General features: G+C 43.8%; 1 protein-coding gene across 1 annotated transcript; it reads left to right on the top strand.

The window, feature by feature from the left end:
* The first annotated feature begins 33,494 nt into the window (after positions 1-33,494).
* On the top strand, positions 33,495-109,283 carry LOC141139451 (serotransferrin-B-like). The gene is made up of 17 exons (XM_073625545.1): positions 33,495-33,889; positions 38,304-38,467; positions 43,553-43,661; positions 49,682-49,858; positions 52,995-53,133; positions 54,474-54,529; positions 60,501-60,664; positions 60,741-60,888; positions 60,984-61,132; positions 74,367-74,463; positions 78,259-78,300; positions 80,934-81,092; positions 83,194-83,344; positions 83,479-83,543; positions 97,709-97,893; positions 98,818-99,010; positions 109,151-109,283. Exons 1-17 carry the CDS (start codon positions 33,847-33,849, stop codon positions 109,183-109,185), a joined length of 2,076 nt encoding a protein of 691 aa, XP_073481646.1. The 5' UTR covers positions 33,495-33,846; the 3' UTR covers positions 109,186-109,283.
* Positions 109,284-138,371: the final 29,088 nt, after the last annotated feature.

Below are 138,371 nucleotides of genomic sequence, written 5' to 3'. Positions count from 1 at the left end.
TTGCAGTGTTGTGGCAGGAGTGGCTAAGGCCCAATTTTTCTGCCCCTGTTTAACAGGGGCGTGTAATTACAAATTTTGATGCAATACTTTGCAGCAGGGCTCATTCCTGCGCTCCAACTATAGCATCTGTGAGGGGTTGCAGTGTTGTGGCACAAGTGCCTAAGGCCCAATTTTTCTGCCCCTGTTCAAAAGGGACAGGTAATTACAATTCTTGATCTAATATTTCACAGCAGGGCCCATTCCTGCCCCCACCAAGAGTAACTGTGAGGGCTTACCGTGTTGTGGCAAAAGATTTTTTGGCTGGAGCTACACTTTAAAAATGTACCAGTTCAAAATTACAAACAGATTCTACTTAACAACAAACCTACAGTACCTGTCTCGTTTGCACCGCCTGTATACTGCTGTTCAGAGTATATAGGGCCTGGGGGCCCCACGCCTTTCCTTTTTTTAATTTGGGGACGGGGTTCCCCTTAATATCCATACAAGACCCAAAGGGCCTGGTAATGGACTGGGGGGGTACCCATGCCGCTTGTCTCACTGATTTTCTTTCATATTGCCGGGACCCGACATTACATTAAAGCCGCAAGCAGTTTTAAATTACTTTTAAAAATGTCATTTTGTGCAGGGACTGTTCTAAGCACGGGAAACACGTGCCACTTTACAGGCATACTATAGACACCCCCCAGGTACGATATTTAAAGGAATACTTCACTTTTTTTTCACTTTAAGCATCATTAAAATCACTGCTCCTAAAAAATGGCCGTTTTTAAAACTTTTTTTTGCATTCATACATGTCCCCTGGGGCAGGACCCCGGCTCCCCAAACCCTTTTTAGGACAATAAGTTGCATATTAGGCTTTAAAATTAGCACTTTTGATTTCGAATGTTCGAGTCCCATAGACTTTAATGGGGTTCTAAAGTTCGCGTGAACGTTCGCAGGTTCTGGTGCGAACCGAACCGGGGGTGTTCGGCTCATCCCTAACTGCAGCTAACTGAATCAACTGCCTGCCTGAAGTATATTAGAAACAGTACAGCAGGAACAGTCTGCAGTGAGATCTAGCTAAACTGGATGCAGTGGATATATATATATATATATATATATATATATATATATATATATATATATATACCAGTCTGACTGTATATATATTAAATACACTGCAGCTAACTGAATCAACTGCCTGCTGCCTGAAGTATATTAGAAACAGTACAGCAGGAACGGTCCGCAGTGATATCTAGCTAAACTGGATGCAGTGGATATATATATATATATATATATATATATATATATATATATACCAATCTGACCGTATATATATATATATATATATATATATATATATATATATATATATAAAATACAACGCAGCTAACTGAATCAACTGCCTGCCTGAAGTATATTAGAAACAGTACAGCAGGAACGGTCTGCAGTGAAATCTAGGTAACTGAATAAACTGCCTGCTCAAAGTAAATGAAATTACACTCTCTCTATCTCTCTCTCCACCAACAACACACTACACAAGGCCGACGAGCAGGCGGCCTTATATAGTGTGGGGCGTGGACTTAGCCCCCTGAGCCATAATTGGCCAAAGGCATCCTGCCTTTGGCCAATTATGGCTCTCTTTGCTGACGGCGCTTTGATTGGCCAAAGCATGCAGGTCAACGCTGTATCCTGGCCTAGGCCAACAAGGCCCAGGCCTAGGGCAGCACTTTGCAGGGGGGCAGCACAGAAAGAGTCCCTGCCAGCTTGCGCTACACTGTTAGTGTAGCACCAGTCTTATGGGGTGGACTGGGCTGAGAGGCAAATAAGTCTAGCGCCCCCATAAAGCGTCCGCACTGCTTCTGGTATGCGGGCGGCCTGCAATCTGCAACTGTGGGGGGGGGGGCACCGCTTCTAATTTTGACTGTCCTATCATACTGGACCACAAACCTTCCTCACTGTGCTATATGTTTTCTGCTGCACCATTGGCATGGTTATATCTTCTTAGTCCTCTCCATAAAATTCTCAGAAATTTTTGCTTAAAGCGGAGTTCCACACAAAAATGGAACTTCCGCTTTTCGGAACCCTCCCACCCTCCGGTGTCACATTTGGCACCTTTCAGGGGGGAGGGGGGGTGCAGATACCTGTCTAAGACAGGTATTTGCACCCACTTCCTGGCATAGACTCCCTCGGGAGTCTACGCCTCTTCCCGTCCCTCCGCGCTGTCTCCTGGGAAACACACAGGGCGACTCGCGCATGCGCAGTAGGGAACCGGCAAGTGAAGCCGTAACGCTTCACTTCCTGATTCCCTCACCTAGGATGGCGGCGGCAGCTGCCGAGAGTCGAGCGAGTGATCGGCGTCGGCTGCCGACATCGCTGGACCCTGGGACAGGTAAGTGTCCATTTATTAAAAGTCAGCAGCTGCAGTATTTTTAGCTGCTGGCTTTTAATATTTTTTTTTTAGGTGGACTCCCGCTTTAAAGTAGAACTATAGGCAACACTCCTTTTTTTTCATTTTGGATAGAGTAATGGAGGGTTATAACCCCTGTCAGTTTATTTTTTACCATCCCTGTGTCCCATTGCAGAGGTTTCCCTTTACTTTCTGCCCCATAGCCAAACAGGAAGTGAGGGGAAATCTTTGTAAAATAAGGGAATCCATTGACCCCCCCCCCCCGGCCCTCAAAACTAGTGTCCCCACTCGAAAAATTTCAGGGCGGGTCTTAAACAGCAAGGGGTGTGGTCTTGACAGGAGCGGGTCATATTTAAATTAGGGGGTGCACGAGTTTAGTCAGGCCTAGGGCAGCACAAAACCTAAATACACTACTGATGCAGGTCATAGTGCATGCTTGGCCAATCATCAGCCAGCAATGCACTGCGATGACGCAGTGCATTATGGGGCGTGAAGCGTTGCTCGAATTTGGCGCGAACGCCCCATAATGTTTGATCTTCGTCGAACGATCGAACAGCCCATGTTCGACTCAAACTCATGTTCGACTCAAACTCGAAGCTCATCCCTAATAAGGCATATAAAAAAGATCCTGCTAAGTGGTGGCCACCCGAAGGATCTCTAGAGGCCCCAACCATAGATGCCTTATTCAGCTTACTTTTTAAAATGTCTTATTGCAGTCGTATTCAATGTTTGGCTGCATGGGAAGATGTATCTAGAAAAGATAAGAAGTCCCCTCTTTATAAAATGTGTTCTGAAAAAAGCTTCTTTGCAATTTGAGGAGGAAGAAGTGCAATACACCTTACCAAGCCGGGACGCCTTAGCCAAGTTCAAAAGATTAGATAAACCTACAAGTCTATTCGCTCAGGGTTTCTCACCAGTCCATACCAGGAACCAAGCAACAGCAATGGAAAAAGCTTTCCAAGAAGCAGGAGTTAGTGTTATTCCTGAAGGAAGGAAGAGAGAGAGAGATTATTTTGCCTCCCAGTTACGAGATGCACCCCTGGAACAAATGCCTCTAAGAGAGGTTGCTCTTCCAGGAGTGGCAGATGGCGATGGAAATTACACAGCACATAAAGGCAAAGTTTATACTCTCTGGAAACCTCATGAGATTAGAGCACTTGTAGCATATTTACCAAATCTTTTTTTTAATTCTCTATTTATGAAAGAAGAACATGCGGAAATACAGAGACTACATTAGTGTATAACAAAATAATTGTTCCCATTGACAAAATGATTAAATCGCAGTGTAAAAACAAAAGGTCTACTAACGGAAGGGAATCATATTAAGCTATGTGGGGACAGGAGTCTTCCGTACCCCACATGACCATTTTTATTGCAAACGCCGTTATAAGGGATGGAGAATGAAGCCCGGTAACGACCGGCCCTCCAGTCTCAGCATTCTCATGCCGACGTTGCAGGAAAGTCAGAAGAGTAGGAAAGAGGAAATAAATGAAGATGGGAGCGTGGATAAGAGAGAAAGGAGAGAAAGGGAGAGGTTAAGATAGGATGGAGGAGAGAGAGGGGAGCAAAAAAAAAAAGGGGGGGGGTGGGTGGGTAGGGGAGAGTACCACCAGTCATACCCATACCATTTGGGAAGCTTCCCCAGTCACCCCACTTCAGGGGGCTAGGCCATTAGCTGTCCATACTCCTCGGAGTAAATTAACTTGTGCCAGTAAAACCATTTTTTGGAGAAATTCTCACTTAGGCCTTTTGCCGTGGCCACCAAGTCCTCCATTGCATGAATGTCCGCTACTCTCTTTAACCAGACGGCCACCGACGGCAGCTGGGTCTGCTTCCAGAACAAGGGGATGCAACCTTTTGCCGCTGTGAGCAAGAGTGGCAATAAGGACCTTCTATAGCTCTTACTTGGAATCTTGTGGTGATGCAGAAGAAAGATCTTGGGGGCTGCTGGTATCTCCCAGTCTGTGAACTTCTGGACGATAAGATAAACCTCTGTCCAGAAGGGTTGTAGGATGCGGCAAGACCAAAAGGTATGAAGGAGCGTTCCAGTCTCTTCCCCACATCTCCAACATAGGGAACATCTTGTGAATTTTTTTCTGATGTGTAGTACCATCGAGACAGTATTTTAAAGCCCGCCTCTTGATGTCTAGCACAGATAGAGGTTTTATGGGAAAAGAGGATGATCCGATCGACTTGTTTCTCTGTTAGTTGTAATCCCAGCTCATGCTCCCACCTGGCGACACATGGAGGCCTAAAGTCCAGTGGTGAGGATACCAGTAATTGGTATGTCAGGGAGATCGTCTCAAGGGGGACTGGTCTAGGCTTAGCATTTCAAAGGGGTCAGTTTCCTCCCAAAAGCGGCCGGGGAGGGCAATGAGCTAATATAGTGGGATGGTTGTACTTTTTACCAAAAAGAGAGCCCTGTCAGGGCTGGGTCTTCCCTGATCTGTTGCCTGTTTCTCCATTGGCCATTGGTGAGGAAGTGGTGAGCTTGCGACCTCTCGACCAGATTCAATGTCAGGAATCTTGAGTCTGTAAGTCCCAGGCTGAAAGCTGGGTTGCCCACTACTGGGATCAGTGGAGATGGGCGTGGAGCGACAGAGAAGTCGCAGAAAGCCCTCCAAGCGGTCTGTAATGTCACCCCCACCGTGGGATGGCCCAAGATCCATTTTGGCAAGATCCATTTTGGCCAGATCCATTTGGCACCAGGGCAGCGATTCCAGCTGAACTCCCGTTAGGGATTGTTCTACTTGCACCCATTGTTTCAGAGCGCCGTGAAGACACCAGTCCAGAATACGGATTAGGTGACACGCTGTGTGGTAGAGATTGGCATCCGACAGGGCTATACCCCCCTCGATTTTGGCAGTCGTAGGACTGTTTGTGCCAGCCGTGGTGGCTTCCAGGCCCACACGAAGTGAACTAGCGCTCGGTTCACTGCTTTCATGAAGGAGGTTGGAACCTGTATGGGGAGTGCTTGAAAATGGTACAACAGTCTGGGCATAATGTTCATCTTTACTATGCCGCAGCATCCGAACCAGGAGAACAGGCTATGTTGCCACCCCCGAAGGTCCTTTTTTATGGCTGTCAAAAGAGGGGGGAAGTTGAGAGGGAAAATCTCCTCCACTTTACCGGGCAGCAAGATGCCCAGATACTTAATGTGGGATGTAACCCATTTCAAGGGAAAATATATTCGAAGCAGCGCTGCTAGGGAAGGTGGTAAAGCAACATCCAGCGCTTCCGATTTCTGGTAATTAATTCAGAATAATGACACTTCTTGGTATGTCTTACGTTCTTTATGCAAGTTTGGGACAGATATTAGGGCCTTGGTCAGAAAGAAAAGGAGGTAGTCCGTGAACGCCGCTACTTTCGGGGACAGGATGGCATCCAAGCTGAGGCCCGTGATATTAGGGTTCTCCCTGATGAGTCGTAAAAAAGGTTCCAGAGTTAAGGACAAATATCAGGGGTGACAAAGGATACCCCTGTCTCATCTCATTTGCTATCTGAAATGATGGGGAAAGGTGGGCATTGACCTTGTCCTGTGCCGATGGGCATGAGTAGATAGCTTGCACCCAGTTCATCATACAGTCTCCCAGGCCTATACATCTAAGAGTCTCAAACAGGAAGGGCCAGCTTACCCGGTTAAAGGCCTTCTCGGCGTCTGTTGAGAGGAGCAGTAGTGGGATCTTCTGGGTCCGCGTTGTGTGGATCAGATTGATTGCCTTAGTTGTATTATCACGCGCCTCTCTGGTAGGGACAAACTCGACTTGGTCGGAGTGGATCAGCTGTGGAATCAAATCTATCAATCGCATGGAAAGGATTTTCGTAAACATCTTAAGATCCACATTTAACAATGGGATTGATCATTAGTTTTGGCAACGTAATGGATCCTTGCCCTCCTTCGGGATCATTGCAATGTATGCCCTCAATGCGTCTCCCAGAAGAGCCAACCCCTCTCCTGTTGCATTATAAGCGGAAAGAAAGTGTGGGATCAAATGATCCCCAAAGGTCTTGTAGTAGAGCAGAGAGTATCCGTACGGACCTGGAGCTTTGCCTAGTTGCATTTGTGCTATTGCCAAGGCCACTTCGTCCGTTGAAATGGGTTTTTCCAGGTCACTCAGCTCCTCCTCTGAAATGTGGGGAAGGCCAGACCTACGCAGGCAGTCTTGAATGGTTTTCCATTCAGTGGATTTGCCCCGCTCCAACTTCGGGTGTGGGAGGTTATACAAAGAGGTATAATACTCCCGGAACAGATTAGCTTTCTCTTCAGTAGTGTGGACTTTATCATGAGTTTCAGTGAGAAGTTCAGGGACAAACATACAAGCTTTCTGGGCTCTCAGAGCCCGTGCCAGCAGCTTACCGCATTTATTGCTGTGCTCATAGAAGGTACGGCGACATTTGGAACTCACCGCCTTGGCTTTAAACAGGGCCAGGGAACGGAATTGGTTCTGCAGGGCAGTTAGATCTGAAAGAGTCTGGGATGCTAATGATTGTTTGTGAAGGGCTTCCAGGGATCTGATTTTTCCCAAGAGTTTGACCATTTGTTGTGATCTCTCTTTCTTTATATGAGACCAGACCTTATCTTGATCAAAACGCCTCTGATGTAACTTTTATGTGCCTCCCATACCATTGTTGGGGCAACTTCTGGGTCTACATTTGTGGAGAAGTATTGTCTCAATTTCCTTGACACCTCCTCAACGACCTCTGGCGTCTGTATCAAGGAGTCATTAAGCTTCCTTATCCACTGTTGTGGAGTGAGCTGGAGCAGATAAATTTCTACAAAAACCGGGGCGTGGTCCGAAAATATGATAGAGCCAATAGAGGCAGAGGTGACCCTGGATAAGAGCAATTGTGACATTATGAACAGGTCGATGCTGGTGTAGGAGTCATGGAGATGCGAATAAAATGTATAGTCCCTATGGCTCGGATGGAGAATATTCCATATGTCCACTAGGTGGAAAGCGTGGAAGTTCCTCTTCAGTCGTTTCAGCGTCGCGTATGAGATTTGGGAAGTATTCCTGGAGGAGTCCAGAGTCGGGTCCATGACAAAATTCATGTCACCCCCATGATCCCTGCCCCCTCAGCAAAGTCTCCCAGTTTAGTCAGGATATGTTCCAAAAAGACAATCTGGTTTAAATTGGGGAGGTATAAATTTACCAGGGTGACAAGGGAGCCCCCCAATGTCCCCTTCACAAAGAGAGCTCTTCCCTCACCATCGCCCCATTGGTCTTTCACCACCAAAAGGGTAGTTCCACGGACCAGGATACTCACTCCCTTTGATTTGGAGTCAGAGGAGCACCCGGGGTACACCGTCTGGAAACAGCGGTCATGGAGTCTTGGTAGTTTATCTGCACGGAAATGTGTCTCTTGAAGGAAACCTACATGGGCCTTCATATGTTTCAGGTTGGCTAGCACCATGGAGCATTTCTCAGGGGTGTTTAACCCTTTCACGTTGATAGAAACTAGATGGATAGGCTCTGGTTTACCCGCCGACATGGCCACAACTGGAGGAGGCATAAAAAAAAGGGAGGGGGGAAAGGGAAAGTAGAAAGGTGGTTAAGAAAGAGGTGTTGAAAAGACAAAGAAGAAGAGCAAAACTAATACGCCTTGGGCGTATGAGAGACCTAGTCTCAATGCACTCCAGTAACCACCAAATAGAGGTCACTGAATGAGTGCAGCCCTATATGGGGTAGGTGGTTGCACACAACAGGGGTCGGAAGCTCCCTATCCCGACCTACTCAATAAATAGCAGAGAGCCAAACTTCCAAAAAAAAGAAAACCTGAATGCTGTACCAGGGTGGCCTATGAGCCGTGCCGCGCCGGCCCCCACACTCACTGTAGGGTGTCCAAACGTCCAGAATGGCACACCCCCAGGCCAAATCCCAGTTAATATAAGCTGGCAATTGGATATCATTTCACATGGCTCTTATCCAGAACAATAACAGATGAACTGCTGAGGAAAAATAAAAACAGAAAACAGAAAAGAACAGTTGAGCAAAATGTGATGCACACATCTATACCGCAATCCAAATAGGGGACTCCTGTCACATGGGTCAAGTGAGGAAGAGGAGCCCACTAGATAAGAGAACAATCCATACTGGGCAGAGCTAGAGGACCCCTGAAGGAGGACAGCAATCAGCTGTGTGCCTATGGCACTAGCTGTGGCCAGCTTACCCCTGCTGCTGTGTATTCCAAGTGGAGTGTAGGGGTCCAAGCCGTGAAGGCACACCTATGTGGGCTCAGTTTGGAAGGGTAGGGGGCCCCCTTAGGTAGTATGAGTAGGGCATAATCCGGTCTCCCCTATAAGCAAATCATAAAGTGTCTGAAGGGAGGGTCAGGGGGAGCAAGGGAGAGGGGTAGGGAAGGGGTGGGAGGGAAAGGAGAAAGGGGGGTGAGGAATGGAGGGGGGACAGGGGAGGAGAAGGAGGTGGGGAAAGGGAAGTGAAACTGCGGGGAAAGGGTAGGGGGTGGGGGGGAGGAAAGGGGGAGGGGGAAGGGAGAGAGAAGGGGGTGGGCCATAAGAGTCCAGGAATGCCTGACGGGATAACAGAGAAACCCCTCAAGGTGAAAGCAGAATTTCTGTCACATTGTTCCCTGTGCCACCCCAGCTGCTAACATTGTCCTACCAGCAAGAATCATATACAGAGCCCTTAAGTGGAGTAACCCCCCTGAAGCCGATCCCCCCTCCAGCAAAAACAGTCCGGCTCCCACAGTACCCCCCAACACTACCTCACCCACCACCTTAATGTCCGGGGGTCTCAGGATCCTGTCTGGTGTTTAAGCGATACATAGCCCCACGGAGGAAGATGTCCAGGGCTTTAGGTTTACAAGCCGAGTGTCATGTAAAGTCTCCATTGCCGTGTACGCCAAGATGTACTGCTTATTCCTACCTGGGAAACCTTAACATGGGGGCACATCCAGAGTTATGGGGGGGGGGCAGTCTCCATCAGCCACTGCGGGAACGGGACCGGTAGCAAAAAAGGGTATGATGGGGGACACTCTGGTCTCCAGGTAGGCAGTCAATGGGCGTGGCTTGGACATGGCGGAGTAAAGAAGCTCACTGCTAGAGCTCCCGACTCCCGACTTGCCTAAAACGGCTGAAATGCTCTCCTAACACTCTCCTTGGCTTGAAATGACATACCAGGGACACAGGGCACACAGAGGACTAGAGGATCATCCAAAGCTGCCCCAGCGCAATCAATAAGCAGATATTTCCACACGGAGGCCTCCCCTGTAGAGACACGTGGCGAGAGTAGGCCTGAGGACTTACCTTCCACATCCATGGCCGCCTCACAGCATCATGCAACAAACTTGTTGGAGGGGTTACCCTCACTCTTGGCCACTTTACCTAGCAGCCTGAGTGGATCAGAAGCCTCTATAGGATCAGTGTGAGCTAATGCAGATATTAGTACGTGCACTCCCGATGAAGGCCGACATTAAGGCCCTGGTCATGAGGGTGGAAGAACAACACCGCCGAGATTTCCACGAGCTGCGCTCCGAGGTCCGCATACTGGACGATCAATTGGGCAAAGACGAATCAGAGGTAGAGGTAAGTGCACTAGAGCTTCATGTAGCCCAACTAGAGAAAGACCAGGCGGCGTTCCAGCAGCGAATGGCGGAAATGCAACTTCAAACAGAAGATTTGGAGAACAGGAGCTGCGTAACAATCTTCAGATCCGGGGGGGGCTACCTGAAGCGACTGGCTCCGAGAACCTGCAGGACACGATCCGGGCGGTCCTCCACTGAGTGCTAGACACGGACCCTCCCGCCACCTTGGAATTTGATCAGGTACATTGGACACTCGGGCCCAGATCGCGGGACCATGACCGCCCCGAGATGTGATCTGTGGCTTCATCGCTATGCCCAGAAAGACCTGATCCTTTGGGCGGCTTGGTCCAGGGATCAGATTGATTTTGATGCTTCCCAACTGTCCATTTTGCAGGACGTGTCAAGGGCAACTTTGTAAAGGCGGGCTATGCTTAAGCCCTTGCTCGAGCAGCTGAGAAGGGCTGCGTTGCCATACTGCTGGGGGTTTCCGCTGCAGCTTACAGTCCGCAAAGATGGCTCCTCTTTTACCCTGTGACACCATACGGACCTCCCGGAGCTCTTTGCCTTCCTGGGCAAGGATCCATTCCTCCTACCCGACTGGCTGCAACTAAACTACTAAACTACTAAAGAATTTTGCTCTGAGCCCTGACTCCAAGCACCGTCTGCCCCGCCGCTCTATCAGACGTCGGAGAAGAGACCAAACGCCGACAAGGGCCCAAGATCCTGAAATGTGATCACCAGGAAAAAACAAAGAGAAGAAAGTTCTCTTAAGAGGGTCAACTCAGAGCACAAGGATAGATACAAACAAGCTTTATTAATATCCAAAATAAACCATATGTACAAAATACAAAATAAACAAAGCAATATTGATAGACGGCAGACACAGGCCTATTAAAAATGGACAACATTGTCACAGGGGTAATTAAAAACAAGGGGATCCGCGGCTGCACATCCCACACATTCTCACCAGATATACACCATTCACTCAGTATTGGTATAGTGGTAGGTTGTATGTAAGTCCAAGCCAGAGTAGAGGATAGTAAATGAAAAAGTATTCCTATAGGGAAACTCCCAGGATGGTATTCTTACAAGATAATATCTGGTTATGTGGGTGGTCGATCTGGTGGTATACCTCTGATATAGTGATGATCAGTGTGGCTGGGTCATTCAAGTAGAAGTGTGGACCTTTAGCAATTAAGGATAATCAGATGTTGCAGCATATGCACTAAAACAGCATTGCGGGGAGATTCCTTGGACAGCCCGATGGATGAAAACAAGGTACAGAGGCAGTGGATGTAAGTCCATACACACAACAACAGTGGCAGGGGGGATGCTTTGATCAAAGTTGACATGTACTATAAGTGCTGCATGGAGCATAAACATCTCACCAATCGCACAAGTCCGTCATCAGATTGTAGCATACCTTTGTCCCCGGTGCGCTGTGACCAATAGTGCTGTTGTGCTGGTTGCTGAGTAAGGACTGATGGGGAGCCGTCTCTCACTGAGTGATCACTGCTTCTGTGTAGTTCGTGGCTGAAGGAGGGTCCAAAGAAGTGGTACAAAATGTCCAAAGAAGTGGTACAAAAAAGGTAGCATGGGTACAAAAGACCCAACAGGCTGCCTACGGGGTTATGTGGATTCTGATTGATTGTGCAAACCAGAAAAGTACAGGGGTGTCTGGAATGTGTTTGCCAAAGATAAGGGTGCTTATGAACAAGGAATATTATAGAGAGAAGTAAGTGATGAGTTAGCTAATGGTTAATCTCTCCCTATCTGTGTGCACGGGGACAGCTAGCAAATTGCAGCTGCTCTTATGGTTTCCAAGAATGAGGGGTCAGCAGGGTCTGTGTCAGTGAGTGAAAGCACAGTGGAGGCAGACGCTGCTGCTGCAGTTTCTGACTTGTAGAGGATGTAAAAGAAAGTGTGAGGAAGTAGTGCATGTATTTGAATCCTGGAATAGGTTCAAGGATGTGGTTAGAAAGCATGTGGATTGGGGAGCGGAGCCAGCAGCCTAAGGAGAAGGCCGCATGAGGAGAGAGCTTTCGGTCCTCACAGCGGTTCTCAGTCTCTCAAAGCGACCTCAGATAGCTTAAAAGTGCCCCACCTGCTTCTACTAGTCGGCGACGCATAACCGACAACATGGGAAAATGTAAGCCATCTTCAGACCTCTGCAAGCTGACTACTTACTTCAGGCCTGCCGGAGCTTGTTCAGCCAAAGATGGCACCGGCCAGGACATGCCACGCTCTCCCTCCTGCCACAGTACTTCATGCAAATCTCACTCCAGCGGCGGCAGCCGCTCATCCCACAGAGACTCACCGGGCAGCAGCCTTGCTAAATCGAACCCCAAGAGGTCTCCAGCACACCAGTATGCAGGTGGACAGTGGGACATATCTGAGGACTCCACTCATGAATTTATTGAATGTATAGATGACTACCCTGCTGTGGGACAGCCTTTATCAGATAAAACACTGAAAGACATGCTGGTGTCACTGAGGGGATCACTCCACAGAGATATGATGTCCATGGTCTCACAGATTAGAAGGGAAGTAGATGATATGGGAGAAAGAGTGCATCACGTGGAGAACAAAATGGGGGTATTTGCAGTGGCACACAACGAGCTTGTAGATGCTCATAATATAGCAGAAGATGTGCTGACAGCCAATAAATCAAAATGAGCAGACCTGGAGGATCGCTCCAGGAGAAATAACGTAAAGTTCAGGGGAGTGCTGAAAAAATACCCCCAGCTGACTTGCGCAACCACATCCAGCAGCTAATTTCATTTCTCCTGCCTGAAGTGCTGAAGAGAGAAATAATAGTGGATAGGGTGCATAGACTCCCTAAACCACCCTTTCTCACCTGAAAATGTGCCACGTGAAGTAAACGCCCGCATACATTTCTACCATGTGAAAGAGGCACTCATGCAATGGGCGAGGAGGGAACCAAAATTCCAGAACCCTTATTCTGGCATCACATTATATGCTGATCTTTCCAAGCACACAATGCAAGCCCGCAGCAAATTGGTCTCGCTTACTAAATTGTACCGCAACCACAATATTGTTTACCGCTCGGGATTCCCCGCCAAGCTATTAGTGACGTGGGAAAGAATGAACTACACGGTACTTACAGTGGAAGCAGGAATGCACTTGGCGGAGCAATGGGGCCTACTGCCCACCGAGTGCCCAAAACCAACCAGAGTGTGCCACACCGGCAAAAGTTGAACCCTTGTGGAACACAGCTCCCGGCTGAACGAGTAAGTTATGTTGCCTTCTGGCTGGTAGGCTCTTAAGTGAAATTTAAGCGAACCCTGTGGCTTCGAAGAGCCCATACCCCCACCCTAAAAAGCAGTAGTTACTGCTTCAGGTAACTTGTTACTTTTTTGTGTCTTATCTTTTGGTTTATGTTTATTCTTTCTGCATTATTTTGTTGACACCATCGATGCCAAGCACACTCTCAAGAGAAATCCAGATCCACATCTGGCCTGCTCAATATGTCTAAATCACCGGATGACACAAAGAAGATCCCTGCTACCAGGTACTTTTCACTTTATACATTTGAATAATGACCCTTAAAATTATATCACTAAATGCTCATGGGCTCAACAGCTCCTACAAGAGGAAAGCAATGTGGCAAGAGGCAAAAAATCTTAAAGGAGACGTTATCTGCATCCAAGAGACTCACTTCTTGGTTACCAAGCCTCCTAAATGCACTCATAAGCTGTTTCCGCACATATTCACAGCAAATGCTAAAGTAAAAAAAGAGGAACCTTGATAGCGATAACGAACTCTGTCTCTTTTATACATTCCTCGATACTAGACAAAAGCAGAACATATATTCTTCTAGTGTGTGACATAAATAACATTACTTACACTATAGCAAATATATATTATTCTAATACGCACCAAACTGCTTTCCTACATAAAGTCCTAAAGAAAATCCGCCAAATCCGCAAAGGATTGCTCCTCATTTGTGGGGATTTTAATGCCATTGTGGACCATAAGCTGGACTCCACCGCAAAATCACTGACCCGTCCTACATTACAACATGTTCTACACAACGAAGACCTATACGACATATGGCGTTGCCTCAATCCTACGGAAAAGGACTATACTTATTATTCGGCTCCTCATAAGAGCTGCACACGAATCGATCTTTTTATATCTGACCTACAAACGCAGTCTAGGGTGTCCGCAGCACACATAAATTCTATTCTTTGGCCAGGCCATGCTCCTATTTCGGTATCTGTTGCAAAACCAAACGCCTTAAGACCTACTTACATGTGGCGTAACAATGTAAACCTCTTTTCCAGGCTACCAGCTAAAGAGGAATTAAGGGAAAAAAATTAGGGAATTTTTTATTAATAATGTTACACCAGATGTATCCTTTTCCTCAGTCTGGTGTGCACATAAGGTCTTTATTAGAGGACTATTGATACAAATGGCAGCCAAGGAAAAAAGATGTAGACTTCCCACTATGTCTGATCTGATATTACGAATCAAACAGCTAGAATATCAACATAAACCTACCTTGGCAGAGGACAAGTTACAGGAACTGAATAGCTATAGAAACCAATTTAAAGCCCTACTAGAAACAAACCATCAGAGAGCCCTGAGGAGATTTAAAGCCCTACACTATTCCCAGGGCTATAGAGCAAGAAAATGTATAGCCAGCTATCTCAGACAGAGACAAATTAAATCCAAAATAGAGTTCATTAATGATCCTGAAACTCAAACTAAAGTATTCCACCCTGAGCATATTGCCAAGGCCTTCCGTAAATACTATAAAAAAACTTAATTTAGCTAATGACCCATCGACCCCCCGACCATCTGAGTCACTAATATCTAATTTTTTAGACTCTGTATCTCTTCTAAAGGTATCTAAAGAGGAGCTCGAAGTTTTGATCTCCCCTATTAGAGATGATGAGATTCTAGCTGTCATAAAATCACTACCAAATAGCAAATTACCAGGCACTGATGGATTCACTGAGTATTATAAATCTTGCCAGGATATGCTAACACCTCACACAAATATGCTGTTTAATCTATTAGCATCTACCGTCTCCTTCCCCTCAGAAATGCTACGATCTACAATAGTAACGTTACCAAAACCGGGGAAAGCACCGGACTGCCCACAAAATTTCTGCTCTATATCATTGTTAAATTCAGATCTTAAAATCTATGCGAAAATATTAGCAAATAGACTGGCGAGCATTACTCCAAAACTAGTTAAGACAGATCAGGTGGGATTTTTTCAGAGTAGACAGACCCCAGATGGCACCCGTTGCATGCTTAATCTTATACGTATTGCTGAATTGAGGAAAACACCAACGTTCTTTGCTCTCTACGCCGAAAAGGCATTTGATAGGGTGCATTAGGGCTACCTACAAGCTACCCTGAACAAATTCAGACTTAAAGGATTTTCCTAATCTGCTATCTTTGCACTGTATTCTAACCCCCCTGCAAATATCTATACATCCAATGCTCTATCTGACAATTTCCAAATCTCTAATGGTACAAGGCAGGGGTGCCCCTTGTCTCCCCTAATTTTCACTTTAATAATGGAGCCCCTTGCTGGATCAATTAGAAACAGCCAAGAGGTCCAGGGAATCACAGTAGCAGGCCAACAACACAAAATAGGATTGTTTACCAACAACGTGATCATCACCCTCACCAACCCAAAATCTTCGGGGAAAAACACAGAGAAGAGTAACCTAGCGCCAGTGGTAGGTCACCCAGAGAATGTAACAAACATATAAAATAGATGTATAGCCTGTACCATCCATTCAAAAATTATTAATGCATATACAGGGATGAAACAGGAAACTAGAAACTACAATAAACATAATAGTAATATCCCGTGCTGCTAGACAAACTGTAATTGGTGAAAACAGATCATACCAGGAAGCAACATATAAAATGTCCAGCGCTCAGGCTATTGTTGGAAAACAAAATACAACAAGTATAAAAGGTATAAAAGTTTATGGTTTTTAATGAACCAATAATGAGCCAGTGGTTAGCAATAGTCCAAAGTAACAATATTTACTGCAAAAGAACCAGGTTCAGAGGCTCTGTTTAAAAACAAAAAAGCACACGATAAAAACTATTCAAAAATTACAGACTCTTGGTGATGTTGTAAGTGATCAAATAGACATCAAAAAGGTGACAGAGGCATCAAACAGCAGGAGGTTACCACCGGAGATCCATCTAATGAAAGTATACGGAGACTGCTGTGTAAAGTGTGAAAGCAAACATATGGGCTCAAAGCAGGTGAATGGAGGCAAGGTGATGGAGATATGTCAAAGTACTCACAGGCAGGTAAGAGGGCTCAGAGCTGCCTCATATGGTGAAGACCTTGGCGCCATGAGGAATAACCGGGCTGAAATAGAAGTGAAGTGGCCGCCGTGTGGAGATGTGTAGCTCCGCCGTGCGGAGAACAGCCTGGCCGGAGCTGTGTGTCGATGGAGGATGACGTCAGCACAGGGGAGCCGCTGTAGCGTCTGAGAAGTAAAACGGAACCGCTGCTAGGCTGGGACGTGTCTCCACAGAGGTGAAGTCTCATCAGTGAGACCTGGTGACACTGCGCTGAGGTCGGAACTGACACTGAGAGGCCCTCTGACGGGAGAATTGGTGGCGGCAGACTGATGGAGCTCACATCAGCCTGACCTGCCTGGGGAGATGGCCAACAGTCATATGAAAAAATGAATATTGCAATGGGTAAAAAAAAGATGGGGTAGTGAAGGTGGTGGATTTGCAGGAAATACTTGCTGGTGAAAAAAGCGGCTTCACAAACAAACAAAAAAAAAAAAAAAATGTGAATGGATGAAAAATCGCAGTGAAGAACTCAAGCTGGGGCCTCTGCCATGTAGGGGGGGGGAGAGAGGTTGCCTTGACGACGCGTTTCGCGCATGAGCGCTTTGTCATAGTCAAGGAAAATAGGCAACTCGCAGGGTTTAAATAGGTGAGTGGGGATTAAGGGGAGGGGAAAGGGGAGGGGCTTAATGAAAAAAAAAAATGAAATAGGCACAGGGAAGAAACAAAGATCTCCAATGTTAACCCCCTCAGCTCCAAGCAATTTACCAATGGGTATACGTGCCTTACTTCACATAAAAGTATGAAAATAAACACAATATATAACCAAGGAACACATAGTTTATACTTCAACATAAAAACTTAACATTTTTCTATAAAAAACATAATCAAACATATTAAAAACCTATTAAAATCAATATTAACCCAGAGATGATCTAAAAGGTATATATATAGACTCTCATTAAAATTACACAAAACTACATGTTTCTAGTTCTTCGTTCAACCCCTTGGGGGCAAGCGAGTCAAACATGTAGATCCAAAAGACCTCACGCTTGCACAACAGGGAGAATCTTTCATTATTGGTTAGCGTGCCTTTGGGGATAGTTTCGATAACAAAGACCTCCAAGAACCTGATGTCCTTGTCATGGAAACGCAAGAAATGACGGGGTACACTATGTTCATCGCACCCCTTCGAAATTAGTCTGCGGTGGTCACCTACTCTAGCCCGTAAGGCACGAATAGTCCGGCCAACGTAGACCAACCCACAAGGGCAACGCAAAACATATACAACAAAATCTGTAGAACAGGTAATGAATTGTCTAATCTCATATTTTTTGCCTGTATTGGTTGTGATGATATTAGTGCCATGAGTGATAAATTGGCAAGTAAGGCACCCCTTCTTTTTGCACTGGAATATGCCCTTTCTGTCATGAAAATAGGACCTGATATCAAGGAAAGATTTGGACGGTTTATTTGTTATTTTACTGGGTGCTAGCAAGTTTTTTATGGTGCGTGCTTTACGGAACGTCACTTGTGGGATTCTCCCTGTTGTGCAAGCGTGAGGTCTTTTGGATCTACATGTTTGATCTACATGTTTGACTCGCTTGCCCCCAAGGGGTTGAACGAAGAACTAGAAACATGTAGTTTTGTGTAATTTTAATGAGAGTCTATATATATACCTTTTAGATCATCTCTGGGTTAATATTGATTTTAATAGGTTTTTAATATGTTTGATTATGTTTTTTATAGAAAAATGTTAAGTTTTTATGTTGAAGTATAAACTATGTGTTCCTTGGTTATATATTGTTTTCATACTTTTATGTGAAGTAAGGCACGTATACCCATTGGTAAATTGCTTGGAGCTGAGGGGGTTAACATTGGAGATCTTTGTTTCTTCCCTGTGCCTATTTCATTTTTTTTTTCCATTAAGTCCCTCCCCTTTCCCCTCCCCTTAATCCCCACTCACCTATTTAAACCCTGCGAGTTGCCTATTTTCCTTGACTATGACAAAGCGCTCATGCGCGAAACGCGTCGTCAAGGCAACCTCTCTCCCCCCCCCCTACATGGCAGAGGCCCCAGCTTGAGTTCTTCACTGCGATTTTTCATCCATTCACATTTTTTTTTTGTTTTGTTTTTTTTTGTTTGTGAAGCCGCTTTTTTCACCAGCAAGCATTTCCTGCAAATCCACCATCTTCACTACCCCATCTTTTTTTTACCCATTGCAATATTCATTTTTTCATATGACTGTTGGCCATCTCCCCAGGCAGGTCAGGCTGATGTGAGCTCCATCAGCCTGCCGCCACCAATTCCCCCGTCAGAGGGCCTCTCAGTGTCAGTTCCGACCTCAGCGCAGTGTCACCAGGTCTCACTGATGAGACTTCACCTCTGTGGAGACACGTCCCAGCCTAGCAGCGGTTCCGTTTTACTTCTCAGACGCTACAGCGGCTCCCCTGTGCTGACGTCATCCTCCATCGACACACAGCTCCGGCCAGGCTGTTCTCCGCACGGCGGAGCTACACATCTCCACACGGCGGCCACTTCACTTCTATTTCAGCCCGGTTATTCCTCATGGCGCCAAGGTCTTCACCATATGAGGCAGCTCTGAGCCCTCTTACCTGCCTGTGAGTACTTTGACATATCTCCACCACCTTGCCTCCATTCACCTGCTTTGAGCCCATATGTTTGCTTTCACACTTTACACAGCAGTCTCCGTATACTTTCATTAGATGGATCTCCGGTGGTAACCTCCTGCTGTTTGATGCCTCTGTCACCTTTTTGATGTCTATTTGATCACTTACAACATCACCAAGAGTCTGTAATTTTTGAATAGTTTTTATCGTGTGCTTTTTTGTTTTTAAACAGAGCCTCTGAACCTGGTTCTTTTGCAGTAAATATTGTTACTTTGGACTATTGCTAACCACTGGCTCATTATTAGTTCATTAAAAACCATAAACTTTTATACCTTTTATACTTGTTGTATTTTGTTTTCCAACAATAGCCTGAGCGCTGGACATTTTATATGTTGCTAACCCAAAATCTTCTTTAACGCAGTCCAAACTATTATCAATAACTTTAGCAAAATCTCATACTATAAGTTAAAAATGCTATTCTTAAAAGGTTTATCTGGCAAGGAAGAATCACAAAAATCACGTTCGACACTAGTAAAGCCTAAACATAACGGGGGGGGGGGGGGGGGGCATTGGACACCTACCATAAAGCAGTGCTATTAGAACAACTTCACGCTTGGTTTGATTATCCTTCCAATCGACAGTGGGTCATCATGAAAAGAGCCTTAATGGACTCCTCAGACCTCGCCGCCTTATTACTAGCTTCCAGGACTGGTCTCCTAGTGAATACACCCAATATCCCTGCTATCCAAGCGTCTGTATACACCTGGAACACAAGCCATCAAAACCATAGAAAAAAAAACAGCAATACCCAAGTTATTGCCCCTGTCTCAGTACTAGAATACATAATACCCTCTATTAAAACATGACCCTAGTTCTCCCATGGGATAAAATATGTTAAAGATATTAATGTAGTAAACCTGAAATATAACCAGTATGAGACCCTTCAGGTAAAACATTTACTTACCAAAAATGATATAAGGTCTATTGGGGTAAATAGAGAGATATGGCAGGAGCTACAATCCAGACCATATAAAAAGGGAGGCATCTCAAGATTTTATGTCATCTACAACCCGATTATAGCAATATCAAAACAGCCCCAATATTGGCATGGGAAAAAGACCTAGGCATTCATTTTAGCTATTTGGAATGGAAATAAGCTAGAGCAACAACATTCAAGGCATCAAAGAGTGTTAATCATTGGGATAACTTCATAAAAATGATAAAAAGAAGCTATCTTGTCCCCCTTAAGCTAGCAAAAATTTTCCCCGACTTCAAGGATGAATGCTGGAGAGGATGTGGAGACATAGGGACTTTATTCCATATATTTTGAAAGTGCAGATGTATTTGCAGCTTCTGGAATGGAATATTCTCCCTAATCTCAAAGGTCACAGGTTTCTTTATCTCTCCAAAACCTGACATGGCTCTCCTACATCAAAAATTAGACAAAATTCCAAAACAATTCCACTTTCTAATTGTCCAAATTCTCACTGCAGCTCGTACGACTATAGCATCCCTCTGGAAAACTAATATAGCCCTTAATGTGTCAGAAACTATCAATAGAGTGCAAAATTCTGCCAAATATGAACAGACATCGGCATTCAGATTCTATACAAAAATTCCACAATAATTGGAACTGTTGGCTCTACCAATTCCCGATAAAAGATACATAAATTGATAAACATACAATCTCTAGTCTCTTGAAACCATGGTACAATATGGTGTCTATGTTTAGTTTTGTTATGTTTACTCCCTGTTTTTTTTTTTTTTTTTTTTTTTTATTCTTTCTCCTTTTAACCCTATTTACTCAAGTAATCCTTACCTTTTAAGAAAGAATAATCTCCCAATTGGGAAAAAGTTATAGTGATAACCCCTCTGTTTGTATCTTGATTGCTTAAGTTGTTAAAAAAGCACTCGTTAATCTAAAGCAATATGTATATTGCACATGATGATGTAATGACTGAACCAATGTAATTTGCAATATTGTTCAATAAAAACTAATTGAAAAGAAAGCATGTGGATTGGATCCCAGTAGATGAAACTGCTTTGTCCAGACATGATCCGGTTAACAGTTTCATAGGGGGGGGATTGTTACAGGAGGTTTAGAGAATGGAGAAAGAAGCCAACACCCGAACTAGTGAATATTGCTTAAATAATCTAAGAGAATAAAAAGGGAAAAATAAAGGAAAAAGATAAAAATAAAAAATAGTGAATGTACAACAAGTTCCTGTACCTGAGAAAGTAGCACTGCATATGGAGAGTATTGAGGTGTAGGTCTTAGCTGTTCAAACTATAGAAACCCTGGTAGATGGGGAATGCAAGCTAAGCCTAGCAGAACTAAGATGTATGTCAGAAATGCCCCAAGGGTGGGGGCTCAGTTTCAGCAGATGATCCCACAAAGAAGTGAACCTTTGCTTCAAGTGCGGTAGGATGGGTTATCTTGCATATTGTTTCTGCTAGGATGAGGTGGAGTGTGATGATCTGATTGAAGAAAATTTAGTTCCTTCCCCTGAGCTTGCTGTCTTGAATTTGGGACAAAATACAGAACCAATGATTGATGTGTCAGTTAATAGTTTATCTATCCTGTGTTTAATAGATACAGGCGGTTCAAAGAGTTTGTTAAATATATGTGATGCCAATTTTTCCACTTCGAATCAGCAGCTATCTTTGGTCGGTGTAAGTAATGATGTAATTACTGCCAAAGTCACTGAACCTCTATAGGTAAGAATTGGAGGTCAGTGTCATAAACGTTCATTTGTTGTATCGCCATACTCCCCTGGCAGTCTGTTAGCCAGAAGTCTCCTAATAAATATAGGAGTAACTATAGCTTTAACTCCTGAATGGATGGAAGTAAAACATACTTGAATCAAAGGGAGACTTTAGATTTGCTCTTTATGCCAGCACTTGATTAACCCCAAATAGGAGGGATTACAGAAGCCCACAAGGGGCTTATTGATCCAGCAGTCTGGATTACTGGAAATTATCACCAGGCTATATGGAAGTGGCCGCAGTGAAAAATCATAGGGATTTAGCCCTGCCAGTACCAAGAATTCCTCAGTGTCCTTTTGAGCAGAGTGGCAACCGGAGGAATCTGTCCTGTGATAAAAAAATCACTGGATGAAGGAGACTCAATCCTCCACTATTATAGGTCCTTTACAGGAATTATTAAAGGGACATGCCAAGGGTAGTTACAAGTTTACTGAGGACAAATTAACCCCAGCAGTGAAGAATGCTTTCAATGAAATCAAAGCATCTTTACTGACCGCTCTGAACCCCGGGTTACCTGACTATAGTAAACACCACTACCTATTTTATGCAGAAGTTAAGGGTCATGCTAACAGAGTACTAACACAGGAGTTTTGTGACAGACCCAGACCGGTAGGCTACTACAGTTACCCACTGGATAGTGTAGCCAGAGGACTTCCTGGCTGTTTAAAATCAGTGGCAGCTGCTGCTGCCCTGTTAGTAGAGAAAAGAGCTGACATTGTGTTAGGGAATGCCTTAAACCTGATATGTCAGCATGATCTAGAAGCAATGCTTAATAGTGCATATACTAAGCATTTTTCCATACAAAGAGTGACTTATTATCATCTAGTTTTACTGTCAGCCTTGAATCTGTGTACCAACAGTGTGAGACTCTAAATCCAGCTACCTTTTTGCCTGAAGCTGACACTGATGACACTAATGACTGCATTGACCATGATTGTACTACAGCTATTGACAAAGTGACCAAGCCTAGACCTGACTTGCAGGCTGTTCCCATAGCAGGGTTGCCCCCCTGTGCAAACCTCTTTGTGGATGGATCATCGATTCGAAGGGATGATGGGCTCACATTAGCTGCTAGTGCAGTGGTGAATGGTGAGGGAAAACTACTGCATGCTTCAATTCTGTCAAATTCCAAATCTGCACAGGTAGCTGAGCTAACTGCTTTGTGTGTTGCTTTGGAATTGGCACACAATTGTCTACAAATGTCTACAGTGATTATGTAGTTGGAATACTGCATAGCTTTGCTCAGCTGTGAGAGGAACAAGGTTTTCTAACTGCAGCAGGAACACCAATACAACACAAGGATTTAATCATCAGATTATTAACAGCAGTGCAAATGCCCTTGCATGTTGCTGTTATCAAAAGCAAAGCTCATACTCGTTCTGATGATTGTGTCTCGAGGGGAAATGCTTTAGCTGATGAATATGCTAAAGGAGCATTCTATGCATACCCATCTAGTGCCATGCCTATGTTGTTTCTGACTGATTTACCTGTTGATTTACACATTTTGTCTGCCTTACAGGAGAACTCGCCTCACAGACCATCCTGGTGCTCTGAAGGGGCTGTTTGTGATGAGGATGGCCCGTGGACTGTGAAAGGAAAAGTGGTTGCTCCTCCGATTCTGTTTCCTTCTTTGTTTTCTTTGAGTCATGGGCCTTACCATGTCTCAACAGGAGGCATGTGTCGGATTATTAACAGGCACTGGTGGGCCCCAGGTTTTCAAACATATGCTGCAAAAAAGATTTGTGGAGGTGCTACATGCGAAAACCCATAACATTGAGAAGCCAGTACCTACCACTATGAAGCACATTCCACATACTGAAGAGCCATTTCAAATTGTGCAAATTGACTTTTCAGATATGCCCCCTTGTGGAAAATTATGCCAGAGCTGTAGTAAAATGTCTCACTGGAGAAATGATCCCTAGATTTGGTATAGGGGAAATATTCTCCTCAGATAGATGAACACACTTTGATAATAAACTCATGGCAGAAGTGGTAAGCATTCTAGGAATGAAACAGAAGTTACACACCGCTATATAGGCCGCAGGCTAGTGGTTTGGTGGAATGCAGTAATCAATCTTTAAAGAGATACTTGGCAAAGTTGACAGCTAACGGAACAAGTACATGAGAAGAAGCCCTCCCAATAGCATTGACTGCCATTAGAACCACACCTAAAGAAAAACATGGACTGTTACCTTTTGATATACTGTTTGGGCGACCAACCAAAAGTATACCTATGCAGCCTTTACAGCCAGAGACTGTGACATTATTAAGTGGTCAAGATGCCATGATTGACTTTGTGCAAAAATTGCCAAATGTGTTTTCTGATACCTTTTTCAGAGCCAGAGCAGGACAACCTGTGGACACAAGTGAAAAGACTCATGGCCTAAGTTCGGGAGATTGGGTGTATATCAAGAATCACACACCACAGACCTCTTTATCTCCCAGGTGGAAAGGACCATTTCAAGTCATTCTTGTGTCCCCTACTGCAGTAAAGTTGAAGGATTACAAATACTGGGTGCATGGTTCGCATTATAAAAAAAACTGTAGCTCCTGTGGACAATAGAGTCCAGACCTTGGTGGCAAGTATTGTTCTGTTCCTTTACTTTACAGGTTACTTCTGCTGACCCATGCCCAAGCAAGAAGACAACGTGAATCTTCTAGGACCTAAACCTAATGTAGGCTTCTGGAGCATCATTCTTTGTGGTGGGACAGTGGTATAGATTACAGTTATGACATATGAATGGATCCAACAAGAAAAACAGGGTAAGATATCTGGTACCTTCTCAATAAACACAACCATATTGGAAGAAATGGTATACTTTGAATCTAGCCCTGAGCACCGTTTAAGAAGAGAAGTGAATGAGTACCATGACCAGTTTGCTGAACCTTTTCATAATTCCTTTGTATCTATGCATCTACAGGCTGCAAAGAAATTTAACATTGCTGGATATGTACACATGCACCTATCTCATACCAGACTATACCATTACTGGGTGTTCCTAGTGGGTTCCAGGACATAGAAGATAATGCACATTTCAGTGATGTTATTATCTCACTAACTGACAGATCCATTTCTCTTTTGTTATATACGAATGTTCCTATGACTCCACCTGCATTAACTTTACACGAATATACTCGCCTGCAATGTAAGAGAAGGGTTTTTCAGAGTACCACCAGGAACTGCATGAAAGGAGCTGCCATAAGATTTTGGTTTGATAGAAAGGATACTGCTTGGAGCACAGACAGATACAAGCAACTACAGGATTTAACCCAACGCCAACACTCTAGACAAAACAATTTAAAACTGCTGATGTGTTAACAAGAGTATAATTTCAAGAAAGCCTGTTCTGCTCCACCAGGGTAACTGGAATGAAAGGAGCTGCCATAAGATTTTGGTTTGATGGAAAGGATACTGCTTGGAGCACAGACAGATACAAGCAACTACAGGATTTAACCCAACGCCAACACAAAACAATTTAAAACTGCTGATGTGTTAACAAGGGTATAATTTCAAGATAGCCTGTTCTGCTCCACCAGGGTATTATTTAATCTGTGGTAAAAAGGCTTATACTTGGGTTCCATTAAATTCCATGGGGGTTTGTTACTTTGGTAGAGTCATACCCACTACTTGGTATATGGAGGATAATGAGTTTAAGGAAACACAGGTACATAAGATACCTATACACTTCCAGCATAGGAGAGATCTGCCTATTCAATCTGACACTGGCATCATAGAGGAGACCAGTAAGTATGATGATGGGAGAACTGGCTCTCATGGCTCAATCCCCTCAACTGGTTTTCAGGACTGGGAGGATTGCTTTCTGGCATATAACACGACATATTATATATAGTTGGATTCATTGTACTTATAATCCTTATAATCAGATGTGCACCAATAATGCAAATGTTGTTTGAAAGTGATTGCAAATATTTGTACTAATACTCGCCCTTCTGAGCCCTCAAGGTCACGCATGATGACTGCCTATGAGATGGTAGCTCGCATACCTGAAGGACGGCCTAGAGATACAGAGGAAGTTTAAAGACACAGAGGGAGCCTAATACCAAAGAATTTGGAGGGACTGTTAAGATACAGAATATCTGGAGTCCGGAATTATAAAGCTTCAGGAAGACTCCCGCAGAGTCCCCCTTTATAATGAACTTTAGTAAGATGTTTTCAACTTCTTAGGTATTAGGCAATGTAGCAATGTTGCACTGTTGTTGTGTTAAGGGGATTGTAATGTGCTGCCAAGTGATGTCTGGACTGTACATTGGCTCTTTTCTGGGAAAGAGCTATTATCATAAAAAGTTCAGACGATCCCTCTTGTGTACCTATAAGATTGATGAAGTATGACAATATAATCTAGAGGTCAAGATGACCATATATAATGTAGAAATAATTAGTTAAGGATAACTTGTGCTTTGGGATCATGCCATACATAGGCAAACATTCTGCAATTTCTGTATAAAAGCTGAAGCTATATTTGTGTCGGGGCCACACCCTATTGAACTGTTGGTCCAGTGTACACTGAATTTATCCGTATGTATCGTTATTGCTCTAAATAAACTCGTACTTGCAAAGAATGCTACTGGATCGTTGGTGCCTTTCATTTCCAAGCATGAACATAGACGGGTAAACTTATCAACAGTCACTGCTTTAGTTCTTATCTCAACATCATGTCTGTGTACGATGCTTGGAGTAACAGGGCTGTTATTAGCTCTTGGTCTGCTGAACAGTTTGGAGGGCAGGAGGCACTGTTTGGCGTAAGCACCCAATCGTGGTGCCAAGAGGTTCCATCACAATTTCATTCAGGGTAGTTTCACACTGGGGTGCTTTTCAGGCATTTTAGCGCTACAAATAACGCCTGAAAAGCACCTTTCATGCCTCCCCAGTGTGAAAGCCCGAGTGCTTTCACACTGGGGTGGTGTGCTTGCAGGACGGGAAAAAAAGTCCTGCAAGCAGCATCTTTGGGGCGATGCAGGATTTTGTGTATACTAGCGTGGGTTAAAAGCTCCCCGCTAGCGGGTGAAAAGCGCCACTATAACAGCAGTAAAGCGCCGCTGAAACTAGCGGCGCTTTACCGCTAACGCTGGCACCGCCCCAGTGTGAAAGTACCCTCAGCAAAAAATTATGTTAGTTGTCGGAAAAATAAAATATAGTTAGTGGAAATATTGACTTTATAGAGAATGTCTGCTGAAATATATACACTTCAGTAATTCTACCTTGCTCCCCTCAGTTCTCTTGATTGGTGAGGATTGGCTCGAGTGGGTTTATAAAAGGCTGCTGTAATTGGCTGCTGGGAGCTTTCCATTTTTCATCAAAACGATGCCAATTACTAAGGGTCATTCATGAGAGCCAATGACCTTAATACATTGCACAGCTGACTGTCTGCTGGAACCAAACAGCAGGAGAACATGGTTAAGTATTTTTTCACAATTAATCCCAGTTATTTTGCTGTTGCTTTTTGTAAATTTTTAATATCTTTTTTCTGTAAAAATTATCTTGAAACCATTTTCCTCTTCTTTCATTAAAACAACATTTAAAAATCATTAAGCTTTTTTGCTAAATGCTCTAAACAAGAATTAAAAGAATAATTTTCTCTTTGAAGAGCACTATTATATTTTAAACCTTCTTGTCTGCAATGCAATAAGTGTCACAGAGATTTCCTAAAGGTCAGGATTGTTACAGCAAATATGGTGCATGTTTCCATTAAAACATGTTAAGCAGCTATTGCTTGTAAATGTAAAGTTTAACTGAGTTAACCCACCCCAGTGACAATCATTCTCAGTCTCCTGGCACTTTGATTGTTGTCTCAGGAGCTAGAAAATGTTTGTGCAAGGTGGGGATGAGGGTGCCATCATCGCATGCGCAAAGTTCTATAGTACCTCTACTGGTAATTCCAGATAGAAACCTTCATCTTAACCACTTCAATACCGGGCCTATTCTGGCACTTCTCTCCTACATGTAAAAATTATCATTTTTTGCTAGAAAATTACTCAGAACCCCCAAACATTATATATGTTTTTTTAGCAGACACCCTAGGGAATAAAATGGCAGTCATTGCAACTTTTTATCTCGCACGGTATTTGCGCAATAATTTTTCAAACGCCTTTTTTTTGAAAAAAAGAAAACGGTTTAATGAATAAAAAAATAACAAAAAAGTAAAGTTAGCCCAATTTTTTTGTATAATGTGAAAGATGATGTTACGCCAAGTAAATAGATACCTAACATGTCACGTTTTAAAATTGTGCACAGTCATGGAATGGCGCCAAACTTCGGTACTTAAATATCTCTATAGGCGACGCTTTGAAAATTTTTACAGGTTACCAGTTTAGAGTTACAGAGGAGGTCTAGTGCTAGAATTGTTGCACACACTCTAACGCATGCGGCAATACCTCACATGTATGTTTGAACGGCATTTACATATGTGGGTGGGACTTGCGTGTGTGTTCGCTTCTGAGTGCAGGCTACCGGGGACAGGGGCGTTTTAATTTTTTTTAATTTTACTTAATTTTTTTTATTTTTACACTTTTTTTTACATTTTTATTTTTTTTATCACTTTTATTCTTATTACAAGGAATGTAAACATCCCTTGTAATAGGAATCTATGTGACAGGTCCTCTTTATGGAGAGATGCGGGGTCAATAAGACCCCACATCTCTCCTCCAGGCTGGAAAGCATGAAAAAAAAATCGTGATCGTGAAAAAAAAATTGCCGATCTCATGCTGACCGACGCGATCGCGGCTTTGTTGACATCCGGGAACCTGGGTGTGCCATCATAACGTCGCGCCCGGGCCTCCGACGGTCATAGAGATGACTGGTGACCATCTGGTCACCGGAAATCTCTATAGTCGTCATCTGGCACCGGCCGATTCTTTCTCTGGGCCCCGATGGCACGGGAGAGCCCGGAAAAGCACCGGACGGCAGCAGGGGGGGGGATGTCCTCTCCCGTCACCTATAAGAACGATCTAGCGGCGGAAATTTATCCTTTAACCACTTCAGCCCCGGACCATTTGGCTGGCAAAAGACCAGAGCACTTTTTGCGATTCTCTACTGCGTCGCTTTAACTGACAATTGCGCGGTCGTGCGACGTGGCTCCCAAACAAAATTGTTGTCCCTTTTTTCCCACAAATAGAGCTTTTTTTTTGTGGTATTTGATCAACTCTGCGTTTTTTATTTTTTGCGCTATAAACAAAAAAAAGAGCATCAATTTAGAAAAAAATGCATTATTTTTTACTTTTTGCTATAATAAATATCCCCAAAAAATATATAGAAAAACATTTTTTTCCTCAGTTTAGGCCGATACATATTTTTCTACATATTTTTGGTAAAAAAAAATAGCAATAAGCGTTTATTGATTGGTTTGCGCAAAAGTTATAGCATCTACAAAATAGGGAATAGTTTTATGGCATTTTTATTAATAATTGTTTTTTTTTACTAGTAATGGTGGTGATCAGCGATTTTTATCGTGACTGCGACATTATGGCGGACACATCAGACACTTTTGGCGCTATTTTGGGACCATTCACATTTATACAGTGATCAGTGCATTGATTAAATGTGTAACTGTGACTGGCAGTGAAGGGGTTAACCACTAGGGGGCGCTGTAGGGGTTAAGTGTGTCCTAGAGAGTGATTCTAACTGTGGGGGGATGGGCTATGTGTGACACGATTACAGGGAGCGGTGATCAGTGTCAGTGTCAGTAGGCAGAACTTCCTCTCCATGAGACGATCGCAGGTATCACGGAGCTCGTGGTGGGTGCGCCCCCATGCCGCCGGTGGCCACAAGCCGCGTCTTAAAGGGCAACGTACAGGTATGTTGATATGCTTGTACGCGCCCTTCTGCCGGCGTATATTGGCGTAAGCCAGTCTGCAAGCGGTTAATGAACTATTTATTTTTAGGTTTCCAGCATGTTTAGAATTCACATTGTGAGTGTTAGGACCCTGAATTAGGTCTTTTTCTGGAATTGTCAGAATTACATTAATTGAATAGTTACATAGTTAGTCAGGTTGAAAACAGACATAAGGCCATCTAGTTCAACCAACAGAAAAAAACAAACAAATAGAAAACCTCCATATACACAATCCTACACTGCCTTGCAAAAGTATTCACCCCCCTTGCCATTTTTCGTGTTTTGTTACATTACAGCCTTTAGTTTTTTAATCTGAATTATATGTGATGGATCAGAACATAATAGTCTAAGTCGGTGAAGTAAAATTAGAAAAATGTATACATAAAACTATTTTCAGAAATAAAAAACTGATAATTGGCATGTGCGTATGTATTCAGCCCCTTTGTTATGAAGCCCATAAAAAGCTCTGGTGCAACCAATTACCTTCATAAGTCACATAATTAGTGAAATGATGTCCACCTGTGTGCAATCTAAGTGTCACATGATCTGTCATTACATATACACACCTTTTTGAAAGGCCCCAGAGGCTGCAACACCTAAGCAAGAGGCACCACTAACCAAACACTGCCATGAAGACCAAGGAACTCTCCAAACAAGCAAGGGGCAATGTTGTTGAGAAGTACAAGTCAGGTTTAGGTTATGAAAAAATATCCAAATCTTTGATGATCCCTAGGAGCACCATCAAATCTATCATAACCAAATGGAAAGAACATGGCACAACAGCAAACCTGCCAAGAGGTAGCCGCAAACCAAAACTCACAGACCGGGCAAGGAGGGCATTAATCAGAGAGGCAGCACAGAGACCTAAGGTAACCCTGGAGGAGCTGCAGAGTTCCACAGCAGAGACTGGAGTACATAGGACGACAATAAGCCATATGCTCCATAGAGTTAGGCTTTATGGCAGTGTGGCCAGAAGAAAGCCATTACTTTCAGCAAAAAACAAGATGGCACGTTTTGAGTTTGCGAAAAAAGGCATGTGGGAGACTCCCAAAATGTATGGAGGAAGGTGCTCTGGTCTGATGAGACTAAAATTGAACTTTTTGGCCATCAAAGAAAACGCTATGTCTGGCGCAAGCCCAACACACCACATCACTCAAAGAACACCATCCCCACAGTGAAACATGGTGTGGGGATGTTTTTCAGCAGTCGGGACTGGAAAACTGGTCAGAGTTTAGGGAAAGATGGATGGTGCTAAATACAGGGATATTCTTAGCAAAACCTGTACCACTCTGTGTGTGATTTGAGGCTAGGACAGAGGTTCACCTTCCAGCAGGACAATGACCCCAAACACACTGCTAAAGCAACACTTGAGTGGTTTAAGAGGAAACATGTAAATGTGTTCGAATGGCCTAGTCAAAGCCCAGACCTCAATCCAATAGAAAATCTGTGGTCAGACTTAAAGATTGCTGTTCACAAGCGCAAATGATTCAACTTGAAGGAGCTGGAGCAGTTTTGCAAGGAGGAATGGGCAAAAATCCCAGTGGTAAGGTGTGGCAAGCTCATAGAGACTTATCCAAAGCGATTTGGAGCTGTGATAGCTGCAAAATGAGGCTCTACAAAGTATTGACATTAGGGGGGTGAATAGTTATGCACATTGACTTTTTCTGTTATTTTGTCCTATTTGTTGTGTGCTTCACAATAAAAAATAAAATCTTCAAAGTTGTGGGCATGTTCTGTAAATTAAATGATGCAAATGCTCAAACAATTCATGTTAATTCCAGGTTGTGAGGCAACAAAAAACGAAAAATGCCAAGGGGGTGAATACCTTTGCAAGGCACTGTATACCTACAGTTGGTCCAGAGGAAGGCAAAAAATACAATAAAGCATGGTCCAATTTGCCCAGCAGGGAAAAAAAAATATTTTCTGATCCCCCAGGAGGCAATCAGATATTCCCTGAATCAACTAGCCCTGGTGTCAGCTTAAAATAAAATCCTTGTTCTGTACACCAGGCAACTGAGATATAAACTCAAACACATCCATTTTGGTTTCGCTGCCTTTGAAGTCAAAAAGTGGGAACAGGCCCCTAAATTAAGATGTGGTCCCCCGTTGACCTCCATGCTGTAATTGATTCTAATATAAAAATTGTCCAAATCAGGTAGCAGGAGTGCTGTCAATGTAGCCAGTGCTGCGGACAGAAGGGGGGGGGGGGCATTGGTGCAGGGAATCAAGTTTTAACATACATTTTTCAGTTAACCACCCTGACCCCTAGTTCATCAGTCTTTTTCAGCATCTCAGGTCCCAGAGACTCTAATGCCCTGTACACACGATAGGATTTTACGACAACAAAACCGTGGATTTTTTTCCGAAGGATGTTGGCTCAAACTTATCTTGCATACACACGGTCACACAAATGTTGTCGGAAATTCTGAACATCAAGAGCGCGGTGACGTACAACACGTACGACGAGCCGAGAAAAATGAAGTTCAATAGCAAGTGCGGCTCTCTGCTTGATTCCGAGCATGCATGGACTTGTGTGCGTCGGACTTATGTACACACGCTCGGAATTTCCGACAACAAGCTTTGTTGACGGAAAATTTGAGAACCTGCTCTCAAACATTTGTTGGTGGAAATTCCAACAACAAATGTTCTATGGAGCATACACACGGTCGGACTTTCCGACAACAAGCGCACATCCAACATTTGTTGTCGGAAAATCTTATCGTGTGTACAGGGCATTAGACTTCATTCACACCTGGACATTTTGGAATTGGGGCAGAATCGCTGCAATTCTGCCCGCAATCTCAAAATGCACTACAATTGCAAAATGTAGGTTCCGGTGACATTTTTTTGAATGGCATCTAAAATTTGTTGCGATTTTGCTGCAATTGTTGTGTGATTTATCGCGCGGCACATCGCATCTTGTCAAGTTGGTCACCCCAAAAGGAGCAGGAGCTTCTTTTGGGCAACAAGCTTTATGAGATGCAATTTGCTGCTATAAATTGTGCGACAACTGTGGCAAAACAGCACCGCATTTTAGGTGTCATTGAAAATATTGGGACCTGAACCTGCGTTTTGAGCCAGGTGTGAATGGAGCCTAAAAGGTTCAGAATGACTCAGAAATTCAAAACAATTCCACCACCAGAGTGAGCCAGTGCTAAAAGAGATGGCGTAGTAGTCCAAAAAATGAAAAAGCAAACAAACAAGTGTTGTAATTGTTACTATTTCTGCATGTTAGCAGGGTATTGAAATCATGGGCTGGAAGCTTGTTGTATGCAGAGAATACTTTACTTTCATGGAGGATATCAAAGCATGTCTTACAGCATGGAACAGGAAACAGTACAATACAAGTACATATATTGAGGAAAGACAAGCACTTCCTCTGGTTACCTTACCATAGAATACACATTATATTGCTGCAGTGCCACCTGCTGGATAGAAAGGTATAATGCATACACTATATATAGTTCACAGTACTTTACATTACATGTTGTTGTTCTTCCAACACTGCACACACTTACTCTATAATCCTAATAAATTTCTTTTTAAACTTTTTTTTTTGCAAAACTACAAAACACTATCAGTTTTTAGCTGAGGAGACACTCAGTATTTTTACATCCTGGGGAGGACTCTGTTAGGGTTCTTTCATACAGGTGTTCCATCGGGCAGATGTCCATTTACATCTGTGTCCATTTAGAAAGTGGACCTAAATGCATGTAAATGGACAAACGGTCCATTTCCGCATTGGTTTTTGCATTGGTTGTTAGCAAGCACCCACAGGCATCCTAACAACCTGTGACTCATCCCTGTTGTTGGCAGCAGGGATGAGTCATTGGTAGTTAAGGAGGCGGCACTCATCGGCTTCCTAACAACGATGAGCCATCACTGCTGTCAGTGGGCAATTACCTGCTGACAGCATAATGTTAACAAAAGAGCTAAAATACAAAAAAAATGGTGTGAGGCTCTCCACCCCCAATCCATACCTGGCTCTTCAAATTTTGGATGGATTTGGGGGAGGACCTCACACCAAAATGAAATGTGCTTTATGGAGAAGGAGAGGAAAATTGGAGGTTTCTCTAGCATCTGCAATGAGAAAGGGTTACATCGTAACTGGTCAACCAAAGAAAAACAGACTTTTATGCCAGTGAATGCAGTTTCCAGCAAATATGAATGAGAGCATTGAGAAGATTATGAAAAGAAAAAAAGGTGGAGTGTAATATGGGGAAATATAAAAATAATTGCCTTCCTGAGACAGCACATCGCACACAGTAATGCTCTTGTCTGAATAATAACATCTCTACACCAAAGGATATCTGACAGTACATGAGAACACTCTCATTCTGGTCCCCAGAGATAGAAGACGATGGCTCCCTACTTATCGGTAATCTTTTGCCTTGGAATGCTAGGTAGGTAAAAAACACTTTTGATATTATTACTAGAATATTTTCTAATGACAGTTTCAAAGATTAATTCTGTAAAATTAATATCAGTAAACTTTTTGAAGGTTTAATAAATAGTAACTTTATACGTACAGTTCAAACTTATAAATCTGGAAGCATACCAGATTGCTTGGAAATTATAGATAGATCTAATAAAATAACAGGTAATATTTTAGAAATTTGACATGTTCCGTGTTTAAAATAAAACAACACATACTAGAGAATACGTAATATAATCAATGTGAGAAGCATTTTTTAAATATCTAGACATATTCGTATTAGTGATCCTTCTTAAATTCCATTGATCAGCTACATGGACATCCAACACATAGGTACAGTATGCATTTGTGTGAGTTAGACATTTAAGTTTGGGAACAACACTTTTTGTGGGCCATCATCTTTACATAGTCAATTGATCTTTCATGTCTACCATGTTCTGGACTATGTGAATCTAATGTTTTTGGTTATGGATATCAGGCTTACAGACCAGAGTCTAAAATAATGAGGCAAACAGCAACTAAAATTTGTGCAGCTGCACATAGTAGACAGTCAGCAGTTGTGCTTGTTCTGTATGTCCTTAAAGTTGATGTAAACCCAAATGCTGAAATCTCATAAAAGTATTAACATGGTAAATTCAACTGTTTGAATCATCTTTTTAAACAAGCAATTTTTATTACCAGAATAAAAGATACCTGATAAATGTATCCCAGTTGTTCTCCCGGAATATTACTCTGTTACATGAGCTCCTGATGGAGACTACAATTCCCCATAGCAGCAAATATTGCATAGGCACGTTCCACCGTCACCATAAGGAAATTGGTCAGGAGCAATTAATACAAGGTTGTATTAATTCAAAAAATACAAGGTTGAGGGATCATCATCAGCATTCAGAATTTATAAAGAATGCAAAAAGAAATGTAAGGGTGCAATTAGGGCGGCTAAGATAGAACACGAAAGAAACATAGTGGAGGAGAGCAAACAAAATCCCAAGAAGTTCTATAAGTATGTATACAGTAAAAAAAGGACAGACCATATTGGCCCCATAAAGAATGAGGAAGGACATCTGGTTACAAAGGATGGGGAGATGGCAAAGGTATTGGATTTATTCTTCTCCTCGGTCTTCACAAGGGAATCGGGGGCTTCAGTAACCATAACTGCAGTGTTTATCCTCGTGACACATCACAGGAAGCACCCTGATAGCTAACAGAGGACAGAATTAGAATTAGACTTGGGAGACTTAACATTAATAAGTCACAAGGACCAGATGGCTTGCATCCGAGGGTACTTAGGGAACTCAGTCAAGTAATTGCCAGACCATTGTTCCTAATTTTTACTGAGAGTCTGCTGACTTTTTCGGTTTGTTCAGCAGCGTGATAGAAGAAGATGAATGGACATCGTGGGACAGTTTTATTTTTTTATTTTTTAATAAAGGACTCTTCCCAAGCTGTGTCTTGTCTTTTTTAACATTTTGACACTTTTTTTGTGAAATGGTAGGGGTACCCTGTTACCATTTCACACAGGGGGGAGGCCGGGATCTGGGGGTCCCCTTGTTAAAGGGGGCTTCCAGATTCCGATAAGCCCCCCACCCGCAGACCCCCACAACCACCGGGCAAGGGTTATGGAGATGAGGCCCTTGTCCCCATTAACATGGGGACAAGGTGCTTTGGAGAGCTACCCCAAAGCACCCTCCCCATGTTGGGGGCATGTGGCCTGGTATGGTTCAGGAGGGGGGCCACTCTCTCCTCCCCCCCTCTTTTCCTGTGGCCTGCCAGGTTGCATGCTCAGATAAGGGTCCAGTATAGATTTTGGGGGGATCACTACGCCATTTTTTAAAATTTTGGCACAGGGTTCCCTTTAAAATCCATACCAGACTTGAACGGTCTGGTATGGATTTTGGGGCACCCCTATGCCATTTTTTTTTAAAAATTGGTGCAGGGTTCCCCTTAATTTCCATATCAGACCCGAAGGGCCTGGTATGGATATTAGGGGGACACCCACGCATTTTTTTTTTAAACTTTGGTTCGGGGTTCCCCTTAATATCCATACCAGACCCAAATGGCCTGGTAATGGACTGGGGGGGGGGTCCCATGCTATTTTTTTAGTGAATTTTATCTATATTGCTGAGACCTGACAATTCATTACAGCCGCGATCAGTTTTAAATTACAATTTTTCCTTTAGAAATGTCATTTTGCTGTGGTACTGTTCTAAACGAAAAATGCGCCACTTTACAGGCATACTATAGACACACCCCAGGCACGATATTTAAAGGAATATTTCATTTTTATCGTTTCACTTTGAATATTAAAAAAATCACTGCTCCCAAAAAAACGTCCGTTTTTTTAAAAAAATTTGCATTGATACATGTCTCCTGGGGTAGGACACGGGTCCCCAAACACTTTTTATGACAATAACTTGCATACAGGCCTTTAAAATGAGCACTTTTGATTATACACGTTCGTGTCCTATAGACTAAAATGGTGTTTGTGTGTTCTGCCGAATTTTTTGCCTGTTCGCATGTTCTGCTGCAAACCGAACAGGAGGGTGTTTGGCTCATCCCTAATGGGGAGTACTCAGAATAGTCAGGGGTGGGTAGTGGGTTTCCCCAGGGTTCTGTGCTGGGACCAATCCTATTTAATTTGTTCATAAACGACTTGGAGGATGGGGTAAACAGTTCAATCTCTGTATTTGCAGACAATACTAAGCTAAGCAGGGCAATAACTTCTCCGCAGGATGTGGAAACCTTGCAAAAAGATCTGAACAAATTAATGGGGTGGGCAACTACATGGCAAATGAGGTTCAATGTAGAAAAATATAAAATAATGCATTTGGGTGGCAAAAATATGAATGCAATCTATACACTGGGGGGAGAACCTCTGGGGGAATCTAGGATGGAAAAGGACCTGGTGGTCCTAGTAGATGATAGGCTCAGCAATGGTATGCAATGCCAAGCTGCTGCTAACAAAGCAAACAGAATATTGGCATGCATTAAAAAAGGGATTAACTCAAGAGATAAAGTGATAATACTTAGACATGTGCACTGACAAAAAATGTGTTTGTTTTCCTTTTCGTTTCATTAGTTTTTTTGCTTTTTTCAGAAATTCGAAAATTCAGAATTTGGAAATTGGAAATCCGAAAATTTCCGAACTTCCGAACTTCCGAATTTTCTGAATGTCCAATTTCCAAATTTTTGAACTTCCGAATTTTCACATTTCCGAATTTTGAAATTTCGATTTCCGAATTTCCGAGTTTTCAAATCCCGAATTTTCAAATTTTCTAATTCCAAATTTCCAAATTTCTGAATTTTCTGAATTCGAAAATACAGAAATTCGAAAATCCGAAAATTCGAAAATCTGAAAAAAAGAAAGAAAGCCAGTAAAATTCTAAATAATGACTAACTAATAATAACCAACTATTAAATTATAGGTATTGGAATTTCCTTTCAAATTTGGCTGTTTGTGAACGTAACAAATACAAATTTATCTGAGGTTACGAATTATGCGAAATAACGAATGTCGCATCTAAACAAATGGAATGGAACAAATTAATAATAAATAATAATAATAAAAAGGTTTTATTATTATTATTGTTATTTATTATTATTAGATTGTTAAGTTCCATTTATTTAGATTCGGCATTTGTTATTTCAGATAATTCGTTCAAATACGTTCACTAACAGCCAAATTTGAAAGGAAATTCAAATACCTATAATTTTATATGTATTATTAGTTAGTTATTATTTCAGATTTTCAGGTTTTCGAATGTTCAGATTTTCATTCTTCTTCTTCTTATTATTATTATTATTATGAACGTATTCTCTCTGGAGAAGAGACCCTTGAGAGGGGATATGATTTCAAATTACAAATACCGTACTGGTGACCCCATAATAGGGATAAAACTTTTTTGCGGAAGGGAGTTTAATAAGACACATGGCCACTCAATAAAATTAGATGGAAAGAGGTTTAACCTTAAACTATGTAGAGGATTATTTACTGTAAGAGCAGCAAGGATGTGGAATTCCCTTCCACAGGGGGTGGTCTTAGCGGGGAGCATTGATAGTTTCAAAAAACTACTAGATAAGCACCTGAACGACCACGACATAAAGGGTATACAATGTAATACTGACATATAATCACACACATAGGTTGGACTTGATGGACTTGTGTCTTTTTTCAACCTCACCTACTATGTAACTATGTAACTATGTGCAGCCAATGATAGAACAAAAGCATGTACACAGGAAGTGGCTGAAAGAGGATGGAAGAGATCAGCAGCAATGCAAAAAGAGATGAAAAACAGTACTTCTTTTTTCTTAATTAAACCTTTTGAAAGTGAAAAATAATCCCTTACAGCATAAGTAATTGTATTTCTCTTATCTTTTAGATTTGTCCCTCGCTGCTCTCAAAACAAAACACATTGGCTGGTGTGTGACATCAGAAAGTGAATATAAAAAGTGTAAAGATCTGACAAAATCTTGTAAGGCTCCAGACCTCACGCTTATCTGTGTGAAGAAATCCACTGTGGAAGAGTGCTTCACTGCCATTAAAGTAAGTGTTTGCGGGAAAGTATATTAATTAAAGCATTAGTAAACTCCAAATTTTTTTTTAACTGGATCCTCTGCAGATTGATGTCATATTCTGCTAGTATGGAGTGCAGACTTACCTTTTAGTTGGAGCCAGTGGCGGCCCATCCATAGAGGGTGCACAGGTGCCGCCTCCCCTATCCGTGCATCCATGTGTCCGGCCTGATCTACATATCAGTGGCGCTGGACCACTGGATTCCAATGCAGGGGGGGGGGTTTGAAGCACCTGATTAGAGCCAGAGGCTCTAATAGGCTTCAAAGAAGGGTGGCCTCGGAGCGCAGAGCATTGCGCTCTGAGCCCACCGAGTTGTGTGACCATAGCAAATTTATTTTTGCTATTATCACACTAAAGTTCCTTCCCACCAATCAGGAGGCAGGTCTGTGAGACCTGTTTCCTGATTGGCCAAAGCCTATTGGATGCCTATCGCTTTGGCAGAAGAGGAAACACATGGCGGAGGAAGCTGGAAGAGCAGACACCAGAGCCGCCGCGGCCGTTACCTGCACTCCAGGAGAGGAGGAAAGGACATCACAGCCCCATCACACGAGCGGGTAAGTGCCAGACCGCCTGCACGGGGGGGCGGTTCAGTGCTGTGCCACCGGGGAGGGTGTTGTTTGTTTGTCGCCCCCCCAAAAGTAGAACCCACCAGCCGCCACTGGTTAGAGCTCTCCAGCACTGAGCTGTCACCACTGCCAATTTCACTTGGTTCCCATTTTCTCTTGGGTTCCTGCTCTCCAGCCATTTGTAGCAGGAGCTACAGCACATGCAGCGGTGATGTCATCAGCTGCAGCCAATGTGAATATCTTCTAAATGGCACATGTTTAGAAGGTATTCACGGTACAAGTTTATAATAACAGTTTACTACTGCTTTGAGCTTGATTTAACAAGTAAAAAATGTTTACTTAACAAAGTTAAACTTTAAACTTTATTAAATTCTCCTGCACAGTGGCGTACCAATGGGGGGCGGTCAGCCCTGGGTGCCACACATTGAGAGGGTGTCAGTCCGGCGCAACTTAGGGGTGTTCAGGCAGGCCTGGATTGGTTATAGGGCACACCGGGCACTTGCCCGGTGGGCTGGGATTGCCGGGCCACTACAGGCTCCTGGTCTGGTATCTGCAGGTGGAGCATATTAAAAAATATGGCCGCACACCAACTTTGAATCTGCAGGCTGGGCTCAGGCAGGCTCATTGGGCAGGACTCAGGAGTTGGGCAGGCTTAGCAAGGGCTTGGACAGGGGGCAGGGTGCGTGGTGACATCACTGAGTGGCGGGACTCAGGAGTCACAGCGCGGGCTGCTCTACCATTGGGCTAACTGACCTTCCTACACACTGGAGCCTGTACTGGGTAAGCCACAAATGATACAGCAGAGTGTTCAGCAGCTTTGCCCTGGACCCTGTCACACTGACCTTGAAAACCAACACCTGTGACATGGACTGGGTTGGGGGCAGGAAAATAACACATGTATATACCGTGGGGCAAAAAAGTATTTAGTCAGCCACCAATTGTGCAAGTTCTCCCACTTAAAAAGATGAGAGAGGCCTGTAATTGTCATCATAGGTATACCTCAACTATGAGAGACAAAATGTGGAAACAAATACAGACAATCACATTGTCTGATTTTTGAAAGAATTTATTTGCAAATTATGGTGTAAAATAAGTATTTGGTCACCTACAAACAAGCAAGATTTCAGGCTCTCACAGACCTGTATCTTCTTCTTTACGAGGCTCCTCTGTCCTCCACTCATTTCCTGTATTAATGGCACCTGTTTGAAATTGTTATCAGTATAAAAGACACCTGTCCACAACCTCAAACAGTCACACTCCAAACTCCATTATGGTGAAGACCAAAGAGCTGTTGAAGGACACCAGAAACAGAATTGTAGACCTGCACCAGGCTGGGAAGACTGAATCTGCAATAGGCAAGCAGCTTGGTGTGAAGAAATCAACTGTGGGAGCAATAATTAGAAAATGGAAGACATACAAGACCACTGATAGTCTCCTTCGATCTGGGGCTCCACACAAGATCTCACCCCGTGGGGTAAAAATGATCACAAGAATGGTGAGCAAAAATCCCAGAACCACATGGGGGGACCTAGTGAATGACCTGCAGAGAGCTGGGACCAACGTAACAAAGGCTACCATCAGTAACACACTACGCCGCCAGGGACTCAGATCCTGCAGTGTCAGACGTGTCCCCCTGCTTAAGCCAGTACATGTTCGGGCCCGTCTGAGGTTTGCTAGAGAGCATTTGGATGATCCAGAAGAGGACTGAGAGAATGTCATATGGTCAGATGAAACCACAGTAGAACTGTTTGGTAGAAACACAACTCGTCGTGTTTGGAGGAGAGAGAATGCTGAGTTGCAACCAAAGAACACCATACCTACTGTGAAGCATGGGGGTGGCAACATCATGCTTTTGGGCTGTTTCTCTGCAAAGAGAACGGGACGACTGATCCGTGTACATGGAATAATGAATGAGGCCATGTATCGTGAGATTTTGAGTGCAAACCTCCTCCCATCAGCAAGGGCATTGAAGATGAAACGTGGCTGGGTCTTTCAGCATGACAATGATCCCAAACACACTGCCCGGGCAATGAAGGAGTGGCTTCGTAAGAAACATTTCAAGGTCCTGGAGTGGCCTAGCCAGTCTCCAGATCTCAACCCCATAGAAAACCTTTGGAGGGAGTTGAAAGTCCGTGTTGCCCAGCGACAGCCCCAAAACATCACTGCTCTAGAGGAGATCTGCCAGGAGGAATGGGCCAACATACCAGCAACAGTGTGTGACAACCTTGTGAAGACTTACAGAAAACGTTTGACCTCTGTCTTTGCCAACAAAGGATATATAACAAAGTATTGAGATGAACTTTTGATATTGACCAAATACTTATTTTCCACCATAATTTGCAAATAAATTCTTTAAAAAATCAGACAATGTGATTGTCTGGATTTGTTTCCACATTTTGCCTCTCATAGTTGAGGTATACCTATGATGACAATTACAGGCCTCTCTCATCTTTTTAAGTGGGAGAACTTGCACAATTGGTGGTTGACTAAATACTTTTTTGCCCCACTGTATATGCACAGAAAAAAACTTCTAAATCAGAATTGAACTACATCTGTTCTCTTCCCTGGGAGTTGAAACCTAATAATCCAGTGTAAGATTAGAGTGATCTTTTGTGAGAGGCCACCTAAAACGGCAATCTCTGGCCATCTCTTCACAGTCTCTGGGGGGGGGGGTGCCAGATATAGGATCTGCCCCAGGTGCCAAATGCTCTAGGTATGCCCCTGCTCCTGCACTTTCAAAGTAAACAGAGCTTCAATCAGCTATGTTAGTAAATCAACCTCAGTGTTGTTTTATTTGTAAAATGCTCACCTCATGCAGTACTTTACAGCAGCCTTTCTTAACCAAGGTTCTTTCAGCAACGAACAATCTCGGAATATATACAGTGCCTTGAAAAAGTATTCATACGTGTGATATTGTGATAGACCAACACAAAGTTGCACATAATTGTGAAGTGAATGGAAAATGATAAATAGTTTTCCACTTTTTTTACAAATAAATATGTGAAAAGTGTGACGTGCATTTGTATTGAGCCCCCCTGAGCCAATACATTGTAGAACCACCTTTCGCTGAAATTACAGCTGCAAGTCTTTTTGGGTATGTCTCTACCAGCTTTGCACATCTAGAGAGTGATATTTTTGCTCATACTTCTTTGCAAAATAGCTCAAGCTCTGTCAGATTGGATGGAGAGTGTCTGTAAACAGCAATATTCAAGACTTGTCACAGATTCTCAATTGGATTTAGGTCTGGACTTTGACTGGGTCATTCCTAACACATGACTAGGCTTTGATCTAAACCATTCCATTGTAGCTCTGGCTGTATGTTTAGGGTTGTTGTCCTGCTGGAAGGTGAACCCCTGGCCCAGTCTCAAGTCATTTGCAGACCAACAGGTTTTCTTCTAAGATTGCCCTGTATTTGGCTCCATCCATCTTCCCATCAACTTTGACCAGCTTCCCTGTCCCTGCTGAAGAAAAGCATCCCCACAACATGATGCTGCCACCACCATGTTTCACGGTGGGGAGGGTGTGTTCAGGGTGATGTGCAGTAGTTTTCCGCCACACATAGTTTTGCTTTTAGGCCAAAAAGTTACATTTCTGCCTCATCTGACCAGAGCACCTTTTTCCATGTGTTTGCTGTGTCCCCCACATGGCTTCTCACAAACTGCAAACAGGACTTATGGCTTTTTTTCAACAATGGCTTTCTTCTTGCCTACCTGCCTAACTAAAAAGAGAGAAGGTCTGACTGAAATAATTTTCCCTGATGCAGCCATTTTAATTAATCTTAGACTTGACCAGCAAAAACACCTCACTGACTGTGATAGCTCCCAAATTTAAGTTCACACCAACTGTTCTTGTGTGAACTTTAGAACAGCTCATGTCCAGCAACAAAGACAGAGCAGCAACAAAGCAACACAGACAGAGCAGTCGTTATAGTTAGACAAGCCTTGGTATGAGATTGGACAAGGATCCCTTGTTGGATACCTTCCCTGTTGCTCCTTCCCCTTGCTGCCCACTAATAACATGCAAAATAGAACAGAGCACACCAGGTGGAGCGGTACTGTAACAGGATGTCCCAAATCAGCTGTATAGCTGATAACCAACACATTTCCTATAAATCACATGCTTTTGTTGATGGGACAAGATCTCATAGCCCAAAGCAGGAGACATAGGGAGATATTTCACTCCATCTATGCCACATGCCTGTTCTGTGGGAAATCTTGTTACATCACCTCTCTGCCCACCATGCCCTACTTTATTATTAATGCTAATAGCCAACATATGGCACAGGGGGGGGCAATACTGGTTCTTTGTGGAGCAGGGGCTTATTTAGAGCTGTGATTCCTGTTTTATGGCCTTGACTACAATGGGTTCTTGGTGTGCAATTCAACTTCTTACAGCTTTATTTCCACAGCATCATATCAATTCCAACATGGCATGTTGGTACATTTACATTTCTGGAACTATTTTTTAATAGCAATGTGTTAATTTGTAGGATGGAGTAGCAGATGCAATTTCTGTGGACAGCGGTAATGTATTTAAAGCTTCTCTAAACCCATACAATCTGAAGCCAATCATGGCAGAAAGCTGTGGATCACAAAAAGGTACCAATATACTTTATGTTTTATAGAATAAAAAGAAGCTAAAGCCAACACAATGTAGAAACTAGACATGTGAGGTTCGTTTCGTACCAATCGAAAATTTGTACGAATTTGTGAAAATTTGTAAATTCTGAAGCATCCGAAATACGAATTTCTATGCTTCCGAATTGTATATGAAATACGAAATTTCATTGACGAATTTTGGATCCAAATTTTGTTACAACGGAAATGTGACTGGTGTTTTGTTGACCAATCAGAGGTTTTCTGCTGCTGAGTGAGGGTTGGGAAAATTACCTTTTTAAATATGGAAGTGGGAGACTGGTACTGGTAGTCGATAGGAGATTCAGAATTGGACAAAATAAGAATGTTCGTTAATATCGTTTTATTATTGTCATAATAATTACGATTATTCATTATGATGAAGTTAAAAACCCAGGAAGTCAGCACAGCACAGGGATGGTGGGAGCCCCTCATAACGAGCACAGCAGGGGTACAGCCCCAGGAGGAAGTGAGCACAGCACAGGGATGGTGGGAGCCCCTCATAATGAGAACAGCACAGGGATGGTGGGAGCCCCTCATAATGAGCACAGCAGGGGTACAGCCCCAGGAGGAAGTCAGCACAGCACAGGGATGGTGGGAGCCCCTCATAATGAGCACAGCAGGGGTACAGCCCCAGGAGGAAGTCAGCACAGGACAGGGATGGTGGGAGCCCCTCACAATGAGCACAGCACAGGGATGGTGGGAGCCCCTCATAATGAGCACAGCAGGGGTACAGCCTCAGGAGGAAGTCAGCACAGCACAAGGATGGTGGGAGCCCCTCATAATGAGCACAGCAGGGGTAAAAACCCAGGAAGTCAGCACAGCACAGGGATGGTGGGAGCCCTTCATAATGAGCACAGCAGGGGTACAAACCCAGGAAGTCATCACAGCACAGGGATGGTGGGAGCCCCTCATAATGAGCACAGCAGGGGTACAGCCTCAGGAGGTAGTCAGCACAGCACAGGGATGGTGGGAGCCCCTCATAATGAGCATAATGAGTTGACGACTGTCATATTGAGAAAGGTATTTTTTGCTTTTTAAATTCATCATAATGAACGTTCGTAATTGTTACGAAAAGTTAACGAATCTAACGAAAATTCGTATTTCGTACGAATCCAAATTGAATTTCGGACACGAATTACGAAATACAAATTAACGGCTAAAACAAAACGGAATGGAACGAAACAAAACAAATTTATTGACCGCGCACATGTCTGGTAGAAACCTTTGCCAGCCAATCTGAAATCATCAAAAACTTATTCAAAATGGTCTCTAGTGTTGAGTGAATGAGTGTGAAAACCAGATACATTTGAAAAAACTGCAGAGAACCATATTAGTCTTGATTGTCTGAATTCCCAAAGAGTACAATTATCAGCATATTAGCCAAGTCTACATACATATTCAGGAGGATCTATTGTGATGAATCAACAATTCTCCTGATTCAGGTACTGGTCTTTAAGTGATTGCTGAAGGTTGTTTCAGATCTCTTCTCTTTGAATTAGGAAAACTTCTCTTTGAACTCCAGGAATTATGTTTTTTCCATACATACATTGTTCCAGCTTGGCTCAATATAGGTACCCATATCTGATATCCAGAGGGGAGCTGGGGATGCTGCCAATCACAGTAGTAGTCCACATTACATGCAGTGATAGCTGTGATCTTCCAGGGGCAGCTCCAACAGATTCACCACTGCACACTGAACAGAGGGGCTCTAGGCTTTGTGAGGCCTTAGGAAAAACTTAGACATGAGGCCCCACTCCCATAATGGGAAAAATAATTCAAGCGATAAAAATGAACTGGAGCATGGGTAAGTCAACCATTGGGGGTTCAGGAGTGGGGCTAACAATTTTGGTGTGCTATAACCCCTAGCGTTCAGATCTACAACTCATGGAACATCGGCGTTATCAGCGAGCTGTGATATAACAACATACAACATATACATGTGAGCGCTAACATTCAACCAGTATGAAACAGCTGGAGCCCCCTAAAAAATACATATATTGCTCTAATACAAAGAGAATGAATGACTGAAGGGTGGTTTCATAACTAAAATAAATCATATAATAAACAATAAAAATTATGAATTTGTGCTGATCAGCTTGAGACTGAAATGCTAAAGTCCAAAATGAAACTAAAACTGAAACTGAATTAGTCCATGATAAGCTACTGTAGAAGGCAGCCCTGTAGATCAGGATGAAGCAATCCTCTGGGTACTGAAGAAGAGAAACAACAATGGCGCCACTCTAAGTGCAGTATTAAAAACAGATTTAATGTATCTTTAAAATCAAGTACTCACAAGGGTACAAGTAAAGCAGGCGTACAAAGGGTGAGATAATCATGCCAGGTGTCCCAGATGAGGTGTAGAGTCACATCGTGCGGTGGCGTTCTATTCTTCTGACAGGGTGCGCTGCTGGATACTCGCTGTGTCCTGTCGCTGGAACGCGCTGTGTACAATCCGGGGAGCAGGGTCACTTCCGGGTCTGTGTTGGGATAGGCGACGCGTTTGCGGAGCTACGCTCCTTCCTTAGGCCTAACGTGACCTGTGATAGGTTGAGACATATGTAGTCTAAGGCGAGCCCTGATTGGAGGGGGGAGAGGTCTATCAAACTCGGACAAAGAGCTGTGTACTGCGGCTACGTGCTGCAGTGTCAAATAAGGAAGTGAAAGAGATGTTGTGAGCAACAATAGCTGATATACTTGAATGAGACAGGAGAAACAGAGGAAAGGAAAAGATGATGTATGGATAAGCGTGCAAATGTAAGAGAGATGCTGGAGTGAAGAATAAAAGAACAATATTGGTAATGAGAGTATTACTGACAATGAAAAAAGTCATCATAGAAATGTTTTATGGTTGGGAAAGAGAGAGAGTGAATGTATTGGGTCAATAAAGGGATTATATAGAAATAAATCAAATTAAAATTAAAATAATAAAAATAAAAATGAAATAATTAAAAATAAAAATAAATTTAAATTTAGATACAAATGAAATTGTGAAATGGTATAAGAGAAATAGATATTGAAAATAAAAACATTGTTCTTTTATTCTTCACTCCAGCATCTCTCTTACATTTGCACGCTTATCCATACATCATCTTTTCCTTTCCTCTGTTTCTCCTGTCTCATTCAAGTATATCAGCTATTGTTGCTCACAACATCTCTTTCACTTCCTTATTTGACACTGCAGCACGTAGCCGCAGTACACAGCTCTTTGTCCGAGTTTGATAGACCTCTCCCCCCTCCAATCAGGGCTCGCCTTAGACTACATATGTCTCGACCTATCACAGGTCACGTTAGGCCTGAGGAAGGAGCGTAGCTCCGCAAACGCGTCGCCTATCCCAACACAGACCCGGAAGTGACCCTGCTCCCCGGATTGTACACAGCGCGTTCCAGCGACAGGACACAGCGAGTATCCAGCAGCGCACCCTGTCAGAAGAATAGAACGCCACCGCACGATGTGACTCTACACCTCATCTGGGACACCTGGCATGATTATCTCAACCTTTGTACGCCTGCTTTACTTGTACCCTTGTGAGTACTTGATTTTAAAGATACATTAAATCTGTTTTTAATACTGCACTTAGAGTGGCGCCATTGTTGTTTCTCTTCTTCTGTGATATAACAACAATTATTTTAGGAATAGCATTACATAATAGAAACAATATTAGAACTTACCTATTTTATTTAAAACATGTTCTGTTTTTTTTTTCTGCACAAATGCTCAGTTCTGGGTTTAACTTGAGATAAGCAGTGTACAGGGGACAGCAGGGCAGAGCACAGGCGGTCACAACACAATACAGGGGGGAGCAGGGCACATGGGGCACACCAGGACACATTACAGGGGGGCACATTATGGGGCACAATAGGGCACATTACATGGGGAACAGCAGGGCACACTATGGGGCACAGCAGGGTACATGGTACATCAGGGTACAGGATACAGCAAGATACAGGTTACAGGGCACAGCAGGATACAGGGCACAGCAGGGTACATGGTACATCAGGGTACAGGGCACGGCTATTACAGGGCACATCAGGGTATAGGGAACATCAGGGCACAGGGCACAGCAGGGTACAGGGTACGGCCCAGCAGGTTACACTATTTCCTAGCAGTTTCCTTCAAATGCAGAGTAGCATGGGAAGCGGCTGTAATAAGTCCTCTTTCATAGCTCACTGCTTTCCGACCGGGCCTCTCTCTCTTCTTCTCCTTCCCAATTTGCTTGTGACCTGGAATGAACAAAAAGAGAGGAGGGGCCGGCGGGGAGCAGCAGTTATGAGAGAGGACTTTTTACAGCTGCTTCCCATGGTACTCTGCATGTCGGCTGATACTCGATCTACCCATTAGGCGTCAGTTGTCTGTGATTGACGGGTAGATTATCACGAACCTCCTGGGAACTTCGCTGCAGAACATCTGGGAAACCCCAGTTGAGAAACACTGCAATAGGCAAATTAGGCGGCTGTGAGGCCCCTGTGAGCACCAGGCCTTAGGTGACCGCCTAATTATAGAGCCGTCTCTGACATTGAACAAAAGTGGTCATTTACTTGGATATTTTTTTTCAATGAATACAAGGTATTCTGTGAACAATGTGAAGATTGTGATGTCATCTGCCCCATCTCTATAGCTTGTCCAGTCAGAGACACCTGTATTCATTGAAAGAATTAAAAGGCATTCTCTGAATGGCAGTGGTGCAGAGTGTGTGCGGAGGGAAAGCTGCAGGAGTAGCACCCAAAAGATCACAGCTGTCTGTGATCTAGCTGCATGTATTGTGGACCACTGCAGTGGTTTTCAGCATCTCCAGTGGCCCTCCAGATAATCAGATTCCTACATCGAAAAACAAACAAAAACTCCCAGCTCACTTATCTGCCAGTCTGCAACACACCAAATTGACCCCGTCTAACAGTTTACATTAAAAACAAGGGGTGCCTACTTGCTGCAGACAGGGACAGCAGTAACGCTGAACTTAAAGTGGTTGTAAAGGTAGAAGGTTTTTTTACCTTAAAGTGGATGTAAACCCGATTCATGAAATATGAGCCGGGCACATATATCTGCAGTGTTTTGTTATCTCTATTCAAAGCACTATGTCCTGTAGCTGTCTCCTGCTCCTTCTTCTGTTATCAGCCTGATAACTTCTGACAAGTTCTCTGTCACATATGATAAAAGCAGCCTGAGGTTTGTGTTGGGGAGGATGCTATGAAAAGATTAGCAGAGCCCTGAACTATTCAACCATGAGCTCTGAAAGTCTCTACCTATGAGGAGATCATGGATCAATGGATCAAAAACGTTAAAAAAGCGGTGGTGAGCCACTTTTATCGGCATTTGGTGTTTTTTGTGGTCAGAAAAACGACTCCTGAATGAGATTTTATGGCTTTCAGACAACAGCCCATAAACTCCACTGCTGTTAAAAGTCTAAAAACATCCATGTGTGCATGGACACATAGGATAACAGAGGGGAGTTTATGGGCTGTTAAAAAAACACCCAAATCCCCAAAAACGCCCAATTATGAGCTTCAGTGTGCATGGAGCCAAATGCTATATATTAGCCTGGACAGATTACTACCCAACAGAACTAAATTCACTAGTCACCTTTGCATATGGCAGGGTGGCAACCATGCTTTCCTGTTCCTGTGACTCTTTTGCAGCATTCCTTGTATAGGTATCACAGGGACAGGCAGTAAGGGAAAATATCCATAAACAGAAATAAAAAGCTGACAGAAGCTTTACCGCTACCCCATGCCTTCTCCTTAATTGTATTCTTTATAAAGCTAATATAAATAATAATTGTAATATTTGCATTTGGATAAATGATGAATGCCTAACCATTGAATACATTGGAACTTTTTAACCCAGCATTTTTAAAATATCTTCTTTAGGGGGACATAGTGGCAATCTTTGCTCTCAATCAAGTATGAATTGTTTATGAAAATGAACTGGTCATGGCAGCTTTGAAGAAAATTACATTAAATTAGGTTATATGTGTTGGTTACAGATACCTGTTATTATGCAGTTGCACTGGTGAAAAGATCAAGCACCTTTAAGTTTAGTGAACTAAAGAACAAGAGATCATGTCACACTGGAATAGGACACATGGCAGGCTGGTATGCTCCACTGGGTGTTCTTCATGAGAAAAAGCTACTGAACTGGACAGAAGATGAAGCTCAGAGAGGTAAATTTGGAAAAAAACAAATCTGGTGCCTACGTTTTTTTTTTTGAAAATGTGTTTATTGAAGTTTTCAAATACATAAACAAAAAATCCGCAGCCAGACACACAATCTCAGCCACACTTTTCCTCAATGACCAGCGTAGGGGTGTTGTTTTTGTTGTTTTTATTTTTTGAGAACTTGGATAGGGTTGAGGGAATTCAGTCGGATACTCCAAAAACAGAACTATGTAAAACTTGTGGACAATAAACTTCTTTCTGAAGAGCTGAAGCTGAAGCCCTTACTTATAGCAAACTATGGACTTGGCTTTGTAGTGGAAACAGTTAAATGCAAACTCCTTCATTTGAGCAACAAAAGCAGAGTCTCTTCACAAGCAATCAGATAGACTGAGCTCTTCAGTACACCAGCCAGTACAACAGCTGACACTCTAGCACAAGAGAGGTGGCAGCAGCCCAAAAGTCTCTAAGGTCTCTCACAACAGTCTGTACTGACAAAATGCAAAATGTCCAGGGCCAGTTAGTTGTGTCCTTCCAACTTTTATCCAACACCTTTCTCCAGTGATACCAGACTAGAACTTCAGTAGACAGGCCCTCAGTCAGATCTCTGTAGTTCCAGCATCCAGGCTCTATAGATCACCCACCTGAGGCCTCACAAACAGCAAGCACATGTTTGTGTTTCCCTGGAGGGCAGCAGTTCTCCAGGCTGGACTGATTCTCTGCAGGGAAAGACCCAGAAGCTCAGTGGCCTAGAGTATTTATACAGACTCCCAGCAGCCTTTAGGGCCCTGCTCCCTGGGATTGGCCAGGGCTGCATAAATATTCATACTGCCATCTGCATAGCTCCACACCTATGTTCCAGAGAATTCTACAACTCTCTGGAGGGAAGAGGAAGCTATGAGACTAGCAGCAGCTGAGAACACTGAACTGGAACTGAGCTAGATTTGCCTAACACAACAAATGCCGCCACAATGGTTTCAGTGAGGCAAGCTACATTTACCAAACAAAAACGTAATGTAACTAATCCTAGCACCTATATAAGGGGGTGCTACATATGGAATTCTAATTTAAGATAGCTGCCTAAATTGTGCAGTAATTCGGTCTGCAAGAAGATTGCCGTCCTCCCCAAGATGGCTTCCCTGAGTCCATAACAGGGAACAATTAGTCCCCAATATTCTCCTGCCAGCCTGAAGAAATGGCACCTTGTGGTTGATGGATATATTACACCTGCCTACAAGTGGTCATCACATTCCAACAGCATCATTGTCCTGAGACAAGCCAGATGCTGAAGTTCACTATCATTGTACTTTTCACTACAATAGTGACCTTGATTTAGATGTCCATAGGAGAGCAGCTTACCAAGTCAGCATAATCTGACCCCCTTCCAACACATCTAGCAGCAGCCAGAACTGCCATAGCTCCAGTGTTCAGCTCAGCCAAAAGTTCATGTTGTGTTACTGTAGAAAGGCATGGGAAGAGGGGAGTGCCACAGACAGATAAAGTAGGCACCACTTATCCTGGGGGCAACAGTAGTGATCCGGACTTGTTCTCTATTTCATTCAAGTGATATTTCCTGTTTTAGCTGCTGCACAAGGATGTAAACAAGTGATTGCAAAGTACCATGTTATAGTAAGTGTTTTGTTTCTAAGTTAATATGTATAGGTTAAGTTCTTGTATTGCCATGTGGGTTAATTACATTGTTTAGTTTAGTTGCCCTGCAGAGTTGGTAAGTCCTGAGATGCAAGGGTTAACACTGCTAGCCAGGTTTTCCCGGGCTGTTTGGAAGTACTGCCCTCTGCAAGGGAAAATAGTTAAAAGTGGAACTGCCTCTAGGGCAAGGGTTAAATTGTGCTCCATGTATAGGAGGGGAATAGAAGCTGTGCCAGGATGTGATTATCTTGCTTGAAACCACTCCATGTGGGAACCTAGTTGGGGGATATGGGTATATGCCACTGCATAATAAACTAGGACTTTAAAAGGACTTTATCACCTACTTAAGGTATTACTATCTCATGGGGCAGGGGCACCAGGAAACATCTAATGGTCACAAGGAAGCACTTCCTTCCTTATTAGGAAAAGGAAGCACTTCCTGTATTAGGAAGGGTGTGTATGAAGAATTGCCTGTACATTTGTTATATTTAAATAGCATTAAGTAAAGAACTTTGTTACATACAGCTTGACCTGGTCTAAAGTCACTTCAGGACAATCTTAAAGAGATGCATTCTTCCTGTATCACAGCACAGAGTTTATACCTAGAGACTAGACAAGATAGGGAAGATGCAGTACAAGGGTCTAAGTGAAGCCATTCGAAGGAGGTCATATTGCTGTTGCTAATTACTTCAGTACTAGTGTCAAGTGCAAAATCAGCCAGCTGGTTGGGAAATGGTGGGACTTGGCAAAGGCCCTGGTAGTGAAGGAGCTTGTGTGCTTAGGCTCCTACCCTAGCAACCAGTATTCCAATACTGTGTCCAACCTGAGGCACGGGGCGTCATAGGGACCCAGCCGGAAGATGAGTGAGGCCTTGGGGGAAGAATAAGCACAGGTTATGTATAAAGTTGAGCTTCCTAGGATTCAAGTGTAACATACGAATCAATGTCACTGGGATGAGGTGAAGGGTCTCTTGGCTGGTGGAGATGGTGGAGATTTCTGCAGCAGAAATGCTGCACAAAAGAGAGAGAAAAGAGTTATGTAGTGTATTGAGAAACTGTCATCAGTAGTGTATGATGCAAATAGTCACAGAAGCTGAGTCATAGAGTATAAGGAGTTAATTAATGTCTGTGTGGAGAAGTGTTCCTTGTAAGATGGAGTGTTGCCTTAAATGCCACACTTGAGTTAAGAGAAAAGCCTCAGCCCACCTCTGAGGCCATTAGCAAGTGCTCTCTCCCTATCCCCGCATGGGCACTGCCCACACATAGGCATGAGATTGTCACATAATCCAACAAAAAAATGGTCAAACAGGTTGACTGTCATATGCTGTATGTCTGTGAGCCACTTTACTGAGGCACAGTTGTGAAAGCATTATTCACTCGCACTAATAGTATATTGAGTATACACACATTGTTTTATTGAGTAATTTAGGCACATAATATAAAACAGATACACAAAACCATACTCTTTATCTTACAACTTCATTTTTACTGTTCAGCCGTTTCAAGGTTCTTTTCAGCGAGCTGTGTTCCTGGAGCCCAGGAGCCAAACCTGTGTAAACAATGTGCTGGACGGGGAGGCAAGAAGTGCAAACTCAGTAATGACGAGCCTTACTATAACGATCATGGAGCATTCAAGTGAGTACAAAGTTCATAATTTAACATTTTCATACCTAGAGGTGCAGTGTATCTTTTCTTAAAAGACAACCGAAAACACTGCACAAGTACCGCTTTCTTGAATCCACCAAATACAGAAATTCAGCAAAAAATCTTTGGGTTAAATTAGGGGTGGGCAAACTGGGGCCCTACATGTCCTATGATGCTTACAAGACTGACAGTTACAAAAATGGCTCCCAGAAACAGAGGAAGACTGACAGTTACAAGCATGACTCCCAGTGACATAATGGGACTTGCAGTGCTGCAACAGCTGGAGGGGCCCAGTTTGCCCGCCCCTGGGTTAAAGGCTTAAGCTGACCATACACCATCATTTTTTTTTTTCTTTTTCATTGAAACAAAATGGATGAAGCAATCCCACCCCCACTGGGACATTGTATTCTGATAGCAGCACCCACTGCTGTCAGGATACACGGATCAGCAGTGTCAACAGATTGGATGTAGCCACAAATTTTACAACTTGTTCCTTCAACAAAAGTCGATCTAAAAATTGACTTCTGTTGAGTGGGAATGGCCAGACACTGATCAAAATTTGGCTTCCCTGTGCTCAACCGGCCAAGTTTCAATCAGTATGGCTAGCTTAAGGGTCACCATACATGTTACAACCTGACTGTACAATCTTAGCACAATCAACTTTTAATTTACCCAAACTGTAATATGATATAATACCTAATTTGTATCCAGTTAAGCAAGCCCATCTACTACATAGTTGATGGTAGATGTAAAGGAGATTGTACAATCAGATTATACCGTACTTGGTTAGATTTACTCTAATAATTTTTTATTTATTTTTTTGTTTATATATTTATAGTGGATAAGGGAAAGAACCTATGGTGTTTTGTTACTGCAGCCTGTAACCCAACTGGGGAGATTTACCTATGACTGGTGGGACATGATGGCATCTTTGTCTTTCTGTCCTTGTGACACATATCCTACTTCTTACCTGTCCTCATGTCACAAGAATCAGATCTGAAATAAATCCGCCTGATAGGAACAGACAACAATAAAACCTTGACAGACGTTCTAACCCTTCCCCACTCTGTCCAAAACAAACAAGAACATTTTGGCTAAATTTTCGCCCTTATTTACCCACAATAGTTTAAAGCCAGAAGGTAGTTTGGCACACCAGCATCCACTCATAACTAAGTAAACAGTTTTGTGTGAATTGAATATTTAGTAATTAAAACTTTTCAAACTCTAATTTAAAAGAAAATAACCCACTATATCATGACCATTATGAAGACAAAATTATAGGCCTTATTTTATTGCATATAACTTTTTAATTTCTCTTTATCTATTTGCAGGTGTTTAAGAGAGAACATGGGTGACGTAGCTTTTGTGAAACATATGACTGTACCAAGTAAGAACTACTAATGGTATAAGGTCTTCCTATTATTGACTCTGATTTGAGGGTAACGCAAGGCTGTTTAAGCCTAATAATGCACATGTAGGCCTAAGATTACTTTAAATCCCCAAAGCAATATATATTTACTAAAAGTAGAGACCTGTAAAATGAAATAATGGCAGTTGCATTTTTTTTATGTCAGAAGATATTTGCGCTACTGTTTATCAGTTTAATACTATAAAAAGTACACTCAAATTATTTTCAGTGCACACAAACACAATGAAATACAAATTTTATTGTAAAATATAAAGATGAAGGTTGTGTCGAGTAAATAGATACCAAACATGTGAAGCCTTAAAATTGCACATCACTATACACGCAGAAGTAATTGCCTTAGGGCGGGGTTCACACTGGTACGACATGACAGTCATGACTGTGGATCTGACTTTGCCCTGCGACTTGAAATCCGAAATGCATCCGACTTCAATGAACGGGGATCCGACTTTGATCCCTGACAATACCAGGCACCATCTGGTATGAATTTTTAGGGGGAACTCCACGCCAAATTAAAAAAAAAAACAGCATGGGTTCCCCCTCCAAGAGCATACCAGGCCCTCCGATCTGGTATGGATTTTAAGGGGAACCCCCCAACGCAGAAAAAACTGCATGGGGTCCCCCCAAAATCCATACCAGACCCTTATCAAAGCACACAGCAGGTCAGGAAAGGGGGTGGGGACGAGGGAGTGTCCCCCTCCCTCCTGAACCATACCAGGCCGCATGCCCTCAACATGGGGGGTGGTTTCTTTGGGGCAGGGGGGGCCCTGCGCCACCGCCACCCCAAAGCACCTTGTTCCCATGTTTATGAGGACAAGGGCCTCTTCCTGACAACCCTGGCCATTGGTTCTTGGGGTCTGCGGGCAGCGAGCTTATTGGAATCCGGAAGCCCCCTTTGACAAGGGGGCCCCCAGATCTCAGCCTATGTGAATGAGTATGGGGTACATTGTACCCCCTATCCATTCATCTAAAAAAAATGTCAAAATTACACTGTACACAGGTTTTTAAAGTCATTTTTAAAGTCATTTTTTTAAAGTTTCTAAAGCACCCCCCCCCCCCATGTTGAGGGCATGCGGCCTGGTATGGTTTAGGAGGAAGGGGGCCGCTCACTCATCCCCACCCCCTTTCCTGACCTGCCGGGCTGTGTGCTTGGATAAGGGTCTGGTATTGATTTTGGAGGGTGCCCCCACCCATACCGAATGGCCTAGTATGGTCTTGGAGGAGGAACCCATGCCTTTTTTTTTTTTTTATTTGGTGTGGAGTTCCACTTCAAGATCACAAGTTGGATCAGTTAAGATGGCGATCCGACTTCAATGATATTCAATGGGCCGAAGTAGGATCAAAGTTGGACCAAAGTAGTGCTGGGAGCATTTTCAAAGTCGGACAGACGTGTGTCGGACCAGTTAAGACGGCTCCCATAGGGAAACATTGATTTTCACATGTCATGCGACATGAGCTCCCAATGTCAGAGTGTTTGACGTACAAGTGTGAACCCGGCCTCAATCACTTCTACAGACTAGGAGAGGAAGGGTTCAGCACTAGAAGCTAATTAGTCCCTGCTGACACACTCAGCTGCCCTTCATTGTAAATCAGGTTGGAGGGTGTTTTAGAGGGGCTAGCCATATTACAGTGAAGGTCAAGGACCTGTCTGTGATGCCCAGTAATGTGGGCCATAAATGGGTCCAATTCTGAAGGAATTTTCTTTTGAAAATCAGAAATTTTGTGCATATTGTGATCTGATGGTGCCACCATTATTTCAAAATTCGACTAACCAAGCCTTCACTTTCACCTCATGTTGCTACAGAAAAGAATTTTCATGAGCGGAAATATTCTTCTCTTTCTAGGAATTCCTTTTCTTGCACTCATGCACATTTCTTTTTCGATTATATTGCTTGCACAATTCTGCCATCATTGATTAAAAAATTTTTTCAAAAAATTTCCAATATGCCTGATCACTCAAATTTGATGGGCGCACAAAAATCGGCCATTGCTGCAGCTCACTAATGGTGCGAAATTGAAATGAAAATTCTTAGATACAATTTTTGAAACAAGATTCTTTTTGAATTCGACCCACAAATTCTTTGACAGCATTAACAATAATGGTTTTAGGACCAATTTTATTGCTATATGTTTATTATTTTTTAAACTTGTATTTTACGTATTTTGTTTTTATTTCATATATACAGTACATTAGTATTTTACAAATACACATTTAATGTTTGACAAAGTATTCACAGAGGGCTTAAGGTTAGCCAAGTAAACACCAGAGTTTCCTTTTAGACTGGCCCTGTCTGACTAAAACATACAAATAAACTGGATGAATTAATCCTCTGACGCAGTCCTCTGTGTAAATTTCAGCTTGAACTATTGAGTTAATTACACACAATGCTTTTAACAACACAATAGTTTTGTAAAAATGGTGTTCTTTTTTACTTAATCTCCTTCTACAATCTATCCTTCATCATCATTAACAATCCTATCTCACCACCTACACTTTTTTTTTCCAAATACAGTCATTTTTATTGAAAACATTTTTAAAAGTTTACAAAAAACACACACAAAAGAGTGCACATGTAAATCCAGATACATAAAGACTTCCAACCGCAACATTATGTACAGTTAGATCCATAAATATTGGGACATCAACACAATTCTAATCTTTTTGGCTCTATATACCACCACAATTGATTTGAAATGAAACGAGCAAGATGTGCTTTAACTGCAGACTTTGAGCTTTAATTTGAGGATATTTACATCCAAATCAGGTGAACTGTGTAGGAATTACAACAGTTTGTATATGTGCCCAAAAGTAATGGGACAGATTAACAATCATCCATCAAACTTTCACTTTTTAATACTTGGTTGCAAATCCTTTGCAGCCAATTACAGCCTGAAGTCTGGAACGCATAGACATCACCAGACGCTGGGTTTCATCCCTGGTGATGCTCTGTAAGGCCTCTACTGCAACTGTCTTCAGTTCCTGCTTGTTCTTGGGGCATTTTCCTTTCAGTTTTGTCTTCAGCAAGTGAAATGCATGCTCAATCGGATTCAGGTCAGGTGATTGACTTGGCCATTGCATAACATTCCACTTCTTTCCCTTAAAAAACTCTTTGGTTGCTTTCGCAGTATGCTTCGGGTCATTGTCCATCTGCACTGTGAAGCGTCATCCAATGAGTTCTGAAGCATTTTGCTGAATATGAGCAGATAATATTGCCCGAAACATTTCAGAATTTATCCTGCTGCTTTTGTCAGCAGTCACATAATCAATAAATACAAGAGAACCAGTTCCATTGGCAGCAATACATGCCCACGCCATGACACTACCACCACCATGCTTCACTGATGAGGTGGTATGCTTTGGATCATGAGCAGTTTCTTTCCTTCTCCACACTCTTCTCTTCCCATCACTCTGGTACAAGTTGATCTTGGTCTTATCTGTCCATAGGATGTTGTTCCAGAACTGTGAAGGCTTTTTTAGATGTTGTTTGGCAAACTCTAATCTGGCGTTCCTGTTTTTGAGGCTCACCAATGGTTTACATCTTGTGGTGAACCCTCTGCATTCACTTTGGTGAAGTCTTCTCTTGATTGTTGACTTTGAAGCACATACACCTACCTCCTGGAGAGTGTTCTTGATCTGGCCAACTGTTGTGAAGGGTGTTTTCTTCACCAGGGAAAGAATTCTTCGGTCATCCACCACAGTTGTTTTCCGTGGTCTTCCGGGTCTTTTGGTGTTGCTGAGCTCACCGGTGCGTTCTTTCTTTTTAAGGATGTTCCAAACAGTTGATTTGGCCACACCTAATTTTTTTTTATCTCTCTGATGGGTTTGTTTTGTTTTTTCAGCCTAATGATGGCTTGCTTCACTGATAGTGACAGCTCTTTGAATCTCATATTGAGAGTTGACAGCAACAGATTCCAAATGCAAATAGCACACTTGAAATTAACTCTGGACCTTTTATCTGCTCCTAGTAAATGGGATAATGAGGGAATAACACACACCTGGCCATGGAACAGCTGAGGAGCCAATTGTCCCATTACTTTTGGTCCCTTAAAAAGTGGGAGGCACATATACAAACTGTTGTAATTTCTACACAGTTCACCTGATTTGGAGGTAAATACCCTCAAATTAAAGCTGAAAGTCTGCAGTTAAAGCACATCTTGTTCGTTTTATTTCAATATTTATGGACCTGACTGTAAGTGTTCTTACAGCAATCAGAAAGCAAGTCTGATTCTTGTACAAGATAGCCCCATTATATACAGCGGACACTATCCGATTAACAAGTACCTTAGATCACATAAATTAAGATTTTATTTCCTTATTAAAAACAGGATGCTATGATTTGGATAAGGTACTGTAGGTATCTTAATGAAATGGTATTGTTCCTTGACTAAACTCTCACTTATGATATGTCAGAATATGGTAGGCACAAATCGGTGTACTCTGTGCTCTGTACAAGCTAATTACACAAAAGAAAGTGTAGCACCATCTAGTTTTTGCTAGATGTTAGTGTAGTTTGTTAGTGTAGAATGGTTAGTGTAGGAAAATATGTTTTGGCTCGGGGCCAAGCCTGAGCTGTGAATCTGGGTCAGGGTTCAGTGAGTTAGGCTGGATGACTCATCCTGACAGCTGATCTGGTGCCTCCCCCTGTTTTCTTGGACATTGGAGATTGTTCTAGACACAGTGGGTGGGGGTTAGGTGGAGCTGTTTGGATATTTATGGGGTCCTCAGCCAATCCCCAGTAAAGGGCTGGCAGGGGGCAGGCCACCTCATAAATAGGCCAGCAGGGGCAGTCAGGTGGAAGATGAAGATATAGTGCTGTGGAGGCTGTCTGTGGTCCTTGAGGGTGCCCCCTAGTCTGGGGGTGACCTGGGGCCTGGGGGTCGGATGCTGGAAGGAACCTGCCACAGCACACAGAGGAAGCCCTTCATGGAGGCACGGGAACAAGGAAGAGGACAGCAAGAGCAGGTCAACACTACTGGGGACCTACAAGGGGGAGACTGCCACATGTAGCCAGTTCTCCCTGAAGACCGCGTTGTGCCAAGTCTTCATTCCCTTCCCTGGGAGATCTCCTGAGAGTCAGCTGGGTGGGCTGGTGAGTGTCAGTCTGGAGGACTGTAGCGAAAATTAGCCTGGAGGGCTGGTAAAAAGGGAAGCTGCAGCCAGATGGGTGGGCAGTGCCTGAAGAGATGGTACTGGGATCAATAGCCACAGTAGTAATGCAAGCTGGACACTGAAATTTGCTACACAACTAAGGGGGCCTCGGGTCCCTGCCCGTATAGCGTATTTGCTTTTATTCTGACTGACTGTTAGATCTACACAGTGATCCAGCTAGGTTCTGCAAGTAAGTGCTGGAGGAAGAAGTGGAGCTGTATATAGTGACTGTATATAGAGACTGTATATAGAAAGTGTTGTCCCTGAAGTTGTTGTTAGAGTCAAGTGGGCATCCCATAATCTCCCATCCCTATCCAAGGTATTATCCCTCAAAAAATAACAAAAAAACAAAGTCATGGACTGTTCTATGACTGGAGTGCCTGTGAAAATTTGGTGTGCCTGGCTGTGCAGGGCCGGGGATCCCAGTTCATCTGCAGCCCTTAAGGGGCTGCACTACAAAAGCAAGTTTGAGATATTTGTACAACTGATTGCCACATATTTCACTGCTTAAGGATTATATATTGCTGTTCTGCAAAATTATTTCAGTGGCATGACCAAAAGCTCAATTTAAATATTTTTTATACAATCTAGCCTCAATCATCATCTACATCCTATCCTCCATCAATGTCTCTTCTTCATCACTAACCTGTAACTTATATTTCACCCCCACCTATCGTCTATCCTCTATTGCCCACTATGATCTTTTTTCCTTTACCCTCTACAGTCTACCTTCTGTCACACTTTATAGCTTTTCCTCTAAACATGTATTAAACTGTCTTTAAGCTGAGCTCCATAAGAATTTCCAGCTGCTGTGTCCAGACAATACCAGAAGACCAGTTTCTCAGTTTCAAAAATGCAGCTTATCAAGAATTCCAGCAAATGCTGTAGTGACTAGGAGTGAAGGCGACAAGACTAAAATCATTGCTGACTTCCTTGAGTATTTTCAGGTAACTGCAATAATGTACATTTCTCAGTGCTTTTAGTTCTGGGGTACGAAAATCATTAAACATTTCTGGATTTCAGAAAAAAGAATGCAACTTGTTCAGCTCCCAGTATGGGAAAGACCTTCTATTCAGAGACTCTACACTGAACATTGTTCCTCTACCACCTTCCATGGATGATTTCTTATATCTAGGGTCAAGTCTTTACAACTCTATCAAAGAAACATTTGGTAAGAGGCTTTTATTGATGAAGTTATTATCAATACTAGATTTCAGGGTCGTCTGAAAAAATGATCTTTACAACTGTCATTTGTAAATTCTTTAGAGGTAAGCCAACCATCCAGAGAAACTATACTTTGGTGTACGCAAAGCAGACAGGAGAAGATAAAGTGTGATAACTGGACACCTTTAAGTGGAGGAAGCATTGAATGTACAGAAGCCTCTTCTGCTGATGAATGTATTCAACAAATAATGGTAAGCAGCATGTGCTAATAAACTTAAGAAACTTATTAGGAGCCTTTTGAGTTTGCTGTAAACAACATTTTCTCATTAACCACTTTCCTACTGGGCACTTTCATCCCCTTCTTGCCCAGGCTAATATTCAGGTTTCAGCGCTGTCGCACATTGAATGACAGTTGCCACTGGGTTTTTTATTTTTTGCTAAACAAATGAAAAAGTTAGAAAATTTTGAATTTTTTTTTTCTTAGTTTCTGTTATAACATTTTATAAATAAGTAATTTTGCTCCTTCACCGATGTGCGCTGATGAGGTGGCACTGATGGGCACTGATGAGGCTTCACTGATATGCAGCACTGATGGGCACTGATAGGTGGCACTTATGGGCACCGATAGGCGGCATTGATGGGCACTGATAGGCTAAACAAATGAAAAAGTTAGAAAATTTTGAATTTTTTTTTTCTTAGTTTCTGTTATAACATTTTATAAATAAGTAATTTTGCTCCTTCACCGATGTGCGCTGATGAGGTGGCACTGATGGGCACTGATGAGGCTTCACTGATATGCAGCACTGATGGGCACTGACAGGCATCACTGATGGGCACTGACAGGCATCACTGATGGGCACTGATTGGCAGCACTAGGATGGCACTGATTGGCAGCACTGGTTGGCAATGTTGGGGCTGCACTAATAATCAGTGCCCTGTGTGGATTGACGCTTATCGGCTCTCCTCACACGCTGTCAGCGTGAGGAGAGAATTCCAGATAACTGGCAAATCCTATTTACATTGTGATCAGCTGTGATTGGACACAGTTGATCACATGGTAAAGAGCCACTCTGATTGGCTCTTTACCCTGATCTGTGATCAGCTGTGTCCGAAGGTGATCGTGGGAAGCGCGGTAATGGGAGGACATCATATGATGCCCTCCCAGCAAGGTGCGACCGCCGTAGCTGTCATTCGGGTATAGCGCTGTGATGAAGATGTTAAGCTCCTAAATCCCTAAAATCTGTCAGTACATCTAAAGAACATTGGTATGTTTTTGCAACTCAAACATTCTCTAGACCAGGGGTCTCAAACTCAATTGCCTGAGGGCCACATGACAAGTTTTCATATCCCATGGGGGCCGCATGCAAACTTAAAACTTCAAAAGCAATAAACTATACCAGCAATAATATACTATACTATACTATACCCAGCACTGGTGTCAGCAAACGCATTATTAACCCCCAGCCGATGGCCGAATATGATGCCGATTTTTGTGGCCGATATTTTAGGCTGATTTAAAAAAAAAAAAACCTCACCCATTCCACTCCTCCCTGCTTGCTCCTGTCACTCTACCACACACTTGATGTCCTCAGTACAGATGGCACTGGTTGGCTGTGGCAGGTGGCAATGGTTGGCTTAGGCAGGTGGCACTGGCAGGTGGCACTGTCTGTCACTGGCAGGTGGCACTGGCAGGTAGCACGTGGCACTGATTGGCAGGTGGCACTGATTGGCACTAATAGATGGCACTGGCAGGTGGCACTGACTGGCAATGGTACTGGCAGGTGGCACTTATTGGCAGTGGCACTGGCAGGCATTGGCAAGTGGCACTGGTTTGGAACTGGCAGGTGGCACTGGTTTGGAACTGGCAGGTGGTACTATTGGCACTGTAGCAAGTAATCGGCGCAAATAATGACAGCTGTATCCAGACAACAGTGATGTACAAAGATGAGTTATTTTAAAAAATATATATATATATATGTATCTCATAAGTATGCATGAGAACTGAGTCCGAGATGTAACACTGTGAGTGGAGGGAGCAGAAGTTATGTGTAGAGTCCACATTTAAGGCTGCCTTCCAGTGGGGGTGAAAGCCATTATCCCAAAGTACTGCAAAAAACAAGGAGAAGGAGGCGCCTCTGGGTGCAGACGTTTAAAACAATTTATTAAAACAAAGCAACAAGTGGTATTGCACTCACATTTGCGTGGTCAATATTAGGCATAAAAGTGTCCCAGATCAATCCAGGGGGTTCGTGGAGTCATCTCATCTCTGCTGGTAGATGTAGGGGTCTGGGCGATCTCAAGGCGCTGGATGTACTCGGCCGAGCAGTGGAGACAGGCACCAGAGCGAGGCTTGAATGGCAGCCGATCCAGTCGAGGGATGATGATGTCACACGATATGCGACGCGTTTCCTAAGCTGGCACGCCGTGAATGGTGTGACGGCGGCGCTCCTTTGTCCAGCGCCTTGAGATCGCCCAGACCCCTACATCTACCAGCAGAGATGAGATGACTCCACGAACCCCCTGGATTGATCTGGGACACTTTTATGCCTAATATTAACCACGCAAATGTGAGTGCAATACCACTTGTTGCTTTGTTTTAATAAATTGTTTTAAACGTCTGCACCCAGAGGCGCCTCCTTCTCCTTGTTTTTTGCGGTACTATTGGCACTGGCAGGTGGCACTGATTGGCGTGGCACTGGCAGGTGGAACTGACTGGTGTGGCACTGGCAGGTGGCGGTAGGTGGCACTGGCAGGCACTGGTTGGCACTGGCAGGTGGCACTGACTGGCGTGGCACTGGCAGGTGGCGGCAGGTGGCACTGGCAGGCACTGGTTGGCACTGGCAGGTGGCACTGATTGGCGTGGCACTGGCAGGTGGCGGAAGGTGGCACTGGTTGGCACTGGCAGGTGGCATTGATTGGCAGGGGCACTGGTTGGCGGTGGCACTGGCAGGCACTGGTTGGCGGTGGCAATGATTGGCGGTGGCAGGTGGCACTGGCAGGTGGTACTGGTTGGAGGTGGCAATGGCAGACTGGTTGGCACTGGCAGGTGGCACTGATTGGCGGTGGCACTGGCAGCTGGCACTGACAGATGGCACTGACAGATGGCACTGATTGGCACTGGCAGGTGGCACTGGCAGGTTTCACACTGAGCGGAGTGTAACCGTGTGTGAAACTGACAAGGAGCAGTCCACACTCATCAGCACTCATCAGCACGCATCAGCGCTTGATGCTTGTGTGAAGCTGACACCTAGCACAGAGGAGAGAGACAGAGGGATCTGTCAGAATTGAGGTTGATGTCGGGGTGGGCGGGACCCTGGGCGGGACCCGGCCGGGGTGGGCGGGACCAGCAGCTATCAAACACCAGCCAATGATTGGGCTGCTTAAGAAAAGGGGCGGGCCACATACACATAGCGGCCCGCCCAGATCCCATTAGCTGGTGTTTGATATTGGTCGGGTCCCGCCCACCCCGGCCGGGTCCTGCCCATCCCCGACATCAACCTCAAATCTGACTGTCTCAAATCCCTCTGTCTCTCTCCTGCTGTTACGTGTCAGTTTCACACAAGCATCAAGCGCTGAGTGTGGAGAAGGGAGTAGGAACAGCGGCCAGTGCTATATATCGGCCTAATGGCCAAACATTGGTCGACCTCTAGTCCTGGATCGGCCCTGCCTGCAGGCCATTTTTAACCGGTCTGCGGGCCGCAAATGGCCCGCGGGCCGGTACTTTGAGACCCCTGCTCTAGACACTTCAGCCCCAGAAGATTTGGCTGCTCAATGACCAGGCCATTTTTTGCGATACGGCACTGCGTCACTTTAATTGACAATTGCGCAGTCCTGCAACGCTGTACCCAAACAAAATTGACGTCCTTTTTATCCCACAAGTAGAGCTTTCTTTTGGTGGCATTTGGTCACCTCTGCGTCAATTTTGAAAAATGCACAATATCATTTACTTTTTCCTATAATAAATATCCCACATTTTTTTCAAAAAAACTATTTTTTCCTCAGTTTAGGCCGATATGTATTCTTCTACATAGTTTTGGTTAAAAAAATCGCAATAAGCATATATTGATTGATTTGCGCAAAAGTTATAGCGTCTACAAAATAGGGGATAGATGTAAGGCATTTTTATTATTCTTTTATTTTTTTACTAGTAATGGTGGCGATCTGCGATTTTTATCGGGACTGCAATATTACTGTGGACAAATTGGACACATTTTTGGGACCATTGACAATTATATATATAATAAGCTATATATTTTATGCTATAAAAATGCACTGATTACTGTATAAATGTCACTGGCAGGGAAGGGGTTAACACTAGGGGGCGATCAATGGGTTAACTGTGTTCTCTAGTGTATGTTCTAACTGTGGGGGGGATGGGACTGTCTAGGAGGAGAGACAAATCAGTGTTTATACTTAGTACACTGATCTGTCTCTACTCCCCTGAAAGAACTGGGATTTGTGTGTTTACACACATAGATCCCTGTTCTCGCTCTGTCATGAGTGATCGTGGGTCCCGGGCACTCGCAGCGGCTCCGGGCACACGTTGGGTCGATTTTCCCAACGGAGCCAACCTGCTGCAGTAAAACTGCGGTGTTCTGTCATAATCTCCAACCACTGGTACTGCACATGCGCGAGCGCGGGCACGAGAAGGGCTTTCTTCTGCACGTTGTATTGCGAAGTAAAAGCCATCAACTACAACAACTCCTCTTGGCGCTGCACTGCGCCTGCACATTCTTCGGGTAACACACGAAAATCATTCCATCAAATTCTCCAACTGTTATGGCAGCAGTGCGCATGCGCGGGAGCACCAACATCCCCTGTCACATTTTCCGACCGTCTCACACACATAAACCAAAGGAGATACATGGACAGTTAAGCAAAAATACAGAGTTTTATCATACGAAGTTCAAAGCAATGAACATGATGAACTGGGAAGATAATGTACGGAACAATGTATTTGCAGAACTATGTTCACACTCACACACATATCCACACATTGTTCTGTACATTATCTTGCCAGTCTTCCCGCACAATCTGAACGTAAGATTGTCACGTAAAAGGCATCAAATAGACCAACTGCTCTCACTGCCGCAGCTCTGCTCTCGCTGCCGCAGCGCACCTGAGGCATCAAATAGACCAACTGCTCTCTCACCGCCGCAGCATGCCTGCGTGTCCTGCATATCACACACTAAAAGAATGCCATCAAATACTCCAACTGCTGTGTTTTTTCTTCACTACATCAGACACAGCTACATCAGAAAACAGCTGTTCACGCGGCTTCACCGCGCATGCGCATAATGTTTTTTTAGGTCCAGAAAAATTAGAGACATGAGCGGCGTGCCAGCTGATATATGACATCAATGGGAGCACTGCGTCCAGTCCCGCCCTCGCCACTAACATGCCCCTAGGCTGCTCTGAAGAGGGGGACGGAGCCCATGCATAGCCATGTATGTGTCACTGGAGCTCGGATTGGCAGAGCGGTGCCAGTGGGGGAGGGCCTGAATAGCTGTCAGAATATTGATCCCTGTGCCCAAGAGCTTGCAATCTATGAAAATGACCTACAGTTTAGTTGCTAATATAAGAAGAGCTGTGTCTATTCTGATCTCACTCTTTGTTATTTTGAAAAGTGTCCTGTAGATAGAGCATGTCAAGCTGTAGCTGTGCTCCCTGGGGATATGCTGATCGCCCATCCGTGCTGTTGCTGAAGGGAGCCCAGGCGACCATGAATGAGGGACCTGCAGACCTGGTCATGGTGAGTGAGACTATCCCATATCCCCCACACGATCTCCCCTGGGGTCTGTGACCCCTTCTTCCCTGGGGACAGGCATCCTATTTCACCTGGGAACAGGAACACCCTATCTCCCCTGGGGACAGGGACCCCATCTCACCTGGGGACAAGGACCCTATCTCACCTAGGGACCCCATCTTCCCTGGGGACCAGGACCTCACCTCCCCTAAGAACAGGAACCTGATCACCCTGAGTGTGCCAACCTCACCACCCTGTCTGACCACCATGAGTGTGCCAACCTCACCACCTGCCATGTGTTCTGTGTGAGGGCCCTACTGTGACAGCTCTTATCAGGAATTCACCCCACTGTGTACTCCCCCTACATGGATGCATGGTAGATTAGAAGGGATGGAGGCCCAGAGACATGTCCAGAGTACACAGAGGATTGCACGTCAGATTGTCACGTAAAAGCCATCAAATACACCAACTGCTGGGGGGGCGTGGTTTGGCTATGCAGCGGTGAGGACGTGTCTCTCTCGTGCTCCGGCGCCGACACACTATTATCAGCACTTTTACTGCTCTGCTCACTCCCAACCATCATATAAAGATGCGGAAGAGGTCCGGAAAACCCTTGCCTAAAAAAGGAGCTGCCGTGGGGTCGATCAAACGGTTCCTGTCCGCAGAACCAGAGGATCCGGAGGACATGGACGGCCTAGGCCGCTCTCCTGGCGGCGTGGGCTCTGGTGCGGGATCCGCCCCCCGACGCAGGCCTGAACACAGACGCCGCTCTCCGGTATCCTCGGCCGGCTCGGATGGAGAGGAGGACTCCCCCAGACGTTCAGGGGTAGAGGCACTGGTAAGCGATCTCCCAACTAAGGCTGAACTGGCCTCCATGTTATCAGGCCTAGAACGTGCCATTAAGAAGGAGGTGTCCGCAGTCCGCGCCGACCTCTCACATGTCTTAGAGAGAGTAGAAGAGTCGGAACAGCGTCTTGACCGCCACGCGGCGGCCATTAGACACTTGCAAAACTCTACCCGCGCACTTACTATAGCACACAGAATGGCGCTGTATAAAATCGAGGATCAGGAGAACCGCAATAGGCGGAATAATATCCGGATCAGAGGCCTACCGGAGGCTACTGGGGATGAGGATCTTCTCCCTTCCATTCGGGGCATATTCAACAGCTTACTGGGCCAGGCCGCAGACTACCCATTGAAAATAGATCGAGTGCACAGGGCCCTCCGACCCCGGAATCTCTCTTCAGATGTCCCCCGCGATGTCATTTGCAGGATTCATTACTATGAGGAAAAAGAACTCATCATGAAAAAAGCTAGAGATGCTGCTTCACTGGATTTTGACGGCGCCATGCTATCTTTTTTCCCAGATCTTGCCAGGGAAACTCTGGAACGCCGTAGAGCCCTGCGCCCCTTGACGGAGAAATTACGATCCGCCTCGATTAAATACAGATGGGGGTTCCCGGCTGCACTGATTGCTAACAGGGATGGTAAGACTGCTATTCTCCGATTCCCCGAGGAACTGGAAAAATTCTGTATGGATGTTAACATCTCCCCACCGGAGCTCCCTGGCTGGCAAGATCACATCCCACCCCTGCCCGCGAACGCCGAATCAAGATGGCAAAAGGTCGACCGTAAAAATCGCTCTTCAGCATCTGGAGGCTCGCCAGAAATGGGTTGACACTATGAAAAGGATGGCCCAAGTTCCTGGCCCTCTCTACAATTGACCGACCAGAGTCACATCTGCCTTTCAGTGGGTTTTATGTAGCCTGGCAATAACACAGGCTCTGATGTTTATGGTTCAAACCCACAGCCGTATGTTTACACGGCGTGGTAACGACAATTTTTTGCCACGTCCTTTTTATATTTTATTTTTTGGGTCCTTTTTTCCTTGTTTTTCTTGTTTGTTTTTTTATATATCCATGTTACCCCGTTATGGGGTTTTTCTTAATTTACAGGTGTTATGTGGTATCTTCCGGGTAGCTGGGCGTCCGGTCGTGGCACGCCATGAGTGCCTTGTTGCCTGCATCTATCACTTCGTGGCACGCCATGAGTGCCTTGTTGCCTGCATCTATCACTTCGGAATGTTTTTGTGTTGGCGCCGGAGCAATCCGATGACGTTCACGCCAAACTTAGTCTCCGTGTGCATATGCACGGAGACCTTCACCCCCCTGTTTATGGGGTGCGGCGTTGGCTGGCATCCCCGCTCCCCAGCTCTTATTTGGGCGACGGGTGCGGGGGTGTTCTGCCGTCGGTGTGCCCCACCATGCACCGCAGCTCTATGCGTGCACTTTTTGACCACCCCCCCCGAGCGGTCTACATTTCATTTGGTAATGGATGATGTTTGTTCTTTATTCTTTCTCTTTCTTATAACTTTACCTGTCTTTTTCTCCCACCCCCCCCCACCTTGCCCATCTCCCTCTCCAACTCCTCCCACCCACCCCAGGTCCGGCCCCTCAGAATACAGTGAACGTGGGCTCCCTTGCTGGTCTCCATGGCTAAGGTAAATCTTATCTCTTTTAATGTACGGGGACTGTATGCACCGAGGAAAAGACACAACTTATACAGGGAGCTGGGTCGCCTGCGGGGAGACATTGTTTTCCTGCAGGAGACCCACCTTACTCACTTCACACGGGTGAAACTTTACTCCCCACAATACCCCATGTGGTATTATAGTTTATCGGATGTACATAAAGCTAAAGGTGTGGCCATTGGGCTTCGCAGAGGCACCCCGTTCACATTTGAAACCATGTTAAGCGACCCACTTGGACGTTTTCTGTTCATTAGAGGCAGCTTGGGTAGTATGACATGTACTCTGGCAACCCTATATGCACCTAATCGCGACCAAGCAGGCTTCATTGCCTCCACTCTCACAAAACTTAGAGATTTCGCACGCGGGTGTATCCTCCTTGCTGGCGATTTTAATACCCCGTTAGAACCTGCCATAGACACATCTAAAGGTAGAACCAATATCTCACATAAACGTTTACTGTTTATTCGCAAACGCCTACACGAATCCCAGTTGGTTGACATTTGGAGAATTATGCACCCGCGGGCGAAAGACTATACCCATTTTTCGCAGGTCCATCACACCTATTCTAGAATAGACTTTTTTCTCATTGATCACCACCATCTCTCACTCCCTATTAACACTCATATTGACTCATCTCCCCTATCAGATCATGCCCCGATCACACTAACCATTAAAGTCCCCTCCCTACCACACAGGTCTCCCAATTGGAAGCTTAACGAGCACCTCATAGAAGAGGAAATAGATCGAAAACAAATAGGCGAGAGTTTATCCCTTTACTTTGCCGAAAATAAACACCCTGACATTTCAGCAGGCACACTATGGGAGGCGCACAAGGCCCATATTAGAGGGAAGCTCATAGAAATGGGATCTAGGAAAAAGAAAGAACAATTATTTCAACAATCTAAGTTGCTAAATGAGATTAAGGACCTCGAACAATTACATAAAGCGAACCAATCTCAAGCGGTATTTCATAGCTTGACTCTGAAAAGGGAAGAATTAAAGTCCCTCTTCCACATAGAACAAAAACAACAAGCTCGCATAGTGGCCCAAAGTTTCTATGAATGGGGTAATAAACCGGGTAGACTATTGGCACGTTCACTGCAACAAAAGAAAACAGCCACCTTCATAGCTAAAATCAAAAACTCTGCAGACGATCTGGTTCATGATACACCATCAATTGCCAAAGAATTTCGGGAGTTTTATCAACACTTATATCACGTACAACACTCAGTAACAGATCAAGACACTAAGACTAAGCTCATTAGGGAATACTTAGCTCAAGCTAACCTACCAAGACTGCCATCTGATATACTTGACACTCTGGATGGGGAGCTCACTATTGCAGAATTACGTGTTGCATTAAAAGCCATGGCAAATGGTAAGGCCCCGGGCCCAGACGGTTTTACTGTAGCTTACTACCGTAAATTTGCAGATATTTTACTCCCGCACTTAACCTCTTATGCTAACGCGATTCCCGACGGTGAGCTCCTCAGACCTGAAACTACCCATGCACACATAACTGTTATTCCTAAAATTGGCAAAGATCCTAGTGCATGTGGAAGTTATCGCCCTATTTCACTGTTGAACATTGATGCCAAAATTTATGCTAAAGCTATAGCGAACAGACTCCTCCCCCTGCTCCCGCAATGGGTCACTTCCGACCAGACGGGATTCATTCCGGGTAGGGAGGCAAGGGACAACTCCCTTCGTACCCTATCGCTAATAACGCACGTCCGTGGGTCGTCCCAGCCCACCCTCTTATTATCAACAGATGCTGAAAAAGCGTTTGATAGGGTGGACTGGGACTTCCTCTTGGCAACACTGACCCACTTGGGCATTAGAGCTCCCTTACTGTCCCAAATAAAGGCACTGTACACTTTTCCTACGGCCCAATTGAGAGTGAACGGCACCCTTAGCGCTCCATTTACTTTACACAACGGCACTCGACAGGGTTGCCCTCTTTCACCTATTTTATTCGCCCTATCACTTGAGCCCTTTTTGTCCACGGTGAGACATAACCCCTCTATACACGGGATTACTATAGGACCAACCGAACACAAATATGCCGCATACGCAGACGACATTTTGTTCTAAGTACAACAACCTCTCATATCTCTCCCTAATCTCATGTCGGAATTCGCTAAGTATGGAATCATCTCCAATTTTAAAATCAATATGTCCAAATCAGAAATACTAAATATATCTATCCCCGCACAGACTGCCTCCCAATTGAAAAGTTCCTTTCCCTTTAGCTGGCAGGCACATAAAATGAAATATTTAGGTATTTATCTCACCCCGAACCCTGACGCCCTGTTCCGCTCAAACTTTTTACCTCTTTTAAACACGATTAAAACCGACTTACAAAAATGGTCTCAGATGGCCCATTCCTGGCTAGGGAGGATAGGGGTTATTAAGATGAATATACTACCCAGGTTGCTGTTTCTATTTCAAATGATCCCATTTGGGATACCAATAGGTTTCTTTACAATATTGAGATCGCTGGTTAGCAAATATGTATGGAACAGAAAGCGCCCAAGGATTGCCAGACTCCTTCTCAACAGATCTAAACGAGAAGGAGGCCTGGCCTTACCAGACTTTAAAAAGTATTTCCTGGCGATCATTTTAACCAGAATCTCTGATTGGAGATTCCACAAAACATCTAAGCTTTGGGTGGAACTGGAAACTGAGTTAAGTGGCTCTGATCTCTTTACGCAACTATGGGTTCCTTCGAAATGTAGAACCTTATCATCCAAGACCTCTCCGCTCACTCATTCCACCCTTGCGATGTGGGACACTCTCTGCAAAACAAATAATTGGCCTTATAATTCTCCCCTCATGCTACTGACAGGTCATAACTACTTCCCGCCGGGGAACCCAGACCCCAAAACCCATACATGGACCCTGGGAACGGCGACCCAGCTACACCAGGTCACTACCTCGACGGGAATTACCCCCATGAATACAATTTTACAAGACTCGGTGGCTACTCCTATGGATCACTGGAGATACAGGCAACTTGCGGCCTTTGTTCACTCCCTCCCTAAACCCATTAGGCCTCTCACTGAACTGACACCTGTTGAAGCTGCTCTGGCCGAACCACAACCAGTGGAGAGACCTATCTCCCACTTCTACCAAATAATGCAAACACAAAACTCTGCAGGAGATCCGGCTTTCCTACATAACTGGGAAAAGGAACTTCAGAAATAACTATCTCCAACCCAAAAGTCCACTATCCTCATAATGTCTCATATTTCTTCCTCGGCCACAAACACAGCTGAAGTAAACTATAAACTCCTAACAAGATGGCACTATACGCCAGCACTTCTTCATAAATACTTCCCTCACATCACCCCCCTATGTTGGAGGGGCTGTGGGGAACATGCGACCCACGCCCACATCTAGTGGTCCTGCCCGCTGATACGACCATTCTGGTTGACCATCCTTCACTGGATCAAAGAGATTCAAGGATATGAGGTTCCTAATGATCCATTCGTTGTATTATTACATTGTACAGGCAAATCAGTAGGGTCGTATAGGAAATCTATAACTCCCCACCTTCTTAATGCCGCTAAAGCACTTATCCCCAGATTCTGGAAACAAAAAAATATACCTACCCTACGCCAATGGCTAATGGAAGTTGATCGCATATATTACATGGAGGATCTCACCCTCTCCCTTAGAAATAAATCTGATTATGTTAGAAAAATATGGTCCTGCTGGTTTGCCTTTAAATACACATCTGCATTTGCGGAAATTATGTCAGACCCTAAGTAAATTGTTTTAGAAGGTTAACAGTGTATAGCAGGAGTCCGGACCTGGGGCAATCCCCTCCCCCCCTCTCTACCCTCTTCTCCCCCCCCAACCCTACTATTTTTCCTCCACTCTTTCTACACTATTTTTCTGGTACTCAACAGTTATTATGTTTCAGATTTTAAATGGTACTCTGTCAATTTATAATCATAATGTGGCCAAGACACGAATATTCATATTATATTTGATAGGACGAATACTCTATTGACAACTTATTAAAAGTCTTGTACACTTTGTGTAACGCTAGTGGCTACAATACCCTTATAAATACTTGTTGTAATAAGACATAACATGCTCCCCCACCCATATACTTTTTCCTTGTATGGATTGTAATACATTGTACCGTGTATTTCCAATTTCTATTCCTTAATAAAAACAATAATTAAACAAAAAAATACACCAACTGCTCTCACTACCGCAGCGTGCCTGCGTTGCCTTCTTATCACAGGCTAAAAGAATCCCATCAAATACTCCAACTGAAATCACAGCAGTATGCCTGAGCGGGAAGACTGACATCCCCTGTCTGATCTTCCGATCCATCTCTTTCACACATAAAGCAAAGGAGATAGATGGAGAGTGAAGAAAAAATGCAGCAGTTGGAGTATTCGATGGCATTCTTTTAGTGTGTAATATGCAGGACGCACAGGCGCGCTGTGGTGGTGAGAGCAGTTGGTCTATTTGATGCCTTTTACGTGACAATCTTACCTTCAGATTGCACGGGAAGACTCACTTCCCCTGTACTGGCAAGATAATGTACAGAACAATGTGTGGATATGTATGAGAGTGTGAACATATTTCTGCAAGTACATTGTTCCGTACATTATCTTCCCAGTTCATCATGTTCATTGCTTTGAATCTCGTATGATAAAACTCTGTATTTTTGCTTAACTGTCCATGTATCTTCTTTGGTTTATGTGTGTGAGACAGTCAGAAGATGTGACAGGGGATGTTAATGTTCCCGCGCATGCGCACTGCTGCCTTACCAGTTGGAGAATTTGATGGAATGATTTCTGTGTGTTACATGAAGACCGCGCAGGCGCGGTGCAGCGGCAAGAGGAATTGGTGTAGTTGATGGCTTTTACGTTGCAATCCGATGTGCAGAAGAAAGCCCTTCTCATGCCCGCACTCGTGAACGCGCAGTACAACCGGTTGGAGTTTTTGATAGGTTGGAGAGTATGACAGAACAGCAGCGGCTGGTCCGGAAGTGGCTAGACTGTAAGAATTTAGTGGCTCTCTCTTTTCCATTTTTTATATATTATTCCAAAAACTTAGTTTATGGTCATGGTACATTAGAGAGCTGCCTGTAAATAACAAACTCTTACACCCTGTAGGATATTCACTTAATCTAGTTCACAAACAAACCTGTTCAGATACATTTACCTTATTGTTGGTTTTGTAGAAAGGTGAAGCAGATGCTGTTACTCTCGATGGAGGATATATGTATACAGCCGGGCAATGCGGACTGGTACCTGTACTTGGAGAGTACTATAACCAAGGTAAGCCGATACTACAAAAAACAATTGTAACAAAGAAGTTGTGTTGATGTGAACAGCTGAATACTAAAGAACATTGTGATGACAAATCTAAAGCACCAACCTGTTAGTGCTAAATTATTTGTAATTTAAATGGGTCATCAAACATAAGTAAACTTTTAAGTTTCAGCTGTCATTCTTCTGGACAGTATTGTATCTGTCTGTTAGTTATGGAGGAATTATAGCATTTCTTAGTGCCGAGGTATTTCTAAGTAGAACAGTGTCTTTGAACAGTTAAGAAATTATAGCGTTACCCCCAGAGGAGCTGTGCAATTGTTTTATGCTTCCTCTGTACACCTAAAGATGACACATCTCGCTCACCCAGCACTTACCGATACACATTGATGTATTTAAACAAGTTTACTAGGCCAAGCAAAGCAAAAAATAGCAAAAATGCAGGCCTCTTGAACCCCTTGGGAAAGAGAGCCCTGACTGATGGGGGCATAACCAGGGCGGAGTATGGTGACTATGGGGTCACTGCGGATTGGTGGGGGGATGGGACGGGGTTGGGCCTGAGCTCACTATTGTGGCGCCCCAGGGGATTCTGGGCCTTTTCGGAAGAAGATTGGTAAGAGCTGTCCACCCTCCCACCCTAATTATGGTTGGTATGTCACAGCTTGCTGCAGTTTTTGGTGACCTTTCCAGCAAACATGGCTGTAATAGGTACGCCCTTCATGTTAATTGGGAGATAGATGGCCGGTCCGGCACTTATGGTAAGGACAGGTCCCTCAGTTATCTCCCTTTCACCATTTGGAATTGGGTGCTCACAGTGCAACTGTGACTGGCACTGTTGGAATGTTTAATGTTATATGTTCAAGTTAATAAAAGCTGTGGCCTTGTCCTTTCCAACATTAATGGTTGTAAGAGTTTTTTATTGGATGGGACGAAGGGGTAAGGTTAAAGTTGGCTGTAAAATGGTATGGTATGGGACCTGGGTTTATTGCACCTCAGCAGTCAAGAAGTGTACTTATACAAAGAATAAAGAAGACAATAACGTTATTCTGAGAGATATGGTTAAACACCTGCAGTATTGTGACTAGCAGTAATTAGCAGAACGGAATTGCATTTACCTAGCAATAGTATATAAAGACTGTTATAACCATCTCCATTTTATCACACTGTATAATGAATGATGAAAAAAAAAAAGTTAGCTGACAAAGATGGCACAACTTGAAGAAAGCACCACAGTTCCCAGCAGATAACTGATTAACTTGTGCAATGTTAGTCTCTTACCAGAGTCAGGGCACCCTCCTCTGGGTCTCCAAACATGTGTTTGGATTCAGTTCAAATTCTTAGACAAGGTTAGAGGTTGCTGTGATTTCTCTCTTTCAATCCTGCTGAAACAGTACCTCTTTTCCATCTTTATAAGCAGTAGCACTGCTCTCTAGTACAGTCTGATCATAGGAGGCATCTAAATCACTCCTCACGCTATTCTGAAAAAAAGGTTTCCAGTCTCTGAGGCAAAGTCCTGTGCGATGAGCAGTCCCTTTGCTTCTCTCAGGTCTCACCTGATTGTGATTAGCTGTGGCAGAGTTCCATTTAGTCAGCAACAGTCCTTTTCCTAACACCCCTGCTAGCCCTTTTGACTCTCCTCCTTTCCTCTCAGCAGCCTGTGGCCATTTCTCCTTGCTTTGTTGCATCAGTCCATCACAGTCCTCCAGGATTAATCCGGACCGAGCCAAGATGTCTGCCCTCTACACTGGGGCCACTCCATAGATGAAAATTGCAGAGTGGTCTCCTTTAAGATGGCTGCTGCACTTCTGCATTAATGGATATCCAGTTTAACCCTGTCCACACTGCAGAAGAATAATACAGCAGCAACAAGGAAAAAAAATCCACAACAGTTATCAGCTACAGTCCAGGTTACATAATAATATTCTTTGTTGTTCAATATGATAAAAACTAATTTGTAGGCATGTTTGACTGCTAATTGAAAAAACATAATGGTGAAAACAATAGGTAACTGAATAATGTCCTTGGACCCTACCAATCTTAACAACCTACGCCCTATCTCCTTGCTCCCCTTTTCCTCTAAACTCCTTGAACGCCTGGTTTACAACCAACTGAGTGACCACCTCATTAAAAACAACCTTCTTGATCCCCTTCAATCTGGATTTCGCCCTCAACACTCCACAGAAACTGCTCTTTTAAAACTCACAAATGACCTACTAATTGCAAAAACCAACGGACACTATTCTGTACTCCTACTTCTGGATCTTTCAGCTGCCTTTGACATGGTTGACCACCCCCTCCTCCTCAAAAAACTTTACTCCCTTGGTCTCCGTGACTGTGCTCTTCAGTGGCTCTCATCCTACCTATCCCAACGCACCTTCAGTTTCACTTACAATTCTACTTCCTCCACTCCTCTTCCCTTCTCTGTCGGGGTCCACCAAGGTTCTGTTCTTGGACCTCTTTTATTTTCAATCTACACCTATTCCCTGGGTCAGTTGATAGCCTCTCACGGCTTTCAATATCATTTCTATGCTGATGACACACAAATCTATCTCTCCACCCCTCAACTCACTCCATTAGTCTCCTCACGCATCACTAACTTACTAACCGACATATCTATATGGATGTCACACCACTTCCTCAAACTCAACTTGTCCAAAACCGAGCTTATAATATTTCCTCCCCCACGTGCCTCTTCCCCTGACTTCTCTGTCAAGAGCAATGGCAAAACCATCCACCCGTCCCCACATGTCAGGGTGCTAGGTGTTATCCTGGATTCTGAACTCTCCTTTCAGCCCCACATCCAATCACTTTTCAAAGCTTGCCGCCTCAACCTCCGCAACATCTCTAAACTACATCCCTTTCTAACCAGTGAAACCACAAAGCTCCTGATTCACTCCCTGGTTATCTCTCACCTTGACTACTGCAACTCACTCCTCATTGGCTTATTTTAAATAGACTATCCCCCCTTCAGTCCATCATGAATGCGGCTGCCAGACTCATCCACCTTACAAACCGCTCAGTGTCTGCTACCCCTCTCTGACAATCCCTCCATTGGCTGCCACTCGCCCAACGAATTAAATTCAAAATACTAACAATAAGTTACAAAGCCATCCACACCTCTGCCCCCAGCTACATCACTAACCTAGTCTCAAAATACCAACCTAATCGCCATCTCCGTTCCTCCCAAGACCTCCTGCTTTCTAGCTCCCTCATCACCTCCTCCCATATCCGCCTCCAGGACTTCTCCCGAGCCTTGCCCATCCTCTGGAATTCCCTACCCCAATCTGTCAGACTGTCTCCAAATGTATCCACTTTTAGGCGATCGCTGAAAACTTTCCTGTTCAGAGAAGCCTATCCTGCCTCCTTCTAACAACTGCACTATTTTCTCCATTAGCTCATCCCCCACAGCTATTACCCTTTTGTATAACTTGACCCTCCCTCCTAGATTGTAAGCTCTAACGAGCAGGGCCCTCTGATTCCTCCTGTATTGAATTGTATTGTACTTGTACTGTCTGCCCTAATGTTGTAAAGCGCTGTGTAAACTGTCGGCGCTATATAAATCCTGTATAATAATAATAATAATAATAATGTAGTGTGTGCATGCACACGCATCTTGACTTAGACTGCATGTTTTACATTAGGTTAGCCTGTTGCTTACAGCAAATATGCACTGATCTTCTGATGATAAAAAAAAAAAAAACTGATTCACATTAAACCAGAGTGAGCTAATTTTAAAATGTAACCTGCTTTATTTATCCAAAGTTTTATGATTTGTGTTATTTAATTTATTTTCTTGATTTTCAGATGATCTAAAGCCATGCAAGACCAGTGGGTCAAAAATTCAAAGTAAGTTGTTTTCTTTTTGTCTCTTATTTACTCGATAAAGTACAGTTGTATAACTACAGCCACAGAAGCCTGTAGGACTACTATGAAGCCTGTCAGCACAGAGGGCCCATTTGTAAATACTAGAAAAATACCTTGGTGGTTGAATTGATCATAAGGAACATAGATAAGGATGGCAGGCCTGGCTGGTACAAAATAGGACTTATTGACAATTTTATTAATAGAAAATAAATCATAAATCTAGTGTACTAGTAGTATTTTCAGAAAAGTGGACAACCTTACACTTGACCTATTAAAAAGAACCTAAACTTGACCACTTAACGCTAGCTGCCATAACCCCGGTATCCCTGTGTTCGGCCGGCGGTCGGCTACAAGATAAAAGTGGTCTCTGCGGCAGATTCACCGCAAGATCACTTTTATCGGTGGCAGGGGAGGCCCCCCTCCCGCCGTGATCCGGTGTCCTCTGCCTCTTACCGGAGCCATCGGCAGCGGCGGAGGCAATCGGATCCTTCCCGTGGCCTGACATGGAGACGAGTGAGGGGAAGATGGCCCCCACCCATCTCCGTGACACTGCAGGGCGGAAGCGACATCAAAAACGCCATTGCTCTTAAAGGGCCATTTTTTTAAATAATTTTTTTAAATGACAATTTTTTTATTTTTTTATTTTTTTATTGCATTTTAGTGTAAATATGAGATCTCAGGTCTTTTTTACCCCAGATCTCATATTTAAGAGTTCCTGTCATGCTTTTTTTCTATTACAAGGGATGTTTACATTCCTTGTAATAGGAATAAAAGTGACACATTTAAAAAAATAAAAAAAAAAGTGTAAAAATAAGAAATAAAAGGTAAAATAAATAAGAGAACAAAAAAAAAATTTTTTAAACGCGCCCCGTCCCGCCAAGCTCGCGCGTAGAAGCGAACGCATATGTGAGTAGCGCCCGCATATGGACACTGTGTTCAAACCATACATGTGAGGTATTGTTGCGATCGGTAGAGTGAGAGCAATAATTCTAGCCCTAGACCTCCTCTGTAACTCAAAATATGCAACCTGTAGAATTTTTTAAACGTCGCCTATGGAGATTTGTAAGGGTAAAAGTTTGTGGCCATTCCAAGAGTGGGTGCAATTTTGAAGAGTGACATGTTGGGTATTAATTTATTCGGCATAACATTATCTTTCACAATATAAAAAAAATGGGCTAACTTTACTGTTGTCTTATTTTTTAATTCAAAAAAGTGTATTTTTTTAAAAAAAAGTGCACTTGTAAGAAAAAAAGTGTGCTTGTATTGCCCCGTACACACGGTCGGACATTGATCGGACATTCCGACAACAAAATCCTAGGATTTTTTCCGACGGATGTTGGCTCAAACTTGTCTTGCATACACACGGTCACACAAAGGTATCAGAAAATCCGATCATTCTGAACGCGGTGACGTAAAACACGTACGTCGGGACTATAAACGGGGCAGTAGCCAATAGCTTTCATCTCTTTATTTATTCTGAGCATGCGTGGCACTTTGTGCGTCAGATTTGTGTACACACGAACGGAAATTCCAACAACGGATTTTGTTGTCGGAAAATTTTATATCCTGCTCTCAAACTTTGTGTGTCGGAAAATCCAATGGAAAATGTGTGATGGAGCCTACACACGGTCGGAATTTTCGACAACAAGGTCCTATCACACATTTTCGGGCGGAAAATCCGACCTTGTGTACGGGGCATAAGACCGCTGCGCGAATACAGTGTGACAGAAAGTATTGCAACGACCACCATTTTATTCTCTAGGGTGTTAGGAAAAAAATGTATAATGTTTGGGGGTTCTAAGTAATATTCTAGCAAAAAAAAGGTTTTTAACTTGTAAACAACACATCTAAAAAAGGCTCGGTCCTTAAGTGATTAAAAGTAGCTGTTAACCCAATCACTCAAATGTCACATCAGCGTTAATATGTTAAGACATTTTTTTAATTAATCATTCTTTTAAAATCTGCAGCTTTCAATAATATAATTCCTGGGAATCCTCTGATGAGGATCCTTGCTCAGGAACTTCCTGTTATGAAGTGACAGTTGTCTCAGTTGTGCTCCTGCATTGTCATCTTGTCACATGTCACACGAGATTGAGACAAAAAGCAGCTGCCATTATCAGGAAGCTGATCCAGAATAATGATTGTAAACCATTGCAGACCTTCTTCTGAAAACATTAGTTGTCAATCTGTTTCCAGCTCCATTGCTTTGAGTCACTGACTTAGAACAAGCATGTGGTTTTACAATGCAAGAGTGAAAGAGAACTGTGAGAATCGTGGAGGCTGCCATTGCTGAACACTTTTTGTAAATATTAGTTTCCTGGCTGTCATGTTGATGCTTTTACTTCAATACATGATTGTTCTGGGTCTGTTGCTCAAAAGTCCTTAAGTTGGACACAGCCAGGCAACTAGCATTTTTATCAGGCCAGAAATTGCAGCTCCTGTACTTCCCTATGACAATATCCTTTAAAGTCAAAATTTCAGATCTGCACACTTGTTGTTTCATTCTCGAATTAAAGAATATTGGTAAATAAATATTCAAGCAACATGGGAGAGACTACTGGAGTCTCCTCAAGACTGGACTGTGAAATAATTCTTCATCTTTTGATTCTACAAAGGCACGTACTATGCAGTTGCTGTTGTAAAGAAAAGGAACAAAGACATCACATGGAACAATCTTAAAGGCAAGAAGTCCTGTCACACAGCGGTAGGTCGCACTGCTGGTTGGAATATTCCTGTTGGTCTGATCAACAAGAAAAACAACAACTGTGATATTGGTAAGAGTAGTGTCATGTGTAGCACCATCAAACTATATAAAAAAGCAGGCAAAATGTTTTAAATCTTATATAAACAGGCATTTTACTTGTCAAGAATGACCTGTCCAATAGGGCTCAGTGGTTAGCATTTCCACTTTCCAGCACTTTTATACCAGGTCTGTTCGGAAAGTATCCAGGCTTTGTTAATGTAACGAGAATGGTTTGTGTGACAACAGTGTAACCTGTTGAACAATGAACAATGGCGACTTCACTGTACTAGTCAGTGGGGGTGTTAGACGCCCTTGAATGAGCATGTGTACTGTGTGGCCATCACATTCAAAATGAATAGAGCAACAAATCTGCATTATGCTTGAACATTTCTCTGCAGAACTATTCGGATGATTCAGAAGGCTTTCGGGAAGATGCAATGAGTAGCACGCAAAAAAAAAAAAAAGTGTGGCACAAACTCCTCAAAGGTAGTCGAGGATCTATTGATCCACATTCTGGAAGGTCTGCAACAAGCAGAACACCTAAGAATGTTGCATGTGTACAGGCTGCGATCAACAAAGATCAGCTACTGACAGTGCGAGAGCTAGAAGCTGATTTAGGGATTCCAAAACCTACTGTGTCTGAAATCTTGGCATGAAATGTGTCATGGCAAAATTTGTTCCGTGGTTTCTGCTACCTATTTCCTATGTACAATGTGGCTCGGGGCCGTCTTTAATATTGATTGGACCCTGGGCAAACATTTTCTTGGGCCCCCACCTTTGCAGAACAGGCGGATGTTAGGCTTAATGACCACAATTGTAGGCAGGACTTTCAAGTATGCTCCTTTACCTCCCCAGTGGGCAGCATTCAGTATAGGTGATGGTGGATATGACCTCAGGGGGCCATAATATACATATGAATGCCACATTTTTACATTTGAATGCTGCCGTTCCGTGGCTATTTATATATGAATGTTGCCATTATTTACATATCAATGTCGGTATTTACATGTAAATACCAATGGGACTAAAACTTCAAGGGACGAGGGAATTTAAACTCGGACAGTTGCCAAGTATGTGGCAGCTGCTTTGGGCCCCACAACAATAAGAGAGCCCAGGGCAGCTGCCCCTTTTGCCCTGCCTTAAAGATGGCCCTGATGTTGTTTACTAAACTGGAGAGTGCAAAATCTGGTGCAGCTGTGCATGGTAGCCAATCAGCTTCTAACTTAAGCTTGTTCAATTAAGCTTTGACAAAAAAACCTGTCACCACTCTCTGCTCTGCCCTCCAGTGCTCACTGGAGCCCTGGGTAGGGCAGGGGGTGGGCGCAGCTGGCTTCACAGCCGCATGCTGACAGCTGGAGCAAGTCATCGATCAGACAGCTGGGTGGATCCTGACAAAATAGTCAGGATCCTTCTACAGCCTGGATCAGGTCTGTAATGTCAGCTGATAACAGGCTATAGCCCGCTGTTGGCTGATTCTGGGTCACAGGAGAACACAGGTGAACTCCTGTGATCTACAAGCGAAGTGCAGCTAAAAAAGCTTTGGCCTTACGTCTCTTTTTTACTGTCAAGGGAATATCCCTCTCCAGTGATATCAGGCTCAGTGATTGTCATGCTGGGTTGGTGAACTGCCCTTTGTATAGCCTCTAACAGGGCTAATAAATGAGAATGTATGGACATGCAAAGGCTGGTATTTGTTTATGAATGCTACGTTTTCCTTTTCCCAGCCACCATGCTATGGGTCAGAGATAAGAATGTCTTCTGGAAAATCACAGGGGTTTGGAATATATCCTTTAAATGTAAAAAACAGTCGGCGCTTACCGCTCCAAGTAGACCAAGAACTGAGCATTCAATGGTCATGTGGATGCTCAAATTCTTGGTCTTAGAGCAAACAGGGGACAACTGCATCACTGAGCCTGATATAATTTAGATTTGTGAGGAAGTCAATTACCACACCAGTATGTTTTTGTGTATGGAAACCAACGATTGCACATTTACTTTAGAGTACTACAGGAAATATTGCAATGCTTTGATTTTTTTCCATGTCTCCTCATTGAGTACCTTCTAAAATCATTATTTATTTTTAACACTATTATTTAAATGCTTTATATGTTTGCTCTGTGTATTTCCATCAGGTTCATTCTTCAGTCAGAGCTGTGCTCCTGGCTCTGATATTAATTCTAATCTCTGTCAGCTGTGTACTGGAGACCCCCAGAGACCTCTGCTCAACACTAGATGCTCACCCAGTGATGCTGAGCTGTATTATGGATACTCTGGAGCATTAAGGTAATAAGAAATATCATGACACAGATTCATTAAACCTAACATAAGTCAAAGGTGTGGTGCATTAATAGTTTTATTTATAAAAGGGTTTTAACTGATAGGCCCATTAAATGAAACCAACATTTTGTTCATTTCAGGTGTCTGCAGGAGAAAGGAGATGTGGCCTTTGTCAAACACACCACAGTGTTTGAAAATACAGAGGGTAAGGAAATCAATATAAACTATATATAATACTGTGATTTAAAAAAAAAACTAGCTGCAAAAATAAACCAACACTAATACATACTATATGATTTGCTTATTCATAGAGAGTCAATATTTTCTGAAGTGCTCTACAGGGAACACTGACCCATCCACATGACTTCATCATTACAATCTGAAGATTACAAACACGCACACATACACAACCACCTAGTAGTATGTTTTGGACTGTTGGAGCAGACATGGAATAGAGGGAATATTTTCCATTGAGGGACACTTGTTCTGGGGACTGCTGTCTAAGAGGGGCTTCTTCTCACTTTCTAGAGATATGCTGTCATTTCCTGTTCTGTCTCCATGATAGGAAGTGAAGGGAACAGACAACAAAAAATTAACTGACAGGGATTTTAACTAGGGTTACACCGATACCGTTACTAGTATCGGTATCGGTGCTGATACTGAGTATTTGCAGGAGTACTTGTTCTCCTGCAAATGCTTCCAATGCTTCAACTGATACCTGGACACTCAGAGACTATCAGTTCGGTGGCAGGGGAAGTTATAATCACCGATCTCCCTGTGTGGCTTTCAATAAAGAAGCTGACAGCCGCTTCTCCTCCTCTACCCTCTGCGGCTTTCAACTGCTTTATTGAAAGCCACACAGGAAGATCAGTGATTATAACTCCCTGCCGCCGCACCAATCATCCCCGAATGTCCCCTGTATCCTCCTCCGGCTCCTCTCTGTGTCCTCCTCTGTGCTCCTCCGTGGGCTCCTCCGGTACCCCCCTGTCCTCCTTCGGTCCCCCTCTGTGTGCTCCACTGGTTCCCCCCCGTCTTCCACCTGTCCCCCCCCCCCCGCCCTCCTTCGGTCCACCTCTGTGTGCTCCTCCAGTCCTCCCCCCTGTCCTCCTCCGCCCCCCCTGTCCCAGATCTTTCAGGATGGAGAGCAGAGGAAGGAGCCAGTAAATATGCCATTTCACCCGGCTCCTTCCTTTTCTTAATGAACAGAATCAGTGAATAATAAATAATAATAATACATTTTATTTATAATGCCCTGTCCATCAAAAGATCTCAAAGTGCTACAAGTTAAAATGAAAAAAGAAAAAAAAAGAGCAGTATACATCAAAACAAACATATAAAAAGGACAAAAGGTTTTACTAAAAAGAAATGTCTTAAGACCTTTTTTAAAACAGTCAGTGGATTGCGGGGCCCTCAAAGTGTCAGGTAGGGCATTCCCAGGCGCGGGGCAGCTGCACAAAAAGCCGTGTCTCCCATTTTCTTCTACCTAGTTCTTGGTATTTGAAGAAGGTTTAAGTGAGTGGAGCGGAGGGAACGTGATGTGTTTTGTAATTTGAGAAGTTCTTTGAGATAAGGGGGGGCATGTCCATGTATGCATTGGTGTGTGAGGAGAGAAACCTTATACTCAATCCTGGCGGAGACAGGAAGCCAGTGGTGTGAGTGAAGAATGGGGGTAATGTGTTCATGTTTCCGCACTCTCATCAGGATCCTTGCTGCAGAGTTTTGGATGTACTGAAGCCTCTGCAGACTCCTTCTAGGAATCCCAATGAGAAGTGCGTTACAGTAATCCAGTCTGGAGGAGACAAAAGCATGAACCAACTTTTCGGCATCTGGGAGAGAAAGAATGGGATAGAGTTTAGAAATATTACGGAGATGGTAGAAAGAGGTCTTGCATAGGTTATTTATATGGCATTCAAAAGTGAGTTGGGAGTCCATTTTTACACCAAGATTTGTGACTGTTGATGAGAGGGGAATATTAGAACCAGAGAAGGTGATGCTGGTTATAGATGATAATTTGATCTGGTGAGGAGTACCAATCAAGATGACTTCAGTTTTGGAACTGTTAAGTTGAAGAAAATTATGCTCCATCCATACCTTTATCTCCTCCAGACAGGTCGTAAGTGCTGATAGTGATGACTGCGAAGGTGGAGTTTCAGCTGTTGCATTTACATATAGCTGTGTGTCATCGGCATAGCAGTGAAATTCAATTTTATGGCGGCTAATGATTTGGCCAAGGGGAGTGAGATAAAGAATGAAAAGAATAGGGCCAAGAACAGACCCCTGAGGGACACCGCAATTAACTATATGCGGATTTGATTTGAAGTGGCCGAGGGAAATATATTCTGTCCTGTTTGTGAGATATGATTTGAACCAACTAAGGGCTGTATCATTGAGTCCAATGGTGTGATTTAGCCTGTTTAACAGAATGCCATGGTCAACAGTGTCAAATGCGGCCAAAAGGTCCAGGAGGATGAGGAGGGAGGGAGAGCCAACATCGGATGATATGAGGAGGTCGTTCGCAACTCTGACGAGGGCAGTCTCTGTGTTGTGAGCAAAGCGGAAACCTGACTGGAATTTTTCAAAGAGATCATTATGTTTGAGGTGATCCTGAAGATGAATAGCAACTGCTTTCTCAAGCACTTTTGATATGAAGGGGAGATTAGAAATGGGCCTATAATTAGATAGGACTTCTGGATCAAGAGTGGGTTTTCACTGACTCTGTCCATTCATAACTGAGCATCGTAAACTGTGTTTACAATCCTTCAGTTTATGAATGGAAAGGAGCCGCTGTCTCCTGTCCATTCATGTTCCGTGCAGCTGAGGCTGCTGAGAAAGGGACTGGGGAATTTCTATTCTCAGTCCCTTTCAATGTCTCAAAGGGGAGATGTCAGGGGTCTGTTTAGACCAAAGCCCCCATACCCCCCAACAGGGTTGAATTAAAAAAAAAAATTGTAATAAATATTTTAAATTAAAATTGTAAAAATAATAAAAAATAAAATAAAAAAACTGATGCTAACTGTCCACCCCCCCCCCCCCCCACACACACACACACACACACAAAAAGAAAATTATATATATATATATATATATATATATATATATATATATATAAATAAAATAATTTTAAAAATTGTTAAAAATAAAATTGTAAAACAAAAAAATACTGACCAAGTCCATGCCTTATCCAGTGCTGCATATTAGTGCCACTGTTACATGACATTAAAAAAGTGGTATCGGTGCAACCCTAATTTTAACCCTTTCTTACTTCTACCAAAAAGTGACAACAGGTTTGGATATATATACACTTTAATGCGTGAGATTCTTCATTTTTACATAGTTCCAAACCAATTCATTGGCTCATCCAGCTTCAGGATTTCAGCCCTAGATAGGTAAGAACTTTAAAAGGGTAACTCCAATTTCGTGGGGAAAAAAAATAGCAAATAAAAAATATATAGCATATACAATTGTAATACAAGTCATATTGGAATTGAAAGTTATTAGAAATTACCTTTGCTTTTCAATCTGCGGCTCTGTAATTGTCTGTAAATGCAATGCAATATGGCAACCTGGAGGAGTTCTGTACAGGATTTTCCCAGAAGTCTGCACTAAGATACAAGTCAGATTTCATGCACCCCCTGCAATAAAAATTACATTTTTGGTGAGACACTCCCAGTAGAAAATCACATCTAAAGGGATACAGACCATGCATTTTTCCTCATTAGAGCACTGCAGGTGCAGCAGCTGAATGATAATTATGAAACCACTCTCATTAGATTCACGTACCACAAAGACACAGATAAACATACAGGAATTTCTCCAGAGTAACAAAAGGTAGGAATCTATAACAAAGTTTGTTAAAATCCTTGTAATGTACATAGATCACCCAGAGGTGATTGTTTTTTTCGCAACAAAAGTGGAGTTACTGTTTAACCACTTCAGCCTCGGAAGGATTTACCCCCTTCCTGACCAGAGCACTTTTTACATTTTGGCACTGCGTCGCTTTAACTGCTAATTGCGCGGTCATGCAATGCTGTACCCAAACGAAATTTGCGTCCTTTTCTTCCCACAAATAGAGCTTTCTTTTGATGGTATTTGATCACCTCTGCCGTTTTTATTTTTTGCACTATAAACGGAAAAAGACCGAAAATTTTGAAAAAAAATGATATTTTCTACTTTTTGTTATAAAAAAAATCCAATAAACTCAATTTTAGTCATACATTTAGGCCAAAATGTATTCGGCCACATGTCTTTGGTAAAAAAAATGTAAATAAGCGTATATTTATTGGTTTGCGCAAAAGTTATAGCGTCTACAAACTAGGGTACATTTTCTGGAATTTACACAGCTTTTAGTTTATGACTGCCTATGTCATTTCTTGAGGTGCTAAAACGGCAGGGCAGTACAAACCCCCCCCCCCCCAAATGACCCCATTTTGGAAAGTAGACACCCCAAGGAAATTGCTGAGAGGCATGTTGAACCCATTGAATATTTATTTTTTTTGTCCCAAGTGATTGAATAATGACAAAAAAAATTAAAAAAAATAAAAAAATTTACAAAAAGTTGTCACTAAATGATATATTGCTCACACAGGCCATGGGAATATGTGGAATTGCACCCCAAAATACATTCAGCTGCTTCTCCTGAGTACGGGGATACCACATGTGTGGGACTTTTTGGGAGCCTAGCCGCGTACGGGGCCCCGAAAACCAAGCACCGCCTTCAGGATTTCTAAGGGCATAAATTTTTGATTTCACTCCTCACTACCTATCACAGTTTTGAAGGCCATAAAATGCCAAGATGGCACAAACCCCCCCCCCCCCAAATGACCCCATTTTGGAAAGTAGACACCCCAAGCTATTTGCTGAGAGGCATGTTGAGTCCATGGAATATTTTATTTTTTGACACAAGTTGCGGGAATGTGACAATTTTTTTATTTTTTTGCACAAAGTTGTCACTAAATGATATATTGCTCACACAGGCCATGGGCATATGTGGAATTTCACCCCAAAATATATTTAGCTGCTTCTCCTGAGTATGGGGATACCACATGTGTGGGACTTTTTGGGAGCCTAGCCGCGTACGGGGCTCCAAAAACCAAGCACCGCCTTCAGGATTTCTAAGGGCATAAATTTTTGATTTCACTCCTCACTACCTATCACAGTTTTGAAGGCCATAAAATGCCAAGATGGCACAAACCCCCCCCCCAAATGACCCCATTTTGGAAAGTAGACACCCCAAGCTATTTTCTGAGAGGCATGTTGAGTCCATGGAATATTTTATATTTTGACACAAGTTGCGGGAAAGTGACAATTTTTTTATTTTTTTATTTTTTTTTTTGCACAAAGTTGTCACTAAATGATATATTGGTCAAACATGCCATGGGCATATGTGGAATTACACCCCAAAATACATTCTGCTGCTTCTCCTGAGTACGGGGATACCACATGTGTGGGACTTTTTGGGAGCCTAGCCGCGCACGGGGCCCCGAAAGCCAAGCAGCGCCTTCAGGATTTCTAAGGGCATAAATTTTTGATTTCACTCCTCACTACCTATCACAGTTTTGAAGGCCATAAAATGCCAAGATGGCACAAAACCCCCCCAAATGACCCCATTTTGGAAAATAGACACCCCAAGCTATTTGCTGAGAGGCATGTTGAGTCCATGGAATATTTTATTTTTTGACACAAGTTGCGGGAAAGTGACAATTTTTTTTTTTTTTTGCACAAAGTTGTCCCTAAATGATATATTGCTCACACAGGCCATGGGCATATGTGGAATTGCACCCCAAAATACATTCTGCTGATTCTCCTGAGTATGGGGATACCGCATGTGTGGGACTTTTTAGGGAGCCTAGCCGCGTACGGGGCCCCGAAAACCCAGCACCGCCTTCAGGATTTCTAAGGGCGTAAAGTTGTGATTTCACTCCTAACTACCTATCACATTTTTGAAGGCCATAAAATGCCCAGATGGCACAAACTCCCCCCAAATGACCCCATTTTGGAAAGTAGACACCCCAAGCTATTTGCTGAGAGGCATGTTGAGTCCATGGAATATTTTATATTTTGACACAAGTTGCGGGAATGTAACAATTTTTTTTTTTTTTTTGCACAAAGTTGTCACTAAATGATATATTGCTCAAACATGCCATGGGCATATGTGGAATTACACCCCAAAATACATTCTGCTGCTTCTCCTGAGTACGGGGATACCACATGAGTGGCACTTTTTGGGAGCCTAGCTTCATACGGGGCCCCGAAATCCAATCACCGCCTTCAGGATTTCTAAGGGCGTAAATTTTTGATTTCACTCCTCACTACCCATCACAGTTTCGAAGGCCATAAAATGCCAAGATAGCACAAAACCCCCCAAAATGACCCCATTTTCGAAAGTAGACACCACAAGCTATTTGCTGAGAGGCATGGTGAGTATTTTGCAGCTCCCATTTGTTTTTGAAAATGAAGAAAGACAAGAAAAACGTATTTTTTTTTTCTTTTTTCAACTTTCAAAATTTTGTGACAAAAAGTGAGGTCTGCAAAATACTCACTATACCTCTCAGCAAATAGCTTTGGGTGTCTATTTTCCAAAATGGGGTCATTTGGGGGGGGGTTTGTGCCATCTGGGCATTCCATGGCCTCCGAAACTGTGATAGGCAGTGAAGAGTGAAATCAAAAATTTACGCCCTTAGAAAGCCTGAAGGCGGTGCTTGGATTTCGGGGTCCCGTATGCGGCTAGGCTCCCAAAAAGTCTCACACATATGGTATCCCCGTACTCAGGAGAAGCAACAGAATGTATTTTGGGGTGTAATTTCACATATTCCCATGGCATGTTTGAGCAATATATCATTTAGTGACAACTTTGTGCAAAAAAAAAAAAAAAATTGTCTTTTTCCCGCAACTTGTGTCACAATATAAAATATTCCATGGACTCGACATGCCTCTCAGCAAATAGCTTGGGGTGTCTACTTTCCAAAATGGGGTCATTTGGGGGGGTTTTGAACTGTCCTGGCATTTTATGCACAACATTTAGAAGCTTATGTCACACATCACCCACTCTTCTACCACTTGAAGACAAAGCCCTTTCTGACACATTTTGTGTACATGAAAAAATTATTTAAAAAAAAAAAAAAAAATTACTTTGAACCCCCAAACATTATATATTTTTTTAAAGCAAATGCCCTACAGATTAAAATGGTGGGTGTTTCATTTTTTTTTTCACACAGTATTCGCACAGTGATTTTTCAAACGCATTTTTTTGGGGAAAAAACACACTTTTTTAAATTTTAATACACTAAAACACACTATATTGCCCAAATGTTTGATGAAATAAAAAAGAAATAAAAAAGATGATCTTAGGCCGAGTACATGGATACCAAATATGACATGCTTTAAAATTGCGCACAAACGCGCAGTGGCGACAAACTAAATACATTTTTAAAAGCTTTTAAAAGCCTTTACAGGTTACCACTTTAGATTTACAGAGGAGGTCTACTGCTAAAATTACTCCCCTCGATCTGACCTTCGCGGTGATACCTCACATGCATGGTGCAATTGCTGTTTACATTTGACGCCAGACCAACGCTTGCGTTTGCCTTTGTGCAAAAGCAGGGGGGGACAGGGGTGCTTTTTTTTTTTTTTTTTTCTTTATTATTTTTTTGCTTTTTATCTTATTTTTAAACTGTTCCTTTCATTTTTATTTTTTTTAATCATTTTTATTGTTATCTCAGGGAATGTAAATATCCCCTATGATAGCAATAGGTAGTGACAGGTACTCTTTTTAGAAAAAATTGGGGTCTATTAGACCCTAGATCTCTCCTCTGCCCTCAAAGCATCTGACCACACCAAGATCGGTGTGATAAAATGCTTTCCCAATTTCCCAATGGCGCTGTTTACATCCGGCGAAAGTCATGAAATGCTCGTAGCTTCCAGTTTCTTAGGCCATAGAGATGTTTGGAGCCATTCTGGTCTCTGATCAGCTCTATGGTCAGCTGGCTGAATCACCGGCTGCATTCTCAGGTTCCCTGTTGGGACAGGAGAGCCAGAGAAAAACATGGAAGACGGTGGGGGGGGGGCATTCCCTCCCACTGCTTGTAAAAGCAGTCTAGAGGCCAATTAGCCGCTAGGATTGCTTTTACATGAAAGCCGACCGCTGGCTGAAAAGAATGATACCAAGATGATACCTAAACCTGCAGGCATCATTCTGGTATAACCACTCAAAGTCTAGCAACATACCAGTACGTTGCTGGTCCTTGTTGGGCATACAATGTAAACTTTTTTTTCATGCAGCCTGTGGGCTGCATGAAAAAAAGATATTGATCGGTGGGTATGCCCACCATTAGAATACCTCCCTTCATCCACCCACTTCTAATGATGGGCATACATGCACCGTATATATATGCCGAAGCATGGGGGCATCCTCCCGCAAAAGGCAGGAGCAAATCGCTCCTCCACCCACTGCTGCCCCCCCGCTTCGGCATATATGCTGAAGTATGTAACTGTGGTGGTGAAATCACCTCCGACAGCGCTGGAGTCACGGCTTTATGTATCGTGGGAGCAAACGCTGTTGCTGTCAAGATAAATAAATCCGTGCTGCAACTGAATGGTGTACCTGCTAAGCAAATGATGGTTAACAATAAAACAAAGTAACATTACAGTATAACAGTAATGCTTACCATACCTGCAAAGCAAAATACAAAAAAAAAACATAGTAAAAAATAAAACATTTAACGCAACCTGTGCCTACCTAAAATATATATATGCCGAAGCATGGGGGCATCCTCCCGCAAAAGGCAGGAGCAAATCGCTCCTCCACCCACTGCTGCCCCCACGCTTCGGCATATATGCTGAAGTATGTAACTGTGGTGGTGAAATCACCTCCGACAGCGCTGGAGTCACGGCTTTATGTATCGTGGGAGCAAACGCTGTTGCTGTCAAGATAAATAAATCCGCTCTGCAGCTAAATGGCGTACCTGAAAACAAAAAAGTGGTTAACAATAAAAAAACAAAGTATAAAAAAATTGCATACCTATAAAGCAAACATGATAAAAACATAACAATAAAACATTGCAGTATAGAATGCAGAACAATAGAGAGAGAATAGAGAGAGAACAATAAAACAACAACTATTTTTGTTTTTTTTATTTTATATATTTTTTTGTGTTTTTTTGTTTTTTTTTTACTTTTTTTTGTTTTTTTTACACTTTTTTTTGTAACTTTAACTTTTTTAACTGGTACCAGGTTTGGGTCTCTCAAAATGCAACAGCATCTTGGGAGACCCTGTGAAAGTGTGTCCTAGTCTGTGCAGTGCTGTACCCTACGCTAATACTCCACTAATGTATGGTAGCGTTCAAAACATTCACCAATGCAAAGACCAGGATTGCCAGGACAGAGGGGACAATAATACTGGGTGTCACGCCTAAATCCGCGCTTGCTGCAGACACGACATCTTTTTTGGGGGGTTCGTTGGGTAGGGGTACTCGGGAGGGCATAAAGAAAATGCCTCTCATGCAGCCGGCTTACTGCATTTGGTTGGGGAAGGTGAGGTGGAGCACCGTCTGGAAACAGAAGGGCTCTGACGATCTCTTCCTGGAATTTAAGGAAGGATCCAGTCTGTCCTGAAGCTCTGTATAGCACATGAGCATTCAGCAAAGCCAATTGAAATAAATAAACAGACACTTTTTTGTACCAGCGTCTGGCCTTACGGGCAATTAGGTATGGTGCCAACAACTGGTCTTTGAGGTCCACCCCTCCCATATTAAGGTTATATTCGTGGACACAGAGGGGTTTCTCCACAACACCAGTCGCCGTAGGAATTTGGACCGTCGTGTCTGCATGAAGGGAGGTAAGAACGAAAACATTCTTATCCCTCCACTTCATAGCGAGCAAGTTATTACACTGCAAGCAGGCTCTCTCCCCCAGCCTAAGACGGGAATCTACAAGCCGCTGGGGAAAGCCCCGGCGATTAGGTCGCACGGTGCCACATGCTCCAATCTGATGATCAAAAAGGTGGCTTAAAGTGGCACGCTCATGTAATAATTGTCCACGTACAAGTGGTACCCCTTTCCAAATAAGGGTGACACCAAGTCCCACACTATCTTGCCAGCGCTTCCTATGTAGTCAGGGCAGTTTGTCGGCTCTACCTGACTATCTTTGCCCTCGTAAACCGTAAAACTACATGTATAGCCTGTGGCCCTGTCACAGAGCTTATACATCTTGACCCCGTATCTGGCACGCTTGCTGGGAAGGTACTGTTTGAATGACAAGTGGCCAGAAAACTTAACCAGGGACTCATCAACGCAGACAACTTGATGGGGAGTAAACAAGTCTGCAAAACGTTGGTTGAAGTGGTTTACGAGGGGCCGAATTTTGTAGAGCCGATCGTATCCAGGGTCTCCACGAGGACGACAGAGTTCATTGTCGTTGAAGTGCATGAACCGCAAAATCTGCTCGTATCGTGCCCTGGCCATGGAAGCAGAGAACAAGGGCGAATGGTAAATTGGGTCAGTGGACCAATATGACCGCAACTCACTCTCTTTATTCAAGCCCATGAGGAGGGAAAGGCCCAGAAAGATCTTAAATTCGGAAACCGTAATTGGTTTCCAATCTCTGGCAAGGGAGGACTGGGGATTAGTGGCGATGTGTTGACCAGCGTATAAATTGCTTTGGTCCACAATAGATCTATAGAGATCTTCGGTGAAAAACAGCGAATAAAAATCCAGTGGCATAAAGTCAATTGTTTCCACCTGAATTCCGGGTTGGCCAGTGAAAGGGGGGAAGTACGGGTGCTGCAGAAGTGGTGGGTACCCAATTCGGATTGGCGAATGCAGCAGGAAGGGCACTATGGGCACGACGGGCCTGTGTTCGTCTTCTTGGTGGCAGCGGGACACTACTTGTGCTTGCCACCTCACCAGCTTGAACTGCACTTATGGGACTCGCCACGTCACCAAGTGATACTGCAGTGCTGGATGTACGACCAGGGTGTACTAGGCCGCTGGTGCTTGCCAGTTCACCAGAAGGAATAGCGGCACTAGTACTTCTCTGCTCCATACGAGAGCCCTGCGGTTCTTGCACTTCAAGGACAGAAGAAGTTCGGGGTCTGGTACGCCTAACCTTAGCAGGGACCACAACTCCATCGTCAGAGCTATCTGTCATGGAGCCGCTGTCCTCTACAGGATCGTATTCTGAGCCTGAATCTGACAGGTGAGTGACTTCCTCTTCACTATCTGTCATGCTCAGAAACGTGTAGGCCTCTTCACTAGTGTACCTTCGATTTGCCATTTTGGGCTCTAAATTTAGGGGTACACTAGTGAGACTCACAAGCAAAAAAGCTCCTGACTGTTAGCGACTGATTCAAAACGCTACCAAAAAACTGTTAGCGATCGCAGGGATCAGGCCTGACTCTGCGAACGCTGCAGTTATGTGTGCTTAGTGTTTTGTAAGTGACAGTTATCGATCGATACTGCACTTGGGTGAGCTGGGCTGGGCTGGGCCGAGGAGCAAAACGCAGGTGCTAGCAGGTATCTGGGCTGATCCCGCTAACACTGCATTTCAGGGAACCCTAAACTGCTGGGTAGTATAGATCTGATCGGATCAGATATCGATTCGCTCAGATACTATAGCACTAAGGGAGGTGTATGCTGCGTGCGTGGGTGTTAGCGGTACTGGCGCTAACCTGACACTGCCTGGGGCGACGCAGACCTTAACTGACCCTAAAAACGTAACTTATATCACCGCCGGGCAATTAGGGGGTTAAACCTTTATAAGGTAATAAACGGCGGGTGCCCTAAAACTATAATAAACTATAATAAACTATAAATAAATAAACTAACTAACCAGCGTCACCCGTAACAGTTATACGGTGATCGCTGGTGAAAGGGTTAACTAGGGGGCAATCAGGGGGTTAAAACCTTTAGCAGGTAGTATATGGGGGTCCCTGTCGCTCTAAAACACTGACAGCGAACCTATATACTTACCTCCCTAACTAGTGTCACCTGTGTCACTAATACAGTGATCAGAAAAACGATCGCTTAGCGACACTGGTGACGGGGGGTGATCACGGAGTTAACCTTTATTAGGGGGGGTTAGGGGGGTACCCTGGACCTAAAGGGGGGTACCCTAGACCTAAAGGGGGCTAACCTAACTGCCCTAACACTTATAACTGTCACAAACTGACACCAATGCAAAAAAAAAAACTGCTATTGGTGTCAGAGTGACAGGGGGTACAGGGGGGTGATCGGGGGGTGATCAAGGGGTGAAGGGGGGTGAAAAGTGTGCCTGCGTGTTCTACTGGAAGTGTAGTGTTGGTGCAACTTACTTGGATGTCTTCTCTCCTCGGCGCCGGATCGAAAAGACCGGCTCGAGGAGAGATGACATAACTTCCTCTCCCTCTGTTTACATTACAGAGGGAGAGGAAGCATTTGATTCGCTGGGAGCGATCGGGAGGGGGTGGCCATCAATGGATGGCCTCCCCCTGACCTCTCATCGCCCGCGAACAAGAGCCGACCGCCTATGGCACCGGGGGGGTCCGATCGGGAAGGCATCACGTATCAGGTACGTGATTTTGCCTGCCCGTGCCATTCTGCTCACGTATATAGACGTGAGGCGGTCGGCAAGTGGTTAAGCTGCTTTTTGTGTGTCTACCTTTAGGATGTTAACTCAATCATAAAGAGTCACAAGATCCATTTTGTTGATGCTGTCACTTAGGAGTATGGATCATGGGTGCCACTTAATGAGAGACCCATGTAACATTTGTGTGGTAGGCATTCTATATGGGTATTGTTGAAGAACTTCCCAGAAATGCCCCATCTGTGGCAAAAAGGCTTTACAAGATAAGATCACCTGTAAAATCTATGAGAGAATATAGTGTGCCAAAACCCAACAGATGGATCCGTATTCCTGGAAATGTAAAGAAGGAGCTAACTGTGAAGCTCTTCTTACCTTTTTTTTTTCTTTGTGTACATTTAGTAATAAAGTTGTGCCTATTCACTGAATGGGTTAAAATGTGTAAGTCCAAGTGTACAAATAAATTAATTATATTAATATGACAGTACTGTGATAACTAGCAGCATGGAGTATATGACATACAGCACAGTGTTCAGATGTTATATTAACTCCTGTGCAAATTAGTAGTAGATAGTGAGCAAATACAGTTAATATTTTTCCAACTAAGGCTCTATTCACACCTATATATTTTGGTCCATTGTGTATTTTAAGTCAACCATTCTCCATCAGGTTTCCTTCAGAGGTTGATACGGGTTCCTGGAGCTGTAGCTGACCTTTTACTTGGTGCCTGCATAGTCCATTGCCACTTGGCAGAGACAGCAGCATGACACCAATTATCTTTTTTAGTTGACTGTAAAACTGGGTACACACGGGGCGAAAATCGGGCAAAAGTGTTCGGTTCAGGAGGAACCTGCTGACTTTCGGACCCATGTGTACAGGTCCCTTATTCGTCAGAAGCCGGTCTCATGAGTGGCATCTGTCAAACGAGCATGCTGGAAAACCAGCATCCAATGGCTGCTAGCACTGATCACTGTGTTTTAGTGGGGGGGCAGTCTCCCTGTCAAAACACAATAGCTCAGCAGGGAGATCATCACACTACCATCAGATATGTTACTATGGCGATCTGTAGGGTTTTTTCATTTAGCCTGCTGGGTTGAATACAAAAAACTTCCCGTGTGTACCCAGCATTAGGGTGACATTCTGATTACCACTGTAGGGAAGGTATTTTTTCCCAATGATCACCAATGTAAGGGACATTCTTCCCTCTACTATTTAATATATTTAGCAGGTGTTCCCAATGACCAGAAAAATGAATTCAAGAGTTCCTCCAAAGAAAATAGGTTGAAAAGGCCTGTTTTAGGTGCTTTTTACTTTACTGTAATACTTACTGTATCACTGCTCACCCCTACGTAAGGTATGTATTGCTAATAACTGCAAGAAAGATGACACACACAGGACTTTTTTAAATTCCATACCTGCAAAACACCTAAACAGATGTGTATTCACCAACCAAGCACTCGCCTCACTACACTATGTACCTCACAATACACTCAGAATATTTACCCATCAAATATAATACCATCCTTATCAGTAAATCAGCAGGCTGCACCTCCTGGCCAGCAGGCTTCATCTTTCCAAGACTTCTCTTTGATGTGAAGCTCCACCTACTTCCTACACATGATTACTGGCCCTAGTCACTATACAGTGGAGATACCTATCCCTCTCCCGTATTGAGTTTCTTCTGTAATGTAAGTATGAAATGTGATTCTATGAGTTGTGGCCAGTTGTGAAATTGTGTTCCTGGCCTTTTTTTTAGGTCTGTCCATGTACCTTACCCCACCCCCTCCCCTTCTTACATTGTAAATCTCCTTTTTTCAGGCAGGAATCCTGCAGATTGGGCAAAAAAGCTTAAGGCTAATGATTTTGAGCTGCTGTGCCTTAATGGTTCTCGCGCCTCAGTTGAAGACTACAAGAATTGCCACCTGGCAGAGGTACCAGCACATGCTGTTGTTTCCCGACCAGATAAACGGAGCAGTGTTCTAAGAATTGTTAAAAAACAGCAGGTAAATGACAAGCAGTATGTGCAAAACATTATTATATTAACAAAATACCACTATATTCATATTGCTCATTAACCACTTAATCACCTCTGTACTGCTGTATTGTAAAAAAAAAAAAAAAAAAAAATAGCAGGGGGATGGATGTGTATTTGTGGATTGCTGTTTATAAATGGGACTTCAGAAAGCCCACACGGGCAGCCAGTAATTTGGCTAATGACTACGTATGATGATGTGATCTTTATTATTAAAGGTGTGTTGTGGGGCAGGGGTTGTTTAAAATGCTTGTTTTTTTTTAAGGTAATATAATGAAAGGTAGATAAAAGCAAACCCAAAGGCCTGACCTTTTTTCCATAAAAAAAAATAAAACCCCATGGTTATCAAATTAAGTGGGTGTATATTTTCCCATGCTACCTACTTAATTACCTAAAATGTTTCCCAGAAAAAAGGGGGAGAGTGGCTGCAGACAATTAAAATTGTGTACCCACAATCCCAAATGTAAACAATACAGATAAATACTGCTGCGCCTCCCTCTATAAATATGTATACATAGTGAAATTTTACAGTGTATAAAAAATGAAACCACATACAATATAAATTCATAATATAATTTACATACAGTGATAAACTCATATAAAAAACAAAGTTTTTGAGTAGTAAATGGGTTACTAAGTTTGTAGCATTTTTCCAAAATTCAAATTTCTGGTAGTAATACCATTTAATGACCTCCATGTTTTTCTCAAAACAGCTCTTCCAGCTCTTCCAGCTCTTCCAGCTGCCTAATACAGGACAAATGTATTACTAATAGATCTACAATGCCACTGCTAAATTCATAAATATTTTTTTTCTGGTTAAATTATTCCAGAATGTAGTGGCTTCTATTTTGTCTAAAACACGTGCATCACTAAACATTTATGTGCACATTTTCAGGCTCAGTTTGGGCGGAATGGAAGCCAGAGACAGAACTTTCAGATGTTTGGCTCCAAGGAAGGAAAGGACCTTCTCTTTAAAGACTCCACTCAATGCTTACTTGAGGTTGACCAGAAAACAACAATAGAGGATTTCTTGGGGAAGTCATACCACTCGGCTGTGTCCACACTAAATAAATGTTCCCCTACATCAGGTAGTGCTACTGCCTTGCCTTCTCGTTATTTTATATTCCATAAAAGAAGTTATATAATCCCCATTAGGCTTGTTCATATTTTCTTGTGAAAAATACTGGAAGCCCAGCCCATAAAGTGTGTTTCTCTAAGAGCTAAAGTTTATTGATTTTTTTTTTTAAATCAGCACCAGGAATGGTACTTGCATGCTGGTGGCTACTGTATTCCTTGAAATCTTCATTTCCTTGCCCCCAGGTTCCTCTGTAGCTGTGAGCTTCTGGTGCAGTGGGGATTAATATGAGAAGCTACACCATAAGGGACAACTATGTCCAGCCTTTCTGCCCCCTTCTCCATTTGTAGAAGCTGTACTATCTATTCCTACAATCAAAAACGCTCTATCTGCCCACCCTCTATAGGCAGAGTGCTTTTCCTTGTGGGAACCGATAGTAGGGTTTCTTTGAATGGGGAAAGTGGAAGGGAATGGGGGGGGGTTCAGGCATGGTTGGCTCTTTTGATGAATAACTGTCACAGGTGTAGCTGCTTTTATTAACCACCACAGCACCAGAAGATCACAGCTGCAGAGGAGAAGCTAAGACCCGAAGATTTCAAGGAAGAGAGTAGCCATGGGACACTCTTTATTCATGTAAATACTATCCTCAGTGCTAATTTAAAAGAAAAAATACATCACTAAACTTGAGCTTTACGTGTTTTAGTTGTACTTGGAAGTTGTTGCTAGCTCGGGATAAAACAGTTATAATTGAAAATCAAAAAGGAAAAAAGTGAACGCTGTGTAGTTATTTAGAAGTTAGCACATAAAGGTGAACATACAACCTAAAAATATTCACAATTAATCAAAAAGTGTGCAGCGCTTTCTGTAAAAGTGAATCAACATAAAACAGTCTTATTAAAGTGAATAAAGTCTCATCATATGTATCCGTGACTTGACCAAATCTTCAATGAATAATTCCAGTGATAAACTTGATAAGTCTATACCCTTACCAGAAAATGGAAAATTGACAGCTAGATATAAACAACACCTAATGTCCCTAGAAATGATTCGTCATGCACGTTCACCTCCACCAATCTATGCACTCACCATATAGACAGTGATATTACGCCTTGGGTTGTTACTCTGATGCAGCGAGACATCCCATCCTAGTGTATTAGTAGAATAGTGGTCCACGGTAGGATTAGGCACTAAGTAAAAAAAGTTCACCCATGGGAGCCCAAAATGCTCATATAGTGTAGTAGTTTATTTAAAAACAGACATAAAAACAGCTGCAGCGTGATACAATATAGACCAAAAAACTCACATAATCTGCCACCGGCCCACCGCTCCTACCACGAGGATGTGGTGGTGACAGCATCAGTACGTAGGCCCCTCCCAACACAGTTTGTGGTCCTGCACGTTAAACTGGATAGCCGAATCCCTTGATAACGTGCAGGAGCACAAAATGCGCTGGGAGGGGCCTACGTGCTGACATTGTCACCACCGCATCCCCGTGGTAGGAGCGGTGGCAGATTATGTGTTTTTTGGCCTGTTTTATATCACCCTGCAACTGTTATTATATTTTTAAATAAACTACTACACTATATGAGCATTTTGGGCTCCCATGGGTGAACTTTTTTTATTTAGTGCCCAATCCTACCGTGGACCTCCATTCTACTAATACACCAGGATGGGATATTTCGCTGCGTCAGAATAACAACCCAAGGCATAACATCACTGTCTATCTGGTGAGTGCATAGATTGGTGGAGGTGCACATGTGTGACAAATCATTTCTAGACACATTGGGGGTTATTTACTAAAGGCAAATCCACTTTGCACTACAAGTGCACTGCAAGTGCACTTGAAAGTGCACTTGAAAGTGCAATCGCTGTAGATCTGAGGGGGACATGCAAGGAAAATAAAAAACAGCATTTTAGCTTGCAGATGATTGGATAATAAAATCAGCAGAGCTTCCCCTCAGATCTACAGCGACTGCACTTCCAATTGCACTTTCAGTGCTCCTTCAAGTACACTTGAAGTGCACTTGTAGTACAAAGTGGATTTACCTTTAGTAAATCAACCCCATTGGTTGTTGTTTATATCTGGCTGTAATTTTTCCATTTTCTGGTAAACGTATAGACTTATCAAGTTTATCACTGGAATTATTTATTGAAGATTTTGTCAAGTCACGAATACATATGATGGGACTTTATTCACTTTAATAAGACTGTTTAATAAGACTTTTTACAGGAAGCGCTGCACACTTTTTTTTTTTATTTGTAGTTATGTTTGAAGTTTATTTTAGGATCGCAACCTGCATATATTTTCCTACAGCACCATCTGGTGGTAAATCTATTACGTGAAGAGACTATGCAGCGTTTTCCTCTGAGAGCTGTTGGTGCTGATAAAATAAAACTGGAAACAAGAAAATTAGTACAAAATTGAGCTGTCATCGAGTAACCAGTTTTGTTTTCCGGTTCATTTTATGGCAAAATTGCACAAGAATTTTGATTGGTTCCCATAGGCATCAATGCAACAACTCGATTTTTGTGCTTTTTTCTAGTTTTAAAGCATCAGCCTTGTTATCAATAATATCTATTATTATTATTATTATTATTATTATTATTATTATTAATTAAGCAGAATTGTAAAAAAAAAACACTCTATCTCCTCGCCCGGAAAAAATAAATCAGTGAGTATTCATCTGATTCCAGGCCATTGTGGATAGGCCCCTGCACTGTCCTCAGTGCTAAATTAAAATGAAAAAGAAATCACTAAACTTTAGCTGTAATTGTTTAAGTTGTACTTGGAAATTATTGCTAGCTCAGGATAAAATAGTTATAATTGAAGATTATTCCAGGATCACAACCTGCATATATTTTCCTACAGCACCATCTGGTGGTGAAATCTATTACGTGAGGAGACTATGCAGAGTTTTCCTCTTTGAGAGCTATTGGTACTACATAACAAAAACAAAAACAAGAAAATTAGTACAAAATTGTTATCAACAGTAACCAGTTCTGTTTCCCAAGTTAATTTTATGGAAAAAGTCATCAATGCAAGCAACTCAATTTTTGTTATTTTTCTAGGGAATCTGCTTTGCTATCAATAAGTAGAATTCCATGTAAACAAAAACTCCTCTCCCGGGGGGGAAAAAATCAGTGAGTAGTGTGATCCCAAGCCATTGTGATGACTCAGGTGCAGTGGATAGGTCCCTGACAGCCGATTCTAAAGCCAGGTACACACAGATCAAAATTCGTCCAGCTCAACAGGAACCAGATGACTTTTAATTTGCCTGTAGCCCTATCTGTTCGACAGAAGATAATCATTAGATTATCCCCTGACCAGTTTATTCTAACAGGGGAGGAGTCCCCACTGTCAAAATACAACAGCGCAGTAGGGGAGATTCCTGCACCCACCTCACTTGTGTGGATGAAGGAATCTGTGAGGTTTTGTTTCCGTTCAGCCTGCTGGTTAAAGGGAACAAAAAACTTAGTGTTTACCTAGTTTAAAGAGATTCTTCAGTCCCCCCAAATACTGTAGCTGCTGACTTTTATTAAAAGGACACTTACCTGTTCTGGGGTCCAGCGCTGTCCTCATCTGACAATTAAACTGGGTAGTAGGCGCAACGGCAAAAAACACAAGCGTAGATCAAAGAATAGATTTTTGTTTAAAAGTTTTTTTTTTAAAAGTCTCATGGAGGAAGTCCATACACTTGTGTCAGCTACTGATCCAGAGCGCAGCCCACTCAGTAGTAAACAGATAAAAAGAAGAGAAAGAAGCGCCCTCTTGGGACATGTCACAAGTCCCAGAGAGCTGCGGGACCATTCACAGGGTGTAGTGCGGCTCACACATGCTCAGTGGGGACCTGGTTTATAAGCTGCAAAGAGTCACAGCTGGCTTCCCACATTTAGCATGGCAGCGCCGGGGACCTGAGGACCTGCGAAGAACCAGCCCAGATGAGGACAGAGAAAAAGAAGAGAAAGAAGCGTTACTAAGTGTAGTATTTGGTACAATTTATTATAGCCCCTATTTTGGGATACTCACATACTCACAGGAGGTAGATATAGTAAAGGCTTTTTGTCATTGTTATCACTGGGGGGTCCGTCTGTGTGCTCCTCGTGTGCCGAATGGACCGAATGTCTCACGCTGTGGGGAAGCGGGGCTTATGGATGGAGGAAATCCTCTGAAGCCCTCTAGCTGTTCCGGGATCCTAGATGGACTGCACCATGGAGCGCAGACGGTAAGAGGGGTGCTGACGTCACAGGTCCCAGGAGGCTTTGCAACGCGTTTCGGAGCATGGGCCGCGCTGTGTATGAGCATGCGCACTCCTTTTTCAAGCTAGAAATAGGACGGAGAGCCTGATATTTATAGTTGTGGAGCCGGAAATAGCGGCCACATATAAGCAGGTTATGTCATTCAACTCAGATTAATTGCAGCACATCAGGAAACAGAGTATTAATAAATAAAATAATATAATGTGTGTGGGAATTAAATTTAAAGTTAAAACATATATACTGTATTTATTGGCGTATAACACTCACTTTTTCACCATGAAAATCGGGTGCAAATAGCGTGTGCGTGTTATACGCCAATACTTTAATTTTAGCTGCCTCGGAGGGGAGGGGGGGGGGGGGGGCAGGACGAGCACCGTCAGATTACATACAGCGAGAATCTCCTGTTTACTTGGCGGCATCTGTAATAAGAAGTCCCGTCTCTTGGGCCGCCTTTGGACCACTGTTCTGTCTATCATAGGAGATTCTCACTGTATGTAATCTGAGGGCGCTCATCCTGCCCCCCTCCCTGTCCCCTCTGGGCTGCAGATGGGCATCGATCAAGCTGCACTGATGGCAATGGTGAGGCTGCTGCATTGATGGCAATGGTGAAGCTGCAATGATGTGGACTGATGAGGCTGCATTGATGGCACTTGTGAGGTTGCAGATGGGCATTGATCAAGCTGCATTGATGGCAATGGTGAGGCTGCAGATGGGCACTGACCCTTATTTTGCTTCAAAGTTCCTTATTTAAAATGTAATTTTTTTTCCTGAAACTTCCCTCTTAAAATAAATGTGCGTGTTATACGCCTGTGCGTGTTATACACCGATAAATACGGTATATAATAAATGATTGACGAATAAAAAAATATTTATAAAAATATAAAGGATATAACAAGGTATATATATATATATATATAATACATGATAAATAATCAAAGGATAGAAATATATATATATATATATATATATATATATATATATATATATATATAAAAATGTATAGAAAAAACCCTTAACCAAATATATGTAAAAGTTAATACACAATGGATCATATTATACGTCATCCAAATATTATCTGATAATTGTATAGGGTCAAGTGTACAATAATACATATCTATATGTTGGAGCAACTCAAACACTACATATTTGGCTCTTTTTAGTACCAAATGGATATTATTTTGGTGATATAAAACACCCTTTGAGGAAAAATATATTGATAATTGGGCACCAATTAGTGTTATATTTAAATATTTTAATTAATAAGAATATATAAAACCAAATACTCAACTAAAACCTGAATATAAGATATATATATAATTAGATGTAAAATGAACTATAATTTATGTAAAATTGATTTATCAATAAATATTCAATTATTAAATCAATATATTTTTATGTATAAATAGCTACTAGATCATTATGAGATATATTTTTATCATTAGTAATTTACTTACTCGTATCGAGGTCCCAACCACCCCCAAATACAATTTTATGTGTATATATATAAAAAGAGGAAAGAATAATTCCTGTAAGGTGAAAATTGAAAGGTTGGTCACAGGGCATGTATATTGTACTATAGCTTAGTATATATATATATATATATATATATATATATATATATATATATATATATATACATATGGTCATATAATAGTATTTACATCCAGTTCTTCATTTAACCCTCAAAAGTAAATATCCAGAAGGTCTCCCATTGTCAGAGGTTGCAAAAACGTTCTGCTTCGGGGGAGATCCCTGGACATGGCCTCCACTATCCACACCTGTAACCCTTGGGTAGATTTATCATGAAAATGTAAAAAGTGTTGTGGAACACTATGTTCATCTTTCTCTCTTTCTATGTATCGGCAATGATCTCCAAAACATCTGGCGTAATGGTCTGATGGTGCGACCTATATAATATAGGCCACATGGGCAAGTTAGACAATATACTACAAAATCTGTAGAGCAACAGAAAAAATCTTTGATGTTATAGGTTTTTCCTTTTATGGCATATTGTTGTTTGCCATGCTCTACAAATTTACATGTTTTACATAATGGTTTTCGGCATACATGCCTGTTAGGGGAATTAAACAGTGTGTAATATAATTTTTTTGTGTTTCTAATTTACTAGGTGCTATTTTTTGTTTAAGGTTGGGGGCTCTCCTATATGTTATTTTAGGTATGCTTTGTATACTGTTTTGCAGATGAGGATCTGACATAAGTATATCCCAATGTTTGTGCACAATAGATTCCATTTTACGATGTTTACTATGGAATTGATTAACAAACCTAACAGACATATAATTTTCTGGTCGTCCATCAGGATTTTGAGAGCTTGAGTTTCTTTGGTGGTGAGGTTACAGGGTACATAAAATATCAGAAGAACTATATACTGGTACAGATGATAACCCTTATAGTAATTCAGGAGATATAGATCTGTCCATACTTAGCCAACACATAGACCCCTCGCCGGCTATCTCTAATACCACCTTTAAACCTCAGTTTTCTATCCAACACAAAGCAGAGGTCCCTTTATAGAAGCCTTCTATAGATTGGTCTATGCAGATTTTTCTAAACTGTGCTTACAATCTTGACAAAGTCAACTATATATATATACCCTGTAACCCCACCCCCAAAGAAACTCAAGCTCTCAAAAACCTGATGGACGACCCATATATTTTTATCAAATCAGCAGACAAAGGGGAGGTATTGTAATACAGAATAAAACAGATTATTTAACTGAGGCTTACAGATTATTGTCTGATAAAACATACACAACACTAAGTAAGAACCCCTTATCGGCATTCAAACTAGAAGCTGAGACTCTGATCGTACTAGCCCATTCAGAAGGGGCTAGTACGGGGTTAGGAGAAGCAGAGGTCTCCTTTCTGATCAATAAATTTCCTAAAAACCATAGTTTTATCATTTACCAAAAATCCTTAAAAAACAGTTTCCTCCCCCAGGTAGGCCAATAATGGCATCTATGGACAGCATCACCAGTGGTCTCTCAATACATTGATACTTTTTTACAATCACTAGCACAAAACCAACATTCATATATCAGAGATGGTACTGACTTATTAGACCAACTTCAGCATCACATCTGGCAGCCCAGATACCACTGGGTTTCATTAGATGTTTACTCCTTGTATATGTCCATCCCCCATGAAATAGGATTAAGAGCCATACAATACTTTTTATCTTTAGATCTCCTGTTACACTCCAAACAATCAGCTTTTATTATTGAAGCTACCATAATTTGTCTCAAACATAACTATTTTTTATTTGATTAAAAACGTTATATGGAGGTTCACGGCACAGCCATGGGAGAAAAGTTTGCTCCATCCTACGCCAATCTTACCATGGCCTATTGGGAAGAGAACCATATTTGGCACAATAACCCCTTTGGAGCAAATATCGTCTATAATGGTCATTTCATAGACGATATTATTATTATTTGGGATGGCCCGCTACCCTTAGTAGAAGAATTTGTCTCTTTTTGTAACAATAATGCATTAGGCCTCTCTTTTACCTCCGTAATGGATTCTAACAGTTTACCATTTTTAGATCTTGAATTATATCATATGGACCAGACTATTCATGCCAGAAATCACACAAAGCCTACAGCTAGAAATTCATTTCTACATTACAGTAGTTGTCATCACCCAATATGGAAAAACAATATACCCAAAGGGCAATTTTGTCGTCTTAGACAAAACTGCACAAACCACAATGATTATAAGGAACAGAGCCTGTTTCTAAAGAAAACATTTAAAGACAAAGGATATCCGGATGACTTGGTAGAATCTGCTTATGATCAATACCTACATAACAAACCGACAGGAAGAACCAATCGAAAAAATTATATATCTGTTAGGTTTGTTACTCAATTCCATAGTAAACATTGTAAAATGGAATCTATTGTGTATCAATGCCGAAAACCATTATGTAAAACATGTAAATTTGTAGAGCATGGCAAACAACAATATGTCATTAAAGGAAAAACCTATAACATCAAAGATTTTTTCTGTTGCTCTACAAATTTTGTAGTATATTGTCTAACTTGTCCATGTGGCCTATATTATATAGATCGCACCATCAGACCATTACGCCAGAGGTTTGGAGATCATTGCCAATACATAGAAAAAGGGAACGATGAACATAGCGTTCCATGACACTTTTTAAATTTTCATGATAGATCTAACCAAGGGTTACAGGTGTGGATAGTGGAGGCCATATCCAGGGATCTCCCCGAAGCAGAACGTTTTCGCAAACTCTGCCTAAGGGAGATCTTCTGGATACTTTTGATACCCTCTCGCCTGGAGGGTTAAATGAAGAACTGGATGTAAATACTATTATATGACCATATGTATGTATGTATATATATATATATATATATATATATATATATATATATATATATATATATATATATATATATATATATATTAAGCTATAGTATAATATACATGCCCTGAGACCAACCTTTCAGTTTTTCACCTTCTCATTTTTTTCTTCTCCAACTTACAGGAATTATTCTTTCCTCTTTTTATACATATACACATAAAATTGTATTTAGGGGTGGTCGGGACCTCGATATGAGTAAGTAAATTACTAATGATAAAAATATATCTCATAATGATCTAGTAGCTATTTATGCATAAAAATGTATTGATTTAATAATTGATTATTTATTGATAAATCAATTTTATATACATTATAGTTCATTTTACATCTAATTATATATATATCTTATATTCAGGTTTTAGTTGAGTATTTGGTTTTAAATATTCTTATTAATTAAAATATTTAAATATAACACTAATTGGTGCCCAATTATCAATATATTTTTCCTCAAAGGGTGTTTTATGTCACCAAAATAATATCCATATGGTACTAAAAAGAACCAAATATGTAGTGTTTGAGTTTCTCAAACATATAGATATGTATTATTGTACACTTGACCATATACAATTATCAGATAATATTAGGATGCCGTATATGATCCAATATATATGAACTTTTACATATATTTCTTTAAGGGTTTTTTCTATACATTTTATATATATATATATATATATATATATATATATATATATATATATATATATATATATATATACCGGTATATATATATATATATATATATACACACACACCTTGTTGTATCCTTTATATAAGGAGTGTTCATGCTCATACACAGCACGGCGCATGCTCCGAAACACGTCGCAAAGCATCCTGGGTCCTGTGAAGTCAGCACCCATTGTACCATCTGCGCTACGATGCGTTCCATGGTGCGGTCCATCTAGGATCCTGGAACAGCTAGAGGGCTTCAGAGGATTTCCTCCATCCACAAGCCCTGCTTCCCCACAGCGTGCGACATCCGGTCCATACGGCACATGAGGAGCACATAGACAGACCCCCAGCGATAACATTGACAATGAGGCTGTATTATATCTACCTCCTGTGAGTTATCCCAATATAGGGGCTATAATAAATGGTACCAAATACTACACTTAGTGGTGCTTCTTTCTCTTCTTTTTAGCTGTCCTTATCTGGGCTGGTTCTTTGCGGGTCCTCAGGTCCCTGGCGCTGCCATGCTAAATGTGGGAAGCCAGCAGTGACTCTTTGCAGCTTATAAACCAGGTCCCCACTGAGCATGTGTGAGCCGCACTACACCATGTGAATGGTCCCGCATCTCTCTGGGACTTGTGACATGTCCCAAGAGGGTGTCGGGGACTTCCGTTCGGATCACGTAGGCGATTATGTCATTATTCTGCCAGAGAGGATCTGATCTCTCAGGAAGGTGAAGAGAACATCAAAGCTCTTGAACTTGTCAATGTGGTCATATTTGTATAGAGAGAATGATTTCTTATTACCTGTATTTTTCTGTCTGCAGAACTGCTCTCTGCCTGCTCCTTCCACAGCTGCTAAGAGTCTGGCACTAAAGAATGACATATTCCCGTCTGTCCATGGACAAATCTACCCTGCATAGAGCTACAGTTTTTTATTCAATAAAAGGCTTAACTGTATCTCATATAGTCAGTTGTACCTTTCTTACAAAAATAATGTGGTTGTAATAATTGAAAAATAAAGTAGCAAAACCAACACACCAAGCACCAACATGTCAGAAAAAAATGTAAAGAATCAAAACCAGAATCACTTATGTTAGTATTTTGTTGGACCACCTTTTGCTTTAATTAAAGCCTTTAGTCTGTTGGGAAATGTCTCTACTAACTTTTGCACATCTACTAACTTTGTAATATTTGCCCACTCTTCTTTGCAGAACTGCTCAAGTTCAGTTAAATTTGATGGTGACCGTTTGTGGACTTCAGTCTTCAAGTCATTCCACAGATTTTCAATGAGTTTTAAGTTTGGGTTCTGACTAGGCCATACAAGGACATTCACCTTTTTCTCCTTCAACCACTGTGTGGTCATTTTTGCTGTGTGCTTTGGGTCATTATCTTGTTGGAAAGTAAACCTTCTTCCCATTGACAACTTTCTGGCAGAGGGCAGCAGATTTTCCTTTAAGAATTTAATGGTGTTATTTGGATGGTGAGCTGTATTGGATTTTCGCCAGACATATCATTTAATGCTGAGGTCAATTTTAGTCTCATCTGACCACCTTAAACACACCTTGAAGATTTTAAGGCCACATGGAAAAAGGTGTTATGATCAGATCAGACTAAAATTTTATTATTTGGCCTCAACACCAAACAATATTTCTGGCAGATATCCAATTCAGCTCACCATCCAAATAACACAATTTCTACAGTAAAGCATGGAGGTGGTAATATCCTGGTATTGGGGTGTTTCTCTGCAGCAGGGACTGGAGGGCTTGTCAGGAAAGAAGGAAAATGGAGGAGCAAAATACCGTAAAATACCATCTGCTGCTGTCAGCCAGAAGATTGTCAATGGGAAGAAGGTTTACCTTCCAACATGACAATGAAACAAAGCACACAGCAAAAATGACCACACAGTGGTTGAAGGAGGAATAGGTGAATGTCCTAGCATGGCCTAGTCAGAGCCCAGACTTAAAGTCCATTGAAAATCTGTGGAATGACTTGAAGACTGCAGTCCACAAACGGTCACCATTAAATGCAACTGAACTTGAGCAGTCCTGCAAAGAAGAGGGCAAATACTGGGCAAATATTGCAGTCTAGATGTGCAAAGCTAGTAGAGACATATCCCAACAGACTTAAGGCTGTAATTAAAGCAAAAGGCAGTCCAACTAAATACAAACATAAGGAGTGTGAGCCTTTTTCCAACTCAGTGATTCTGTTTTTTATTTTTTATTTTTTTCTGACATGTTGGTGTTATATCTTTCACTTGAATGTTATAAGTTGCACTAGTAAATACAGCTGGATAATACAAAAACTGTGTCTGTCTTCATTTTAGGCTGCAAAGCAACTAAATGTGATTATTTTAACCACTTCAATACAGGGCACTTAGACACCTTCCTGCCCAGACCAATTTTCAGCTTTCAGTGCTGTCGCAGTTTGAATGACAATTGCGCGGTCATCCAACACTGTACCCAAACTAAATTTTTATCATTTTGTTCCCACAAATAGAGCTTTCTTTTGGTGGTATTTGATCACCTCTGCGGTTTTTATTTTTTGCGAAACAGATAAAAAAAGACCGAAAATTCTGAAAAAAATAAAAGTTTTGCTTTTGTTTTTGTTTAAAAATGTTGTAAATAAGTAAGTTTTCTCCTTCACTGATGGGCACTGATAAGGCGGCACTGACGGGCACTGATAAGGCGGCAGCGATGAGGTGGCACCAATGAGCGGGCACTGACGGGCACTGACGATGGGCACTGATATGCGGCACTGATGGGCACTGGAAGGCGGCACTGATGGGTGGCACTGATATGCAGCACTGATGGGCACTGATAGGCAGCACTGATGGGCACTTATGGGTGGCACTGGTGGGCACTGATGGGCACTGTTAGGCAACACCTATGGGCACTGAAAGGCTGCACAGATGGGTTCTTATGGGTGGCACTGATAGGCACTGATAGGCGGCACTGCTGGGCACTGATAGGCGGCACTGATGGGCACTGATACATGGCACTGATGGGCACTGATACACGGCACTGATGGGCACTGATACACGGCACTGATGGGCATCCCTGGTGGCACTGGCAGTGGTAGGCATGGGAGTGGGCACTGATTGGCAGCTGCCTGGGCATTGATTGGCAGCTGCCTTTGCACAGATCAGTATTTCCCTGGGGGTCTAGGGGGCATACCTGGTGGTCCAGTGTGGCTGGTTTCCCTGGTGGTCCTGGGCGGCTTCCCTGGTGGTCCTGGGTAGGATCCAAGGGGGGGCTGTGCTGATAAACAATCAGCACAGACCCCCCCTGTCAGGAGAGCAGCCGATCGGCTCTCCTCTACTCGCGTCTGTCAGACGCGAGTGAGGAAAAGCCGATCACCGGCTCTTCCTATTTACATCGTGATCAGCCGTGATTGGACACGGCTGATCACGTGGTAAAGAGTCTCCGTCAGAGACTCTTTACCTAGATCAGTGTTGCGGGGTGTCAGACTGACACCCCGCAACAACGATCGCCGCGATGCGCGCCCCCGGGCGCGCGCAGCGGCTCAATATCCTGAGGACGTCATATGACGTCCAGTCAGGATATTGAAACCACTTTGCCGACGTCATTCTGCTATATGGCGGGCGGCAAGTGGTTAAAGGGGTGATTCTTTTCTATACCCACTGTAGTAGTGAGGTCCATAGGTGTCTCTGTTGCTCCTAGATAGTGGATCCACCCTAAGACAGGAAGTGTGTTACTGACCTGATTACCAGTTGAATACAAAAGGAAGAAGTAAGAAAACAGAAAACAAATGCAGCTAATATATCTAATGATTGGTAAGCTGCAATATATTACATTCGCTTTTGGGTTTAGAGACACTTTAAGGGCTCATGCACACTATGGGGGTCATTTACTAAGATGAATGCACTGCGCTGGTTCCGACCTTAATTGGTGTGCTGGATAGATCCTTAATCCAGCGTGTGAACCAGCGCACACACAGGAGTACCTGCACGCGAGAATGTTTCCAGCGCGATAGGACCGCGCTGGTTCTCGGCGAGGTCCACCTCGCGCTCGCTGCAATAGGAAAAAGACATCTTCCTATTAAGGCATCGCGAGAAAAACTGCATGGGTTCCCCCTTCGGGTGCATGCCAGGCCCTTCGGTCTGGTATCAATATTAAGGGGAACCCCTACGCCAGAAAAACGGCGTGGGGGTTCCCCCCAAATCCATACCAGACCCCTATCCGAGCACGCAGCCCGGCCGGTCAGGAAAGGGGGTGAGGACGAGCGAGCGCCCCCCCCCCTCCAACCGTACCAGGCCGCATGCCCTCAACATGGGGGATGGGTACTTTGGGGAAGGGGGGTGCGCTGCAGGCCCCCCCACCCCAAAGCACCTTGTCCCCATGTCGATGAGGACAAGGGCCTCTTCCCGACAACCCTGGCCGTTGGTTGTCAGGGTCTGCGGGCGGGGGGCTTATCGGAATCCGGGAGCCCCTTTAATAAGGGGGCCCTCAGATCCCGGCCCCCCACCCTATGTGGATGAGTACGGGGTACATGGTACCCCTACCCATTCACCTAGGGAAAAGTGTCAATAAAAAAAACACACTGCACAGGTTTTTAAAGTAATTTATTAGACAGCTCGGGGGGGTCTTCTTCCGGCTTCGGGGGTCTCTCCGGTTCTTCTCCGCTGTCTCCGGCCTTTTCTTCCGCTGTTCGACCTGTTCTCCGCGCTCTCTGGGTCTTCTGCCGAGCTCCTCCGCTATCTTCTGCAGCTCTTTTGCTAGCAGAGGAGCCCGGTCTGCTGCCTTCTGCCTTCTTCCCTCTTCTCTTCTTCCGATGTTGACACGACGCTCTCTCCATCTGGAATGCTCTCTGAGCGCTCCGCTCAGACTTATATAGGCGGTGACCCCGCCCCCTTATGCCGTCACAGTCCCTAAGCATGCTGGGACTGTGACGTTTTAGGGGGTGTGGTCACCACGTGATGTTGACCACGCCCCCTAAAACGTCACAGTCCCAGCATGCCCAGGGACTGTGACGGCATAAGGGGGCGGGGTCACCGCCTATATAAGCCATAGCAGAGCGCACAGAGAGCATTCCAGCCAGAGAGAGCGTCGTGTCAACATCGGAAGAAGAGAAGAGGGAAGAAGGCAGAAGGTAGCAGACCAGGCTCCTCTGCTAGCAAAAGAGCGGCAAAAGAGTAGAAGATAGCGGAGGAGCCTGGCAGAAGACCCGGAGAGCTCGGAGAACAGGTCGAACAGCGGGAGAAAAGGCCGGAGACAGCGGAGAAGAACCGGAGAGACCCCCGAAGTAGGAAGAAGACCCTGAAGCCGGAAGAAGACCCCCGAAGCCGAAAGAAGGGCCCCCCAGAGCTGTCTAATAAATTACTTTAAAAACCTGTGCGGTGTGTTTTTTTTTATTGACACTTTACCCTAGGTGAATGGGTAGGGGTACCATGTACCCCATACTCATTCACATAGGGTGAGGGGCCGGGATCTGGGGGCCCCCTTATTAAAGGGGGCTCCTGGATTCCGATAAGCCCCCCGCCCGCAGACCCCAACAACCAACGCCCAGGGTTGTCGAGAAGAGGCCCTCAACATGGGGACAAGGTGCTTTGGGGGGGGCGCGCTGCGCCCCCCTTCCTCAAAGTACCCATCGCCCATGTTGAGGACATGCAGCCTGGTACGGTTCAGGAGGGGGAGCGCTTGCTCGTCCCCACCCCCTTTCCTGACCTGCCGCGCTGCGTGCTCGGATAAGGGTCTGGTATGGATTTTGGGGGGGACCCCACGCCGATTTTTCAGCGTAGGGGGTTCCCCTTAAAATCCATACCAGACCGAAGGGCCTGGTATGCCCCTGTGGGTGGGGACCCCCACGCCATTTTTTTTAAATTTTGGCATGGGGGTCCCCTCCGAATCCATACCAGACCCTGGGGGGACCCCACGCTGTTTTTTTTCACAATGTTTTTTTTTAGCCGGCATTTTTCTTTTTTACATTGAGCAGGAAGTCAGCTGACAGCTGATGACTCATAGGTTGTTAACCACTTCAATATCAGACACTTTTGCCTCTTCCCGCCCAGGACAATTTTCAGCTTTCAGCGCTGTCACACTTTGAATGACAATTGCGCGGTCATGCTACACTGTACTCAAACAAGATTTTTATCATTTTGTTCCCACAAATAGAGCTTTCTTTTGGTGGTATTTGATCAACTCTGCAGTTTTTTTTTTTTGCTAAACAAACTAAAAAAATACAAAATTTTGGAAAAAAAAAAAGTTTTTCTTCGTTTCAGTTATAACATTTTGTTTTCTCCTTCACTGTCGGGCACTAATGAGGTGGCACTGATGAGGCAGCACTGATGGGCACTGATGAGGTGGCACTGATGGGCACTGATGAGTTGGCACTGATAAGGTGGCACTAATGGGCACTGATGAGGATGCACTGATATGTAGAATAAATGGGCACTAATATGCGGCAATGATAAGCAGCACTGATGGGCACCAATAGGCAGCACTGATATGCAGCACTGATGGGCACTGACTGGCGGCACTGATGAGCACTGACTGGTGGCACTGATGGGCACTGACTGGTGGCTGTGGTGGGCACTGACTGGCGGCTGTGATGGGCACTGACTGGCGGCACTGATGGGCACTGACTGGCGGCACTGATTGGCACTGACAGGTGGCACTGATGGGCAGCACTGATGTTGAGGTACTGACAGGTTTTACTGCTGGGCACTGAGATGGGCACTGTGGTGGGCACTGATTAGCACTGATATGGGCACTGATTGGCACTTTGATGGGCACTGTGAGCTGTCTTTTAATTGGGGAACTGACTGACAGTTGAGGGGTCACATCTGAGGTGTTGTGGCACATCTGAGGGGGCTGTGCTGATAATCAATGTGCTGATTATCAGCACAGACCCCCCCTCTGACAGGGAGAGCCGCCGATCGGCTCTCCCTGTCAGTGCGAACTGAGGAATGCCGTTTACTGGCACTTCCTGGTTCTCGCGATGATCAGCTGTGATTGGTCACAGCTGATCACATGGTAAGAAGCCTCTGACAGAGTCTTCTTATCACGATCGGAGATGCGGGGTGTCAGACTGACACGCCGCACTCGGGATCGCCGCAATGCGCGCCCCTGCGGGCGCGTGCTGGCATGTTATCCTGCTGGACGTCATATGACACCCAGTCAGGATAACAGAACCACTTCCTGGATGTCATTCTGCATACGGCGGGCGGGAAGTGGTTAAGGACACGGCGGCCGGCTTCCCAGCCTCCTTCTTAGCAACCGGCTATATACAGCGTAAAAAAAAGAAATAAAAAAAGACGCAAATCGCGGTAAACACGCGGTACTTGCATTTTGGATGCAGGTCCAGTGAAATCTATTACAAGCACAAGGCTGCATTTTGCAGGAAAAAAAGTCCCCGACCCTTTCCAAAAACGCAGAAGCACAAAAATGCATTGATGTGAACATGAACTATGTTGAAAAATTCCCATGCATTTCTGCAAAATGCATCAAAAAACGCATTAGTGTGAATAGAGCCTAAGGCCCCTTTTACACTGGGGCGGTGGGGGCATCTGCGGTAAAGCGGCACTATTTTTAGGGCCGCATTACTGTCGTTTTAGCGGTGTTATTTGGCTGCTAGCGGGGCGGTTTTAACCCCCCCATGGGGCGGTTTTAACCCCTCTGCTAGCGGGCAAAAAGGGGTTAAATCCGCCCGCAAAACGCAGCTGGATCAGCATTTTGCCGGCGGTATCACAGCCCTGCCCCATTGATTTTAATGGGGAGGAGCAGTGAGTTCGCCACGCCAAAAAAGCTGCTGGCAGGACTTTTTGTGACGCCCTGCCAGCGCACCGCTCCAGTGTGAAAGCCCTCACTGGAGTGAATGGAGCCGCTTCTTTAGGGCGTTTTTCAGGTGCTATTTTTAGTGCCGTAGTGCCTAAAAATGCCCCAGTGTGAAAGGGGCTTAAAAAAAAGTCCTGCTAGCAGCATCTTTGGAGCGGTGTATAAACCGCTCCTGCCCATTGAAATCAAAACGCCGATGCGGTGGCGTTTTGCAGGCGGATTTAACCCCTTTTGCTAGCGGGGGTTAAAACTGCTAGCGGCCGAATACCGCCGGTAAAGCAGCGTGAAAAATAGCGCCGTTTTACCGCTGCCGCCCGCACCGCCCCAGTGTGGAAGGGGCCTAAGGCCCCCCTCACACGGACGGACCTACACACACACACAATCTTGGCTCTTTTCAGGGCAAAGTAAAGATTGCTATCTGCAAGCTTTATATAACATATGTTTGTGTGCTAATGAGGCAATTGCAAACACATGGGCAGTCCATTACATACACAAAATGCAAGTTCACCCAATGTAGAGACTGAACTTCAAAGTGGGTACACCTGTTAAGGATGTCCTTAAATTACTAACCCAAAAAACACACTCTGAGCATGCCCAGAAACATCCAAGTGCTGTTCACATACAAAAAGCACCACCATAAAAAAACTGAAGTCCCTGAGCATGCCCAGAACAACCCAAATGTAGCTAGCACAAAATAAGCCACCCCACTGTCCAAAATTAAGCACATCATCCAGCATGCACCAAAATTACAGATGGAACAAAACACCCCCCAGTCCAGGGGGGCAACTAAAGAGCCTAACATGTGCAAAAGTTATACAACAAATACCATTGCAGTCTAAGGGAAATGACTTGGTAATTTTACTAGTCCCCACTTGGCTGGCTTATCTTCTAGTTATTGGCCTTAAAATGGGTATGGGGCCCAGGTCCCACCTTAAGGAACATATATCAATGTCACCAATTGGACAACCCCAAAAAGGAAACAAGGAGAAATGCCTTTAAATATGCCAAATTGCTTAAAGGCCAGTTCACACCAATGCAGTCCAGTGCATATATTATGCATCAAAAATGCATGGAAATTTGGTTATATGGTTTGCAATGGCATAGTTCACACCAGTGCTTGCCGTTCCAGTGCGTTCCAGTTCCAGAAAAAAAAGTAGAACATGCTGCATTTTTTCTGCACTGGACTGTACTGGAAAGCTGTAAAAAAAAAAAAACGCACTGGAACGCACTTGTCCCTATTTAAGGTTAAGAAAAAAAAGGGGGGAAGAAAAGCACTAGACTGCATCAAAAACGCACCAAAAAAAGCACTGGAACGCATCAAAAACGTGCATGCAGAAAAGCACCTGGAACGCGTCCGGACTGCGTTTCTATGGTGTGAACTGGCCCTAAGGGCCCTAAGGGCCAGATCACACCATAGAAACGCAGTCCGGATGCGTTCCAGGTGCTCTTCTGCATGCACGTTTTTTATGCGTTCCAGTGCGTTTTTGGTGCATTTTTGATGCAGTCCAGTGCTTTTCCCCCATCTTTTTTCTTAACCTTAAAAAAGGACAAGTGTATTGCAGTGCGTTTTTGGTGCATTTAGGTGTGTTCCAGTGCATTTTTGATGCATTTTACAGCGTTCCAGTACAGTCCAGTGCATAAAAAATGCAGCATGTTCTACTTTTTTTTGGGAAACTGGAAACACTGGTGTGAACTATGCCATTGAAAACCATATAACCTACTTTCTGTACGTTTTTGATGCAGAAAAAAAACGCACTGGACTGCATGTGGTGTAAACTGGCCCTTAAGGAATAAAAGTTATTTAAAACTACTCGCGGCTATAATTAAATGTCGGTCCGGCAATTAGGGATGAGCTGAACACCCCCCTGTTCGGTTTGCACCAGAACTTGCGAACAGGCAAAAAATTTGTTCGAACACGCGAACACCGTTAAAGTCTATGGGACACGAACATGAATAATCAAAAGTGCTAATTTTAAAGGCTTATATGCAAGTGATTGTCATATGTTTGGGGACCTGGGTCCTGCCCCAGGGGACATGGATCAATGCAAAAAAGTCATAAAAACGGACGTTTTTCAGGAGCAGTAATTTTAATAATGCTTAAAGTGAAACAATAAAAGTGTAATATTCCTTTAAATTTCGTACCTGGGGTGTCTATAGAATGCCTGTAAAGGGGCGCATGTTTCCCGTGTTTAGAACAGTCTGACAGCAAAATGACATTTCAAAGGAAAAAAAATCATTTAAAACTACTCGTGGCTATTAATGAATTGCCGGTCCGACAATACACATAAAAGTTAATTGATAAAAACGGCATGGGAATTCCCCACAGGGGAACCCCGAACCAAAATTTAAAAAAAAAAATGACGTGGGGGTTGTGACAGACTCACCCGAGACAGAGGCTATTGGAGGGGACTGAACGCTAGCTTGTTGCCTTTTGATTATGGGCCCTGGATTTTCAATGGAACAGTGCTCTTTGTGGGGTGAATTGGAGGTCCGGTTTGAACTGTATTAATCGGACTCAGTCGTGTATATATGTATATATTGTTGGTTGTTTGATTCTGTTGGGGACTCCTTGCTGTGGATCTGTGTCCCTGAAGAGGGAGGGGGGGGTTCCTCCAGCAGCCCCCTACTGATAAGACTGATTCATTCTGTTGGGACACATCCTGTGAGGAGATGCTGGTGTCATCAACCTGTGTTTATGTTAATTGAATGAGCTAATGACATTGTCCTCTATACAATGTAGGAGACGGGACGACTGCCATTGTGTTGATATAACTGTGTGAAGCTCGGTGACCACAAGTCTGGGCGAAAGGTCATGTCTCAGTCACCTAGGCTGTATAAAGGATTAGATAATTAGCTCATGTTAATTAGGTTACGTTTGTATTGTTAGAGTAATCTTCTCTTGTGTATATAAGACTGTATTCTGGTTCTGAATAAAGTCAGTTCTTGGTAGCAACAAGCAAGTGTCGCCTTGTTTTCTGCTCAGAGAGGTTGGAATATCTGATATCTGTATACAGACTGGGAGGAAGTGGTATATGACGGAAGCACTCAAGCGGAGTGTGGGATGTTCCGTGACATTGGTGGCAAGCAGCGGGAAAGCTTCCTGAAGTCTGGGACATCCAAACCTCCAACTGGATCCAAGATCAGCATAGCAGACTTCAGTCATCCCAGCGGAGATATGGACCTGGCATCAGAGTTCCCGGGGCTGCTGCGGATCATCCTTTCAACATACACCAGGACTGTGTCTGAGGATGAATACCTGGAGCTTAGGCAGCAAATTCGGGTGGAGCTCTGGATTGCAGCCCTCCGTCTCGCTGGTATAAAACAGGGCAAGTGCTTTCCAACCCAAGAGCAACGGGCCAGTGACCAACGGGCATTGCGGATGGCATTCCTGGGAGAGCAGCCCCAGGAGCAATGGGTGACTGAGTTGGACAGGTTGGTCCAGCAGGAGATAGAGCTGGACAATCATTATCGGGCTCTGCAATGGCACGCAGAGGAGGGATATTTAGGGGAGACAACAGAATGCTCTCCGGAGGGATATGACTTTGGCGGCCCTGGATTGCTGTGGGAGAGCCTTACAGATCTTTTTATGTTTGGCGATGAAGGGGAACCTGACCTTGAGGACCTGAGAGACTATAGAGAATCTATGCTCGGTCTTGCAGGGGTCTCAGAGCTCAAACCTGATCTGGACCATTTGCTAAGGAAGGAACAGCATCTGGAAAGGGCATACAGGAAACTGCTAGAACAAGTTCAGCAGCATGCCAGAGAATCGGCAGTGGAAAATCCGGAGATTGCCGTCCCCAAACCTAAAGTGCTGACAACAGGGCAGAGCTCTGCTAACCTCTGCCCAGAAATGATAGCATCTTCTGGGTTCCATGGACAGGAGATGGTGAACCTCTATCCCCAGACATCAGTTGCAGAGACATGGGATTTGATAGACTTTTCTGCTGAGGAAGAACAACCTGATGAGCCTCCAGCAGAAGAGCTGCTATCAGGGCCAAAGTTCACTGTATTCTGCCCAGCACCAACAGTGGCTTCAGCCTTCCTGAGAGAAGAGGTAGTCGGCCTTTCTCCCACAACACTGACAGGGACATGTGATTTTCTGCCAGCAGCATCTATGGAGTTAAAACAAACTTCTCCAGCTGAAGATCTGGTAACTGAACAGAGTGTCCCACACTTTTACCAATTCCAGAGACTGGGGATTTAATAGACGTTTCTGTAGAGGAGGAACCACCTGGCAAACCCCCAGCAGAAGTGCTGGCAACCGGACAGAGGGTCCAAGACCTCTGCCCCACACCTGCAGCAATTGTGGAGGCTCATGGTGAGAAGATGGCAATCACTTCCCAGCAGCAGATACAGGGGGAGAAGGGAGAGGAGGTGTGTGTTGTCCCTCCCCAACAGTTGGCCAGGGTGGAGGAAGCGGGCTTTCCTCCCCAGCAAAGATCCGTGTACCTGGGAGACAGTACCATCGACATGTCGTCCCAGCAGCCAGATGAGGGAATAGAAAAGGAAGCAGCTGGCTCCCTTTTCCAATGGCAACTACACAGTTTGGGAGTGGAGGAAGCCAGCCTCCTGCCCCAATGGTTAGCTGGAGCGGAGGATGCGGAGTCCTCAGCAGAAGTGCTGGCAACAGAGCAGAGTGCTACCAACCTCTTCCCAGCACCGGCAACAACTGTGGAGTTCCAGGGAGCCGGGGCAGTTGGCCCCTCTCTCCGACGACAAGCTGATGTAGTGGAGCTGCTACTCCCAGCTGAATCGCTGGCAACAGGGCAGAGCACCGCTGGCCTCTGCCTAGCACCTAGTGTCCCTCTACAGCTTCAAGAAGCAGGGGTGATTGGCCCCTCTGCCCAGCAGCAGACCGAGCCCAGGAATGTTAAAAACAATCCAGCTGAAGCCCTGGCAGCCAGACAGAGAGTAAATGACCTCTGCCCCACACCTACTGAGGTCAACTATTCCTTGCAGCCAAGAATGGAGATCATGCGGGAAGACTATGTGAGTTCACTCTGCCTGACTAACGTATGTCCAGACCAGGTGGAGGTCTGGGACCTTGTTAGTCAACCTTTGATGGGGGAGAAATGTGACAGACTCACCCGAGACAGAGGCTATTGGAGGGGACTGAACGCTAGCCTGTTGCCTTTTGATTATGGGCCCTGGATTTTCAATGGAACGGTGCTCTTTGTGGGGTGAATTGGAGGTCCGGTTTGAACTGTATTAATCGGACTCAGTCGTGTATATATGTATATATTGTTGGTTGTTTGATTCTGTTGGGGACTCCTTGCTGTGGATCTGTGTCCCTGAAGAGGGAGGGGGGGTTCCTCCAGCAGCCCCCTGCTGATAAGACTGATTCATTCTGTTGGGACACATCCTGTGAGGAGATGCTGGTGTCATCAACCTGTGTTTATGTTAATTGAATGAGCTAATGACATTGTCCTCTATACAATGTAGGAGACGGGACGACTGCCATTGTGTTGATATAACTGTGTGAAGCTCGGTGACCACAAGTCTGGGCGAAAGGTCATGTCTCAGTCACCTAGGCTGTATAAAGGATTAGATAATTAGCTCATGTTAATTAGGTTACGTTTGTATTGTTAGAGTAATCTTCTCTTGTGTATATAAGACTGTATTCTGGTTCTGAATAAAGTCAGTTCTTGGTAGCAACAAGCAAGTGTCGCCTTGTTTTCTGCTCAGAGAGGTTGGAATATCTGATATCTGTATACAGACTGGGAGGAAGTGGTATATGACGGAAGCACTCAAGCGGAGTGTGGGATGTTCCGTGACAGGGGTCCCCTAGATTCCATACCAGGGCCTTCAGGTCTGGTATGGATATTAAGGGGAACCCCGGACAAAATTTTTTAAAAAATGGCGTGGGGTCCCCCTCAAAATCTATACCAGACCCTTCAGGTCTGGTATGGATTTCAAGGGGAACCCCGCGCCGAAATTTTAAAAAAATTGCATGGGGTCCCCCCAAAAATCTATACCAGACCCTTATCCGAACACGCAACCTGGCAGGCCGCAGGAAAAGGGGGGGGACGAGAGAGCGCCCCCCTCCTGAACCGTACCAGGCCACATGCCCTCAACATTGGGAGGGTGCTTTGGGGTAGCCCCCAAAAGACCTTGTCCCCATGTTGATGAGGACAAGGGCCTCATCCCCACAACCCTGGTCGGTGTTTGTAGGGATCTGCGGGCGGGGGGCTTATCGGAATCTGGAAGCCCCCTTTAACAAGGGGACCCCCAGATCCCGGCCCTCCCCCCTGTGTGAAATGGTAAGGGGTACCCCTACCATTTCACAAAAAAACTGTCAAAAATGTTAAAAATGACAAGAGACAGTTTTTGACAATTCCTTTATTTAAATGCTTCTTCTTTCTTCTATCTTCTATCTTCCTTCTGTTTCTTCCACCATCTTCTTCCTCTTCTGGTTTTCCTGGTACTTCTGGTTCTTCCTCCGGTGTTCTCGTCCGGCATCTTCCTCCGCGGCGTCTCCTTCCCTTCTTCTCTTCGGGCCGCTCCGCATCCATGGTGGCATGGAGGGAGGCTCCCGCTGTGTGGTGCTTCTCCTCTTCTGACGGTTCTTAAATAACGGGGGGCGGGGCCACCAGGTGACCCCGCCCCCTCCGACGCACGAGGACTTGACGGGGACTTCACCGTGGCGTCCCCCCCGTTATTTAAGAACCGTCAGAAGAGGAGAAGCGTCACACAGCGGGAGCCTCCCTCCATTCATGGATGCGGAGCGGCCCGAAAAGAAGATGAAGAGAAGAAGATGAAGACAAAAAGATGAACAGAAGAAGATGAAGAGAAGAAGATGAAGAGAAGAAGATGAAGAGAGAAGCGTCACACAGCGGAAGCCTTCCTCTATGCCATCATGGATGCGGAGCAGCCCGAAGAGAAGAAGGGAAGGAGACGCCGCGGAGGTAGATGCCGGACGAGAAAACAGGAGGAAGAACCAGAAGTACCAGAAGAACCAGAAGAGGAAGAAGATGGAGGAAGAAACCCAAGGAAGAAACCGAAGGAGGATAGAAGATAGAAGAAAGAAGAAGCATTTAAATAAAGGAATTGTCAAAAACTGTCTCTTGTCATTTTTAACATTTTTGACAGTTTTTTGTGAAATGGTAGGGGTACCCCTTACCATTTCACACAGGGGGGAGGGCCGGGATCTGGGGGTCCCCTTGTTAAAGGGGGCTTCCAGATTCTGATAAGCCCCCGCCCGCAGACCCCCACAACCACCGGCCAGGGTTGTGGGGATGAGGCCCTTGTCCTCATGAACATGGGGACAAGGTGTTTTGGGGGTTACCCCAAAGCACCCTCCCAATGCTGAGGGCATGTGGCCTGGTACGGTTCAGGAGGGGGGGCGCTCTATCGTCCCCCCCTCTTTTCCTGCGGCCTGCCCGGTTGCGTGCTCGGATAAGGGTCTGATATGGATTTTTAGGGGAACCCCACGCATTTTTTTTCTGAATTGTGTTTGTTTTCTTAATGCTGTTTTTATCAATGAACTTTTTTTTTTTTTTTTGCCGGACTGACATTTCATTAGAGCCACATGAAGTGAACCAGCGTTAAAAAAAAAAAAAAACAGAGGTGCGCCTGTTCAACCTATGCAAATGCTTTTACGTTGCCTAACATTTACTAATATTTTGCCGGCGCACTAAACTAAAGTATTTGAACAAGTGCAAATGCCGTTTGAACATGCGCAGTGTATAAATTCACCTCCCGCAGTTTAAATGTATTTGCCAGCGCTGCTGGCTTTTTCCGAGAAAGTCACTTTCTCATTCTATATTGGCCATATTTGTGACTTGGACAGTTAGTACAACACTTCCCCACATCACCCCACATCACCCCCATAGTATTGGCACTTCCAGCTTGTTTAAATTTGAAGTTAAACATGCCGTGCACCAGGTCTATAGTGGCGTACAGATCACCTCTTCCCGTGCGCCGGGAAGAGAATAGTAAATGGGGGATCACGCTGCGTTACCAGCGCAAATGCTTTGTAAATACGAAAATGTAATTTGCGCATCGGCGTGCACCGCAAGTCATGGCGCAAATGCTTCGTAAATCAGCCCCTATGTGTCTGTTTTAGCCCCCCTGAACGCCAGGACTCATGACCTGAAAAAGCTACTTAAAAAACTCACCTAAAGCCACATATTGTACACAGGTTTAGCCCTTAATGCATTCCATTGGCCAGAATAATAACTTATTCTGTTTATTGGAATACATTGATGCTCAAATGCTACAAACATTTAGATGAGTTTTAGGCATGTATAGTATTTTTTCTTCTCTTCAGCTCCTCTTTTGAACCTGCCTTTGATGGGATTTTTTTTAGCCTGTAATACACTGGATACATAGATTAAAATAGAGATGCTTTTACAGGCTTAATAAAAAAACGCCAAACCCCAGTAAAAGTGGCATTTTTAAGCCCAGTGTGCAGGAGGCCTAAAAGTTGCATTATATCTTTTCATCTTAATTAAAACGCTGACATTTACACATCATAACCACCAAAATATCGTTCCAAATTTCTAGCGTCCCTTTTCCCCCCAATCTTACCTCTCACTGATAGGTTTACTTCTACTTTAACTGTTTTTGAAAAATAGTATAAAAACAAAGCCATGCTACATGTTGTGGGCATGCAGGGCGCCGGAGGCATGGATTCCAATGGGAGTTTTTTTTTTAGAAGTACATGATTAGAGATTGAGGCTCTAATTGACTCCAAAAAAAGGAGCCAATTAGAGCCAAAAGGGATCTATTGTCTTCCTGCTTCTCCTCCAGGCCAATCCCTGCTCAGGAAGCTGGTCCTGAGACCCGATTGGCCGAAAGGATAAGCAATCCTATTGGCTGCCGAGGAGGGAGGAGATGCAGGGGAAGGCGCGCCGCCGTGAAGCCGAGGCTCCATAGGAGCCTTCTAAAATACATGGACCGCCCCCCCAAAAATATAACACCAGCCGCGACAGGACAAACCTAAGCAATATATTCAATAAGTACAGATATCCTCAAAAGTTTGCATACCCTGGCAGAAATTGTGAAATTTTGACATTAATATTGAAAATATGACTGATCATGCCAAAAAACTGTCTTTTATTTAAGGATAGCAATCACATGAAGCCATTTATTATCACATAGATTTTTGGATCCTTTTTAAATCATAATGATAACAGAAATCACCCAAATGGCCCTGATAAAAAGTTTACATACCCTGGAATGTTTGACCTTGGTACAGACACAGAAGGTGGCACACACGGGTTAAAATGGCAATTAAAGGTTAATTTCCCGCATTTGTGGCTTTGTAAATCACAATTAATGTCTGTGTATAAATAGTCAATGAGTTTGTTAGCGCTCACATGGATGCACTAAGCAGGCTAGACACTGAGCCATGAAGAAGAAGAAAAAGAGCAGTCAAAAGACCTGCGTAACAAGGTAATGAAACTTTACAAAGATGGAAAAGGATATAAAAAGATATCCAAAGCCTTGAATATGCCAGTCAGTACTGTTCAATCACTTATTAAAAAGTGGAAAATGTGGGGATCTCTTGATACCAAGCCATGGTCATGTAGATCAAGAATGATTTAAGCCACAACTGCCACAGGAATTGTTTGGGATACAAAGAAAAACCCACAGGTAACCTCAGGAGAAATAAAGGCTGCTCTGGAAAAAGATGGTGTGCTTGTCTTTAACGATCACAGTACGATGATACTTGAACAAAAAAGAGCTGCATGGTCAAGTTGCCAGAAAGAAGCCTTTACTGTACAAGTTCCACAAAAAAAGCCTGGTAACAATATGCAAAACAACATCTTGACATGCTCATTGGCTTTTTTGTGGCATTGGCGCAGTAAAGGCTTCCTTCTGGCAGCTCAACCATGCAGCTCTTTTTTGTTCAAGTATCGTTGAAATGTGCTCCTTAAAAACAACCACACTGTCTTTTTGGAGAGCAGCCTGTATTTCTTCTGCGGTTACCTGTGGGTTTTTCTATATATTCTGAGCAATTCTTTCGCCAGTTGTGGCTGCGATCTTTCTTGGTCTACCTGACCTTGGCTTGGTATCAAAAGAGCCCCTAATTTTCCACTTCTTAATAAATGATTAAACAGTACTGACTGGCATATTCAAGGCTTTGGATATCTTTTTATATCCATTCCATGTAAAGTTTCATTATCTTGTTACGCAGGTCTTTTGACGGTTCTTTCCTACCTCCTCGTGGCTCAGTGTCTAGCCTGCTTAGTGCATCCATGTGAGAGCTCAAACAAACTCATTGACTATTTATACACATACACTAATTGTGTTTTAAAAAGCCACAAATGTGGGAAATTAACCTTTAATTGCCATTTTAACCTGTGTGTGCCACCTTCTGTGTCTCTGTACCAAGGCCAAACATTCCAGGGTATGTAAACTTTTTATCAGGGCCATTTGGGTGATTTCTGTTATCATTATGATTTAAAAAGGATCCAAAAAACTATGTTATAATGAATGGCTTCATGTGATTGCTATCCTTAAATATGTAACACCCTGGGGTTTAGTCAGGGAGCTCCTCACCAAATCCCTTAGCAGGGGTAGCTACCATAGTTAAATAGTTAGAGATCCATTGATTTTTCCCTAAGTTTGACCTTGTTGTACTTTTATTTTCTACCACTAGGTGGCCGGGCACTTGGTGGTACTAGATATGAGAAGGACAACTCGAGGTCAGGTTATGGGTATATGGGGTATCTCAGCCAATGGGCAGGGGTTTTCTTGAATTCCTTGGCCTAATGGGAGAGCATATATATTTGGGTGGAGTCAGGTGAAATCAATGGAGTCAGGTGATCTCTGTTCTGTGCCTCCCGGACTGCCATCTGGGTGGACGTGTGTCGTCTGCCCCTGGCTGCTAGGCCAGAGATTGGGCCTATCCCGGGGGTATCTGGCTGCCAGGCTGTGTGAGGGCCTATCCAGAAGTAAGAGGGCAGCGCAGGGTTGGGACTGTGTCTTGCAATCCAACCAAAAGTGATGATTCTGCCAGCCTGAGAACCTGTTGTGGTTGGAGGTAGCAGGGAAGCTGTCGCCACTAAGGGACCAACCACCTTTACCAGGGACCACAGTGAGTAACTGAAGCAAGTACCGGTGCAACATTCTCACCGAATGGGCACAGTGGAGAATCAGGAAACTTCAGGCAGTGATCAAGTCAGGGACACAGCCAGTGGAGGTGATGCTTGCAGAGCAGCCTTGTGTGTCAAGTAGGAATGAGCCGAACACCCCCCCCGGTTCGGTTCGCACCAGAACATCCGAACATGCAAAAAAGTTCGTGCGAACACCGTTAAAGTCTATGAGACACGAACGTGAAAAATCAAAAGCTAATTTTCAAGGCTTATATGCAAGTTTTTGCCCTGAAAAGTGTTTGAGAACCCGGGTCCTGCCCCAGGGGACATGTATCAATGCAAAAAAAAGTTTTTAAAACTGCGTTTTTTCGGGAGCAATGATTTTAAGAATGCTTAAAGGAAAACAAAAAAAAATATTCCTTTAAATATCGTGCCTGGGGGTGTCTATAGTATGCCTGTAAAGTGGCGCAATTTTCTCGTGTTTTGAACAATACCACAGCAAAATTACATTTCTAAAGGAAAAAAAGTCATTTAAAACTGCTTGCGGCTGTAATGTATTGTCGCGTCCCGGCAATATAGATTAAAATCATTGAGAAAAACGGCATGGGTCTGCCCCCCCCCCCCCCCCCAGAGCACCTTACAAGGCTCTTTGGGTCTGGTATGGATATCAAGGGGAACACCGCACCCAAATTTTAAAAAAATGGCGTGGAGGGGCCCCCAGGCACTATATACTCTGAACAGAAGTATATATACTATACGGCCTGCCCTATATACTCTGGAGAAAATTAGGCCTTAGGTGTTGGTGGTGCCAGAACACTTTAACCCCTCACAGTTACTCTTGTTGGACGTAGGAACAGGCCCTGCTGTTAAATATTATTTCAAAAACTGTAATTACATGTCCGTATTAAACAGGGGCAGAAAAATTTGGCCTTGGGTGGTGGTGCCACAACACTGTAACCCCTCACAGTTACTCTTGGTGGGTGCAGGAACAGGCCCTTCTGTTAAATATTATATCAAAAATTGTAATTACATGCCCCTGTTAAAAATTGGCCTTAGGCAGTGGTGGTGGTGCCACAACACTGTAACCCCTCACCAGAGCCGATCCGCCCTATACGCTTACTACGCAAGCTGCGTAGGGCCCCGCAAATTACTCGAGGCACCACCTGTCAGCCCGCCCACCGTTTGCATTGCTTTAGAATTCTTAGTTCTGTCTAGTTTGAGTCCTGGCATTTTCGGCATCTTCTGTCCCTGCCCACTGGCCCGCCCACCTTCTATCAGACCTGTAGAATATAGTCTAGGGAAGTGCTACAGGTGGTGGGCGGGCCAGTGGGTGGGGATAGAAGCCGACAGAAGATGCAAAAAATGTTGGGACTGCATCCCTGACAGAGCTAAGAATACTAAAGCAATGCATGTGGTGGGCGGGCTGACAGACTGGGACAGAAGCAGACTCAAGATGCAGAGACTAAACCCAAGAACACAGAAGAACTACAGATACAAAGCAACTATGTTCTGCTTTTTTCAGCTGAGCACTGTGGATAAGTTTGCTAAATAGGAGAGTACTCAGTGAAAATATTTGTAAAGTGACTTTGTGCTATTAGGTGAATTATGTTGGAGGCACTGTGCTATATGTATTTCCTTTTAGCTGACTATTATGTCGGGTTCACACCAATGTGTTTGCTGTGACTCACATTTGTATGGATACGGTAACCCATTCATCTAAATGGGCTGCTGTACCTGCAGGAAACACAGGAAAAAGGTCCCTGCACCTCCATGAAAACACAGCCGTGGCGAAATCGCATGGTGCTTTTGCACCATGCGATTTCCCACAACTGAAAATGTGCTGCATCTTCAGAGGCGTGGGGGTGCCAATAAGAATAAATGACAGCTATGCGTGTCTTTAAAAAACAGGGAATTTTGCCTACAGGTGGTTGTGAGTGTGAGAATAGGTGCCATTTACACGCTGTCCTGCACATGCAACCACCTGCAACAGTGTGAACCTAGCCTTGGGTCGTTTACACTTGCGGTTGGGGCAAAAAGACATGCTGCTGAGCCTCATTTTACCGCTCTCTATCACTCCCCCCATTTAAGCTGAAGGGGCAGCAACTGGAGGTGTATAGATGGCACTGCTGCAATATTTGGATTTGCAGTGGCGGCAGGAATTATACCCCCTCCCCGTCACTTTCAGCATGCACTACCGTGTGAATGGGGCCACACTGAAACCTCCCCGCAACTGCATGCAATGCACACAGTTATATTGCAGCTTGGGGGGTTTAAAACAGGTGATGAGGAGGCAACATATTGCCTACATATACCTACTGTGGGCAGAAGAAAGAGGGCGCATGCTGAAAACACACCTCAGTCTCAGCGCAGTGATACTGCGGAAGTGAGGGCAAACTGCCTTCTCCTTGTCATGTGACATATCATATGACTGGAGAGGGGAAGACAGAGAAGCTGCCTTCATTCCCAGCGGGAGCCACACTGAGACCGAGATGTGAACTATGGGCGCAGTTTGTCATCTTTGCCCAGTGCGCTGGATGACCTTGTCTCGGCACTGCCGTCAGGTATCTGTCCTCGGGATGGAGCCAGTGCGGGAACTCAGTGGGGGGTATCCTTGAATTCAGTAAATATTCCTGCTGGCTGCAGCTTCCTCTGCTTTGCACTCTCTCCCTCTGCCGTGGGGTGTCTACAGCCCCGCCCCCCCGCCAGCCTGTGAATCCTTTGCAGTCATTGGTTTCTAGTTCTGCCGGTGTCCTAGCAACCAATGACACTTTTGCCGCTGTGCACACACATGGGATATTCTTAGAGCCGCTCCACCTCCCATTCAGCTCCATCCCCTAACTCCGGCCGGTTCAGACACACTTAGCCAGTTCCCTCCCTAACTCTGGCCGGTTACCACTCACACAGCGGCTCTGGTGACTGGCCCTCCTGCCGGTAAGGCTTAGACAATACAACAGAATGGGATGCTATAAGGGGGGAGGGGGCACTGATATAAGGGGACTCTGAGCTAATGGGGTCTCTAATGGGGGGTGCTGACTGCTGATCTAAAAAAATAAAATAAATGCTGTGTGCCATTAAAGTGTTCGGGTTTGGCTTGAAGAAAAGGTGGCAACCTTACCCGCCTCCCCCTCGTGTCATAGCTCGTCAATTAATGTTTACAACATCCAGTGGCAGAACTTTAGGGGTCGCTGCAGTCGCATTTGGAGAGGTGGGAGGTGGCGATCGGCAGCTCTTTGGTGCCTGTGTGGGCGGTGGGATCTCCCTGGTGCTTGTAGTACTGTCTCGAATGTCAGTGTATACAGTGGAGAGGAGAAGGGAGGGGCCTCTGACCCGGGCAGGTATCAGTTTCACTTTCACTCTGCTTGAACACTGTTGCTGATGCCCAGGTCAGAGGCTCCTCCCCTCTACGCTGTATACATTTGGAGATAGAACTACTAGCCCCAGGGAGATCCCCCTGCCTGTGGACACCATAGAGCTGCCGATCACCGCCTCCCACCTCCACCAGCCAGGTACAGGGGAACCTCTGCAAGGGGGGGTTCAGCTGTTTGGGGACCTTGATGTAAGAGGGGGGGCTTTCTGGGGACACTAATGTAAGGAAGGGACCCTCTGGGGACACTGATGTAAGAGGGGGGCCTCTGGGGACACTAATGTAAGGACGGGGCCCTCTGGGGACACTAATGTAAGAGGGAGCCCTCTGGGGACACTGATGTAAGAGGGGGCCCTCTGAGGACACTGATGTAAGAGGGGGGCTCTCTGGGGACCCTGTGTAAGGAGGGGCTCTCTGGGGAACCTGTGTAAGGAGGGGCTCTCTGGGGACACTAATGTAAGAGGGAAGGCTCTCTGGGGACACTAATGTAAGGGGAGGCTCTCTTGGGACCCTGGTGTAAGGGAGGGCTCTCTGGGGACCCTGGTGTAAGGGGGGGCTCTCTGAGGACCCTGATGTAAGGAGGGGCTCTCTGGGGACCCTGGTGTAAGGGGAGGCTCTCTGGGGACCCTGGTGTAAGTAGGGAGGCTCTCTGGGGACCCTAGTGTAAGTGGAGGCTCTCTGGGGACCCTGATGTAAGGGGAGGCTCTCTGGGGACCCTGATGTAGGGGGAGACTCTCTGGGGACCCTAATGTAAGTAGAGAGGCTCTCTGGGGACCCTGATGTAAGGAGGGGCTCTCTGAGGACACTGATGTAAGGGGGGCTCTCTGGGGACCCTGATGTAATGAGGGGCTTTCTGGGGACCCTGATGTATGGGGAGGCTCTCTGGGGACCCTGATGTAAGGGGAGGCTCTATGGGGACCCTGATGTAAGGGGAGGCTCTCTGGGGACCCTGATGTAAGGGGAGGCTCTCTGGGGACCCTGATGTAAGTAGGGAGGCTCTCTGGGGACCCTGATGTAAGTAGGGAGGCTCTCTGGGGACCCTGATATAAGGAGGGGCTCTCTGAGGACACTGATGTAAGGGGGGCTCTCTGGGGACCCTGATGTAAGGAGGGGCTTTCTGGGGACCCTGATGTAAGGGGAGGCTCTCTGGGGACCCTGATGTAAGGGGAGGCTCTCTGGGGACCCTAATGTAGGGGGAGGCTCTCTGGGGACCCTGATGTAGGGGGAGACTCTCTGAGGACACTGATTTAAGGGGGGCTCTCTGGGGACCCTGATGTAAGGGAAGGCTCTCTGGGGATCCTGATGTAAGGGGAGGCTCTCTGGGTATCACGGCATCACGGGTCAGGTAGAGGGCCCCTTAGCAGAATTTTGCTTAGGGTCCCAGGGAGGTCAGGATCGGCACTGCCCCTCACAGATACTCTTGTTGGGCGCAGGAACAGGCCCTGCTGTGAAATATTAGATCAAAATTTTTAATTACAATACAGTGCAGCCATAGTGCAGTTGCTACTACTTTTCTGGTGGTGTACACAGTACACAATACAGAGCAGTGTGGTGTTGCAAAACAAAATATACATCATGTCCTGAAGGCCACCGAGGAGAGGCAGATGCTCACAGTCCAATAAAAGAGGGCAAGCAGGCTCTGTGTCTACAGTCAACAGTGCTGGTCGTGGACATGGTGCATCCTCTGCAGATGGCCGTGGGGCACGCTTGTCCTATTTCTCTGCTGCTGCCCATGTTATTGAGCCAGAAATTGCAGAAGAGTTAGTGGAGTGGATAACAAAGCTGTTCTCATCCTCCTCATCCCATGTCACCCAGGCTCAGAGTAGTTTGCCTTCCTATGCAGCTGCCAAGGCGGCCTGATCCACCGGCTCCTTGTCCACAGTCACTCCTTCCGTAGCCCCACTATCATGCACGGAGGAGTCCCCTGAACTATTGGACCACAGTGTCGGGTACATGCTGCTGGAGTGATTTGCCCAAGAAGGACAAGAAACTGGCATTCATGTTCCCCCAGCTGCAGCATAGTGCCAAGTTTGCTCCAGTGACGAGGAGGGAGGGGATGATGAGGTCACTGACTCTACTTGGGTGCCTGATATATTAGAGGAGGCACAACTCCAACGAGGCAGGATGTCCTCTAGGGGGCAGCTTAAGGGCAGCCACCCTACCGCATCATACCGCAGAGCTCCGCAGGTGCAGGGCGCTGCTGACTCCCCGCTGATTTTGAAAAGTTCCTTGGTGTGGGCCTTTTTTGACACGTGTGCAGCAGATCACACCATTGCTGTTTGCAACCTATGTCTGAAGCGGATCAAGCGTGGCCAGAACAGCAGCCGCTTGGGCACCACATGATTGACCAGACATATGACGACCTCCCATGCAATCTGTTTCCCATATACTATATTTGAGATTTAATATCGCACATCATTTATTGGTGAGTACTAGTTGAAAGTCTATCTAATACACAACCATCTCTCTATAGTCTACACACCACTTAAGAAAATATTAAGTTAAAATAAGAGAATTACATGAAGGAATACAGAGTATATTCCTTAAAACATTAATCTACAAACATATTTAGTTACAAGTAAAATGCAGACCTTTCCCATAATTACCCTTTGCACCAAGGTTCCATTCTGATGGCTGCTCTCCCATAAAAGTGTGTGTTTCCCTCCCATCTAGTCTGTGTATATCATTACAGGTTGATGCCTCATTGGTTGGCATAGCGTGGCTCTGATTGGTGAGCTTCCCTATTCCTGGTTAAGGACTGGCTACATCTGCAATCCCTATACTTTGCATAAGTCAGCCCCCTTTAATGCAAATCCTTGTGACTATTCTGAGCAGGAGATTAACTTGAATTTTCCCGGGAAGTTAAGTATTGATTACGGGTGGCCTCCCTTCATTGCATATCCCAGCATGGGATCCTTTGAAGTGAGTATGTGTAAAACAATGAGGTTTGGATCCTATTGTTTGTATACCCAAGCCTAGGCACCGACTTGTCTGGTCTACCAGAGATTTCTGTGAAGATAATATGTTCCGCCCTACATAGATACAAGCTAAATTAAATATATTCATAATTACAATATTTTACAGCTACTAATGGAGATTTCACATAAACTCATAATGCAACAAGTCCGTTGGTGTAATGGAAATTTGTAAGTCCTGTATATAAATTGTATTGTATTTTGTATGTATTGCACACTGCCCTCACTGTGCACACAGCACTAATAATGTTTTCAGTAAATGTTTACATTCTTTCGAGACCTGATTAGAATTAGCCTGCCTATGTAACGCCCCTTGTCACCATAAATGTACAATTGTAATATTAATGTGATACCTACATAATCATGTGCATAAAAACCTTCAACTGCGTTATAATAAAGCAGAACAGTTATTTGGAAAGATGCTGAGCGTATCTTTTGTGTCTGTTCCCTACTGCAGTAGTTATTATTAATTTGGAACCACTAATCAATATGAGGATAGGAGTTGCCTATCATCAATTTAACCAAGTCAGTTGGCAACAGCACTTGAAAGACCCACATCAAAGAAAAAGGCAGACTTCTCCTTGCTCTTCATCTGGAATCTCCAACCCTACTATACCTCCAGTCCTCTCAAAAACCTGCACTGAGAGGAATGAAGGTATAGCAATAGGTGTCCCAAGTACTTGCAGCCAATGTGCTAGCAGTACACCACAATCTAATTTTAGCAGGCAAATTTCCCTACCCCAGTTGCTAAACCTTAAAAAGAAATTCGGTCCCAGCCATCCACATGCTCAGCGTCTGAATGCTAGCTTGGCCAAATTGCTAGCACTGCAACTGCTGCCTTTTCAGCTGGTAGACTCTGCTCCCTTTCGTGAATTGGTGAAATGTGCTGTACCTCAGTGGCAGGTTCCAAAACGCCATTTCTTTTCACGGAAGGCCATTCCGGCTCTCTACCGGCATGTGGAAGGCAATGTTTTTGTCTCGTTGGACAGGGCGGTCAGCAGTAAGGTGTATACTACCGCTGACTCATGGTCTAGCAGGCATGGGCAGGGATGTTACCTTTCCTTCATGGAGCACTGGGTAACTCTGCTGGCAGCTGGGAAGGATGTAGGACAGGGTTCAGTATTGTTGGAACTTGTTCCTCCACCATGCCTTCAAAATGCTAGTGGTGATCCTGCCACAACTCTCTCCTCCACCCCCTCCTCTTTTTCTTCCTCTATGGCTTCTTCTGCAGATTTGTCCTCTGAACCAGTGGTGCTCCATAAGCGTTCAAAGGGCTACGCAAGCACTCAGTCAAAAAGATGCCATGCGGTGCATGAGTTACATAGTTACATAGTAGGTGAGGTTGAAAAAAGTCCAACCTATGTGTGTGATTATATGTCAGTATTACATTGTATATCCCTGTATGTTGCGGTCGTTCAGGTGCTTATATAATAGTTTCTTGAAAGTATCGATGCCCCCCCGCTGAGACCACCGCCTGTGGAAGGGAATTCAACATCCTTGCCACTCTTACACTAAAGAACCCTCTATGTAGTTTAAGGTTAAACTAAGGCTTAGGGGACAGGAGCCACACTGGGGCAGATATTCTGTCAGCTCTGCAGGGGCAGGCTCAGAGGTGGTTGACGCCACACCAGCTTCAGCCAGGAATGGTTGTATGCGACAATGGCGCCAACCTTCTCTCCGCCCTCCGAAAGGGACACTTGACATCATGTTTGGCACACGTCCTGAATTTGTTGGAGCAGCGGTTCTTGAGCAGGTACCCAGGCTTACAAGATCTCCTGAGGCAGGCCAGAAAAGTCTGTGGCCATTTTCGCCGGTCATACAATGGCAGTGCTCGGCTGGCTGACATTCAAAGGGAATGAAACCTGCCCACCAACAGCCTCATTTGTGACATGTCCACCAGGTGGAACTCAACGTTAGCAATGCTGCAGCTGCTGCACATGCAGCAGAGGGGCATCAATGAGTACCTGTGTGAGTATGGCACCAAAACAGGGTCAGGGGAGCTTGGCTTATTTTTGCCACGCCAGTGGCTACTGATCAAGGATGCATGCACTGTCCTGTCACCATTTGAGGAGGCCACAAGGATTGTGAGCACCGACAATGTTGGAGCACATGCTTCATGGAATAATGGACAGGGCACTTGAGGCAGAACAGCGGGAGGAAGAGGAGGACTTCCTTACCTCTCAAGGCCGCCTTTATCCAGATATTATTCCTACAGGCCCGCCAAACACACAGGAAGAAGAGGAGGAGGAGGATTGTGTCAGCATGGACGTGGAGGATAACACTCAGCAGCACTCTTCAAGGGATGGTTTTCAGTCCCCAGAAACCCAAGGAGTTGTACGTGGCTGGGAGGAGGTTGTTATGGATCATGTGATCCTTAGTGACCCAAAGGACTCAGAATCGAATGCCTCTGCAAACAATCGTAGGCTTTGCAGAATCAGTGAGGCCATGCAGCATAAGGACCCTAGGATTTGTGGTATCAAAGAGAGGGATCATTACGGGCTGGCAACCCTTCTTAATCCACGTTACAAGGGTAAGGTTGCAGAACTCATCCTGCCTTCACAGAGGGAGCAGAGGATGAAACATCTTCAGGAGGCCTTGAAGAAAGGTTTGTGCAATGCATTTCCAGACCCTGGGAGGTTATAATTTCCTGGTGCTGGACAACATGTTGCTGAGGCTTCGTTCAGTCAGAGGAAGAGTGGTGGAGAAGGTGACCGGCTGACCGATGCCTTTAGACAATTTTTCAGTCCTCAGCACTAAGGTCTGATTGGTTCAAGCAACCATCGCCAGCGTCTGCATTACATGGTGCAGGGATATCTAGGGGCAATAACAGACTTGGAGACCTTTCCAACAGAGCATACACTGGGTTACTGGGTCTTGAGGATGGACCACTGGCCAGAACTTGCTCAATATGCAATTGAGCTACTGGCCTGTCCTGCATACAGCGTGCTTTCTGAACGCACATTCAGTGCTGTTGAAGGGTTTGTAACGGATCAAAGAGTGCGCCTGTCCACAGACTCTGTTGATAGGCTCACATTCATAAAAATGAATCAGTCTTGGATCAGCAGCTATCAAGCACCTGATGCTGATGTAACTGATTGAATTTGCTTTTGATCTGTGATCCCTTGAAGACTGCCTATGCTGACTATCCTATTCCTCCCCAATCTTGATGATGCTAGCTTCCAACAATATTTTCGGTTTAGGGCACCACCACCACTGCCTAAGGCCCGATTTTTCTGTCCCTGTTTAACAGGGGCATGTAATTACAATTTTTGATCTAATATCTCACAGCAGGGCCCATTCCTGCGCCCAACAAGAGTATCTGTGAGGGGTTATAGTGTTGTGGCACCATCACCACCAAAGGCCCAGTTTTTCTGCCCCTGCCCTAACAGGAGAAAAAAGGGACAAGCGTGCCCCACGGCCACCTGCAGAGGATGTACCATGTCCATGACCAACACTGTTGACTGTAAACACAGAGCCTGCTTGCCCTCTTTTAGTGGCCTGTGAGCGTCTGCCTCTCCTTGGTGGCCTTCCGGACATGATGGGGATTTTGTTTTGCAACACCACACTACACTGTATTGTGTACTGTGTACACCACCAGAAAAGTAGTAGAAACAGTACACCACGGAATGCACTGTAGATCTAGGCTACACTGACTGGATCCTGCAGAGAATATATATATATATATATATATATATATATATATATTAGACTGACTGTATATATATATATCAAATACACTGCCTGAAGTAGATTAGAATTAGTACCCCATGGAATGCACTGTAGAATGTAGATCTCTAGGCTACACTGACTGGATGTGTATATATATATATATATATATACAGTCAGTCTAGTATATATAAATATACTCTGCAGGATCCAGTCAGTGTAGCCTAGATCTACAGTGCATTCCGTGGTGTACTGTTTCTAATCTACTTCAGGCAGTGTATTTGAGATATATATATATATATATACAGTCAGTCTAATATATATATATATATATATATATATATATATATATATATATATATATATACTCTGCAGCTTACAGTCAGTGTAGCCTAGAGATCTACATTCTACAGTGCATTCCGTGGGGTACTATTTCTAATCTACTTCAGGCAGTGTATTTGATATATATATATATATATATATATATATATATATATTAGACTGACTGTATATATATATATATATATATATATAGATAGATATAGATATATATAGATAGATATAGATATCTATCTATATATATATATAGATATCTCTCTCTCTCTCTCTCTCTCTCTCTCTCTCTCTCTCTCTCTCTCTCTCTCTCTCTCTCTCTCTCTCTCTCTATATATATATATATATATATATATATATATATATCAAATACACTGCCCGAAGTAGATTAGAAATAGTACCCCACGGAATGCACTGTAGAATGTAGATCTCTAGGCTACACTGACTGTAAGCTGCAGAGTATATACTAGACTGTAGATCTAGGCTACACTGACTGGATCCTGCAGAGTATATTTATATATACTAGACTGACTGTATATATATATATATATATATATATCAAATACATTGCCTGAAGTAGATTAGAAATAGTACCCCACGGAATGCATGGTATGATGAAGATCTCTAGGCTACACTGACCACTGACCGGATGCTGCAGAGTATATACATATATATATATATATATATATATATATATATATATATATATATATATATACTAGACTGACTGTATATATATATATATATATATATATATATATATATATATATAGAATACACTGCCTAAAGTAGATTAGTACCCCACAGAATGCACTGTAGAATGTAGATCTCTAGGCTACACTGACTGGATGTTGCAGAGTATATATATATAC

This window comes from Aquarana catesbeiana, linkage group LG04 (assembly GCF_042186555.1).
Source record: "Aquarana catesbeiana isolate 2022-GZ linkage group LG04, ASM4218655v1, whole genome shotgun sequence".
Taxonomy (NCBI): Eukaryota; Metazoa; Chordata; class Amphibia; order Anura; family Ranidae; genus Aquarana; species Aquarana catesbeiana.
This window is presented reverse-complemented; position numbering and strand designations above follow the sequence as displayed.

Coding starts and splice junctions, on each gene's coding strand:
- LOC141139451 (XM_073625545.1), top strand. CDS start 33,847: ATGGCTCCCTACTTATCGGTAATCTTTTGCCTTGGAATGCTAG. Junction 38,468..43,552: donor AGTGCTTCACTGCCATTAAA/GTAAGTGTTTGC, acceptor GTTAATTTGTAG/GATGGAGTAGCAGATGCAAT. Junction 83,345..83,478: donor GGATACTCTGGAGCATTAAG/GTAATAAGAAAT, acceptor TGTTCATTTCAG/GTGTCTGCAGGAGAAAGGAG.